The sequence below is a fragment of the Pleurodeles waltl genome, chromosome 4_2 (assembly GCF_031143425.1).
Source record: "Pleurodeles waltl isolate 20211129_DDA chromosome 4_2, aPleWal1.hap1.20221129, whole genome shotgun sequence".
NCBI lineage: Eukaryota > Metazoa > Chordata > Amphibia > Caudata > Salamandridae > Pleurodeles > Pleurodeles waltl.
Window position 1 is genome coordinate 909,759,824 of NC_090443.1, and position 144,179 is coordinate 909,904,002.

The 144,179-nt window shown below is 44.4% G+C and overlaps 1 protein-coding gene across 2 annotated transcripts; it reads left to right on the top strand.

The window, feature by feature from the left end:
• Positions 1-12,054: 12,054 nt before the first annotated feature.
• BEND5 (BEN domain containing 5) lies at positions 12,055-101,461 on the top strand. 2 transcript variants are annotated; one of them, XM_069232700.1, is made up of 9 exons: positions 12,055-12,182; positions 12,278-12,416; positions 21,582-21,712; positions 41,480-41,861; positions 65,367-65,432; positions 66,056-66,166; positions 85,374-85,534; positions 97,356-97,569; positions 101,308-101,461. In XM_069232700.1, the coding sequence occupies exons 1-9, from the start codon at positions 12,060-12,062 to the stop codon at positions 101,430-101,432; spliced, it is 1,452 nt and encodes a 483-aa protein (XP_069088801.1). In that variant the 5' UTR covers positions 12,055-12,059; the 3' UTR covers positions 101,433-101,461. The 2 variants fall into 2 exon arrangements, with proteins under 2 accessions (XP_069088801.1, XP_069088802.1); XM_069232701.1 differs by lacking the exons at positions 12,055-12,182; positions 12,278-12,416 and having other exon boundaries at positions 21,583-21,707.
• Positions 101,462-144,179: the final 42,718 nt, after the last annotated feature.

A 144,179-nucleotide genomic window follows, 5' to 3' on the forward strand; every position in this document is an offset into this window, starting at 1 on the left:
GTTATAGAATCTTGCTAGTAACAGACTACAACTTATCCCATAAGTAAGGTACAAACTATGATAGGTAACTCCTTCTTCGACTGATAAAGGAAACTGCGTACACACAAAAAATTATTTGCGTCCATCTTCTCAACATAAGTGATAGAAAACATTAGAAGATAGTTCCCTTTGTGCATTGTCTACGTGCAGATACTTCTCATCTAACCTAATCCTTTCTATTGCAGTTAATGCAGTAGTTGTCTCTAAAGCTGGAGTGTGGTTGGCTTTGCTCTTGTCAAGAATAGTCATTCCCACAATTAATATCACACACAATATCACACATACAATTGTCAAACCAACACTCATATATTTACAGCCCCTGTTCTTCCTACCCTGCTGGCTAATGTTATTCATGATCTGTAAAGAATCAGAAAGTAGAAGAGAAAATTTAGAAACTATGCAGCAAAAGTAAAAAATAAAACAAAACAAAAATCTTCAATCTTCTTTCAGAAGATATTTATAGCTTTCAGTCTCCTTTCCAGGATCCTTTTCTCAAAATCAGCAAAATTGTCAAAAATCGGTTTAGCAGCTTTGTGAAATCAGGTTTTCAAAAGTCAATTCAGTCTTTTCTGGTTACTTTCAACAGACTCTTTTCTTTGCACTTTCTCAATTTGTCTCAGCAGTTCAGTTCAGTGATTGCCTTCAAGTACCAAAATATTGACCTAGAATGTCTCTATCAAAACTAACAGACAAAAATGATTTCTGCCATTCGTTTTTGCTTGTTGCATACGCCCATTCAAGACCTGCGTACCTTCAACTTGCTGTTCTCTTTCTTTTCAACTTTCGGTCTCCCTGCAATTCTCCTTCACTCAGATCTTCTCTCCTTGTCATATCTACTTCCTCGATTGTTGTTTCAACAATTACTTGTTTACTCTTTGTTTGTGATTCCGGCCACTTGTCTCCTTTCAGTGGACCTTTGGTCAATGTTCTTTTCAGTGTTGAAGTTGAAACTTCTCCTTGTTCTACAGAACTCTCTCTTGATTGACCTGTAACTGATTCAAGAGGAGTCAGATCACATTTGCTTTGATCCGCCTCAACTCCTTCCTCGTCAGGGTCTGACGTTTGTTCTGTTTGTCTCTCAAAATCATCTGCTTCTGGGAGAGTTCCCTTATGACTACACTCTCCTGTTGGTTCAATTGAGATCGATTGATATGCACTCTCCTGGAGGTCTTCTCCTTTGTCTCTCACAGGAGTAGCTGAACCGTTTTCAGCGTTTTCAGAACTAATTTCAGTTCTTCTTTCTCCTTTTTCCGACTCCGAGGCTGATTTTGTTGCTGCTGTTGATGCTCTCAACAGCTCATCTTCATTGTTCAGAGGACATGCCACTTTTCTCGTGTGGCTAGTCCGCATCCAGTTTGGAACTCCAGCGCACTTCACAGCTGTGGTAATAATCAAAACTACCTGGAAGGGGCCTTTCCACCGAGGTTCCAAACACGATTTCCTCACGTGTTTTCGAACAACAACCCAATCACCAGCTCTCAGGTTGTGTCCTGGGTCGTGGATGGGTGGCAGGGTGGTGGCTTCCACCTGCTGAGAGAAAGAATGAACCACATCAGCCAGACCTAAGCAGTAGTCCAACATCATATCATCTGTTATGTTCACTAGGGCATTTGCAGGAACCGCTGGCAATCTCATTGCTCTGCCCAGGAGAATTTTGTGCGATGACAATCCTGTTTTCCTGTCAGGTGTGTTTCTCATTGTCATCAAAACTAATGGCAATGTGTCTGGCCATTTCATATTTGTGGACACACAAATTTTCGCCATTCTTGATTTCAAGGTACCATTCATCTGTTCCACTAGCCCTGATGCTTCTGGGCGGTAACTACAATCCAACTTCTGCTCAATGTTTAAGGCTCCACATAGTAATTTAATTACTACATTATTGACTTCCTCTATCTGATTCTAAAGAAATCGGAATTCCGAAACGTGGTATCAGTTCCCTAAGCAGTAGTTTTGCTACTGTGAGGCTGTCATTCCTTCGTGTAGGGTATGCTTTGATTCACCAACACATAGCTCAGATCTCCGCACACAGGCTTATCAATAAAAGCCATCTGCATTCTGCTGAATGGATCTCCTGCTCTTCCAATATGGCTCACGTCAACCATTGTCCCTTTCCCTGCGTTCATTTATTGACAAATGACGCAACAATGGCAAACTGCTTCAGTAACTTGTCTAAACCTTGGGTTAAACCAGCTATGTTAGGACAGGCAAATCATGGCATCCCTCCCAACATGTGCGTGACCATGATAAAACCAAGCCAGTTGGGTCAGTAAGCTATTTGGCAAAACAAATTGACCCTCTTCTGAAACCCACAAATCATCTTGTCTCTGTACACATTTAATTTTGCTCCATGGCCATTTTTCTTCCTTGTCAACATTATTTTGTAATGTTTTTAATTCTTCCAACGTGTCTACCACTTTCAATGCAAAAGTTTGACATGTTTCATCGTCTTCAGGTAACAGTTACCACTTATCTTTTAATGATATACAGTTCAATGCGCAAAAACTTGTGACTTGATCCACATATCGATTGCCCATTGACACAAAATCTTGCCATTTCAGATGTGCACTGCATTTCACCACGGCAATCGTTTCAGGCATTTGGATAGCTTGCAGCAATTCTTGAATTCTCTCACCATTTCTCACTGGTGAACCAGAAGAGGTCATGAAACCTCTCTGTGACCATAGTTGGCCAAAATCATGGATTATTCCAAATCCATAAAGGCTATCCGTATAGATGGTAACTTTAAGCTGGGAAGAAACTTGGCATGCTCTAGTAGGAGCACCAGTTCCTCTACTTGCACAGAGTATACTCCTCGAAGCCAGGATGCTTCTATTATACCAGAAATCGTGCATACAGCATAACCTGCTCTTAGGACTCCTGCAGTATCTCTTAGGCAGGAACCATCAACAAAAATAATTTGGTAATTTTCTTCCAATCGAGTGTCTCTAATATCAGATCTCTGTTTTGTGCATAAGGCAGTTACTTCAAGACAATCATGATTAACGTCTTCTAAATGCTCAATTTCATCATTTTCATTTGGGAGTAAAGTTGCTGGGTTAAGCACTGTACGTCTTTTCAATTACACATTTGGTGATCCTAGAATACATGTCTCATACCGGGTCAATCAGGCACTTGTTAGGTATTGTGTCTTGGTTCGAGTAAGTAAAGCTTCGATGGAGTGAGAGAGCATTATTGTCAAGGGATGTCCATTCACGATACCTTCACACTGTTTGAGGCTCTGCCAACCGCTGCAACCGCACGCAAACAGCCTGGTAAAGCTGCTGCGACTGGGTCCAAAGTAGCTGACAAATATGCTACTGGGCAGTTAACACCTCCATGGACGTGTGTCAAGACAGACAAGGAACATGCATCACGCTCATGACAAAACAATGTAAAGGATTTGGTGTAGTCAGGCTTTCCCAAATTCGGAGCTTTACACAGACTCTCGCAACTCAGAAAAAAACGCTGTCATGCAATCCTGATCTAACACTACAGGATCAGCAATTTCTTCATGAGTCAGCTTCTGCAATGGTTTGGAATCCATTGTCGGCAATAGCCCACCATTCCTAAAAACATTCTAACATCTCTCTGAGTGGCTGGTGGACTCATCTGCAGTATGGCTGTGACCCTTTCTCTGATATTTTTCTGGTTCCCTTTTCAATCTGGTGACCCAAATATTTCACTGATTTCTGGCAGTACTGTAATTTAAGTGGGGACACTTTCTGACCATTCTTTCCCATATGGTTCAGCAAGGCAATCGTGTCATATCTGCACTCGCTCTTTGTTTTGGATGCAATCAGCAAGTCATCAATGTACTGCACTAAAGTTGATTGAAAGGCAATTTCAATGACTCCAGATTCGTTTTCAAGATCTGATTAAGTATTGAGGGTGATTCTGAAAACCCTTGAGGAATTTGACACCAACAATAAACTCTGTCCAAACATTTGGAACAAAAGAGAAATTGGCTGTCCTCATGAAGAGGCATGGAAAAGAAGGCTTGTGACAAACTATGACGGTAAACCATACAGCATCACATGGAATTTCAACATGACCACGGCTGGATTTGGCACCACAGGGCAACATTTAATCACAATGTCATTTATGTTTCTCAGGTCTTGGACAATTTGATCTTTCCCACAGGGCTTTTTCAGTCCCATTATCGGTGAATTACATGGGCTGCTCAACACCTCTTTCAAGACACCTTGGTTTATGAATTCTGCAATTATGTGAGCAATTTTTATAAGGATGTCTTGTGGCATGTGATATTGGGGAATTTGAGGAAAAACTGCATTCGGCTTTACGGAGACATTGACAGGCTCAACTCCCTCGATCAGGCCAATTTCCTTCCCTGTCAAATCCCATACCCTTTCTTCAACCATTCCCTATAAATCAGAAGGAAGTTCCTTTACTGTGAACACTGGAAAGAAATCAAACAGGGTACTCCTCATTGGTGGTTTCACACTCTGTCTCTGGTGCTAGATCATATTCATCATCACTATTCGTTCGTATCTCGATTTCATCATTTGAGTAGGTAATTGAGCATCTGCTTTTACACAGCAAATCTCTTTCCAGTAGGGATACTGGACTTAAGTCACAGACTACAAATTTGTGCATCTCTTCGAAATTGCCAATTTTAACCTGCACTGGTTCTGTGATTGGATTGGTTAAATACTGATTCGCTACTCGTACAATCTGGACTGTCTTTCTTGAAAGGGGCAAATTTAGAACTTCTGCAGTTCTTACTGTAGAGTGTGTAGCTCCTGTGTCAACAAAGAATGAAACTCTGTGACCCATGACTTTTCCCTTCACATAGGGGCCTTTCTGATCTACTTCTAATGAAGCTGCAAGCACACATTTCTCCTCATCCGAACTCTCGCTCAACCAATCATCGTTTATTCCAGTCTCACTATGTTACCGGAATTGGTGAACTGTGTTATTACTTTGGTTAGGCCTCTCACCTGTGACCTGTTAAGGAAGCATCATCTGCTGCGGTTCCATTGGGGCTTGAGGTATTTGAATTTTCTGTCTATGTACCATTGGAACCTGCTGTTGCATTGGCTGTGACTCTGTTATTTGTACACATGGCATTTGCATCTGCTGCATGGGTTGAAAGCCTTGCATTTGATTCGCATTATTCTGAAAATTTGGATTATAACCTCTCATTCTCGGTCCTCTCATTCTTTGGAATGGGTTGATATCACATGTTTGCTGAATAGCACCTTCCTGTACCATCATCGGACACTCCTGTTTCCAATGTCCAACCTCTCCGCAAGCGTGACAAGGCAACAATCTCTTCATTCCTTGCACATCCTTCTGAACCACTACAGTACCCAAGTCTGCACCCCGGTTTCTAATACGAATTCCTCAGTGACCTCTGCCTCCCATCTGATTATGAAATACCACATTTCACCTGCTGCTGCTGTAGTTGCTGCTGTAGGAAGTTTCCCTGCATTTCTGTTTGTGCCGCTTTAGTCTGCATCATCATCACCTTCTCTTTCAACTTTCTCTGTTTCAACTCAATCTCATCACTACAGTACTTTGCATACTGCAACACCTCATCAATCAGCTTTGCTTGCCAGCAAATAAAATTACTTTTAATCATCTGACTAATCTCAGGTCTCAATCTTTCCACAAATCTGAACACAAAATGAATCATGCCTTTTGGCTCGATCGTTTCTGTACCACTGTAATGCTTAAAAGCCTGTAACAATCTCTCTTAATAAACATGTATCCACTCCTTTGCTTCCTGAGCCGTTCTGTCTATTCTCTGCCAGTCAATGTTTTTGGACGAAATTCTTGTTTTCAAAAATTCAATCACTTTGTAGTAATATTTCATTACCCCAGGAGAGGGCACACCTGTAACCTGATCTCTTTCTGGTTCCTTTGTCGGCCAATGTATATTCCTCTTGCATTCAATCCATAGGTCAGCTGGGACTACTATCTCTAAAAAAGTGTTTAAGTCCTCCCACAGGCATTTGGCAAGTTTCACAAACCGGTCTGTCTGCTGATACCATTCGACTGATTTCTCTCTCAAACTAGGATAGTAATTTGTGAAAGACAAAATGTCACCTCTGCTCCATGGGACATGAACAAAATTCCCTCCTGGAATCTCTCTCATTGGTAAGATTTTCACTGAATCTTTATTCAGTTCCACAGAATCTCTTTTTCTTTTATCTCTTTTCTTCACCCATCTGCCTTCCCATCTGTCTAATGCCCCCCATGCCTGGGTACTTTGGAGAAGTTCTTTAAGGTGTGCCTTAATTCCTGCAGATCTCTTGTGTTCAAAATCTTTTGTCTCAAAATCTAACCTGTAACTTCTTTTCAGATGTTTTGTTTCCTCTATTTCTATGCCGTACTTCTCTGCCAGATCAGCTAATTTCTGATGTACATTGCTCACTTCCCTTGTAATCTTTGGGCACAGATATCTTAATTCTGCTTCTGTATAGGATTCTAGTCTGTTCACATGCATAGTTCCCTGAATAAGCTCACTCGCTTTCATTCCTAGTCTCGTATAGTTCAAGTACTTCTCCCCCCCCAGGAGCACACTGCCGAGTATTCAGCTTGTCTAACCATTTGGTCAGTTGCTGGGTAGTCAAACCTTGCAATGAAATATTATTGGACTGAGCAGATGGCTCTTGTTGCACAACTATGTGTAGGGACTGCGGCGTCAGTAATTTTAAACTATGATTTACGTTGGACCCTGTAATAGCATCCAGAGGAACTCTGGCTGGACTAAGGTCTAGCAAAGATCTTGTCCCATCAAAGGTATGTCCCACAGGAGAGACTACCTGTGTATTCTCATTGAGTCCTCCCCTCATTTAATTTTGACTCAGGATTCCCTGTCCACCTGCTCTGTTATTCTCTTGGGCAAACAAAGGTACGATTGGGCCAATGGTAACAGGTACACATACAGCATCTGGGCTTGGTCTAACATTTAGGTTCTGCAGATATGTAATTCCCGCATTCTGGCTCATCAGTACAGACATATCTGATTGAGTTCCTGTTATCAGAGTGAATTTCGGCATTGCTTGTGATTGCACTTGAGGCAGCAAAAGTGGAGTAGGCTCAGTCTGAGCCAATGTTGGTTTCAGGAAAAACCTGTCATGTAGGCACTTTTAAGTTGGTGGAGGTTTCCACTATAGGCACATCAGGGAAAATTCCCTGAACATTTGGCTGTGGCACCTGGGTTGGTGCTACTGGAGTATTAGATGCATTAAGACTGCTCTGCATTGGATTCCGTGCTACGCCCGGATCAACCTGTACTGGACTAGCTATCACATTAATCAGTGTCGGAGCTGAAAGATTTATACTGGTGCTCAGACCACTTTCCTGTGCTGCATAGGGCGGGGATGATTTCTTAATAACTGCAGGATAAACTTGTCATTGTCTGATTCTTCCTTAACTGTTAAAGATTTCCTAGTCTCCCCTGATCTCCGTTCTCTACTCTCGGAGTGGCTTCTGTTTGTCTTTTTAGTGGCTTTCCTCCCTTCTTTCTCCCTGTCCTGCATAATCGCTGGGAACAATTTGATCCCTTGTAAAGTCTTGGTTCTCCAAAATCTTTGGTCACTGTCCCATCTAGCCTCCACTAGTGTATTTTCTGCCTTTCTCATTCTCTTGAATTTCTGTTGCTGTTGCTGTCTAGCTACTAATTCCCAGATTGCTAATGCCTCAAACTGGGCTGGTCTCAGAGGGGGTTTCAGATCATACACCCTTCTCAGATTTTCTAAACTCCTCAAATTAAACGATCTGTGGACAGGAAATGCTAAACTCTCATCATTTTTGGTTATTTTGCACCATTGCTTTAGCCAAAGACATTGTGCTGCACCCTTTTCTTCGATTACGATGTAAGCTGGTGTAGCTTCTGGCGGTGCTACATCCCCTTTGCTAGTATTAATGTACACATCTCCTCTTAAAGCACTCTTTAAAGCTTTGAAAAATGTCATCTTTTTGACCTTTATGTTTTGCTAAATCAATTCAGGAAGTGACTTTTAATCTCACAATTTTCTTCACCCACCTTTCTCAACCAATTGCACCTCACGGATGGCTGCCAATCCATGCACGACCCTTCTCACTAACCAACCTATCCCAGCGCGGCTCCAATGACGTCACACTCACACGTTTTGCAGCTGACAAAGTCTTGCGTCTTGTCTTCCCAAACTCAAATTCACACAAAACAAATGCAATGTATCATGAGCACTAAGCAAAATCAAAACCCAATTTGTCTGTTTGCTACAGGTAAAGTAACACACTCGCTTCAGAAATTTTATGGATTTTTCACTGACGGCTTTCGCTCTAGCAGTTACTCCTTCTTTCTCAATTCCCCTGATTCTGAAGCAAAATTCGACTTGCAGATTTCACTCTCAACTGATCAGTGGGTGTGTCTTGGTGCACCTAGGACTCGCCACATCTCAGTCGAAAAATTATTTCGCTCACTTTGACTCACTCTCTGACTTGTCGACGACGCCCGATCAACCTATTAAACCAGACAAATTACAACAAAAAACAAGTGTCTCATAAATTTTTCAATATACTCCGGAGTCTTAGACCACGCAGGGTCCGTATACCAACAACCACGTGGACAATTTTTTAGCACAAAGCGCCACGCACATGTGAAGTTCAACAGCTTCCCTACTCTCACACTTCAGAGTACGCACACGCCTCTACAACCTGATTTGGAGTACATAAACTCCCTAAACCCTCACAAATATCAGAATTCATCTGCAATTTGCATAAGCTGTGCAAGTGCAAAATCTACATCTTTCATACTGTCACTAGAACGCCAGGAACATCATCAAACAACCATTGGCAAGCTCCAAGAGCCTGGGATCGTCATTTTAAGGACTTATGGGCACATTTCCTCTCCAATTTGTATCACTGAATTAAAAATAAGGACAAACCATATACTGGGACTTTATGATGGGCTCTTAAGGAGACAAACCATCAGTCTGCTACCATCTCTGTTAGCGCTTTGGACCTTAGTAAGTAAATTTATAAAGGGACACGTATAGGCCAATTAACTTTTTGACTACGCTTAAGATTTTTCCACCATATAACACAGCGACCCACACAATTCAATATCAATAATGATCATCTACATCAATAATCAATAGGAGTCAGTAAATTTCACTCACCATGACCTTTCGGCCATGAATAACCACACCTTTATGTAAAAGTTAGAATGTTTATTTCCCTATATTAAATGCTAAGGTGACGTAACTCATTCTCAAAATCAATGGTAAACATGTACAAACAACATTGGCTGACCAAAGTGGCGAAGGAATTGCAATCTAATCAAGGCTTGAGCTACTACACATTCTAAAGTTACAATGCAAATTACTAGCAGGAATAACTGCACAAACGATATAACATACATTGAGATTCAGCAAATAAAAGACATCAACTGTTATTACACATATAGGAACTCATCAGTGAGAATCCTAACTATCATCAGATTAAAATAGCATGTTTGGACTTTATGCAAAACAACTTAGTGGCACAAATTTGGAAAAACATCTAACTATGGCTCTATCAAAATTAGCGGTTGTTACCAAGAAACAAAGCAAATAGACTTAGCAATCAAAATCAATGACAGTAAACCTCTCCTCAATTGCATCAGCAAGCTAAGATAGTCTTCGTCATCAGGACATAAGTGTGGCCAGTAAGGCATCAGGATTCAGCATCAAAGTTTAGGAAAAAACAAAGTTTCTTTAAGCAATAAAGTTAAGCATGTCTCTTTTCAAAACGGTCAAGAAAATAATAATGGTATCTCCTCTCAGTGCAGACCGGCTAAGTTAGATGTCCTAAAACTACTTCCCATGTCCCCATTGGTCAAATAATCGCATGTTTACACTTATTCCAATGAAATTAAAACCCCATTTCTAAAGTCTCTTCTAGTACATGGTTCACATGTCGTTGATTGGCTCTTGTTGTTCCGTTCTCGTCATCGCGCTCATCAGGTAACAATATTTATATCATCTTGTTCTGCAGTCAGAGCATCCTTTGTCTCGTCCTGGGAAGTCGCCTTTGCACACATTACAACTTACAATGTATCTTAGGTTAGTACATCATTTCCTAAGAAGCAGTTTTCATGAGAAAATACATTTCAGTTATGACCACTTGGTCAGCATTGTGGAAAATCACAATTTTATTCTCTAAGCATCTATTTTATTAATCGCTCAAGAAATGCAGGTTGACATGAGGCTGTGCAGCTAGGCCAAGACATCGCTAAGCTAAGGTCTACGTTTAATAAAGCTTAATACATAATTCATAACGTTCCATATGAAATATGAATACGTTAATAAAACAAAAGCTCAACATTTCATATTAATAGGCTATTAATAAGTACACTTTTTGTAAACACTGGTGGCCACTCAAGTGGGCGCACCTTTAAACTTGTGCATTATTTTACTCTACGTTATTAAATTTTCTATGCAAAATCAACACTCAGAATACATGAATAATCATTAATAAATTAATTTAAAACATCAGCGTTACCACACCTCACAGCTATGTCACTAAAGATATCACTGTTTTATAAATAGGATGACACTACCTATTTCGAGACATTACACAGGTGAAATGGAGTCCTTCTATGTCGGTAGGTACATTGTGGCCTGCCGTCTGTGTTGCTGACAACCTGAAGCCCTTCTTCTGGATTGGTGGCTGTTGCATCTTACATTTTTTTTGTTGCGGTTTTATATAGCACAAATTAGACCCGAGGGTATTGGAGCCCTTTACACGAGCACCAGTTATGTTACACAAGGATACATTCATTTTTAGTAGGCAAGGGGACATTAAGTGATTTGCCCAGACTCACGGCTGAGCTGACACCGAGGCTCAAACCTGATTCTCCAGCCCCAAGGTTGGTGGCTCTGGCCTTCAGGCCACAACCTCTCCCCTAAATTAGAGAGAGAGCTTGTCAGTGTCAGGACAGCACGCACTCCAAGTTGAAAGTTACAACGGTCCAAACTAGGACATGGCTATATAGCCAATAAAAGACTGAGGTTACAAGCTCATACGTACTCTTCTGACCCAACAACTCACTGTGGATATGTTTGTTCTGCTGTGAGTTCTATCAGTCAGCATGTGCTGACTCACACAGACTCCAGTGACTTGTGCCAGTATTTGGCTTTAAAAATCTTGTCACCCGAAATATGTGTGACAGAATCGGACAGCCCTGCCCTTTGCAGTTAATAACACTTTTAAACTGGGATTTGATCCCATGGTTGTCAGCCAGCTGTTTCTTTTTTTAATTGGCCTGGTTATTGTAAAGTATAGGCCTGTAAAACCAATGTAAAAAGAGGTAAAATCTGGTATTATTTTCCCTTCAGAAACATAAACCTAAAACGGCTAATCCCATAAAGATATCAATGTCAATATATTTGAGAGCAGTTTAAATCGTTCGGAATTATTTTTAGAACAAACAGAGGGATTATTCTCATGATATACAAGAATCCTGACAATTTTATACAAATTATTTTTAACCTATGTGCTCTTGGTGGCAGACAATTCCAAACATACCATGTGACACTTAAACCTACAAGTCCCAGAATGCTACTACTTTGGCCAATAAGCCAGGCGTGGCTAAGTAAACTTCATTTTGACAGTTATCCGCCTCCCCCCTTAAATCGAGCTGTTTCCCTTTGATTAGTTTTGCCTAGGTCGAACTTCAACCTATACTCTACCGAGAAATGGATGGAACTTGCAATCTTGATAATATTGAATTTACTGCAATAATTTCGTAGCTCAGAATAGATTAATAGGTAATCAGTTGTATTGATCAAATAGTAAAACAAAGTAGTGCATTTGAAGTCCTTTCTGTAAAATGGAAGGCATTTTTATTATGATGTAGTTTGGGTAAAATAAATTCAGGAATGCAACGCTAGCAGTCTTTTAAAGAAGAATAAATTCATTCACACATTTTAAAGAAAAATATGTACAAAGCCGGTAAATACTTTCGTAGAAACAGGTTTTGCTATTATTGCCAGACCTTTGTTGTTGTTGAATACCTATCATAAATGGCGGCTCTATTAGGAAGTCGCAGGAGAACGACCGAGGTACGGCTGGCACTCTCGTCCTTCTTTCCTGTCTGGGCTGGGTACCTGCACCAGGCAGGAGCAGTCGATTACCGATCATCACGGGTAAGAGGTCTCGGGGGTCCTCGGTTAAGATGCTTGCTTTCGTACGTTTTCTGGAGGATAACGTCTGCTATGTTGTGCCCGTTTCCTGCGTGCAGGATTTTCGGCCCCGTACCCTGACTGACTTTGACGATCAGCACATCTATGATGTTTACCGGGGCCCAAAGGTGGGCGAGAACAACGACCAAGAGCAAATGGGGCCCAGTCTGCAGCGAGCGCAAATCCTGGCATTGGCAGGTGAGTCCAGACCCCCTTCTTTTGGAAATCTTTTCCCACGGTGCTGTAGCATCTCACGCTTTCACCATTTTCATTGAACATCTAAGTGCATTGTCCAAATTCAGTGTCCTGAGCCTGTCACCAGTGTACATGGCCACCGTTGTACACACCTAGTATGTATATTTTCCTTTCGCTGTCCCTTTGCTAAAGTGCACACACTACTAATGGCCAGTCAGTGTCCCATCAACAGTATTCATATACAGCAGTGTCGCAGAAAGTGTGTCGGTATACCACCGTGGTCACCTGGCCAGGGTGCTTGTACCACCCCGCATGCCTGCGCCAGGGTGAATAACCCATCCAATTTACGGTATTGCATGGTAAATAGATGGTCGATCAGGAGACACCATGGTTTAACTGTTAACCACTGCACATATGAGAGGGGATCACTAGTGTTCATGTACGGATTAAAGTGATCGGTTATCCATGGCCCACCGCCAGTGTACTGGGTCTCATCCCAAGTATACCTGTTACACTTAGTGCCCTGTTACCATTGTGCTGACACACTTCTGGTGTCACATTGTCACTCTGCATCAGCTGGGTAAATCACATTATAACGCAGCATGTACCACCACGTCTCAGAGCCAGCATGCAAATTCCCATTTAGTGCCCATCATACTTGCACAGATTTGACCCATAGCTCCATCACTGTTGTGTTTGTACCTTCTAGTACCTTTGAACTAGTGCACAGATACCAAACCTGTGTTTTATCAAACCTACTCCACCCCACTGTCACCACCTTTTCCATCTGTATATAAAACATTGTATTCTAATGTTACACATAGCGCACGTGGCAAAGCTTTAAGAAATGTCATCCTATCTTTTCAGTAAATGTGTACCCTCCCTTCTCTAGCTTTGTCTAGATTTGGACTGCAAGAGCCCTTTGTACGGACTGATCACCATTAAACTCAGAATCCTGTCGCCAGTAGTAATTTATGTATGTACTATTTTTCCATTGGCTCGTTCCAGATTTTCCAGATCTAGATACAGGCTGAGTTTTGTCAACTCCCACACACACACACACACACAACCCCTGCTGACTTAGCAAGATTCAAACACTACTGGTTGTTTGTCTATTTTCTCTACCATTGGTCTAGTCCTGGGTCAAGACGCAGTCACAGGGTTGTCTATAACACCAGCCATTGATCTACATGCAGATTCCCTCTGTGGCATGTATGAATGTGTGCATGTACTTCTTCTACTGCCTAGATTCAGACAGTTCCAACTGTATACTCTATGTTATTCCTACTTTTTGTAACTGTTGAATTAAGTTAGCTCATCGATGAGTAAAACTGCAGCAGGTCTTATTGATAAATACATTGGATGGGGCAGGACATACAATTCCGTTGCTTTCCATGTGTGGAATGTATTTTTGAGCTTTTACAGGATAGGAAAGAGGAACTATCGTAGCTTTTATTGAGTTTTAACGCACATTTATTACTCAGAAATTAACAAGCTACAAGGCAAGTCAAGTGGCATCCTGGTACAGGGCCAATATAAATATCTTTCACAACCCTGTGATTTAAACTGTTAACAAATTGTTACTAGACACTCGGGACACGCAAGTTAATAAAGTTACTAGCTCCTTGAGGCGTCACTGTACCTATTTTATTTTTATGTTCATATTATGCCACAATGCTGCAAAGTTTGCATATACCTCCTAGTCATTTCAACTAAGAAAAACTCAACTCTCACCTTTGTCTTATTTCCTCATTGAAATATCAACACTTTTTAACAGAGCCAGTTAAAAAAAATAGTGAGCATAGCCGACCCTCCATGTAGTTTGCCACAGTGCTAATCTCTTTTTCTTCTACGTGATTTAGTTAAATCTCACCACTACATACTTGTTAGTTAAGAGTTCCAGGAACCCAGTATATTTTTAATTTTCTTACCCTCACTCCCGCCCCCCCAGGATCAACTTCTCTATGGCCATACATTAAACTACTCTTCTCCTCCGGGTGTTCACATCTGGTGTACTGACGCTATCCCGCAGTCATCAAGAGCTAGCAGCCAACACCAGACATATTGGCTTTGCCTGTGCTGGTTATTTTATAGTAATAATAGTAGTCTGGTGACATCAAGCGTGTTTCCCTTCTTTCATTAAATAGTCACAGTGGCTCAGGATAAAGTGTAGCAGGCAGTCTCTTATGGCACTGTACCGGGAAACTGGTCAGACCCGAAACCTTCCCGGATTGTAGCTACCCATTGTTCTCATGATCGTTTAGTCATGGTATACCCTGAGCTCCTGAGCCTTATCTATGTCTTCAGTCATCATTCGACTCTGTGCATCCATGATAATCTTCATGCACCCACCTAGTAGCTTCTTCCCTGCTTCTGAGCCATACTAGAGGCTTTCCATCCGCATTGCCTCTAGTCCTCTTTTTTGCTCCAATCATGTAATATGCTTTGGTGGCATGAGCCATCTTCTCCCTTTATTTGTCTCGAAGATGATTGAGCTCTCTGAGAGTGTTGGAATTAGAAGTCGCCATCATGACCCCTTGGTCCACTAGGACTTTAGTTTTCAGGTCTGTTATGGATTGACAATGTAACCTTTTTGTCAGAGAAAAGGGGATTGACCTGCCCTCAAACTGTTGAATTTTAAGCCTCCCATAGTCTTATTCTAGAGCCAGTATGCCCAACGTATCCATCAAAAAACTGAGTCGTCATTGTGGTCATGTATTTAACAAAGGGTTTGATCAGTAAACTCCCATGCATCTAGTCTCCCCATACTACCTCTATCTAAACCACATTCTCAAAGGACTAAAAGTAGTGGAAGATGGTCAGAAATTCCTTATGTTGGGAACACAACCAGTTAAACCCTGTGCGAAGTTGTGCTCAGCATGAAAAAATAATCTATTCTTAACATGGTACTATGAACCCCCGAGAGAAACCAAAAGCTGTAATAAATTTAATCTGGTTTGTAGATATTGCAGATGATCTAGGCTGGTCTTCAACCTGGCCCTAGCGAGATTCATGATATCCACCAAATTGCCTGTCATCAGTAATTGCGTCTTCAGGGTTTCTTGCACTAGTGGGCAGTTTTAGCAAGGACCCCACTTTTAAGTTGTTGGAAGGTACAGAAAATCTTGAGGTATTTACTAGGCCTGAGCGGAGTTCACAGAACTCTGGGAAGTGACCAAAAAACTCAGTCTCGCTATGCAGAGTTCCACAAGCGGGGGAGTGTGTTAGGTTGCACCTTTCTCGCTGGGTGTTTGTCCTGTGCTGTAAAATCGGCGCGAACGGCACCACACGCGTCACAAAAGGGCGCTTCTTCTTTTCTGCCACTCGAGTTGAATTTCCACTTGAGCGACAGCTTCCTCAACTCAAACAGAAGGTTTCTTAACGTAAGCAGTAGCGACCATCTGTGACCTGCGTTAAGAAATCTCGCCAGGAGGTGGTCTGAAGTAAGATTTTCGTTGCTCGCTGTAGCCAACTTAACGTTGGTGAACAAGGAAAAAACTCTGCTATGCAGTTTTTTGAAACTCTGCACTCAAAGTGGAGCGCGAAAAACTCAGAGAGCGAAGTTCGCCGCCTATCCCTAATATTTATAGTGCTTCAGTCTTTCAGTGTTAGTAACTATCCAAAACCAGGGCATAGCATCCTTCTTGGTCTATCCATTCATAAAGCATCATAAATGGAAATATGACATTCAAACATAGCTGCACATGTGGAGTCCCTTGTGAATTTTACAAGCTTGTAAGACCAACCAACGGGGGAAATAACATTCTGTTCCAACAAGATGTGTCTTCTGGAACAATACTGGATTAGGTTTGCTCTTTATAGAAATTGGGTAATGACTCACTGTTTAATTTTCACTCTCAGTCTAGTTGCATTCAACAAGATAATCTTAAAGGATATCCATACTCTTTTACTCACCATTGTCACTGATCCACTTTGATGTAGCCTAGGGGTTTTAATATAAAAGTGTCTTCATATGCAGTCATTCCACTCTGCTTGGCCAATTGTAGTGTTACATCACAGTCTCTCTAATTTAACAATTTGACTATGGGCAGGAAGTGAAAGTCTCCTCAGACGAAAAGTCAGAGAGCCCTTTCGGTTTCAGAAGTGTTTCAGTCCAGTGTTCAGTGAACTTTTCTGTATTGGGACAACCCTCTGCCTATTAAGGGTTCTGCACAAAATAAACCCTTTTTTTTTTAATGGGACTGACCGTCCCGTATTCTGTTCTTTTGAACAAGTGTAGTGTGTCTTTCGAGAGCATTCAAATTTAATTCTAAAAATGTTTTACTTCAGTTGTCCCCTTTTTTTGGGCTAAGCAAATACGGGTTCTAGATATGCCCAGTCCCTGCTCCTGGAACCCCCCTCCTTCAGGTGAGAACAGTACATAAACCAGTCTCCCCCCAGGGCTGTTTTAGTGTTTACAGCTAGAATGAACACTATCAAGTTTGGGTCTAGAACCAACCCATTTTGAGGCTGATCTTCCACTCTGGTATCCTCCATTCTAGGCATGTCATCTTAGGAGCACCAGGTAAAAGCATATCAGTGTAGGTTGTTTGTTGGGCACTGTCATGCTCCCTTTTCCAAGCTCTCTTTTATAATCAGAAGAGAGCTTCACTTCTATCATCAGTTACATATCTGGATGCTTGGGCGTGGGGTCCCACAATGCACCTTCGGACAGATTTACGGTGTCCTTATTTATGTGCTTATTTCCTATTTGTGGAAAAGTCCTTCAAACCTTTTAACAAACTGTCAGTCTTGATTCACTGTTCACTCGCCTCTAAACAGTTAAGTGGTACAACCATTGCAGGACTCAGGATGAGCACATTGGGTCATAGCTATAGATCGAAGGCAGTCCTGTATCACAGCATCCCTCAGAGGAGTTCCCAGTTACCTTTAATTGACATGGTGCAATGAATGGTGATGCCCATGTCGCAGTGTCAGGGGACTTCTTCTTGATAACATCATTCTAGGAGTTGGGGTTGATAACTGGGTTTCCTCTGTGAAGTGGTGTGTACATCATGCTCAAGCAGTCCTGCTCAATCCAGGAGTAGTCCTGTTGTATTTAAAGCAGGTAGAGGATCCAGTCTTGTTTCGCAGTTCTGTATTCCCAAGAGTGGGGAACAGACCACAGTCCAATACTTCTGCTTTTACACTTGTGTGTGGTCAGAGCTGCATCCACCCTCGGCAATGGTCAGGGATCTAGCACTTCCGCCAGCGGGGCACTGCCGTGTTTTATTCCCACAATTGCCATCTAAGCCTCTGGCATTTTTTTCTGATGTGGAGCACGTGTCTGATTCACTACCCCTAAGCTTCATACACCATTGAAAGTCTTACTGCTTTTTTGTGTGGATTGCTGACCATGGGTACTGAGACATCCGGGTCCCTGTTTCATCTGCCCAAACAGTTGTGGCCTCCTCACCATTCCTGACTTGCCCTGATGAGGATGTTGTCATCCTGAATCGACGCTGTTTGTCACCATCCAACCTAGCTCTGAAGCAGTGTTGGTATTGGGGATCATTTTCAAGGGACACTAGAGGATTATGAAGGATGCATCAGCCAGCAGGCTAGAGCTCCGATTTAAGCAAACATCTTGCCATGCCCTACCTTTTTTTTTAAACGTTTATTTTTTATTTGTCAGAATTATTGTATGCATATTTTCCGTATGGTGCAGCAATGCAGAGGTGTTGGCAGTTAAATATGTAATGGATCTTGGGTAGTGAATGGACTCCCCTCTAACTCTGTCACCCTTTCAGTTACTAGGCTGACATTTGACTGATTCTGCCCTCAGCCTAACTGTCTCCAGTCCTCTGCGTTGCACACTCCAGAATAACTAGCAGGTAGTGTCAACATATGGTGTGGACAGTAGGTATGTACTTGGGATTCACACTTAAAATACAGTCCCAGACTCTGTTCCACAGTCAGAATTTTGCGCGTTCCCACCTCAACGTTAGCAATTCTGTGTATCAGTGTGTCAGGGCAAAAGCAGTAAACAGCCTTCTATGCATGCAAAATACTTAAGCTATGCTGGTCTGAGAAAATTAGGACCTGCCATTTCAGCCCTCCTTAGACATTAGGAGAAGGGTTCCTTTGGGTGAGAAATGGACAGAAATATAGATGATCACAATCACTGTTGTTTGGGCCCAATGGAGCCGGGGACAGCAAAAGCCCCAGGTGGGTGATGCTGAGAATGCATCTGGATTACTCCAGGTCCAGAAGGCCATGCTCGTCCTACCATATGGGCTTATGCTGTGCTGCTAGAACTCACCCTTGGGCTGCAGCTGTCAGATTTAGACCAAGCAGCTGAAGCACTCCAAATGGTAGATGCACTCCTAGGCTCCTAGCATGTCGATGCTGTAGAATCCTTACCCTTATTTTGTGCATTTAACCCCAAAGAATTAAGGGGATGGGGAGACCAGACCGATCAGGCCACAGGAAACTTGCAGATACTGTTAAGCCTCTGGACGACAGACAGGCAGATAGCAAGCTATTGGGAATGGGGTCGGGAAGATAATTCTTGACAGCTGATGAGACGCATGGGACACTTAGTATCCATAAATGGTGTACGACATGATAGCTCCTTCTTCCTGTTGGTGAAACACTCCAGCTGCACCAGTCTAGCCAGCATTTCAGCAACTACTGCAGGGGTGTGGAATTTAATCAAATATCTACTTGTCCATGGGACAAGTTGCTTCTTAAATCTTCTTGTCCTCTAAAAAATCTACTTGTCCGCAGAACTACATACTGGTGCTGGAGGAGGCAGTAAGTAATAGTTCCAGGGCTGGATTGCCATTGAGTTTGCAAACCTACTAACTTGTATGTTTTAAGGATTTTCACCAGCTCTTCTTTAATCTTTTCCCATGATGAGAAAGGTTGGAAATGTACTCCTAACAACACCAGAAGTAGAAGTTCTTCAAGGGTTGGAAAAAAAGCGGTTGGAGGAAAAGTAAACTTGTAAACGCTCAATAGATTTTCACATGAGCAAATCTACACATGCATATTTACTCGTGCTAAAATACAGTTCACAAATATTTTGTAGGAGTACGATTTCCTGATCTACTTCTGTAAGTTCATCTGAATTCATGAAAGCCTCCACTTCAAAGATGTATACCATAGGTGCACTTTTGTGACTTTCTTTAAGAATTGGGTTCCTAATTAGGTCTGGCGTTCACAAGGACATTTTATTTTTATTTAACTTCTACTTCTCTCTCTATCTGCTAACTTTACTGTGAGTGATCGCATTCTGCTTTTCCACAAGCATATCGGCTCACAAAGTAGTTTTGTTCAGTGCCATGGACTACTGTGGCAATCCGTGGCATAATGAAACTGGAGGTGCCTTCCCTTGCAAAGAACATGGAGGTCCCCCCATCCAGACTCCCTCAGCGCGGGTGCTGTCCTGAGGGGGCCCCCTGGAGAAGGGCTACGGGGCCTTTCTTATGCCACTGGTGGCAATGTGTGCTTTTTGAGACCACAAAACTTTTTTTGATTTTTGCCAATGTTTGTTTCAATTGTGAGGGCCTGGCAGCTCCCACAACAATAAAGGGTTACAAAAGCCATGTCAAAACAAGAGACACATTGCTGAATCCAAAAGACTCATTTTTTTTATCTGTTGGTTTTCCCAGCACGTGTTTTATTTTCATGCTTCCCACATTCTTATTGAAAATGGTTAAAATGATTTATCATTAGGAATATTTTTTGGAAAATCTAGCATGCATCAACACATTTTACTGAATGACGCTTCAAAGAAGTAGCTCCTAAAATTTCATAATAGCAAAACTTTGTTTTCTTACTTGCACTTTTTTCTTTTCTTTTATTTTGAAAGCAAATAATTACCCCTCTTGCGTACAGCTTCTGCAAACATTTGCATCTAATCAGACAGCATTCTGGGAGCATTATACTTAGCCTCATATTGTTAAACTTTTCAAACATGTAGGTACACTTTTTTTTTACTGGAACGACTATCAGTAGTGCATTGTGACCGTAAAACGTTTATTTACAGCGTTCACCCTAATTATGAAGGTTTTTCATTAATGAACCATAAATACAATTTCAAACAGCATTAACATATGGACACACATATTACCTCAACTGCAGACAGTTCCCTTCTCTGTAAACTGGCAGTCAAAGGGCTTGTGCTGCAGGGGGTTAGGCCTACTTGTCCTAAGGACAAAATAAACATGAAAACTTGTTGTCCTTGACCCCAAACAATATGTCCCGGGCGTCGGGCGATAGGAACTCCGCATCCCTGTACTGCATACACTTGTTGGTGGGTTACTTGGCACTGAGACCCTCATTATGAGTGTGGTGGGTGAGTACAACTCAGCTTTCTGCCAGCCTTCTTATGGTGGGGTCCTGCGCCGGGGGCCACAGGGGAGCCCCTGCACTGCCCATGGCGACTGAGGCTGGCCAAACACACAGGCACACTTGGGTTTCTCCAACCCGGCTGCATACACAGCTGGGCTGGAGAAACTGCACAGACCCCAGGCTTGTGTCTGAGGAGCAGTGACTGACGCTCAGACCAGTCCTGATGCTGCTTACATGCTGCGTATAGCATGTAAGCAGTGGCAGGATTGCCGGAGAGTCTATGATGGTGTCCCAGCATTTAATGCTGGGACACCAGAAGAGCATCGAGGTGGCAGGTGGCGGCAGCGGTGACGGAAAGAGGTAAGTTAATTTTTAAATTATTTTTTATTCCCTCCCAGCCCCCCGCCCCTCCCTTGAGATTTGCAGCGGCCGCTGCTGCTTTCACAGGAGCTATCCAACATTCCCAGCTCCAACAGCCTAATGATACACTGAGCTACCAAATGTTGTATGTGATGTTTAGACGCTGGTTTTGAGCCCTTTAAATCAGTTTACTCTACAGTACAGCTATGTATCCTTTGTAGACCCATCATGTTAGATTTTCTGTGTGGCTCCTTTCTTTTTAATGTAGCGATGGAGGAAGGATTCAAGATAGCAGAAGCCAAGAAAATTGTGGCACTCTGTGATACCTATATCACGTCATATTATTCTGTCATATTATGTATAATACATTCCAGTAAGTGAAAGACCGAGACAAAGACTGAATTTCTTCTAAGTGGTGTTGCCTGTTGGTGTCTTAACCAATACAACTTTAGGACTGCTTGCATGTGAAAAATATAACAATCTTCTTTCCTCTCCCGATATGCATTTTAGATAACAAATCAGAACTTGAAATCAATGCGTTGCAGAAAAAAATAAAAATCCCTAAACTTTCTGGTGGCAGCCATGAAGATTATATAGGAGACGATCGAGTAGAAGACAAAGTGAAGCTTAAACACAGTAAGGTATCAGTTTTACAACTTTTTCTGATTCAGTTTGCATTTGAATGCCAGTGTCAACTTTTTGTAGAATGTTTGCATTTGGCTTTGCTATCAGTGATCTCTGAGTTGCCTCCACTTGGAAGTAAATGAAACCATCATACGAGATGGTGCAGCCATCTCAAGGTTTCAATGTCTATGCTGTATTCATTGCTGTGGCAATGGTTAGGGAAAAGATGACAGCTAAAGCAGTACATTGCTGTGATTTGCACTTAATATTTGATACACTTAGCTGAGTAGAATTGTAATTTTATGTATATAGCGCTTACTACCTCTGGTGAGTAGCACGATACTCAGGCACCCAAAGGGATAAGGGGTGGATTAGTATAGGGAAATATGAGTTAATTGGAGCAGTGAACATGCACGTCCTTTAGTTGGATTGACTAGAATAATTTAGGGATAGAAGAGGGAAGAGTTTAGAAAGTGTTGTTGGGGGGGGGGGGTCATAATAGTAAGACGAGGTTTGGGATGAGTAAAAGGCGAGATGGAGGAGGGAAAAGTCTGTAGAAATAGATTAGAGCGATCATTTTAGTAAAATTACATTTGGGATAAGTCAAAGGAAACATACATGAGGGAAAGAATTGAGATGGGTTTATAAACACACGTGCACACAATCTTCATGAAAGCCCGTTGTAGGTGGCCCAACCAGTTTTATCTCTGGCCCCTTATGTACTCCCCCAAAAAATCACGTCTAGGAATACCTCTGTGACTACCTTTCAAAAGAGCTCTGTAAGAAAAGCCTCAAAAGTGGGGAGACAGAAAGACAACTGAATTCGCCTTAGTGGGAATCCACTCAGAATCATGGAGAGATCTCAACACAGCTCACTAAGAAGAAACTCGCCTAAAGTAGGAGCTAGAAAGACACTGGACTCCATCCTGCATGGTTCACTACCTGGTCTCTGCAAACATGACAGAGGATGTGTGCCTCGTTGCAATTTATTAATATAATTTTATTGGACATTATGCCCTTTAACATCTCATCACTTGTAATCCACTTTTTATAACGGAGGCTGCAGCTTATACCCATCTGTAGTGCTCCATGTTTATGGGATATCCATTTGGGGCATTTGTGAGGGGCAGTTCCAACATGCCTGCAGTACTGTTCATGACTGTCATTTTCTGAGAGGAAACACGCTTCACAACTGGCACGTACAGATGTGCAGTGAGTGAAGCTTATTTACACAAGAAGCAAAGATATGTGCTGCTTAGCAATAGCAACTACTGTACTTGTGAACCTCGGCTGATTCTTCTCCTAGTTGTATTTATAAGTGGTTTAATACGTTGGGTCTTTAGGAGATAATACAGTGTAGTTGTATTTATGTTTGTGAAAAGGAAGTCCTTGAATGCGTTTTTTCACACTGAATTTGCTTCATGTACTAGTGTACATTTCTTTGCATTTAATATTTTAGACTTAACACATTAATTTGCACAGCTACCAATTTTGTTAAATGAATACTGAACTTTTGAGTTTCTACTGAGTATCACACACACAGACTACTCAAAATATATTCACAAATATTTAATATTTTCTTCTTTTGCCTCTGTAGCCATTATGGCAAGAATGAGGTTCACCCTCTATTCCACTGTGGGATCTGAGTTCTGTATTTGTCTAACTGAAATGGTTCTTTGAAAATGATTACACTGTGTGGTACAGTCTATTGTCCACAGTTGCGTAGCAAAATTTGAGGGGACCCCCTGCAAAGTACATGGAGGGGGCCCCCTGACACAGTCACGAGCTCTCAGGCCAGGGGCCCTTGGCCCCTGCACAGTTTATTGTGTTCCAGAGGCCCCCTGGAGCTCAGGCCCCTCCCTGTGCAACAAAGGCTGCGGGGGCTATTGTTACGCCAGTGATTGGCCATAAAAGTGATGATGGTAAAATAATGACGGCTGAAGCAATTCATAAGCAGTGCAAGCCCATGCCAAAAGAACTTTATATATAATTTCTCGATGAGACTACATGTGTCCATTCATAGGTGTGCAGAATACTAGTATGAAGACTCACCAGTGGGAAAAAAAACAAGACTAGTCGTTTTAAATTAAAGTGTTCAGTAATTTAAAAAAAACACCAAACTGGCACTAGTGTATTCAGAGAGATCCATATGTTGTATCCAAACAGCAAAGATATAGCCTAGTTTCCCTGGTATTCTGAAGCTATATTGAAGACATATAAACAAGAGTTATTTAAACACGTTGCACGTCTTACCTGCTTTTCCAACACCTTTTATCCTATTCCTCACGAGACCCACTTCAGTTTGTCCTATATTCCTCCCCACGCCTATCTCAGTTTGTCATTGACAAGAGAGCAACTGGTTAGTTTTACTATATTAGCTGTTTTTTTCATTTTAGATTTACTTATTTCTGTTGCGATACATTTTATATCATTGTACCCATGCCTCCATGCCAAGACTTCTACGTAGCCCACAAATTGCTTGTGATATTTGACATCATTGCTTTGACTTGAAAAGTGAATCACAAATGTAGCACACTTCCTCTCTTAATGTCCTCAACCATTCAATGATGGATTCATCCCCAAATATTGGTAATTTGATTCATGACTTGTTCAGACAAGAACAAAAGCAAAGGGTGTTAACCTATTGTCTTGTATGTCTTAGCAAATGGAAGGAAAGTATTTAATAAAAGTCTTGAAAGCTTAACGATTCTTCAAAATAAATTCCTTCTCTCTTTTACCTCCTTTTAGTTCTCATGTAACTTTTCAAATCTAGTGTCCACGTTTTCCTATTTGTCTCCACATCCCAGCTTTTTCATCTTTATTTTCAACCTATAGATATTCAGATTCCAAGCAATTGTAAAAATAAATCGAATTCTAATATTCGAAAATTCAAACCAAAACATAACCAGCCCAACCACCCTTCCTTTGTAATGTTTTAGCTAAATTTGTTACTCTTAAAGCATTTTGTACCATCACACTTCTAAAACAAAAAACACGTTTTTAATTCTCCCCATGAGGTTTACTTTCACCTATCAAAATAAAATATTTGACGTGCACCATATTAAAACTCACATTGATTCTTTAAGTACAAAGATGTGCCTTCAGGCATAAGCCAAGGTACATTGTGCACACGTAATCTAAAACACATGCCCAGTCTATTTTCCAATGCTAACTGAAAGTCAGAGTCCACATCCAAGGTGCTGGAGGACTTCATTTCAAGTAGGTCATGAAGGAGAAGCAAAAATTGTCTTGGTAGGATCTGCACGGTGAAATGGGGAAAATGAGTCTTCTCTTTAGAGGATGGACGAGATCAATCATTATAGTTCATTACTTGGGGATGCCTTCATTTCTTCGGTTTGCTTGTATTTTTTGGCTACTGAAAACATTTATATAGCGCACAGCAACCAAGTGGGTCTACTGGTGTGCTTAATTCATCCTTCATTTCTTGAATTTCCACCCTTTTGCACCCTTGATGACACATAAGATAATACAGTTCTTTTAGTCCAGGAGGTTTTTCTCTCTGGCTAGCTGCGTTCTCGGCTGCATTATCTTTCCATTTCTTCTTCCTTGCCTTTTTTCTTCGTTGGGTCACATTATGGCTCGGAAATTTTGTCTTTTCATCCTCTTTCTTCTTTACCATTGTATTGTCATTCATTTGTAAAGTTAGCGATTTTCCGCACGCTACATGCTTTCCACAATTTTATCTTTAGTTTTTGGGTGAATGTTACTCACCAAATATGCCACTGTCTCACTTGTTCATCTTGTGTGTTGTTAATGATTTGTACCTTCTTTATTGCTGTTGCCACATCAAAGCCCTACATAAGCACTACAACGTTTAAGGATGCATTTGGTCTTTTATTGCATTTATAGATGCACTTCTGCTCAGTGCCCTGTCTTGGTATGTCTTTGATGGGATCTTTGTTTTTGCAGTATGAATGTGATGTAGATTTTGCACATATTCCTTTCATCTGATGGTTGGGTCACAAATTCACCATTTCTTTTTAAACGTGTTGTTGCTAGATAGGTCTTGCACAGGTGAATATCCGTAATGATGTGGCACAGAGCCTCAGGTCCAAATTTTCTCACACTTGGTGCCATCTTCAGATTAGTTTTTACAATGTTGAAAAGTTGGAACATGCATAGTATTGCCAAAAGCATAACACTTAGAAACCAAAAGGTGCTCTCAAAAGTCTGTTGAGCACAGCTTTTTATTAAAGTTGAACATTTTCGGTGGCTATGCAAACTCCAGTGTTGCAACCGTGACAAAAAATAGTGATGACTTAAAAGCGTGTCATGTATTTTGTTTATTATTGTCACCAGGGCACTTAAAGCGAGACTAGTAACAAATTCTGAAAGGGAGCTTGAATGTTTACTAAAGGTTTAAAGAACAGAAAGCAGCTTCAAAGAGGCACCCGTTCACTGAAGAGTACCTAAACCAGATACAACACCCCGGGTGTAATCTAGCACACCTGGAGTAGAGCCTTATAAGAACCCCTAAAATGTTGAATAGAGGGGATCCCATTATGGATTAAGCAATAAATGAAACAATTGTGATGAGTATTTTCATGAAAATGAGGCACAATTCTTTTCTACTCTTCCCTTGACAATCAATAAACTTTTAGTTCATCAATAAATCCATCTTCACAAGAGTTCCAAATTCCCATGAAGATGGAGGAGTCAGAGATGTGATGATAATGCTAAATATTCCTACAGCTGGTAATCAGTATTTCCTAACTAGGGATCAGATTTTGTAACAACCTAAGTTAATGTATGAATCTCCCGTGTTAGTTAAAGCATTCAGATCCAAGATGAAGAAGAAGAAATGTAAAATGGCTTCTCAAGATCAGGTTTTCATCCAAGGATTTCAACTAAATGAATGTGTCCACTAAATACTATTGCCACTGCTCTTATTGAGGCACACCTAACTAGCGCTTGCGGCATAGTTCCAAACCCAAATGCAATACAATACAGTACATTTCTAAAGCACACAGCTCTCTTGAGGTATTCCGGTGCTAGCCATATTTAGAAACTGTTAATACTAGAATAAAAAAAAGCATTTTTAGATTTTTTTCTAAATGCTGTTTCAGAAGCAAGTGGAAGTGCATTCCACAGCCTGGTAGCCAAAAGGCAAAGGATCTGCCTCCCCTTCTGGCTTTAAATATGCGCAGTGTTTGGAACAGTTTAAGATTGGTGGACTTCAGTGAGAGCGCCTGACGGCGTGGTCTCTGATGCTGATGATTCCAGCCTCTGAAGCAAAATAGCATGAGAGACAGAATCAAAAGCCGCAGAAAGATCTACAAGCATTACCATGACTGGAGTTTTTAGATCCAAGTTTACTTTGACATATTCAGAGACCTCAGGAAGAGTGGTCTCAGTCCTGTACCCTCTGCAAAATCCTCATTGCGAGTCATGGAGCTAGCGGATAGTCTCCAGGAAGTGAGTGCCCTGCCTGTCTATACTTTTCTCCAAATGTTTGGCAGCTGAGGGGAGAAAGGAGATAGGTCTAAAATTACTGAGAATGTTTGGATTAGCTGATGGCTTCTTTAGTAGAGTAAGCAAAAGAGCTTGCTTTCAACCAGAGGAGAAAAAACCCTGGGCGAGGGAATTATTGAGTAATCTATTCAAAATTGGATTTAGCACCAATTTGAGAACCTGCCTTGCATTTGATGAGATCCTTAAAGGATTCTTCAAGGGATATTGGGCAAAACAGAACAGCATGGGAATGAAATACTTTTTTTTTTTTTTTTTTCTGTCCTCATACACCTCACCGAGAAGTCACACCTTATTTCCAGCAGGTTCTCACTTGTATTCGAAACCAGAGGTGGACATACCGCCCAAGGAGGACCCTGTGTCACCTGCTCAGCCCACCTGGGGTACCCCCAGTGGCTGGCCCAGATGTAAGAGGGGGGAAGGATTTAAATCATCGGCCAGTGTGCCCCTGCAGAGGGGGGGGCCCATTCCAAAAGCGGAGCTCATAGTTTACTTTTTTTCCTTCTCTGATCAGGGCTGCCCACCTTAAGATCTAGTTTAGCTGTTTTCACAAACATGTCCAGCCAGCTCCTATACAGTGGAGGGGCAGCCATCATCCACTTTAAACATCTCCTTTCTAGCTAACAAAATAGCAAAGAACACGAAATTCCTATTATTTCTAGACCACCCTACCGAATCGCCGGGTTTGCCAAAAATAATTAGAGGGAGACTTGCAGTTAATTCCTTTCCTACCATCTGTGATAGCGCACCCACCACTTCCGACCAAAAGGAGATAACTCCCGGGCACTCCATGAACATATGAACATCTGCGGCCTTCGGAGCTCCACATTTGAGACACTTCACCACTTCCCCTTTCTTTATCTTTGTAAGTTTCGCTGGAGTGATATAGGCTCTATGTATCACATATAGATGATTCTTCCTCAACGGGGTGGCCTTAACTACCTCAAAACACATTCTCATTGATTCTTGCCACCCCGATTGCGCCATTTCTTTTGTCATAGTGCCTTGCCACAGCTGCTCTGGCAACTTAAAATCTCCGTCCATCAGCTCCAAATCTCCCAATACCACCTTGCAATCTTACAGCCATCGGGGGAGCCATTAAAAAGATCGTTTGATAAAGGGTTCACCCCCAGACGGCTTCGTCAAGTAGACTGTACCCGGGCAGCCAGTTGGAAATATTTAAATCTAGACAAAGTGCCTCCTGTCATACCCCTCAGTTCTTCCCAAGAAAGTAACCTCGCATCCTCTATAAGATCACCCCAATATTCTAAACCGGCATCTCTTAACGGTTTGGCCAAAGCGTCTTTCAGACATTCTGGAGTGCCCGGAGAATCCCAAATAGGGGCTAGACTTCTCTGAGTTAACCTGGTAGCCAGAGACAAAACCAAAATCCTCAGCTAATCTTCGTAGGGCTCGGAGAGCGGTCGATAAATCAGCGGTGAATACCATTAAATCATCTGCATAAAGTGCAACTTTCCTCTCCCACTGCTCCATTTAAAAGCAGCTATTTCAGAACACTGTCTTATTTTCCTGGCAAAGGGTTCGATATACAGATCAAACAAGAGTGGAGACAGCGGACACCCCTGCCTAGTTCCCCTCGATATCCTAAAGCAATTTGTTAGTTTCCCATTAATTAAGATTCTAGCAGAGGGGTCAAAGTAAATCCATTTAATGGTTTTGCAAAAATTATTCCCCAAATTATAACTATTCAAAATGTGAGCTAAATAACTCCAGTTGACCCTATCAAAAGCCTTTGTAGCGTCCAAGGCTATAACCCCCAGGGGGGTCCTATAAGTAGTTGCCAAATCTATTGCCCCAATCAAGGTGTGCGTCAACTCATGTAGATACCTGCCCTTAATAAACCCCTTCTGATCCATGTTAATTAGATCCTTTACCTACCTGAAAGAACCTTTGCAAACAACTTGTAATCTGAATTCAACAACGAAATGGGTCCATATGACTCACACCTAGTCGGATTTTTACCAGGTTTTAGAATCAACAAAATGACTGCCTCATTCCAAGATGCCGGAATAGGGGAGTCATTCGCAAATACCTCAGAGAACAATTTTAACAGAAAGGGCATTAATACCTGCTCCAAGGCCTTATACAATTCACCTGGGAGACCATCTGGACCTGGGGCCTTACCCCCCCTTACTTCCCCTCAAGGCGGCTATGATTTCATCTGGGGTAATAGGCCTATTCAACCAAAGCTGCTGCTCCCAGGATAAACGGGAGAATATCTTCCCCCAGCCAAGTTTGAACAGCCCGTTCAGTAACCTCGACCTCTTCTGTATAAAGTTGAGAGAAAAATTGTACAAAGTCCCTATTTATTTCCCCAATCTCTCTAGTCCTCTGCGCTTGCTCTACCTCAGTTTCCTTAATAGAATTTCTTACTTGATCCCTTTTTGCTTTCCAACCCAGTAGTTTCCCTTGGTTTTTCCCATATTCAAAATGTGCCAACTTACTCGCCTCCCATCGCTTCGTAAGTCTTGCTTGCAAAAGAGCTTCCACTTGATGTTTCAAAACGACCAATCTTTGCTGCCTTACTCACTTCTCATCTTCGTCTGTACTCATCAATAACTTTTCTCTACAAATCCTCATTTCTTCCTCCAAATGCTCCAACTCCTCCCTATACAGCTTATTCTTATAACTAGCAATGTTAATAAGAATCCCTCGTATCACTGCCTTATAGGTGTCCCAAACCACATAAAATGGAGCTGAACCCAGATTCACCTTAAAAAAACTCCTCCGTTTCTACACGCAGCCTGATTCTGACTTCTTCATCTAATAATGAAGAGCAATCCAACGTCCACCGACTCACCTCCCTCTCTTTTAATAAATTCATTTTTAATACGACTGCTCCATGATCCGATAAATGAGAGGGGAAGATACTCAATATTAACTATCGCACCGCGCCATAACTGATCCACCAAAAAATAATCAATACGCGATGAATGGTTATACTTCTTATTATTATATGAAAAAGCCTGTTTAGGTCCCACTCTATCTCTCCACCAATCCTCCAATGCCCTTTCCTTCATCATCCTTTTCAAAAACTGCTGAGAGTTTGAATTAACTACTGATCTACTTTTAGTTGATCTATCCAACTTATTGTCTAATATTATGTTGAAATCTCCTGCCATTAACACTGGGTCTGAAGAATCCAACGACTGACAAAACAGCTTCTTAAGAGGCTCTGTATCATCGCTATTGGAACCATAAAACCCAACCAGAGTAACAGGTCTGCCAAGTAACTTAACTTTAATTATTACCCACCTCCCTGCAGTATCTACACTAGCCTTTAATATTACTGGATCGCACTGATGTTTAAACACTATTGCCACCCCCCTAATATGAGAGCACTGTTCAGTACATACACAACAGCGGACCCACTTCTGTTTTCTAAACAAGGCTTTACATTCTTCACCAGTTAAATGTGTTTCTTGCAGTATCAAAACCTGTGCAGAAGAATCCCTCAAATACTGTAGAATCCTGTCTCTCCTGCCACTCACCCTCAAACAATTCACGTTCCAAGAAAGTATTTGAAGTTTCCCCTGAGAGCAAACACCTTGGGCTGCCCCTTCCTTATGCATCCCTTACGGATTGACTAATAAGCTGAGGTGTACAGGACTTTTTTCTTTTGCCAATATTCCTCCCATCTGCTCCCCACCCTGTGCTCCCCTTAACCCCCCCTCTCGTGCCCCTCCTTCCCCCTCATAAGAAACCCCCCCAACCCCATCCTGTGCTCCCCTCACCCCCTCCCGAGTCCCTCCTTCCCCTCCCAGGAGAACCCCCCCGTTGTTCAGGTCCATGACCCAATTTTGAAGCACCATTCGGCCATCCCTCGGCGGGCACAGATTACTTCTCGATGCCTCCATCTTTAATAGTCTCCAGCAGCTAGTCCGCTGCTTTCCCCTCTCTTATGTTATACATTTTGTTATTGTGCACAATCTTGAGAGTAGCAGGGAACTTCATCTGAACCGAGGCGCCTAGTTTCCTAAACTCTTCCACCCACCTCCCTAGCTCACACTGCCTATTTATAGTCGCACTAGACAAATCAGACCTGACCTCAAACGTAAAATGATCTCCCTTTAAAGTTTTCTATTTAAGAGCCAAAGCCAAGATTTTCTCTTTCAAAGAATAAGTTTGAAAATGTATCTAAATCTTCAGAGGTTTGAGACTATCTGGCCTCTTCTTAAAGGGGTCTCTGTGAATTCGCTGAATATCCCCTGCTATTTCCTCAAGAGACTCTTCCAATGAAAGCGAACTTTTAAGAAAAGAGCTCAGAAACGTTTTTTAAGTTTCCACCTTCCACGCCCTCCGGGACATTCAGCACTCTCAAATTATTTCTCCTAAAGTTGTTCTCCAATTGTTCCAACTTACTCTGAAGAGCCTGCTCATTTCCCTTAACAAATCGATTTCTTTTTTGTGGTCTCTAATTTCCACTTTCATTTCTCCCACCGCCTCTTCCACAGCTTGTGTTCTTTATACCAGAAGATCCAACTTTTTCTCCAAAGCTCCACAAGCCTCTCTTATTTCCCCTTGATTAATTTCAGAAATGGCAAAACCCTTTTTAATGTCCTTCGATAAGGTTGGGAGCACTGCCTCAATAGGGGAGCCAGGATTACTACCAAGAACTACTAAGCCAAGGCTGGATGTCGGGGGGGGGGGTAAACAGGAACCCCACTCCCCTGCAACATATCAACCAACGATGATACAGATTGAGGGACTGTCTCCTCATTAACCATAACTTCTCCAACCTTCTGCTGACCAACTAGAGTCCCTTGGAACGTCGAGGGTTGCTGTTGGCTATCAAGAGAGTGTCTCCCACCTTGGCAACCATCTTCCCCTTCTGCCTCCATCTCCGAACCCCTTGAAACACTCCCATCCATCTCGCTTTCAAAAATCGCCGATTTATCAGAGGACTTGACTTTAAAAAAATGCTTTTGCTGATGGAGTCAGTTTGAAGCTTACTGTTTTCTTCCTAGTTTTTATACCTTTTAGGGGCTTAAAACCACCATCTCCACTTCCTTCCCCAGTGTCCAATTTAGCTCGTGGCAGACTTTGCCTACCAAAAAGGGTATGGCGCCTCATAGAATCCAACTTACAATGTACCATGCCCGGCTGGCTCTCCTCCCTCTCCTCACTCCCACCACCTCCTACCTTCTCATGGAGTGCTGTTATACCAGAAGAGAGACGAATACTGGAGCTGCTACTGCACCGTCTTGCCACTTGCTTCAAGCTAGCGGCTGTCCTGTCTTCGTTCAGCAGCCTGTCAGCGTCAGTGCTGACTCTGCCTGCCCAAACTCGGAAGGGAAGTCGGGCTGCTACTCGCCTGGAGCGTCCGAGCTCTAAGCTAGCCCTGAGCCAGCACAGCCCAGGAGAAGCACCGGGACCCCCAACGAGGCCCTCGCTATGCCGCCGCGGCGCTCCCATTCACAAGCGCGGGAGCCAGCTGAGTATTTTTCCAGGGATTTGCCTCCTCCAAAACGCCAGAGACGTCGGCCGCTGTGCCTAAAGCCGAGGAGCCAGTAAGTGCTTCAGCGCGCTGCGCAGAGGACAGCCGCCATGTTCTCCTTGGGAATGAAATACTTTGAGAAATAGAGATCGGTGCATGGAATTGGCCATAAATTGCTTGAACTTTACTATGAAAAAAGTCTGAAAGGCCTTTCAAAGTTCCCTTTAGGGAGTAAGAGTACTTTTGAAAGCCGTAGGTGAAAGAAAGGAGTTAACCCACTTGAACAGTTCCTGAGGCATATTATCAGGTTCAGAAATGGATGTAGCAATATATGTTTTTGAGCCATCTTAATTGCTGTTTAAGGGCAGCCAGATATATCAGTTTCTTTTCCTTATCATACTTAGTCCTCCATTGCCTTTCTAATTTTTTGCAATTAGATTTCTCTGCTTTAAGAGCAACAGAAAACTGAGGTGCTGATGGCTTAGATCTCTTGAGTGAGTGGTATTATGTAGGTGCAATGGTATCCATGGCATTCTCAATTCAGTTGTTAAAAAGGCCAGTGTCTTGTTCTAAATCTCCAGTTAGATCCAAATTGATGGACTGGAGAGCCTGTGTAAGAAGCAAAACATTAACCCTATGCCAAGGTCTAGACTTCTTTGTAATCAAACAAGCTGAGATATGACAAAGGGATCTCGTTGTGCTCAGACCAAACAAGATTCACCACTGGGTTAACTTTAACTAATGAAGAGGTTGACAGGATGAGGTTAAGAGTATGGGCAATTATGTGAGTGGGCACCTTAATGAGTTGCTCAAGATTAAAACTCTACAAGACGCTCATGAATTGCTGTACAAGTTTGTTATTAGGTTCATTACCTGCAGGTTGAAATCTCCTAAAACCACAAAGTTGGCATGCAGTGGATAAAATTGACCCAAAGTGTCAGCCAAGGATTAAAGAGATGAAACTAGGCCATGAGGGGCGATAAAAAATTGCACCTGATACTGCAAAAAAGGGGGCCAGAATGATAGTAAACAGCAAACCCTCAATGTTGTCAATATTAGTAAGCTTAGAAAAGTACAGGAGTAAACAGAACAATATATAATCGCCACCCCACCCTCATTTTTATTCTCCCTATCAACATGCTTGATCGAGAAATCTTAGGGGATTGCTAAGGCACTATCAGCGGCGGAACTATCCTTTAGCCAAGTTTCTGTGAGGAATAGTACATTCCAGTTCTTATCATTTAATAGATTAAAGATGTGAAGTGCATGTCTGGGTAAGGAACTGCAGTTTAGGAGACAGGCATTGAAGGATACTCCAGGAGGGGATAAAGAAGCCCTGTGTAATCTATCCTGAGCCAAAGGTCCATGGGCCTTATTAGGTAAGTTATTAAAAGACTTCGGAGCTTCAAGGAAAAAACTGCATCTAAGGGAGCCAATGCCCGTTACAAGATTGTCCATGTTAAAGACCTCAGCATGTGCACAGGAAGCGCATCGTAGAGAGAGCAGCTCCAACTTAATGTGCTTAATAAGGGGAGGCTTAATGGCAAGTCTTACCCGCAGCGTGGCTGGCGCTGGCTGCAATCCGGATGTGAACGGGCACAGACAGCCTTGGCTTTTTGCGTGCCAGCGGCATGCGTCTGCGGCATCGTTCTGTTTAAATGGAGTGAGGCCACTGAATGGCTAGAGCACAACCAAAAGGAAATTCCGGTTCGATGTTGGTTCAGTGGGAATCAGCAAGTCGTACTCCATAAAGTGCCAGGTGCAATATCAAGGAAGTACGGTCTAATGTTTAATCAGGTAATTTAAGGAGCCACCAATTTCCTTAATTCCCCCCCTAAAATGCGAAAGCTCTTAGACATGAGTGATTGCAAAAACAGACCTCCTGAGTGCCCCAACATGCCAAAAAGAGTAGGCGGCACTCAGAGAAAATTCCCAGCAATAATGATGTGCTGATACAGAGCAATAAAAAAGACAGCAATATAAAAAACAATAGCACTAGCAACATGACCACAGCAAGAAAATGAAAAGTTATTAAAAATCATTTGCAAGCGAACAGACTGCCCAGTCATAATGTTCCTTTTTTATTATGATGTAGAATGAGGAATACATTGCTGTCAGTAATGGATGGTTGGGTTAAGGAGAAGATGTTAGGGTGCATGGCTGGAAGAGCCAGCAAGGCGGCCACTCTTCCGAGAGCTCCGCATCGTCAGCCCACTTATTCTCGCCAGTTATTCCCTTGGTGCTCGACATCGCCCCTTCATCCGCATGCTATCACCAGCTGAATCCGGGGGTCAGCTGGATACTCCCTGTGTTTGTGCTGCCAGGCACTCTGCGACAATGCAGAAGAGGTGAGCAAGGGAGGTCTTGGGTGGCCCGCTCGACTTCTGCTTGTGTCCCCACCAGAGCGCACAATGCCCCGGCTCCCCATTACAGAGTGCTCCCATTCCCTGGGCTCCTAGGACCACTGACCGCGCCCCGCTCGAGCCGAGAACACCCCTCGGGATCCGTGAGTCAGCGGCAGGCCGAGATGCAGGAGGATCCAGTGCAGCCCAGCCTCCATGCACCCGCCGGCTTCTTTGCCTCCACTGGCACCTTTTCCGTTGCCCACATTCTTCCTTAGAGCCCGAGGACCCACCGCCACTGCCATAGGAGAGGAATGGCTGGGGGGAGCGACGCGTCCTGGATCCGCCGCATTCGCAGAATGGAGGAGACTCCTCCCTTGAAATACAGCATCCAGTGGGGACGGGTGCTCCTTACGACCGATGCTACTACCCAGGCAGCTGGACACAGACCATTCCTGACTAACCCTCGTGGTCTGGGACTGTGAGCACTCGAGGGGTACCTTCAGAGACCACCTCCACCTTCAGCTGCCCAGCCTGGGATGAGATGGGTACCCCTACTTCGATCTTCCTCCGTTGAGGGGAGCCTACCCTACGACTGGACTACTGGGGAGACCCTGTTCTGAGAGCGTGTTGCACCCTTTCACCGGTTCCACCATCTGGCACGAGGCCACCGCAACTAGTGCTGCCCACACTGAGGGGACTAGCCAGGCGGACTAGACCCCTCTGCGCGCTCTCTCTCCCCTTTTCTCCTGTCGCACGACTCCCGGTGAGACTTTGCAAAGTCAATCAGACACCATGAACATTCTTTATTAACCACTTTCTCTCTTTATCGTATCCGCTTCTTTCTCTCCAGTTTTCCATTTCCTCCTTTTTACTTACAGCTATCTTTTCTCTATCCCTCTGTCTCATTGTGGTTTATCTTTCTGTTGCAATATCCCTCTGTCTCTCCTCTTTTCCCATTCTCAGTCTGTCCCTCACCCAGTCACCTTTGCTTTCTTTTGCTCCCTTTCCCTTGGCTGCCTCTGTCTCCTATTCTCATATTCCTGTTCTCTTTCGTAAACCTCCCCTCTGTATCTCCCATCCATCTTTTTTCACTCCTTCCCAAACTGCCCCTTCACACACCTCGCTCCTATTAGTCTGTTACTCCGCTCTCTTTGCATCGCTTGTTCTTGTGTGCCTTTCTTTTTGGCTCCCTCTTTTAGATCCCCTCTCTGCTTAACACCTCCTTGTTATTTTTCTGACTTCTTATTTTACGCCTCTCCTTCTCAGTCCTACATGTCTCTCATGATAACCCTTGTTTAATTATTTCTCTACACATTTTCCCCAGCTGAGCTGTCTTAATAGTAGACATACACCCTAGCTAATCTAACTAATACCTAAATTCTGGGTACTAATGCAAGCTTATAAACTGTCCCAAGTATATTGAATAGTGAGAGAAGACATATTCATTAAATTCCTTCATAAGACATGTAGAGGTCCTATTCTTGTTTCTCTCATCTTAATCTGCAAATAATCCGTTGGCCGCTTTCGATTACCTGTTTTTTTTATAAGACCTAGACATGTTCTATTTGTTTTTTTTTATCCACTCATCCTACTCTGCGACTGATCCACTGCCCACATTGGAGTACCTGTTACATCACCTCTTCCTACCTGCTTTCGACTGAGTGGCCAGCTATCTTCTTAGTTAATTTCAATCACTTGAATCCTGGAAACCTTGTGGCCTGGATCTGGAGTACCTTTATTTTGCCAGGTGCCCTATATTTGTAATCATTTATATTTGAGTGCTTACCTCCTTTTGATAACTTTTTCTCTCCTTTATAGTGGTGGTTGATTTTATGTAATTGACAACAGCTGAAAAATAGTCTAGCCTAGACCTTTCAGATACCTTGGTCTACACCAGTCACATTTTATCCAGACCAGTTTATTGCTATAGAAAATATAACCTAAACTAAATACTTTCTAATAATTTTAATGCCCGAGATACCATGATTTGGTTAGACATGGGGAAAATCCTTAGTGCAGCAGTACATCACAAATAAGCACAATGGGGAGGCAGCGGCCTATCCAGGACTGTTCTGCTGCCAACTAATACTGCAGGGACAGGGAGCATATCTTGACTTATCTTTCCAGATGAGACGATTGTATGAAAATGTATCAATGCCTTTGCAGCAAGGAGGATGCAGCTTCAGCCCAAGGAGAAGTGTTTTACTGTCTGGGAGTGTCAAATGAAGCAGATATGAGGACTTATGGAAAGTATATAGCTTGTAGGTGGCTGAGAGTTGGTACGAAGCAGAATCTGTTGAGCAAGGTTTTCCAACCTTGTCTGTATTGAGAGACATTTATGTTCATTGAAGGTCATCAACAGCTCCTAATATTATAAGTGTTGCGATAGTGACTACATCGGACAATAAGTGACCACTGTTAGACCTGGCATCCTTAGGGTGGTCGAACCCCAGACTTTTTGACTTTACCTCCTGTTTTGTTTCTCTATCTTTTTATTGGCCTTAGGACCATGGGCACTTTCAGTGGTAGCTGGGGGAGCTATGTGATTGCCCTCATGTTGGGAAGAGCTGAAGGCTGGCACTGCGCCCGGGCCCCTCAAACTGGTGTTGGTAGGCTGTGTAGGCTTTGCCGGTGTCCCTCGTGGAACAACATGGTTGAAGGGAGGTTGCGCTGAGGGATTTCTGAGGAGCCATTAGGGAAGCCGGCAGGCGGTGTCTTCTCGCAGCACTCCGGTCAGTGTGGTGGGCTGATAGTCACTGCGGGGCCCCATCGATGCAGCGACAGACAGGGAAGTCGGCTGACAGTAACTCTGCTCGGTACTCTGATCCAATGTCCGGATCGTCTCTGGGTGGGGGTGAGGTGGTTATAGGCAAATGAAAAGACCGCCAAGCCGAATTTATGCTAGGTTAGTCACGGCACACTGAGTCCAGCGTGAGGTTTTATCCAATGAGGCTACTGGTTCTCCTAGAGCGGACTGCTGGAGTTATTTAGGCAATCTTTAGCAGGAATTAAATAACTGCGGCTGATAGCGAGGTCTTTGATGTCTCTGAGACTGCAGCGGAAACAGGAGGCAAGCCAGCAAGCCAGTGGAGTCACTTCTGGAGATATCTTTAGGTCCTTCTTGCAGGAAAGAGGTCAGCAGGCTGCAGGAGAAAACAGCAAGCAGGGCAGCAGTTCCTGGGAACAGTTAGGCACAGCAGAGTGGTAGTCCTTTTATCGCAACAGCCTTTACTCCAGCAGAGGTTTTTGCAGGTCCAGGAATGTACTCATTTTAGTGGGGCAAGAGACCCATTACTTATACTGACACATGCCTTTGATTGGGGGGGGAGACTACAAAGGAATTCTTCTGGAGTGCACAGGTTCCCCCCCCCCTTTCAGGTCAGCCTTGGCTCCAGACTGTCAGTGGGAGGTAATTAGCCCCGCTGTGTGGACTTTAGTCACTAAACTTTGAAATGTAAGTGTGATCCCTTCACAACCTCCTCCCCAGGAAGACTCAAAAGTGTGAAGATAAATACAGATGTAGCTGAGCATCCTCTGTTGTGGGTGTCTGAAGGGAATGCACAAGTGTAGCTGTCACCTAGCCCAAGCCAGATGCGTATTGGAGATAGACTGTAGGCATACATGGCAGTGAGTGCAGAGAAACGCCCACTTTCTAAAAGTGGCATTTTTAAAATACTAATAATAAATCTGACTTTACCAGTAAAGAAGATTTATTATTACCATTCCAATGGCACTAAACATGATGCAGCTACTCCTCTCAGATCAGGAATTACAGCTTAAAGATTTTATAAGGAATTTCCAATGCTGGCCTATGCAAGGGGTAGGTCTCACAATAATGAAAAATTACTTTAGGAGTTTTTCATTACTAGGCATGAAAAACATAAAGGTGTATGTCCTGCCTTTTGCTTGCATGGCACTCTGCCCTTTGGGCTACAGAGGGTCTACCTCAGTATATGTAAGAAAATGGGAGTTCTGGGCTTGACATGAGGTTTTAGATTCCAAGTCGGGGTGGCAGTGAGACTGCACAGACAGCTCTGCAGTGGCGGTCCTGAGATATGTTTACAGAGCTATTTAAGTGGGTGGCACATACAGCGTTGTAAGCCTACTAGTAGCGTTTAATTTATAGACCCTGGGTGGTAGACCTGTCAGCTCTTGGCGGGGTTTTCCCTGTCTTTTGGGCTCTTGACCTGTTCTTGATCCGGTGCTGAATCTCGTTTTTGCTGGCTTTAGGACTCTGGACACTACACCACTGTTGGCCAGTGCTAAAGTGCAAGTGCTCTCTTTCTAAATGGCAGTGGTGATTAGTTTATCCATGATTGGCATATCTGATTTACTAGTAAGTCCCTCGTATAGTGTGCCAAGTGTGCCCAGGGCCTGTAAATCAAATTGGGCCTGCAGCACTGATTATGCCAAACACATGAATAGCCCTGCAAACATGTCTCAAACCTGCCATTGCGGTGCCTATGTGTGCAGTTTTACACTGCCATGTCGACTTGACAAGTGCAACCACTTGCCAGGACCAAACCTTCCCTTTTACTACATGTAAGTCATCCATTATGTAGGCCCAAGGCAGCCCCATGGGCAGGGTGCGGTGTATCTAAAAGGTGGGGCATGTACTGGTGCGTTTTACAAGTTCTGATAGTGAAATACTGCTAAATGTGTTTTTCACTATTGCAAGGACTATTTCTCCCATAGGGTAAAATGGGGATTGCCTTGAAATATATTTTAAGTGTAATTTTCCATTGAGAGCACTAAACATGATGCAGCTACTCCTCTCAGATCAGGAATTACAGCTTAAAGATTTTATAAGGAATTTCCAATGCTGGCCTATGCAAGGGGTAGGTCTCACAGTAATGAAAAATTACTTTAGGAGTTTTTCATTACTAGGCATAAAAAACATAAAGGTGTATGTCCTGCCTTTTGCTTGCATGGCACTCTGCCCTATGGGCTACATTGACCACCCTCGCGCACGCACAGCAGTTACCTTCAACCCCTTCCAGTAACTCCATCTTGATCGTAGCTAGCCTACCAAGCCTTCTGTTTTTTCACAGGTAATGGTTTGTTCTCATTAATAGTGATAAGTCACAAACAAAAAAAAGATTGAGTTCAGAGTGAATAATTTAGAGAATTTAACCACTAACACAACCTACTGGAGAAGTGAGAAAAGGGAATTTATTGCTTCAGAACGCTGACCCACTTTTACTATATCTTCTGATTGTCATATCATTCTGTACGACATCAAGCCTAGCAGCAAATGTTTTCAGGAAAGCACAACCTTTAGTTTCCAGTCCAACCTTTCAATCTATAGTAAAGCAGTGATGAAGTGGGTTTTGCAGAATTCTTTAAGGGCATCAGTTCTATCATGGCCGTTACTTAGTTTACTTGAAGATATCTGAATATGCCTCACTGAAGCCCAACTAAACTGGAAGGGGAGCCCCCGAGTTAGCATTCGAGATATTGGTGACTGAAACACTCTTAGTGTCATTAATCAGTGTTTTGGGCTCAGCCGTTGCATGCAAATTCCAAGTCTATGGCTAACTTTTGGAGGCTCCAAGATATTCTGTAATTCTCTTTCCGTTTAGCAGCAGCTGAAAATTTCAAAAAATCCCTTCTGTTGTGTTCTTCTGTGCCTTCTTCTCTGTTACACAACACCTTTTGTCATGCTAAGTTATCATGAAGGCAGTTTGAGGGCCCACGGCCACAAGACCACTACCGGACATGGGGAAACTTATAATCCTGGTGAGGCTGCTGGCCCCATTAACATTAGTGGGACATTGACAATGAAGTTGTAGGTAGTTAGTAAATTTCCCCTCAGTAACAATTTCAGCCTCCATTTGAAACATGGATATTGACATTTACTTTTAAGTTTGATTCTTTTCTGTGCAGCAGTCATATCATTTTAAGTTAAATCTGCATATGCTGTTTATGGACTTCATGCAACGCTTTTTATTGAAATGTTCTCTCGATGTAAATTAAGATAACTTTGAGCATTTACAGTGTCATGTGAGGTCAGTTGTCTCTAGTTCGATCAGTTCCATGTCTCACACTATACTAGACCCATTGTCTCCGGTCTTGTTTCCCAGGTTACCCATTTGTAGACAAGATCTCTTGCTGCAGGCTGTTTTTGTTCTTTTTTTATTGCTACGATAAGCCAAATGTAACCTCTAGAAAGAGCTTACTACCCATTTAGTATTTCACTGCTGTCAAAAAAGACTGTCAAGAGAAAGTTACTTATCAATTTGTAATCATCCTCAATTTCTTTTAAATCGAGACTTGTCTGAGGACCTCAGGCGCATGCTCCTTGTAAATCTAGATATTAATTGCATTTCAGGATTCCACTAATCACTAAATCGACCCCACCTTGGTATAATCAGTGCCTACCTTAGACATTCTCAAATTCAATTCCTACCTGTGTATTCTGTGGAACTTGGTTTGCTGTCCTCGAATCCGCATGAACTGTACTAACTTGGACTCCTCTCTCTGACATCCAGAGGCTTGATGGAAGAAAGGTGACGGAAAATGCACACAAAAGTATTGAAGCAGTTGTTGCCCGACTTGAACAGCAAAATGGCTTAATGCAGACTCAGAACTCCAGCTGCAAAGCAGACATTATTGCGCCTTCGGATATCATTAGCGCAGACCAAATGAACAGTGCAACCATCCCTCGTGCCTTGTATGAGGAGTTGTTGAGAAACTACACAGCGCAGCAAGAGAACATGAGACGCATCCAGCTAGATCTGGAGAGAACGCGGAGACAGCTTGTGCAGCAGGCCAAGAAACTGAGAGAGTACTGGACTCTGGTGGCAGAAGTGAAGGAGCTGAGAGACCTCAACAGAAGGCTACAGGATGTGCTGCTTCAACGGTTGGGCAGTGGTAAGTTTGCTGAATCCCAGATGCATGTTTTGAATAGTCTTAGTTAATTGTATGTTGGCAAATACAATGTCAGTGGGTAAAATAAACCTGTTACCCTGCAATCGGAGTGCGACCGCTATGTATCCCACCTCTGTCTCCCTTCCATAGTCTGCACCACTCTAACGTCCAGGTAAGATATGCAGGTTGGAGTGGGACCTCAGCAGTGTTAGTGGAATAAATAAGAAATACACGAGAAGCCCCATAACTGCCCACATTTCACTTGTTACTGCTTCCTTTATGCGGTATTCGTTCCTGTTGATGTTCCAACAGTTGATGCTCTCCCTTCCACCCATGCTTCCTGGAAGTAGGCATATTTTCATGATTCCCTAGGAAAAGATGATGTACTATTCTGATCCACCCCATCGGGTATATCGCTAAAGTATTCTCATGTGCCTTGCTGTAGTCTCTGCAAGCTGAGACTGAAACTCCAGGTGTGCAGTCTGTTAGTATGCTCAGTAGAGATGGTAGATCATGGGCAGATGAGTAATTTAAAGAGTCAAAACACAGCTCTCCTTGCTTCACCCTTTTGGTGCAGGACTTTTTGGGGGTGGTGATTGTGAGGGCAGCAGGAAACAGGGTGGCAGACGAAGGGAGGGGTCTTTGCAACCCTGCTTGCCGAAGAATGGGCAGGAAGCTCAGTGCACTAAAGCGATGATGAGTAGAGAGCTGTGAATACTGACTCATTTGCCAAACTTAAAAGATAGGCTACCGTTTCTAATAAATAGCTTGGTAATTGAAATTTGTTGTTGCAAAAAGGATTTAGCTCTGCATGGGAATCGGATTTATCTGGAAGGAAAACGTTTTACTTGAATCTTTTACCAAAGTTAATTTGCTGAATATTATTATTCATTTATGAACAAAGTTGGCAAAACTTTGTCTGCTACGGCAATTGCTGTGACAATTTAATGATATTCAGAACTGCATGAATATTTAGCATCTTGTAGCTGAGTCAGAATCGTACTTAATCCAAGATAATCTAGCACATAATACAGTAGTCCTAGTAAAGTTAAATGGAGCTTTCCATTGCAATGTGACATGTGAAATCCCAGCAATTTAATGAACATGATTGGTGTAATTTCCCCGCTGCCTCTCTTTAAGGTGTTTCATGTATGTCTTTTCATTATGTTATTTTTATGGTCTAGCTTGACAGCGCAGCGCTCGCCAGACAATTTTGTGAGAATCACTAGAGAAGTGATTTGACCCTGCCTACATGATGGGAGCTAGGAGTACATGTTTTAATTGGACAAAAGGTGTGTGCTTTCTCAAAAAAGTGCTTGTCCTCCACGCAGATGTGATCATTCGGTTTATCCAGCTACCTAACTTTCAGGGCACACACATGACATTGGAATGCTATTAAGTGTCTTAGATAACTATATAATTAGTGTTCTTTTTCTCTGGCTGTAGCACAGATTGGAGGAGGGCAGTTATTAACCTATATGGATTTTTAGGTCTACCTTGGCAACGCAACTGTCGCCTGACCTTTCAATATCCCCCAATATTAATGTACAGTTCTTTGCTTCTACACAGATGCATATCTATTGCCTTGCTATAAACATGTAATGCTTCACACTACCAATCAACATTCCTTTAATGCCAGCCCTACTAGCTCTGTCAGTGCTTGTTTCATTCTGTTAAACCATGTACCTTTTTAAACTTTGAAAGCTATAGCAGGAAAATAGCAACCTTTAATTTTTCGGTCTGGCTTGAGAGCGCAGCTGCATCAAGGACATGTTGTCACCGGTTATTTACTTTACATATTGTGAGCTCAAGTGGGCTTTGGCTTCGCCCTGAGCAATATTTTTCTCTCACCACATGCTATTGGTAGTTTAGTGTGTCAGACCGTCACTTGTAGGAAGTGCTTCCATTGAAATGCTGAGGAATGTTTTGCCCTCACTTACCACACTGTGCCACATTTAGGGCCCGGATATACTAACCTCCTGGTCGCAAATTGCACACCAATTCTTTTTTTTTGGTATGAGAAGTATTTATTTATTTATTTTGGCAAACCAAGCTATTTATTTATGAAGGGGTCGAAAAAGTACCCTTTCTATCTTTTGGGAATCAGTCACCACCCACCATTTGAAGTTGGTAACCGATCAACTGTTGTCAAGTGTAATCTGATTTAAAACTGTTGAATGATTCCAGCCTGACAGCTTGCACATTTTTATGGGGCACAGGGCACATTAAAGATGGGTTGAGGTTCTACACCTGTCCAGTCCATGCTAACCCCCAGTTCATTACACATATTAAACAGTGTTTTACAAGACATAGTTATATATTTCAAGTTGGCAAAAATGAAACTTATGAAGGAATTTGTGGTCAAATTTTCAACGCTTGTGAGCAACTCATTGTTGGGTGGTTGAGCGCACGGTTCGTTCAGGGGTGGGCAGTAGATTATAAAAGTATCCACATAAATGATGATATGATGAAGGGGAGCTGCTAAGCAGTTGGTGTGCTTCACTTAACTTGGGAGTATTGCAGTGGGACATGTGATATTTTCTTACTTCCCTTTCCGTTTTATTTAAAGTCAGAATCTTTGTGAGGTAGCCACTGCTTTTGCTTGGCACTCGTGTTCCTTTTTAGAATTTTTACATCTTACTTAAAGCAAAAATATGTACATTATTTTAATTGCTTCCCTTGTACTCATAGTTTTTGGGCAACAGATCTGAACAATGCCTCAATTGATCTTCTCTTCGATTCTACACCTGATTATGAGTTGACTGAATAGCTCCCCCAAATGTGGGATCCTGGATCACTTAATATGAGAAACCTCCTGCAGTGTTGTGAAGGTCAGTCTGTGGGAAAGTATTGGCAAAGCCAGTAGGCCTGGCTTCTGCTTCAAGACATGTAGCTTTGTCAATGCTTATTCTGTCATTGTGTTTGCAAAAGTTTATTGTTGGGGAATATGCATGGCCCTCTTCAACCTAAAAACCTAAAACAAATTGTCTAAAAGCAAAAATATGCTTTGGTCTGAAAAAACACACATCACCATAATAGTTTCAGACACTGAATGGAACTACTTTGTGTTTGGATGTGCTCCTTTTGAACAGGCAGAAATCTGCCACTCACAGAAAAGTTAGCCAGTTACTGAAGTGGGGTGAACCATTGCTCCTTGCTGTATGCTGTAGCGAACTGAAGAAAATGTGAATGACAATTTAACAACAATGGCTGAAGAGGGTTGGCTGAAAGGCCTGAAGGTAAGTATATACATGTAACCTAAGTATAATCAAAAGGAAGGTCTTGACTAACTCCAGACGTAACAAAAAAACACCCATATGTTCTGTGTCATTTACTTTCCTGTCAGTTCCTCCTCACCCAATCATAAACCTATTTTTGAAGATTTGTTATTTGGTTTTTGACTTCAAATTCCTCTACACGTTTGTGATAGACCTTGGTGTCATCTGGATAATTGTACTCTCTGCTGTTGTGAATTTTCAGAGTGTCAGGCAAAGGCTTCATGTGGATGTTGAAGGGTGCTGTGTGCCAATATAGTATGGCTAACACTAAATTTACATTGCCGATGTTGGGACAGGGTTGTATCCTTTTAATGAAGGGAAGGATCTTGTCAGTTTTCTGAAGTTTGGTAGTGGTGATATCAAATGATTTTGCTTGTAACTTTGTTTTAGTGGTTTGGGTATCACCTGGTTTAGATTGGTTAGGCGCAAGGTGTTTGCCTTGTCTGAGTTCATTCCTAAGATCACACTATTCAGAAGTGTGCTACAGAAGAACTGTGATTGGCCAGTGAGTTAGACCAGTGTGTTTTTTCGTTTCTTTTTTTTTTTTTTTTTTTTTGCATTTGTGGTAGTTCATTCATGTCCAGACTTTGAGGGTGCAGGTTGGTCAAGCTTTTGTGCGTTCATGGCCCATGCTAAGGTTTCACTGGGTAACGGAAGTGGTTGGTTTGTGGGGATCAAGAGAACCTGAGCAAATTGAGGGTGTAGCTACGATCCGTTCTTTCTTCTTTCTGAGAACCATTTCATATTGAGCTAGATTTTTTAATTTTGCCTCGTCTCACTTTCAAAAAAGTTGATCATGGTATGATCTGACCTAGATATGACCTAATCAGTGATCTGGAACTTGAGAATCAGCAAAAACTCGAGGCTCAGGCTTTTGCCTCAGGCAAGAAGAGTTCATTGGAGCCAGGCTATTCTGGTTCTATATGATGCCTTGAAGATAGATGCAGGATTGGTAACAGAAATTCAAGCATCCTAGTATTAAGTCCTACTGAGCACAAACGTAGCATAAATGCTGTATATAAATGTTGGCGCAGAATAGATAGCAACATTGAAAATGTAATTTCCAGTTTTCAAGGATGTACTTTGGGTTTTTTTTCTGACGCAGTTGTGTTACAGTGATTATTCATAGATGTTGTTGGTGTTACAGATTCCAGCATTAAATGTTTGTACAATCATATCATTAGAGGTCATATTGTTGTTTTGAGTAGAGTCATGTCAGTTTACTTCGTAAGGAAATTATTTTACAAAGGGATTGATGTGTGTTATTGATGATTTGAGTAAAGAATTTGTACCACATGTTAATGGTTAAGCCCAAGCTCAGTTTTAATTTCCATTTTGTATAATTCCAAGGCTGTGGTATGAGTTAATTTGTGGTTCTGTGCAATAATTTCTCCAGCTTTATGCCAAGGTTTTCTTTAAAGACCAAAATCGTGAAAATATTTCTAAAAAAGTAGTCCTAGTTATGTGGGTTAATAGAATAGGGCTGTGTTTTGTAAAGATTTCGAAGGACAGACATTTTGGCTACACTTGTTTAAAAGTAATTTTTATCTAAAGCATGTATGTCTCGATGCTGTAGAGACCCGTGCTTAAGGTTTTGGTCTCCTCTATACCATGTTTGAATGAATGCATCTCACAAGATCAAGAAAATTCACTCATTGAGCAGGAATAAGTGCCATTCAGCTGGTCTGTGAAACATATGAAGCTTTCATGTTAGGATAAATATCATAATATCCATTAGCCTTTCACATTTTAAGATTTAGCTTCTAGACTTCAGTATGATCCATGATAAATACTTTCTTAAAGTGCATGTCTGGTTTGCTCCCTGTGTGTAAGGTGAATTTAATGAGGAGGTAGATGGGGCTGCCTGCTATATGTTATTTACACCATTATGTGGTGTGTGTATAGGAACATATATGAATGGCTGTGTGCGAGCACAAAGTATAGCTGAGTTTATAATAGGAAAATGCCCTAGGATCATAGTATTTCATCACAGTTGTAGCATTTTCCTACGGCAGTGGTTCCCAACCTGTGGTCTAGGGACCCCTTGGGGTCCATGAAGTTCCCTCAGGGCGTCCGTGACAGCTTAGAAAATTAATTAATATTAACAGATTAATAAAGTGTATAATGTTAAAGTGGCTGAAAGTACAATTGAAAATTTGTAAAAGTAGTGTAAATGTAGGAATTTGAATTTGGAGGCTAAAAATTAAATTAGTATCCTCAGCTAGATTTGTGGGAGCAGTGCAGGTGCATCGAAAAGAATATAGTATGAACCATGTGTGGCTTCAAATTAATTTAGAAAAACTCAGATTTTCTAATTAAGATTAAATAAAATGTGTTAACATTTGTGTAAATGTTTGATGGAAAATGTGTTTCTGTAATTTTTGTGTTGTTTTCCATCGACAATGTTTAGGCCTGGGTCCCCGGCTTCCAGTAATCAGTAGTGGGGGGGTCTCCGTATTCCTCCAATAATGATTCAGTGCTGGTCCCCAGGTTCCAATAATGATAAAGTGGGGGTCCACAGAAGTTGAAAGGTTGGCAACCACTGTCCAAGGGGATATTCAGGTGTATCTTTGGAGGGAAATATTGCAGTGAGAGAAAATATGTTTTTGCATCTGTTCATATCTAGTCTGAGTAGAAATGGCTCAGAACATATGTCTTGTGACGACCCTCCCTAATGGGATGCCTCAAGAAGCCTTCCTGTTATTACGTCCGCTCTGACACGTTTTGTGTTTGGTAGAGGATTGTACTTGTGATTTAACAGATTGGCAATCATTGGAAGTGGTTGATTGGACATTAGACAGTAAACTTGAGGTTAAATATTTTTAACCTTCAAGGGAAGACAAATAAGCAAGAGCCTTGAAAACATAAGGACTCTATCTCCAAATACCTTGTTTGTTGTAGGGAAGATGGCGGTTTTGTTCGGTTTTGGCATTCTCCATTCAGCTATTATGATGATGTGGTGGTAGCTGTGTTGAACTGGCTTCCTGCACAAGGTAAAGGGTCTTTAACTCAGTGCTTTCCTTGAGGGGGAGGTTTTTGGTGAACATCAAAGTAGGTGTGATGTGGTCTGAGTGATTCAGAACTTGGGTGAGGCAGACTGCATGCATTTGTAAAAGTTAGTATTTGATAATTGTCTTAGCTGGGAGGCATTGCAGTAGTCCATATGGGAGATGAACGCTGCGGGCAAAGATGATCTGTTATGGCTGGGCGAGAGGTGAGCAGCACATCATAAAGGATATGTCTATGTCAGAGTAAAGTTGCAAAATCAAGAGCTAAGGGGGATGGCAGAATTCTGAGTATTTTCCAAGGAAGGGGTGCTTAGAGTGGTGCCTGCCAAATAGTAGTTTTTTTAAAGTTGTCCTTGTTGGACATGGCCTTTCTTAGGGGATTTCTCTGAAACTTTTTGCTTTTTCTCCCAGTTTTTGCTGACTCTCTGTGCTTGGCATTGTTTTGCTTTCACTAATGACCGAGCTGACAAAAATCTCTGGAATGCACTTCTTAGTTTAAAGAAGACATTTATTATTATTCCACCAGAGGTTCCTAAAAAAAATGAAGGAGATTAGTAGGTTGAAGGCACATGTTTAAAAATAGTCACAGCAATGAAAGGAAAAAATATCAAAATGATTCTCAACTGCAATGTACACAGCAAATATATATGATTATATTATAGCATAATTGCAAAGCAAAGGATAAATTAAAAATTCACCAGCGTTGGGCCTGCCAAGCTCTTCATCTTTTTCATGCCAGCAAGAAGACGACCCCTGTTCAACTGCGAGAAAGAGATCCTCACCCTCACGAGAAAATGTCAGGCATTTGACGTCCAATCCTGACCGAGGTCTCGGAAATTCCCTCGCTACTTAGCAGGGCCACCTCTATAGTTTAAAAAAAACAAAAGGGCTTCCTGGAGAAAACCCCTCCTCTCAAATGGAAATATTCAAACATGCTGGCTACTGTATGTCAGAGTTGGAAGAAAAACGTTGAAAACTGTCCAGCCTTTCAAGGCTCTTCCTCCAAGGTCGCACCTTTCCCTGCACTGACGAAAACAAAAAATATATGCTTTCTTATCATGCTATCGTGTTCGGTAAGAGAAAATACGAAAAACACAAGCTTATTTCACCATGTGGAAAAACACAGCTCATCTGCAGTGTCTCAACTGCAATGTCTAACGCCAGGATAAAGCCAATAGGCAGCTAAACTGAATACAAAATGTAATCTGCAACTGGTGAACACTGAACAACTAATATGCGCAGTGGTGAAACACAGTCAGTGGTCAAACCTACCTATTTTCAATACATTTCCACCCTTTGACCAATGACTTTGTCTACTTTTCTCTTATTTCAAAGAAAAAGAAAACATCATAAGCAAATTAGGTTTGCATTGTATACAGCAACATAATGCAATAATAAAAGCAAGCACTGTAAAGCAAATGAAGTGGATTAACATGTTGATCTTATAAACTGTTAAATGAGACACACCTACAATGAAAAGACTAAAGCTTATATATTCTGATTGGGATAATAACTTATTGAATAGTGTCTCTAGGATAGCAAGTTGGTGTAGAATTAGATGGAAACATCATGAGTTCTAATCATGTAAAGGTGCACGGTCCACCTGAAAGGTTTGTTGGAATGTGAGTAAAAGTCAGGTTTCCACATGAAAAACATCCAGCTAACTGGCAATTTTCCTTAATGAGACTGGCAGCAGTCATCAGATGATAACACGTCATGGGTTATTTCCAGTGGAAGAATGTAATCAAACAAGTTGACAGAACATCCATGGTACTCTGTATTGTTCCCATGTAGAACTTGAATCAGAGATGCAATTAGCACTAAATGGAGCCATAAGTTTTGTTCTTTAAAAGCTGCATGAGCGTTGCACATAGGTTATCATTCAGGTTCAGGTTGGGGGTGTGGTCCCTCCCCCGACCCCACACGCAAACACCCAATGGGAGACCACACCGCACACTCATGGTCAGTGGCAAGTCATAGTAGGATCTGCATAAGAAACAAGTATGACTTTTCTTGCAAATAACATTTGTCATCTGAAATGTGATCTCCTTTTTCCTTTCCTTGTTTGATAATCAGCAGGACGTTATTGGGGTACTTTGCTATAATTTCTGCAGGTTCTGGAGGGCCATTTGGGGATTCAGCCCACACCTTAGCACTGCGGTTTTTATCTGCTGAACTTCACTTTCCTTGCCCTGTCAGAAGGGCTTGGGCAGTCACCTTCCTTACCAAACCTCCGTACACTGCACTAATGCCAAGTTGGGCAATTCTGTCTCCAATCTGTATGAAAAAGTCAACTTCTCCACTATTTAACAGAATAACTTTGATTTCTACTTGGTAATCTCCATCAATCACTCCCCCTAAAACCTGAATACTTTTAAGGACTGACACAGATCTGAGAGCAATCAATCCAAAATGCTCTGGGGGAACCTGTATTCCAACACCTGTTTCACACAATGCTATGTCTAGGGGTTTTAGTCTGTAAACTTGTAAAGCATGTAAGTCAAGACCTGCAGATTCAGGTGTGGCTCTGCAAAGAGCTAACGCTCCAGGTTTTATTTCCCAGTATGTCATGGTATTGGTGGCCACATGTGGTTGTATTTGCAAAGCTGGAGTTAACATTTGCATCAAAGGTGTTTCAGCATTTGTTAATTGTCTATTGTTCAGAATCTTGAGGGCTTCATTTAAATGCTCTCCAGTTTTTCAAAGTTCCTTCAGATAATTTTCTCAATTGAGCTTTCAGTAAACCATTAATTCTCTCAATCAGTCCTATGGCCTGTGGATAATAAGAAATATGATATATCCACTCAATATTGTGCTGAGAACAGTAGTCCTGCACCAAATTGCCTTTGAAGTGTGACCTATTGTCACTCTGGATCTGGAGTGGCACTCCATAGTATAACATTAACAAGTACAGAGTTCTGATAATATTGTGCTTAGTAGCATGTTTACAAGGGACAGCAATCAAGTATCCAGAATAAGTGTCTACTACGGTGCAGGCGTATTGACTCCCTCTACTAATCGGTAGTGGTCCACTGTAATCAATTTGCCATATCTGTCCAGGTAACTTTCCTCTCCCCAACTGATCTTTGACTGTTTGTGGGACAGATCTCTGTTGTGTGTGCTGACAAATAGGACATTGCAAAATCACAGTTTTTATCAAATCTAGGGGAATGTACATCCCTCTAATCTCTGCCCACCTGTAAGTGGCTTTTTCTCCCAGATGTCCACATTTCTGGTACACCCACTTAGCCATCCCCACCAAATCAGAATTCTGGATTGACACTTCTGCCTCTGAACTTTTGTCTTTGACGTCTGCAAGGGAATTGAACCAGCGTTCTAGTGAGTCAATGGGACAATGAGCATCTGTGACTTTACTCTGTTCTAACATTTCCCACATTTCCTGCCACAACTCTTTGCTCCTCTCCTCCTTTGAATGAATTAAGTAGTTATTTGCATGCCATGTGGAAAGCCAAACGGCTAATCCATTGGCAGTGAACCAAGAATCAGTATAAAAATGACAAGTCTCGGGCAGCTCTTGCTTTAGAGTCTCACACACAGTGTACAATTCTGCATATTGGCTACTTTTTCCTTCTCCTGTGGTAGACAACGACTTTTCAGTAACTGGATTGTATTACACTGCTTTCCATTGTCTTTTAGTACCCACGTATTCAATCAATCATTAGTAAAACAAACATGCTTCCTGTCCTCAGGGAACAAGAATTCAAATGGTGCACTCAATTTCACTGGTGACTCTTTTACCTGTGGTACTCCCTGCACTATCTCCTCATCTTGTACAGGGGCTTGTGACACCTGTTCATGTAGGGCTGCAGTGCCTGTCGGTCCTACTCGAGCCCTGTCTTGTATGTACCAGTTCCAGTGTATGATTCTAGTCTCTTGTGCGTGTCCTACACAGTGAGATTTAGGTGAACTTATCACCCACTGCATGATTTGTAGTTCAGATTTCAGAATTACATTATAACCCAGTGTCATTTGCTTAGTATCCACTAGAGCCCAATAACAAGTCAAAAGCTGTTTTTCAGAAGGGGTATAGCACTCCACAAAGTCAAGTAGTTTTCTAATCTAAAGCCCCAGGGGCACCCTTGTCCTCCCCTGTTTCTGCCACATACTCACGTTTGCATATTGTCCCTGAACATTTCCATGTAACTCAGTGTTTCCCTCTTGCACTGTGCACAAATCTGAAGTCTGTTGAATTATTTAATTTGCCAAATCAAAAAGCACACAGCTGCTCTTTACTACTTTCCAACTCATGTTTTTTCCTAGTTACTTTGTACCAAAGGGTTAAGATTTTGCTCAGATGAGGGCTATACTGTTTCCAAAAATCAAACAATCCCATGAAACTCTGTGTCTCTTGCTTAGTGCAAAGAGTAAAAAACTCCAAAATCTTTTGTTTTACCTGTAACAAAATCTCTCTATGTTCTGCATCCCTTGGATTCCCCGAAACTGCACATTTTGCGACAGTACCTGTGTCGTGTCTGAATTAATTCTACACATCATACTCTGCAAAAGTGGTCTGGATATACCGGTAACATCGTCAACTCCTTGCTCGGCGTAATCTTTTAAAGAATGCATCTCAACTCCTGCCAAAAACTGTGGGCTGCTCTGCGCATTGAGAACTACGCTCTTCTCAGGAGGCTCACACTGGTCCCCACCTTTTTTAACCTCCTCATTACTGGAATGTGAAAAGCCAGATTCTCCTGTAACAGCTTTAGATTTCAGCTTTATCTTGCAATAATTTGTTCTGGCTAATTTGCTCACGAAAATTCTTATTTTCATGAACTGTTTACATTTCCCATGCATTTTTCTCTAAGCTGACAAAAGTATCCAAACCCTCCTGTCAAGAACAAAAGGGACACCATTCCTTTCCAAAAGCACCTTTTCTAAATATGTAAACACTTTTGTTTTATCCAAGCACCCATCCCAAAACTTAGAAAGTCCTGATAAACAGGAAAACATGTTTGTCACAACACCATAAGGCATTTTAACTTCACATTCATTTTCTAACATGGTTTGCGGTGCTTCCTTTAGTTCTCTAAACAAAAAAATATATATCTATATATATAGATATATATATATATATATATAGATATATATATAGATATATATCTATATATATAGATATATATACACTTTTAAATCGTGCACTTCCAACCTCCAACTCCTTTTTAGACTGATGATGTACGCCAAAATGTTTTGCTTTCACTAATGACCGAGCTGACAAAAATATCTGGAATGCACTTCTTAGTTTAAAGAAGACATTTATTATTATTCGAAGTTCCTAAAAAAAATGACGAAGATTAGTAGGTCGAAGGCACACATTTAAAAATAGTCACTGCAATGAAAGGAAAATATATCAAAATGATTCCCACCTGCAATGTACACAGCAAATATATGTGATTAAACTATAGCATAGTTTCAAAGCAAAGGATAAAGTGAAAATTCATCACCGTAGGGCCTGCCAAGCTCTTCATCTTTCTCATGCCAGCAAGAAGATGACCCCTGTTCAACTGCGAGAAAGAGATCCCCACCCTCATGGAAAAATGTCTGGCATTTGACGTCCAATCCTGACCGAGGTCTCAGAAATTCCCTCGCTACTGAGCAGGGCCACCTCTTTTATAGTTTAAAACAAACAAAAAGGCTTCCTGGAGAAAACCCCTCCTCTCAAATGGAAATATTCAAACATGCGGCTACTGTAGGTCAGAGTTGGAAGAAAAACGCTGAAAACTGTACAGCCTTTCAAGGCTCTTCCTCCAAGGCCGCACCTTCCCCAGCACTGACGAAAACAAAATATGTGCTTTCTTATCATGCTATTGTGTTCGGTAAGAGAAAATACGAAAAACACAAGCTTAGTTTACCATGTGGAAAAACACAGCTCATCTGCAATGTCTAACGCCACGATAAAGCCAATAGGCAGCTAAACTGAATACAAAATGTAATCTGCAACTGGTGAACACTGAACAACTAATATGCGCAGTGGTGAAACACAAAGTCAGTGGTCAAACCTACCTATATTCAATTCAGGGATTAGGGCTCTAGGCTCTTTCCCATTGTACCGCAGAGGGAAAGTGTGCGTGCCCTTTCTACTCATGTCAGGAAGAGGCACTTACGTGTGATTGGTTGAGGTGCCACACCCAGGAGTGCCCTGTTAAAAGGTACACCACGTACCCGGGGCGGGTACAGACCTGGCCACTAGTGGGACGTCGTACTGAGTGTGCCACCCACCAGAGTAGCCTGCCCTACATGTAACAGGCCTGGTAGTGCAGGTCTGTGGAAGCGCAGGGGTGCCTAATCTTAAGGTGGCATCTTCTCCTCTGGGACAGCCCTGAGTAGGCCTTCTGCTACCCCTAGAGCACCCTCCGGAGGGTGGAGCAGGTGGTAGTCAGAAGGTAGGGCAGGTACACAAGGGTGTCCCATGCCATGGTAGGGAAGAACCCCTATGTGGCTTTCCTTACTGAGGAGATTGGCTTTTTCTTGAGGTTTTGCTGATCCTCTCTGACTGGGCATGGGGCCCTGGGCAATTTTCCACTGTAAGCACATTGTGAAAGTGCATGTGTGCCTACCCTACATAAGTTAGGAAGTGGCGCGTACCATTATGTGCAAACCTGCACATTGATGATTTCATGAATATTCTGTGCCTGGACTGGTTGGCCTGTATGTGCACACTTGCACATTGGTGACGTCATGTATATACTGAGCCTGGCATGCCTTACCTATATGTGCACACTTGCACATTCTTTTTTTCAGTGTATCTACTGAGCCTGGCATGGCTTACCGATACGTGCACATTTGCACATTGGTGTTTGCATGTATATACTGAGCCTGGCATGGCTTGCCCTAATGTGCACATTTGCTGGTGTTTGCAGGTATATACTGGGCTTAGCATGGTCTGCCAGTATGTGCACAATTGCACATTGGTGTTTTCATATGTATATACTGAGTCTGGCACAACTTGACAGTATGTGCACACCTGCACATTAGTGTTTTTATATATATATATATATAAAATATACTGTCACAGTAGGCCTGGATGAGCACACCTGCAGCCTTGTGGTGTTCTCAAAGATTGTTTCCAGCCTTCCCCTGCAGGCTTATGAGTGCGCCAGGGCACATGTACTCACAGAGTGAAGAATGCCCATGTGTGTTTTCACTACCATTGAGAGCTGCTCTGCTAATAGGTCAATATGGCAGAGAGTTTATAATTAATCCTAGCTGCAATAGTGGGTTGCAGTGGAGCAGCCTCATAATGTTTACTATTGTTAAATTCCTAAAGACAAACCCTTTCCAATGGTAAAGGTGTTTTTGGCAGTAATACCTTGAAAATGCAACTTCTGGCAGCCAGAGAAGCTGATCAGAATGGCGCGGCGAGAAAGGTACTTAAAAAAAAAAAATTATTGTATTTTTGTTTTGTCCCCCCCTGCTAAGCCACGCGCCGCCCCTTTTCTCTCCCGCAAGCCGCAACTGTTATAGATATTCTTCTAGTTTCTGCCCCCGCAGCTGATTTCGATGCTGTGGGTGGGTTCTCGTGCGAGATGAGGATGGATCAGAAGTTCAAGGCATGGTTAAAGTTTCCTATCTAAACGTTGTTCCATATGAAAAGACAACCTGAGCGAAAATGAGAATAGGATTTCTATAACAAACTTTTTAAAGCAGTTCACCAAGTTGGCAGTACTTCACTCCTACCAAATGTATTCTCCTTTACCAGGTTTAAGGCTTTTAGGTGCCTGTCTTTGGGACCCAGAGTTTGTTTACTCGAAAGCGCAACAAAAAAGTAAAATAATACATGGCTGACATTTGTAAATCTAGATCTCCCCACAAAACAATGAATGGCTTAAGTACAATTGAGGAAGAGCTGAAGCGGCCCTGTTATATTATTTTATCAAGCTCTTAAAGAAGAATGCGTAGCAAAAAGGCTGCGTGTCCTTTTAGTTATGTATTTATACGTTCCCACAGACTGGAAAATGTCAAATGTTGAGGTGTATTGATCGGCGGAGGCGCCTTTACTGGATGACTCCTCTTTGAAGACGTTTTTTGCGATCAAATGAAGATAATCTCGAGGAAGGCGGCGCAGCGTTTCGATTGAAGATGTTTTCTCGTTCGAGGCTGGTGGGGTAGGAGGGGTTTCGGGTCGACGTGTCCCTGACGTTTATGGGGGTCCGAGAAATGCTATCTTCGTTAGGTAGCTTGCGTATGTTCCCACTTATCATGTTTTGAAGTCTAATAAATCCACAAATGTCTGTTCTGTCAACATTGATCTGAATACCACTACATAAGCAAATGGTTGCACCCGTCGTCTGGGAATCACGACCACAACTGGAATTGGAAATGTACATGGAAAATGTCTTCCCAAAATGTCACAGATCGGTTCCAACACTTTGACTACACACTTTACACATTCTTTACGACTGTTGCTCGGGTCCTCCTCCCTGTATCCTCCAGACAGCAGAGCGCGCTGAAGCATGTGGTGATTCGGGGAGAGCCTGACCTCCTCTCCTGTCTCTCGAAGAAAACACTCCAGTGGGGCCCAAAAGCTGATCACTAACTTGCTTTTGCTTTGCCTTTCACATTGCAACTTTTCTGCCAGATTCGGCAGAACGGTGCGGTTATTGTTCTTTATTCGTGTGTGTTCTTCACTAAGCTTCTCTCTGCGCCTGTTCCTGTGTTACCTTTTTTCCCCTAGTCCAGTAAATTTCTCAGCCTCGCCACCAGTTTAACAGTTAGAAAGGCCTTCACACCAATGGGACAATATAGGGATTCCAACATTTGCTTGCTCTTTATTTGGAGAAAAGGATTGCAGTTTCTTTCATTAGATAGAAATACGAGGTAACATAAGGCACAACAAAAAGAGGGAAACACTGCCTGCTCAGCACAGATGCACACCACCTCTGCCAAACATGGTATCTCGACAGTCCACATCAGCGGGACGCTCCCAGTCTCACAATTCATACACACAACGTAGATGCAAGGGGACAGTCTCCACCTCTGCACAACATCATTCAAGGCTGCATATTACTACACAGGTCACACATAAGTAACTTCCATGAGAAAAGAAATCCACCATAGACCTTCACAGAGAAGTATGACTTGCATGAAGAAGTTAAGTTGAGCTTCACCCAGTGCTTTAAATGGGCCGGTACTGTCCGGTACTGAGTACCAGCACTTTTTTATTTTGAGAGGGAGAGTACCGGCACATCTCAAGAAAAACGTAATACTTTTAATTGGAGAGTACCGGCACTTCTCAGGAACAAGCAGGTACTCTGGCACAGAGTACCGGCACTTTAATTTTTCCATTTCAAGCACTGGCTTCACCCAAGGAGCAGAAGTTTTTATTCCCTCCGTTACCGTTTGTCTTTAATGCATGGAAATTTGGTAAGTACCTTGTGATATCTGCCTATGCAATGCTTTGAAAAGAGCGTGCTTTTATTCACAGATCTGCCAGTGGAGGTTTGCCAGTGTTGTCCCATCATTTGTTTAGAGAGGACCACGTCAGTAGGGGGATCACGTTAGTAGGGGAAATGAGATTAAACAGATATTTATGTAGGTGACCAGGGAGGTTAAATGACAAACTGTTGAGTTTCATTGCCTCTTTGAATGGCTCCATGAGCTATCGAGATATCATTGTTCTTCTGCTGTGGCCCACTAAAACAGATCCAAAGCCCGCAGCTAGCAAACCACCTGCTGTATCCACATATCTACCATAAGGTGTTGTATGGTTCTGGGGGCTGTTAGAAGTGGAAATGTCCATCAGCAACTTTGACCCCATCACACCAGGCAATTAATGAATGTGGTGTGTTGGACAGGAACATAAACTGACCTCTAATCAAACTGGCAGAACAGAGTCAAGAGGTAAAAGAAGGCTACAAATCATAGTGGGTTCTATAGCACCATTCTGTATAGGGCAATAAGCAACCTAGCACACCCTAGCAATCTAATACTGAGGTGGGATTAGACTTGGAAAGTGGCATCCCTGTATATTCTTACCATGCACGTTTAACTTTTCTATTTCTTATAGCACTTTCAGTTTGCAAGCTGGCTACATGCAATAGGATAGATTTTGGGATCCTACGTCCTGATGAATGCCCAGGCCATATACAAATGGGGAGAAGCTTGAAAAACCCCTTGCATTTCCCCATTTGTTTAACCTTGTGTAAGTGAGATAACTTGTGTAAGTGAGATAGATTCACTTAGACCTTGCGCGTAGTAGGTCAGCAAAACTGCATCAAGCAGTTAGGAGAGTTAACATACACAAACATCCCTTAAAAATTGAGCTCTTGGTGAGCCCACCTAGCAGCAAACCACAATTACAGGCGAGGAGCGACCCCAGTGGCAAAGATTGTTTCTGGGAAGCCATTCAGTTTAGTACTTGTTAGCTTGCTCACAGTAGTCGTTAAGTCATTTTGGCGGCCTTCTCCAGATTCTGTTACTTAGAAAGGGAAGAGGTGTCAGGATAAAACAGATAGACCAATGTTTTAAGGCATCCGCTTTACCCAAGGCCCAGATTATCTTATTTGATTCGATTTCCTGTATTTCTAGTCTTCACCCTCTGGATCTTAGATCTGAGTCTTCCTATTCCAAGCCATGTTCTTCATCTTTGTCAGGTGGATTGATAATTCTCAGTTTGGACCATTACATTCGCCATGATCTACCACCACTTCTCGGATCAGAGCTCTGCTATAGCACTATTTAAAAAAAAAACATTTTGAAAATCTCTGTGTTTTCTGCACTCTTTTATGTCTGTGCACCTAGAAGCAATTTAGCCTCACTTTGTCGAACTAATAAACAATTTGACCCACAAGAGAAACAGGTGTGAATCATTTTATAAAAAAACTCAACATTTTATGATTTGCCATAATAACTAATTCATGCATTTTACATGGAAAATAATGTACTAATGTAATGGTAGACTGTGGTATTTATTTAAGGTAAAACACAAAATAGCGTGTACTTTGACCGGTTAGCAAGATCATTTTTTCTGGACAATATATTTCTAAGCTGTGAAATAAAGTGTCCTGCTCCTAAAGTGCCTGCTAATCAGCATTTGATGTATTTTTTTTTAAAGTAGACTAAGTTTTAACAGTGCCCAACATATTTTGACCGAATTGCTGGTCGTGTGAATGATTTTATCACACAGTTTCCAAGAACGGGTAATGGTGTTTTGGAAGATTACTGTAGCACAATGTGAGGAGTACAGAACGTCCAAGACGCACATAATGACCACAGGAGACGGGACCACAGCTACAATACGTTACTTTGAGTGAGGTTATTACTGTGCACAGTAACAGAAATAAAAAGTGCCTAAGTTCTTCTTCTAAAAAAACAAAAGAAAATATCAGTTTAGAGAAAGACGCGCCATACTGCATGCAATGAGCGGCTCACGCGGTACTCACTGAGTAGGGCCAGTCACGCAGCCATTAGTTCCTAGCATTCGTCCATCCTTTACAGGATATTTCTTTTGACCACTGTTTAGGAAGAATCTATACTAGATACATAGAGTGAATGAATACGGCTAGTTTTTTTGGAGTACTTTAATTCCGTGAGCAATGATTAGCATTGACCACGGAGAAAAATTTCTGTGAGCTTGAATTTGGAAGAAAACCTTTTAGGGGCAACAAGACGAAATGTTTTGTGAGAACCAGAGGAAAAGCTGTTTTTTAAAAATAAATATGTGCGTTAATCAAGAAAATCTTGGTCTTTTTTACGGCTTGGCCACGTTATGTTCCATTTCTGTGTTTTATGATATTTTTTTGTACAACCTGAACTGTTATTTACTGGTAATAAGATTTTATCACACGTTAAATGTCCATTTTCTACCTGTCTGTTTGTCTGATTAAGTCTTCAAAGAAGGTTTACTTTATCACTATTCATTACCATGACCTGCCTCTGTGAATCTCTTTACTATATCCACATTGATTTTAGAGCTTTAACAAAGCATAGCCAGGTCTACTGAACAAATGATGAATTCTGCTCATCCTGAGTATTTTCATCAATACTTTTTTGGTTCGTTTTTTTCTGATTGAGGTCGCAAGTAAAATCATAGTTCCCCTCTTCTAGACTGCAGTTGAATATATGCTATCCTTGATAGTTTCATCTGATCTATTTTGGTGTTGTCAGTACAATTGTGAAGGACCCATTCTCTATTGCAGTGGAAAACTGGTCTTCCTATATATATATTTCTTCTTGGCTGTTTTGGGGTTATTTTTTTATTACCAATGGTGGTTGCTTCTGACCTGTAGAAGATATAAAGTTTCCCAAGGTAATTTCACTAGGTTTTTCCTACCTCTGCAACATCTGATAGACTTAACGGTTAATTAGTAGACACTAAGCCATGGATGTTCTAGTGGTTTTAACTTTCAATGGTTTACAAATTACTTTAATTCTGCCACCAGGGATTCCACCCAACAAGCAGTGGAGAGAACGGAACTAATCCGAGTGGGGTTTTACATTCTATGACTCACTTACAATGGCAAGGCCATTCCATCTGGTGCTCCTCACTCGAGCTGTGGGTTGTCAGTGCTATGTTGAAGGTCTTCAATATTAGTTGCTCAAATGCTATGCTGATGTAGGCCAATGCGTGGTTTAATTTGTTTTAAAAAAGGACGACCTTTGGTTGTCAATGTTCGCCATAAAGCCAGTGTCGAATTTTAAGTGTGCCTGAAAGAGCAAAAACATTGTTTTCTATTCCCTCCAAGCTTTAGATACTGGTTGAAGGTTTTCAGTATTCCTATATTATCCACTAGAGGAATAAAGTGTTACTGTTGGTCTCCAGTGATTACCCACAACTGGCCTTTCGTTAGCAGTAGCCCGCGGGCTCCATACTGCTCACTGAATTAAAAAAAATTCCAAGACCTTACTCGGTACAAAAGGGAATGTTGACGTGGCCGAAGGGAGATATTCTGATCATGAAAATACACAATATAGCTCATTTCTCAGGCAAGAACATGTAAGCCAAATTGATACAATCTGTTGTGTGTTTTTTTCTTGTACCTGATCATTTTACCTCTTCCAGCAGACAAAACTTGCAAACTCTTCTATACCAACAGTTACTGCTCTAATAACTTGGACACTAAAAATATGTGGTTACCCCACAGAGATGCTGTACTCCACAACACCTTCCTTAATAGTAATCTGTGCCCCACTCACCCCCTGCTAAATTTATTTGAAGTAAAGTATCATACTATCAATACTCTGAGTTGCAATACCTGTAGCCGACCATGCCATAAAAACATGGGATATGTTTTCATTTAGTAGCCACATAATATTAAGGTAAAATGAGGCAGCAGGTGGACTATAGCTCCCGCTTAACCCATACCTCGCAATTACTCTAATTTTTATTGGGAAGTATGACATACTACGAGCAGGAACATACTCATTGGATTAGTCCCAAGTTTCCTTTCTTTAGCCTCTTTAGCAGCTTTTTGTTGGCTTAGCTGAACTTAAAACGAGCAAGCACTCCTGTGGTTGATAATTGAGCGAGCGAGGAAAGAAGTACTCGGATCATATTTGTCTTTGCAATTCTTCACCTTCACACTGATCTCCGTGAGAGTGCTACTGCTAGCGCGCCTGGTCCTTAGTAAGTAAACTTACAAGGGGACGCGTATAGGTCGATGAACCTTTTAAATCGCATGGAGTATCCTAATCATGCAGTGACCACTGAAATGGTAGCTAACATCAATAATCAAAGAACATTCTATGAAAAACAGCTTTAGACCATAATACTCAAGAATAACCACTGCTCAGTGGTTATTCCCTATTGATTACAATTCTAATCATCCGTTAATTCAGTCTTTATTAATCAATATTTATTAATCCATTAATAGAAAGACATTATTCTCAAAGAAAACATATGTGACAATGCAATATCATAAGCTATGAATACCAGCATTACTAATGTAATTCAGCAATTTAGTTCGTCAGTCACTTGTCACTGTCAACGTCACCCCGAACAGCCTACCTAACGAAGATTAGCATCAGCATGTGGGTCTTCATGCGAAAACAATTTAGGGAAAAATATTAATTTGGAAAAATCTACCTACGAGTGAATCTCTGTAAAACAGCACAGTTGGTACCTAGAAGAAAAGGTACAAAATCGTCAGTCACATTTTTATAGATACCTATCCAAGATGGATCAGCAACAAGTCAGTCTTCGTCTTTAGGTCATCAATAGTCAGCTGCAGATCAGGCTCACAGAGTATGAGCCCAATATCAGCACCTCGGACAGCGTCTCCTGACGTCATCAACTTTCTCCTCGCAGTTCTGAATCTTCACCCTTTGTCATGACCTTTTATTAGGTTCTCCCAGTCCATCCCACTAATTGCTAATTGATCAGCCTATCGTAAGTTATGACTGTAACCTATAGTTTTTGTTTACCAAATCCTTGAGTTTGCATATATCTTGTGTCCTATAAAACTGATTGGTTCTTCTTGCATTGAGAACATCATCAGGCTCTTCAGGTAACAAAATTGTTGCATACAAGTCTTCAGTCAGTCCCTCCATTGTTCAAGTCCTGGGAAAGTACATTTAGCCTTCACTACACATAATTGTATCAAATTGTCTTCATCATCTTCTGTCCGTTGGGCCATTTGCAGAATGTTCTAGCTGAGCGGCTTAAACTCTGAGCGGTTCAAGGTTGCAATCCCCAGTTACCAGTCCTTTGCAAGGCATCCGAATTCTCCATGTTCAGAGAAGGCGAGGCCCAGTGAAACCAGGCCCTTAGTTCGGCTAACTTAAGAATATGAATTAATATAAAACATAAGTTATACATTTTGTTATAACGTATTAGTGCATTTTTCTTATATGTTTTTCATTATTTTGCATCTTTTAGTTATTTTAATACACATGGTGATCACTCCCTGAGGTCACATTTTTCAAACACGCACATTATTTTTCTACAATGAATTTCTCTATGCATTTTTCTCATTAGTAAACACACACATAAGCCATTAATGATTTCTTAATTAGCATTTCTCCTCCATCACTACCTAATGTGTTAGGTGCTAGAACCACAGTGTATCGCAGGTTTGCTGAATGAACCAGGCTGCCACCCCTAATGCTGGTTATCTTCTTCCTTCATCCCTTACCTCGATGTTCCAGCCCCAGTGATCTATACTATTTGAGAAAACTTCTCATTGCTGCCTCCTGCCCAGCCAGGGAGTGGAAAGTGCTAAGAGAGGTCCAGAAGGCTGCAGGGCTCCAACCAGAGTACAGAGAAGAGAAAGAGTTGAATGTATTCACTACTAAAGGAATACAGTGATTTTGCCACTTACAGCTTTTTATCATCAGGGTCTTGATGCCACATTCTACTTTAGATATTTGCAGGAATCGACCAGAGCCTTGTATTGTAAGAGGCACACATGCACACATGTATAAAATAGTAATTAACACCGTATCACACATGTCACCATCCAGAAATGTCTGTGTTCCAATGAGTTCTCAATAATAACTTGTTTTAAATATTACATTCTTAAAGCAGTACTGTTGATGGCACAGTGAACAATGCTCAAGAAAACTCTTCTGGTCCTCCTTAGACGAATGCCACCCTTAGATACTCACTGATGGTGGTCATTGCATGACTTTCAAGTTAAAATAAAGATCCAGGAGACACCTGGCGAAATAGGACAAATTACACTCCAGTTCTGATCCTATACATAGGCTCTAGTCTCACTACTGAGCAATGCCCAGCGTCCTCCACCAAAGACAACTTTGATTCCACAGCTCCTGATGTCACAAGGGTTTTTATATTTTGGTCAGCAAGACAAAGTACTCATACACTCCATTATAACACACTCCTAAGAAATTCTGTAGCAGATCCCAGAGGTTGATGAAATACTGACCAAAATCAATCCTTCCATTCATGATTGTGATAATGAAGAGCGTACTCACAGACCAACTCTGTGAACTTTTACAAGGGAACAATATCCAATACAATAATCATTGTTGAGAACGCTTTCGAACACTAACTCAGACTAATATTGAAGAGCTGATGAATTGGAAATCCTGATCCTTCCCAGCTGTTACATGGCAGATGACAGAGCTAACTATGAAATTCTTTTGGAGTGATCGAATCATGGGCTGCAATCACAGGTTTCTTATTTCACTGATGCAAAGTGGGTGATTGGCATTGCCCCTTCACTGTCTCAACAGAATTGCTGCAGCATTTTCCAGGGCTCCTTTTTCCTTGTAGTTCACTAACTTCAGCTAAATAATCTTGGCTGAGCTATTATCCCAGCATCGGCTTCAATACCAAATTTTGGGATCCAGCTCTGTATTCTGGTGGGTAACCATGTTGAGCAGTCACCCTTAGCTTGTGGTTCTATTGATATTTCTCCAATGCTCACCAGATGACATGGGTGACAAAAATGCCAAACATCTTTTCATGATTCTGCAAAGGGTTCTTCCTCCCCCCACCCTCTCCAGAGAAGTTACTGTAACACCCTCACCAGGACCTTAGTATTGTTGTGGATGGATTACAACAGAATAATCTGCACTTGTTCCTCATGCAAAGAAATCCTGTGAATTCAGCGACAAGCAGGTAAGACTTGACTGCTTGCGGGAACAAGGGCTCAAAACACCTTGACATCTTACCTTATTGCAATAGTAACTTAGGTGGGAACTTAGACAGGAATCACCAATTAATGACAAAATGAAACTGAAAGAAACAAGGAGATTAAACAACCTTTGTAATGGGCTCACAGATCTAGAATTCCTTGAGCATGCTCCAGAGAAACCTCTACTGTCTGCTAGCCTTAATCCAAGCCCTGAAACTGATTTCCTTGAAGTAAACCTTTATCTTACATCAAGACGACAACAAAACCAACCTCTCCTTCTTGAAGGGGCCCTTCCTGTCCATCTTCATTGTATTGAAGACTCTATTGAGTAATCTATTTACATCTTTCTCTTTGCATAGCTGAAGTCTTCTAGTCTAGTGGGGCCCCACAGTTAGTCAATTTCATGTACTGCATTGATGCTCCTAAGTCTCATCACAGCAATGTGCGTGACAGGCAAATAAATCATTATCTGATCACTGTTATTGGCAGCTCATTAGCCAGCAGAAGCACACAGGATGCATGCTTTCTCAGCCTAACGTCATGTGATGAGAGCATAAGAGACCTATTTATTTGACAGAGAGTTATCATCAAATGTGTATTTGGTCATATGAGGCACTGCCTGATGTCCATTGGTTGATCTATGCCTGTTCTTATGTCTTGCAGTTCCCAGCTCTGACTTGGTGCCACATGGTATGTTTTTACAAGAGGACGTTAACATTTCCCTGGAAGGTAAGATTTGTGAGTGGTTCATGTCCCATTGACAAGCATGCTGCATATAGGCAACAGGCCAACTCACACACAGGATTAACATTTCTAAATCATAGACTTTAGTGGCTGTGCACAGAACACGTGCAGTGTTAACATAAAACTGGCTTTGTGATGGTTGTGCTTGGAACCCTCGAAAAGGCGTGCATGCAGATTGTGTGCCACTTACAACCCTCATCACTCCATAACAATGAGGCTTTGTCTACCAGCATGGCTTTAAACAACACATTTCTAATTCACTCATAATACATGTCACACGCACTCCTCTTCTCCCTCTGAACCACAATCATGTTCATGCACTGCTGCAGCATAAAAGGGATCGGTCTGAAGTCTCCATGGTGTTAATGGACTCCCAGTATGCCCATGAAATGCTTGTAGCGTCTCAAATACACAGCATACCTCCGGAATGTCTCTGAAATGACTATTGCCATAGGAACACATGTTGAGTGTTATGTACTCTTGTAAATTACTTACACATCCTTTGATGGTGCAGTGTTAGCATATTGTACACAAATGCCGTTGCTTTTAGGCTTGGTATTCTCTCACCTTCACTGTGACATCCCCATCCATTCCTTTTCCATTTACAGAACAAATCAGCACATGCCGGAGGAGCAGAGCAGAAGCAGGTGTCTGTGTACAGTCAATTAGGGCACACCAGTCCAGCAGTCCCTCTGTTAAAACCTCTGAATCCATTGATGGTAAGTCATTAAAATGGAGGGTGTTAATATGTGTCGTTATCAGTCAGCAGGTTGCTAGTGATGTGTTGAGCATCAGGGCTGCAGTAGAGCTGTATTTCAAAATGCATAATGTGACTGACATAACGCTTGCACTGTTGGTACCATTGGGCTGACTCCTAACGAGGGTTGTGTGACACTGGGCAAATGTGTATCTCAACATGTTACTTGTGAGAGGCATCAGTTGGATTTTGTGCTGGGTCCACAGAGAACCTGTTGAGAATGACACATCAGAGGTACCCAATTCAAACTCACAATAGTTTTTGTGGCTTGTAGGAGTTAACTGCCTTGCAGTAGAACACACTTAAATGAAAGCACCAGCATAATGAGGTGAAAAGCAGCTCAGCAAAATAGTCAGGGATCTAGGCCTGCAGTTGGTAATGCCATGTACAACATTCATGTCTGTATAGCACCTACTGTGTTTGTACATAATGGCGTTTGGTGGAAAAATAATCCAACTGTACTTTGGTTGGTTGATTAGGGGAGCATTACTGTTATTCTGCAAATTTATGGATGTGGCTAACAGGCAGTTTAATCACCCGAAGTGTGTGCCATAGTTGAATCAGACGTTTGTCCATCGCATCGCCCAGCCATGTTTACCTTTAGTAAATGTGGACACCTTTAGCTAGTGGAGCTATAAAGCAGCTGCTGAAGCGTGGTATGGGAAACCTGTGCCCAAAGATAATTTTGCCCTTCAAAGGGATATTCTGTGCCATTCAGTTAGGTAATGAGTGGAAGAGCTGTTCTCTTGGGCTTTGTAATCTTCCCTGATGAGACTGCCCTTTTGTGTGTTGGTCACACAAGCTCCTTGCAGTATGAGAAGATAATGTAAAGGGGACTTTTGGTTTTCAGATAACATCAATCCTCTGTAGTGGCTGCTGTGTCTATTCAGAGTTCACGCCCTAAAGAAGTCTACCCATCATGATTCCATCTACATTCATTTCTTATTTATTAAATGTGCCTTCAGTACCATTTTCTCAATATCAAGGGCATAGAAACTTGTTTTTCTTCCACTTAACCAACTGTTAGATTGGTGACATGCTAAAAAGCAGCTATCTAGTAGAATGGCCAGAATTTCCTCTGTTAATATGACATCATCTGGGTTCCTCTGGCAGTAACGGGGCTTATTTCTAGACTATTTTTGAGTATGCAGGGTTTATGTTCACCAGAACCTAGAATGTCATCAGGGTGTTTCTTCTGTGACCAGATCTTCCAAGATATTGATTCATCTTTATTTAGATGACTTACTTTAATATTCCCAGCCTACTCAAGGCCCTATAGAGGTGTGGGCTCTACTGAAATCCCATGGCATTGCTGTTCATCCTTCACTCTACAAGGTACACTTGACTTGACACTTTCTTATAGTTTTCAGGATTAGAAATCAACTTTTCTGCACAAATGTCGTTTTGTGCACTTAGAACATTTTGTAAATGTGTGCCTACTACTATAATAAGCACATGCTGCCAGTTCCTTTCTCAGGATTCTTGTACAGCACAGTATTTTAGAGTTTTCCTCCACTATTGTTGCTTTCATTAATTACTCTTTTTAAGTCATCCAACATAAAAAATCAATTTAATGAAATACAATCCTGGTTTATCTACTGTCCCTTGAAAATCTTGAAGTTCATAGAAAAGATGGCCAAACCCCAGTTTCAGGCTTTGGTGGAGGCGTATATGGTTCTAAGGAAATTGTTTTTGTTGGTCTTGCCAAATAGGTGCATTGAAACACTGCCCAGAGGTTTCAGATCAGGGATGAATGGCCATCCTTCGTTAACTTGATTTGCCAGAGTGACACCTTGTGATGTTGCTGGGATGATGATCTTGATTGTATCATTTGTAAGCCTTAGTAGTAGAACCTGTAGATTTAGGGGGCTTTGATTCTTACCCTTCTTTAGTCTATTATGGAGTGCAGGAGTGCTGTACTGTTTACTGTGCATTTATATTCAACCATAACACACTTACTGTGACGGCTTGAATTGAGGATTCATACCTATGGTGGAAATGCTGCATTTTAAAAAATTAACTTGACCAGTTCGGTCATATATTTATTCCATTCAAAGAATGTTCATGTGCATCCGAGATCGGCTAATAGCACTAACATAGGTTACATGAATGTCCTTCTTTCTTTGACCCCTCTATCTTAATACAAAAGATAATGGTGATTTGGAACTTTTGCAGAAAAAATAGTGGTTAAAATTGCCTCCCAGTCTAAGGTACATTGTTTATATAAATGTGTCTTCTGGTATCAGACTGGATCTAGAATTTCATTTTTGGATTTGCTTTGACTGCAGGCCAGGAGGCTGTCATTATTAAATGTAACAAAATTCATTTTTCCGCACTTCCCAGGCTCCGGGATGTGGAGCTTGCAAAGCTTTTAACATTGTGTTTTCACCGTTGCTTATCATCTTGCTGATCACATCTGCTGGTTTTAATCTTGTGTGAAATGTAGGGGGCCAATACCAGTGTCTGTAGACACATTAATATACAGTTTGGTGTTGCAGACCTGATCATGATGCAGGGCCCCATGATAGTGCTTCTTAGCGGGCCCAGATTAAATTAGGGTAGGTTAGAAAAACCTCTTAATGTCTCATCATAAAAACAGTAGAGCATCTAAGTCATGGCAGCTTGACTCCATCACAGAGTTATTTCTTTATTTATTTCTCAAGCACACACCCATCTCTAGGTACCTTGACATTTGGAACGCTAAAAGGGCCAGAGAACAGAAGCTAAAGTAGCACCAGACCTTAACAAAGTAAGAAGGTCTTCAGAGTCTTATTAAAGAAGATAAAGTCAGAAATGCTTCGGTCAGCCAATGGGAGAGGTTGCCACAGTTGGAGTCCAAAGATCTAAAACACTCTGCCACTACAGTGTCTGCACTTAGAGTGTGGAACAGACAGGAGGAACATGTCTTCTGTTCGATGGGATCATGAAAGTAGAGTTGTGCAAAATGTGCGTAATTTCCTTTTCAGTAATTATGCAAAATTTCAGAAACATTATGCAAAACTACGTAGAATGCAAGGATGGCATTTAGGGCCAGATGTACCAAAGGATTTTACCCATTCTGTGTCTATGGGAAAAAGCTTTCGTATGGCCCTTAGTGCTTTATTTTAGCATGAATTTGTTTGCGCATAAGTATTTTGCACTAAAAGAGAGCAAAAAACACAAGCTCTGTGAACCACCACCGCTCAAGTTTTGTTCTTTTCCGTTGTTCCCATGCTCCTGTGATAATATTTTTAAGTGAACAAACTTGAAATATGCAACATGGCTTAAGGCTTCATTTTGAGGATTTCACTCATAAGCCTAATGTGAAATGCCTGAAATTATGAGAGATGGTGTAGTGAAAAATTTGTCTGGACCTCTCAGGGAACCTATTGGACTACCCAGTTAAAGTAAATCTGGGATCCAGTTCTCTAAAAGGCTCTGTGTACAAAGCTTGTGGCTGCTCTCAATTGGATATGCTGCTTGATAGGTAGCCTATCAAACAAACTGCAGGCTGCTGAGACATTATTATACATACACATCCTACAAATCAGTCTTACAGATATGTTCTGTACCCTTAGGAAATTATTGATCACAACTGCTGGCAATGCAAGAGATATCATACTCCAGTAATCGAGGATTTTATCTGCAGTAGACGAAGCTACAAAAAGCAAGTTGACCAAACCTTTTGGACTGTTTGTCAAAAATCACACCCAGGTTCTTAATCGTAGTTAAAATGACAGATCCTCCTAGATCCTCTGGCCAGCATTTTATGGACCAACAAGTGGAGTACCCTCTACTTACCAGGTCCCTGGTGAAAGAAAACCAGTCCAGTTCAGTGCCACATAGCCCAGCAGGGTCTGCATGGGTGATTAAAATATCATGATTGACTGTATCAAATGCTCATGCTCCTATTCCTCTCCCAAGTACATATCAAATTGCCCCAAGCGAAACCACCATATACACTGTTTATCAGCTGAGGAGCCATCTGACTCATCATTGAGTTTGTTGTTAAAGGAACTTTTGCCCAAGCTTCCATGCTGCAGGAAAGTAACTAGATTTACTAGTAGCCTTTAAATCCTGGTGTGATGCACAATAGAAACAGAGGTTTGACTCTTCCATTACCAACCAAATAGCTGCCTAAATCTAAATGGGTTGCATGCTTTGATTGACTTGTTAGATTTAGTTTGTGTTTTGAAAATCATAACCCTGGCGCATCATGATAGCAAAGCAACCTATCTGCCACCTGAGTGGGCTTATCAGATTTTGAAAATTGAGAATTCATTCTGCTACTCCAAGAAACATGCATCTTCTGGCTTTCTGGGGGGTAAACACTGTATAAAACCTTAACCATGGTCCATCTAATATAGAGACAAAAAACCTAACTTCTTCACAGATACTTTATGAGGTGCTCCAGCTTTGGATGCTATTCGGTCTTTAAGGCTCAGATGGCCATGATATAAGCAGCGTGGAAGAAACATCATGCTCTGGCGGTGTAATCTCTGCTGCACTGCCAGTCTGAACTTAATGTGTGTGCGAGGTCTAGTTAGTTCAAGAAAACTTAAAAGGGCATTGACAAAGAACCCCTTTGATCCTTCCAGTGGCTAGGTAATGTAGTAGCCTGTTCTGAAAACAAAGGTACAAAGTGATTTGGTAAATGAATTTTGAAAGAGAACTATTTGGTGCATGAATGAACCACTGACAAGTGAAAAGTTGAGATCCTGACTTGAGACAACAAGTGTTATTGTCAGCAGGCCTTCAACTCATTACTTTGCATATTACTGGATTTTCACTATTACACCTCACTCCGTTTCTGGGGAATGTTGTTTGTTCAATGTGTGGCTGTAAATGCACATGCTCTGCATACTCTTGCCATCTACTGTTGGGGTAGGTTTGTAACTTGTTTGTCTTTGAAGAAGTCTTTCGAGTCACTAGGTATAGTGACTGCCACCTTAGTTGGTATTGCATATGGGCACCGGCTCCATTGTTCGATTTTTTGTTTTTTTGTTTTTCCACCATCTGATTGGAACGTGTATTGATTGGCCTTCAATGCATAATAGCTCTTACCGCTGAACTTTTCAAATCCATTTGTCGCGTACTAATGCTAACAGATCTGTGATCCCTCCTCATAATTGTTCAACGAACTTCAATTACTGCACTCACATTGACACCTTCCGCCGGGGCCTCTGCCCCTCTTGAAGCCTGTCCCCCTCGGTTCCGGTGACCCCCTTGACGAAAATGGCAAGTCAGTGATGGAAAGGACTCCCTTCCAATACTGCTTCCAGTGCTTATCCAAGTTCCCCTCGTCTGACCAGCATCAAGACTGAAGTCTCTGCCTCTCCCTTAAGGAAGACAAGACCACGTACCAGGCCTGCGTCACCTTCTGGTCAAGGAAGACGATTCAAAACCGTTGTCAGTGAATGTTAACTCATCTTACAATGCAGAGACAAGATGAAGACAATACCCCGGAGTCTTCGGGGAGCGCGGCGTTAAGGTAGAATAAGAAGCCGGTCATGCAGAGTCTTAGCTGGTGCAGTCCAGTTCAGAGGCAAGCTTGCCCTCTGAATGCAGGGGAGAGCAGCAGCAAGACCCTGAGATTAATCAACCTTTGAAGACTTCGATCTTGAGTATGGTCACTACCCAGTCACAACCCACGGCCGCACAGTGATCCCATGGACAGACAAAACACACCCCAGCAAGGGTGGGTCATCGAGCCCAGATACACAACAGCCTGCAGGGCCATCATTACATTTGGATCATGGTCAGTGCCGACAGAAGCCTATGGAGCCATCACCGCTCCCTTCTCCTGCCCAAAGGCTATGCATAAGCCACGACCTTCCTTGGAAGCAACAGCCTTGTCGACTGCAGTATTGAACGTGATGCTGAAACCGATAGTGGCACCAAACCAACCTTGAGCGCAGCCCACAGTTGTCAACTTTGGCACCGAAGGCCTTCATGCCGAAGACCAAAAACCCACTTGGTGCCAAAAGTGCCATCAATGACCAGCTACCACAACTCAGACCTACCTATTCTCCAGCTCTTACAGGACAAATTGGATTCTCGCCCAAAGCGTCTCTTCATCCACCCATAAACTGGAAAAATCTCCACTAAGCTACCACCAACAAGCTGCAGGGGACTCTGCCAAAGAAGAGGAAGTTATCCTTTGAGGAACAAATTTCCTTGGAACCCACTCTTCCTCCAAAGCATAGAAGACATAAGATGGGGCATTAGTACCCTCCCGGCTCAACATCCTCCTCCTCCTTCACTTCTACTCCTACTCCTCTTCATCCTTCACCACAGCCACCACCTCCTGCCACTTCACTACATGGATCGCTGCACTCTTCCTGTGGGGAGGGCAGCCTGATGATCCAGGTAAAGCATACGATGCCCCCTTTGATCCTGAAATCAGAGACAATTGTTGGAGAACTAGGATGTTGATCCCTCCCAGGTGATATAGACCCTGATCTCTACCTAAAATACCCCCAATGACACTATCCTGTACCATGAAGTTATACATTGAGCAGCTACTTTTCATAAAGTTGATATGCACATCATCCAGAAAGACAGTGACTTCCTTGTTGAAACACTTTGAAAGATCCAGCACACCCTCCAGGTCCTCCCGCTGCTAAAAGGGGTGCTTCAGACTGTGCCCAACACATTAATTCAAAGAGACAGTCAAGGGTTAAAACCTCACACCTAGAGTCTACAATAAAATACAGAACCTAACCATGTGCTACCCCTTATATACACGGCCACCTTCCTCTGGACACTCTCATGGTCCACACAGCACGTAAATGCTCCAACGCTCCGGGTACAGGGAACGCTCCACCTCCTGGCAGCTAGAGTGGGGAAACAATGACGCAGCAGGCAAGAAGGTGGAAGTACAATCAGCCACACAGTGGGGGATTGCTAAATCAGTTGCCCTGCTTTCCTCATATGACTGAGTGCATTGGGATGAAATGGAGGAACTTCTCCTACACCTCACTGAGAATTGTAGGCAGTGTGGGCAAGACCATCTCAACACCATCCGCTGCACCCTAGTTGCAGCTGACACTGCTGCCAGGGAAATAAATACCAGCATTCTGTTCAGGCGTCATGCCTGGATTGGGATTCCTGGCTTTAAGCCAGAAGCAGAGCAGCATCTACTGAACCTGCTCTTTGACCTTTTCAGGCCGCTGGTAGACCAGAGACTTGAAAAGCCCAAGAGAGATATGGACACAGCCAAGGTGATTGGTGCCTTTTGGGCATCCACTCCTCAGGGTTCTTTCGGAGGTCACAGTACAGGGGAGGAGGTAAGAGCACTTCCCTGGTCTTTCCCTCCTCCTCCTACCAGAGGCAAGAACACAAACAGTCAACACCGGGTATTCAAGAGGAAGTTACAGAGGCAACAACACCTGGGGAAGGGGCAAAGGATGCTCGGACAAAGAAGTCACCTCCTCCAAGCAGTGATTCCCTTTCACTCCTCCCTAATCATACTTCACCTATTAGTGGAAGACTACTTGGTTTTTTTTCCATGCTGGGAAGAGATCGCCTCCAACCAATGGGTCCTCTCTACCAATAAACATGGCTACTGACTCGAGCTCACTGCAGCCTCATGAAACATTTTCCCCACAGACACACCCTCTCTGCAGAACACCAGCACTTTGTTTGGGAAGAAGTCCAGGTGCTTATTCTCAAAGGGCAATAGAACCAGTGCAACTGCAGCATCACTACAAAGAGGTGTACTCCCTGTAATTTCTGATCCCCAAAAAGGACGGGTCTCTAAGGCCTCTCAACCAGTACGTCCGCTTAGAACATTTCCACATGTTCATACAGTAGGATATCATCCCTCTGCTGCAGCAAGGCAATTTTATGACTGCTATCGGTTTGAAGGACACCTAGTTCTACATACTCATCCACTCTGCTCATCGCCGCTACCTGTTTTCCGTGGTAAGTAATCAACAGTAAGTGGTCAACAGTATCAGTTCAAAGTATTGCTATTCGGGGTCACTACTGCCCCAGAGCATTTACAAATTGACTTGTTGTAGTAGCCGTCCATCTCAGAAGTAGAGACATTCACATATTCCTCAACTTAGACGATTGGCTGATCAAGAGTGCAAGCTAGCAACAGTGTCTTGCTCTGACCTAAGCTACCATATGCTTCTTCCACAGTTTGGGCTTCACTATAAATACTGTCAAGTTCTACCTTAAAACCCTTCAGATCCAGCCCTTCCTGGCCACCATACTCAGTACAGTCACTGGTAAGGCTTACCTCCGTAAGCTCAGGCCCAAGCATTCCTGGAGATACTGACTTTTTTCAGTCAAATCGTCAGTTAATGGTCGGAACATTTGTGCACCTTCTCAGAATGATGGCCTCTTTCATAGTCCTAGTCCTCCATGCCAGACTTCAAATGCGTCCGCTGTCACAATAACTGTCAGCACAATGGTCACAAACAGACCATCAGTGGGAGGATCTAATTTTTATATGGGCCAGCACCCATACTCTGCTGTGGTGGAACAGCAACATTCTGTAGCAGGGCCGGTCCGTCATAGACCCCATTCCACAGCTGACCATTACCATGGATGCCTCGCTCTTGTAGTGGGGAGCGCATCTTCAGCAACTGGCCATTTCAAGCAATTGGTCACCACATCAAAGAGGCCCCTATATCAATTACCTTGAGCTTCTGGCCATCTAGCTACCTCTTGAGGCTTTCTTTCACTAGGTTCAGCATAGACTAGTTTTGATGAAGACCGACATGTATTGTCTCCAAATACAAGATGGCGCACACACACCGCAGCTGTCAGCGCTAACACAAGGCATTAGGCATTGACCTCCACACCACTGGTTACAACACCTTACAGAATACCCTCTGAAAGTGGACAGCAAGTTTTCAGATCTGCTTGTGATGCTGCAACAAGTCTGAGTAGGAATTCCACCCACAAGTCTGACTCCTGTTGTTACGCCTTTTGAGTTCGCGGGGTGGACTACTAGGTCGATCCCTTCACCACCATCTAAAATGCCAAAGCTTCGCCTCCAGGTTCCCACGCTCACAATCTATGAACATTGTTTTATGGATGAATTGGTCAGGGTTCCTTGCCTTTGCTTTTCCCTCTCCTCCAATTCCTTCCATTTGTGGTCCAGAAGCTTCAGTAAACCAACCCTCATTCTCACCATGGTGGCACCCACGTGGGCCAGACAACCATGGTTCTTAACCTTTCTAGAGATGTCATTGGTTCCCCATGGGAAGCTCCACAACAGGCCTGGCATTCTTGCAGAGAACCAGGGCAGAATCAGGCACCTCAGCCCCAGGCAACTCAATCTAGCAATCTTGCTCTGGAGGTCCTAGAGTTTGGCTACCTTAACCTCTCTCGAGTGCATGTCTATCCTCAAAGAACCGTACAGACACTACGTGGGCCTGCTATGCTGCTAAGTGTAAAAGTCTGTTCACTAATGAATCCCTAAGCATATAAACCTGCAGTTTAGGATATTGTCTGCTACCTTCTTCACTTAAATCAGGTGTAGCCTATACTTCCATATGCCTCCACTTAGCCACTATAGCAGCCTACATGCAGAATATGGAACACTCTTCCTTATTCCAAATCCTTGTTATCAAGGCTTTCTTGGCTGGACCCAAAGTAGTTATTTTCACCCAGGATACACCAGACTCCTGTATGGGACCTTAACAGTATCTTTACCAGATGCATGGGCCCTGCCTCTGAACCCCTGCGTTCATGCCATTTACAATTCCTTTTCTGGAAGGTTGCTTTCATTGCGCTAACACATTTAAGGGGTATTTCCGAGTTGCAAGCCCTCACTCTGGGAAAACCTTTCAAGTTCATCACTAAGAACCAAGCCTAAATTCCTTCCTAATGTGGTATCCCCCTTCCATATCAACCAAACCATTGAGTTCCCAGTTTTCTTCCCACAAACAGACTCTGTGGCAGAGAGAGTTCTTCAATACTTTGATGTCAAGCGTGCGCGACATTAATAGGACGAAGCCCTTTTACAAAACTCAGCACCTTTCTGTTGTTTCGCTAAACCACATTAAGGAGACGCTCTGTCAAATGGCGGGCATAGCCAGATGGCTTGTCAAATTTATCTAAACCTGTTTTATTAAGGCTAAAAAAAATTGCCTGCCCCGCCCAAGCCTTATCCCACTCGCAAACAAGGAAATATACCCATAGCTGACATTTATAAGGCATCTACATGGTCAACCCCACACACATTCACCAAAGCTACTGTGTGGATGTCTCTCTGTTTCAGTCTCCTGTATCATCCTCCATCTAACCACCGCTTAAGGGAGTACTGCTTTACGGTCTCTGCAGAGTATGTGTAACTACAGCCACAGATGCTATAAACTGACTATATTACTTACCTTGTAAGCATCTGTTTATGGCATATAGTACTGTAGATGCAGCTACCCACCTCCCGAGATGACTTTGGTTGATGCAGATGTACATTCTTCTATTTAAAACCCTATATATGCATATATAACTTCTTGCATGGCTACCACACTTTCCTAACTAACGCTTTATCTTTATGATCACCCAATGTTAAAAAAACAAGCTAACAATGGAGGCGATGTCAGTCCTTATTACCAACTAAGGGAGGAGTCACTATATCTCGTGACTCAGCATACTTCGTCAAAGAAAAACAAGTTCCAATCGTCCAGGGCCAATACTAAATGGCAGAAGGATGGTGAACGAATGAATCTACATGCCACGGACAGATGCTTACAAGTTAAGTAATATATTCCTTTTTAGGTAATGGGGGAAAAGTATACCATCTGTTGTATTTTTTCATGGGTGAATCTTTCTTGTCGTACATCTGTGTTTTCGCCTTCACGTCACAGCATGTCCCTACTTACTTTTTTCCTCTGCCTTCGTGGTGTACTATAATAAACAGCTTTTCATAAAAATGTTATTTTCCTTTCGTAAGCCAATGTTGCATTAACCAAATGCTAATAACATGGCCTTAAATTCAGTCTCTGATCTCTTCACAAAGATTATTTTGCCAAATGTGTCATACTTTTGAGAACGGTTTACTTTTTAAAGAACCACTGATGAACTTGATAGTAGCAGCGTGGAGGGAAACCCTACTCTGCACTGCGGTGAGGAGACGCATCCTCAGACCCTCACTTTCTCTCAGTGTTTTCTGCACCATAAAAAGTGTTGTGCAGGTCTCATTTAATTTAGGGACTAATGTATTCTCTTCATCCCATCTGAATGCATAGCGAAGAGATCTGCGGCCATTGGGAATAATGTTTTTGCTCTGTGGATCCAGAATTGCGGAGCTTTGAATACTGCTTATGGAAAGTTATTCCAGATCTCTTTGGAAGAGAGCTGTTCTTGCTACCATTCACTGACCAGAATATATTCATGGCCTTTTTTTAGCTGAGGAAAGATACCTTACATTCTTCGAAACATAGCCTACACGCTAAAGGTAAGTGGCCTGATCAGTAAGGCTCGGATTCGGATGTAAGAAATTCACCACATAGACTCAGACGCTTCAAATATTGTCTGTGCTCAGAAGGCAGGCCTCAATTAATAGAAGCTGCTTGTGCACAGATGCGAATTCCTGGTGTTGCATTCCGTGGACAGCCACTTACTTGAAGCTGTGTGTTCAAGGAGTCCTTGGTGTTAACATGCATCTCGGGACTGCTTGTATACTGTATATGCGCTATAATTCCAGATCATTTGCCAATGCGCTGGAAGCATTCTATGAGATTTGCTATTACAGGTACCAGTTATCTAGTAGCTGAACTTTCTTTGAAGAATCCAGTTCTGGGTTTTTAGTTTTGGTTACTTCCGAGATCTGTGACACTTCCCTGGCTGAATCCCAAAGCAAAACTGTAGGATTTTGCTTCCTCGTTTTTTTTTTTGTTTTTTTACAGAATATTTTACTATAAAAAGAGTTTACGTTTGTTCCTCGCTGGGAGATCCTGTTTGTGCTCCAGTTTCTGTCTTGTTCCATTTCCTTTTCCAGAACTTTCAACCTCATCTGTTCATTTTTGGCCCGTGGTTCTTCAGAGTTTGTTTTCTGAAATGTCCCAGTTTTTTCCCCTTCCAAGATTTGGACTCTGCTTCCAGTGTAATTGCAGGTCGCTTCTCAATCTGGAGTCTGGAAATGCTTGTGGAGAGTACCGGTTGTGACCTGAGTGACCACGACTTCCCTGAGAAGTACTAAGATGTCATGCGCTCGGCTGCCCAATTGTCTCTACCATTAGGGAGAGATAAGGCACTGCTAGTTAGCCGGAGCAAAACCCGGATTTAGAGTGACAAGTATCATTCACCGTGAGTCATACTTAGTCCCCGACTCTGTGAACGATCTTGCAGCTCAAAATCCAGTAGTCTCATTAGAATAATGAGAGCCTACGCAACAACGCATTACTGATCTTAACGTTTGATTATGCTCCTTTATCGTTTCAACCCCAAGATATCATCCTAAAAGTATGTCATGTTCTGTAACCCTTTAAAGATTTCTGCCATTAATCTTTGAAACACGCTAGTGGCTGAGGATAGTCTGAATGGCATCCTGGTGAACTGCAATGTGCCCTCCATTGTTATGAAAGCTGTGAGTGCTTTTGATTCACCATGTATTAATTTGATTCAGTACTTATTCCACACTCAAGTCCTCCACAACCAGCACTTTTTCTGTATAATGTGGGTCAATTACAATGTGAAAATCATATTGGTGTATCCAGCTTAATATGGGCGGTCCATCTTCAGCTACATAGATTTTTACTTCAACACATCGAGACTTGAATTCTTTAGGCCCGATAAAGTATCCCAAAACATCTATTTTTTAATCCCTGGTAGCTTGGATCAATGTCCTTTGGTAACAACGTAGAACATGACCACTCCTTTTTTCACATTGACTTTGGTACCATAGTATAGAGTGAGACAGAATCTACCATTAGTTCTACCTCCTTGTCCAAAATTACAAATTACACTTTAGGTCTAATTTTCCTTCCCTTTTCCTCGGTTTCAAAATATATCTTCAAAATACGATCTTCTTTATACTCTTATTCAGCAAAATCTTCAGTGACTGCTACTAGTGACTTGCCCCCATTTTTACACATACAAGCATAATGTCCCTTACAACCGCACTTTCTGCATTCTTTGTTTGCTGCAAAACACCATTTAGCTTCATTGATGTGCACTGTACTACCGCATCTGGAGCATACTGTGGTCTTTGTTCCTTTTAGAGATTTGTTGTATTTGTTATTATATGACGCCAAATTTTCACAAGTCTCATTTTTTCTACTCACAGCTGCAATTTCTCATTCATTGTCCGTTTTTTCTTTTTTTGTTTATTGCTTCCATACACAGTACTGACTCTGCTACTATTTTTGCAGTAGTAAGTGCATCCTCGAGTGACAGATTTTTCGCTGCCCATAGTCATTCTTGCACCAAAATGAGTAATGACCTCGGGACACGGCACAAGATGAAAGCACAAGTATATTTATTCTGTAACGGACAAATGTGATCCTCCCCTTCGCCAACCACACGATCATCTGATTCGGGCAGAACCACAAGCACTGAAGGTTTCATTTCTTGTGCAATATGTTATAAACATTCTATTGATTAAAGGTACAACCATTTCAGTACACGGTACAACACATTTCAACTCACTTGTCATTACAAACAACCCAACACTGGTGACAAGTGTTCTTTAACAGTGCAGAAGTGACCGAATCCATGTTCAGGCAGCACTCCAGACTGAACGACAAGTGGGAGTGAGCCTCATCTGCCTGGTGGATCCTTGTAGTGAGTTATTTGATATTTCTAGTTACAACAGACATTTTATGATGTCAAAAGGCAACTTAGTTGTGACCAGCGTGATGAGCATGTGTGCCAGGGCAGTGACATTAATACTGGCAGGAACCTTTGCAGAAGGAGCATCATTTTAGGTGCATTAGCATAGCAGCATATGATGCAGATCACTGTCTTCTGGGCTAGGAGAAAGTCAGTCAGCGCTCTGTCCTGCACTTTGAATTTCAGCATCAGACCCAAGCAAAAGCCAGTCAAGCCAGTTTTGAAGGATCCTGTTCTGGCCACCAAGGAAAAGTTATGTCTTAATTGGGTCTCACTGAATTGTTTTCGAAATTGTTGGCGAACTATGCTGCCAACGTTTGAGAATGTTGTTGAAAAAATTGCAGATTTTGTTTGGGTCAAGGAGCAGGATGAAGAATTGAAACCCTTAAGTGTAAGATGGCTCATGCTTCTTCTCTGAAGTAGTTTGTGGTGGGAAAGAAGTGCATTATTTATGCGGATGTCAGTGATGTCGGTGTTGGTTAACTGTTATCACAGGATGCACGGTGAGAATGGATCGTGGCTTTTGGTTCCAGAACTCCATGTGGGGCAGAGAGACCTTATTATGTCATTGAAAAGGAACTTGTTCTTGGGCACTGTGGAATGTTTGTGAATGCTTTGTGGAGATGTGGAGAAAAAAGGGTTTTATTATCCTTTGTTTAACGTGTTCTCACCAGATGGCGGTAGAACTTTGACAGCCAGACTTGCTAAATTACAGACTTTCTGATTTTCTCTTAAATACATTCTAGGGTAGAATAATGCTTGACGCAGATTGCATTTCCTATTCACCTTTTCCTGAACAACCATCCATGAATGAGTTTGAATGTGAAGTAATAAATACAGTTGAGGATTTGGGAGGGGGGTGGTGAGTCTGGAAATTACCACGGCCCAAGAGTGGGTAAAAGAAAAGTTGCTGGTTTCTATGTGAAATTGGTGTCACAATATATATAAAAAAAAAAAAAAAAGATTGGCATGAGAAACGTTACCTTCAGGTAGTGCAGAAGTGCTAAAATCCAAAGTAAGTTCGCTGTAGAAGGGGAAATCCTTATGGGGAATGATAAAGTGATATTTCCTTTTGGTTTTAGGAGAACAGTCGTGTTGGGTACCTTGGTATGTTAGTAATGAAGAGGAAGGTCAGGTAGGTCTGCTGGTGGCTGGGAATGGATGGTATTCTCCGGGATTGTCATTTGTGTAAATCGAGGGAGCCAAGCATGCCGGGTGAGTTCTCAACCTCTTGAATCGACCAAGGGAGCTTTACGGATGTTAGGTGCGTATATCAATGGTCCTTTTTTGATTTGGACCAGAAATTAGATGGTTGCTTTGTAAACAGTATTACTTTTCAAAATGGTGCAGATCGAAGGTGCAAAAGGTAACAATTGATTCTTTCATCAAAGTTTTGGAAGGCATTTTATCTTGGGGAGGTTTGCTTGAATACTTACTGGCAGATGATAATGGTCCTCAGTTTGTTAGCACGAAGATGGGCGCGTAGTTGAGGTGTGGTAATGTGCACAAAAAGATCTTGGTGTCTTATTTCACGGTTAAATGGACAAGTTAAGTGTAGTCAAGGAATCAGGTTAACTAGCCGTGAAAGGAGGTTTGTGTTGCAGGTACAAACCACACCGAATGTGGTAATGAGTTGTACCCATGTCCAGCTATTAAGAAGGCGCAGTCCTGCTTATCAACTGACCCTGTGGTGGTTAAGGTTTAAGAGTGGGGTCTCTAATGAGGCAACTTTAACTGAGCGAAGAGGAAGGGTCCAGGCCCATAAGGAAAAAACTCAAGTATATGGACAACATGAAGGTTGATGGGTCATTAAGAGAGTTTAGGAAAGGGCAGTTGGGCAGGACTAAATTGCCAGTAAAAGCAGGGAAATGAGGAGTTCACCTACAACTTCAGCAGATGTTTACTTCATTAGAATGCTGCAGGTTGCCATATTTGCAGTAATTACCATTGATATCTTAATAGTTAGATACTATTGTTTGGCGCAGCTTATTATTGCATTGTAATAAGCAGAGTTGGTGTTTTCACCAGTTATGTTGTTGTGCCCTTGTGTGAATTACTTTTTTCAGTGCTTTTCCGTTCGGGAGGCGCATATACGTTGTTTAAAGTGTTGGCATGGATGTAGTGCAGTTAGGACACGTGGGTGTTTTTCACTCGGGTCATGGAGATGCGTGATGCCAATGCGCTTAGTCTTGAGCGCATTTCAGTGCATTTGTCCTGCAGTTCCTGTTTTCTTTGTCTGAACCTGTAAGTTCTATTGGTTTGCCTTTCCTCTGACTCTTTTCTCATTAAAAGTTGCCTTTGTGCAATAATTTTCTCTGTAATCACTTTTCAAAGTTTAACTTCGTAAATTGATTGCATCCCGAAGAGCAATCTTCAGCTTTTCAAGTCTGACAGTACTTGTAGTATGCCTGAAAAAGTGTATGTAAAATGTTCCAAACAATGGTTACCTTTAGTAAGTATGCAAGTGACGTTAGGCTAGAGTGTTTGTGAAAACTGCACATTCTTTTATAGTTTTATGGATAATTTAGTCTGTGACAGATTTAAACATTCTAAGGCACGCTCTTTTAAAGTACAGAATATGTTTTTCTTTCAAATGGATAAGGCAGTGAATGTATAGCTTGTGCTCTCAGAGGTCTTTGCTGGTCACAGTGCGCCTATTACCTTGTCTTCTCTCTGTTAAGGTTACCGCAGAGGTGGGATAGCACACTCAGGGCTCAGATTTTGCAGCTCATTACCTTCTTTGTAGTTTCTGAAGTAGTTTTTTGAAGCCATTGGTTGGCCACATGAGGACATGCTGTGGCGTGAGCTCATCAGTGGTGATCACAGCGACCTTTCCGCCAGTGAAGGGACTAAGCGTGTATTGTTTGATGTCAGTAGTTAATGCTACTGTCGCCCTTCTCAGATGACTTCTCTTTTGTTTGCCCAAAGCTCTTCCTGCCATGTAACCCAAGGCTGATCCCACCACATAGCAATGGCCATATAGCAGGTTCCACAGAATGTCTCCAGTGCTCTGCACTCTCACGCGGAGGTCTAGAAACGGGCCACATCATTAGATCAGTATGTGTGTGTGTGTATATAGATATATATGTATATATATATATCTATATATATATAAACACAAAACAGGTTTTCTAAATAAATTCTAAATAAACCAACCATACTTGAATTAGCATTCTAATATTGTAGTTTATTACTAATCGCCACATGTGATGCGAGGAAAAATGATGAAAAAAAGCTGAGAAAACTTGGGTCACAGAAGGTTGTATAGACACCCTGCCAGGTTCAATGAGACAACCAGCTGGCTCTCCTTCTAAAAAAGGCCACAGTAGATGAGCTTACCTTGCCTCTCATACCCTAGGATAACAAGCTAGAAAAGCATACATTTCAAAAATGTGCATGCGCCAGGTGAAAACAGCACACTATACGGTGCACATGTATCCACAAAACAGTATGGGACACAGTGCATTCAGTAGTGAAAAAGGACTAAGACGGGATTCTGAAGGATGATTTTTTTTTTCTCAAAGAATATGGGCTGTGGAATAGAAAGGCATAGAAATGTAGACCCTGTCAGAAAGAGAAATGGAGATGGAAATCTTTGCCCAGGGTGACCAGGTCATTCAAAGAACAGCACACAACTCTGGGTACACAAGCAAAGGTGAAGTGAAAAGCAATTTAATGCTTTAAACAAGTGATACAGTTAAAGCCAAGCCTAGTATCTGAATTAAAAACTGTAAAGGAAGTCTGTGCTGAATGTAACTGCCTTGAGATATTAAAAGCAAACCGCACGGGTGTTCTGCTTCCACTTTGTAGAGCAGGGTCTTCAAACTGGGGGCGGCCCCCTTTGGGAGGGGCTCAAGTAATCCCAGGGGGGCTGCCAGGCTCTGGCCAAAAGAAGCATTATGCTGATAACAGGGCTTTGTTTTAAGTTGAAAAACAGTGAGCATTGGTAAACCTCTGTAATGGGCCATAACTAACATGTTTTCTCATTTATAGCCAAGCTGGGAGTATGTGTCAAAAGGAAGGGACTCCAAATACTCTTCAAAACCCCACCCCGCTTCTAATAATCACGCTGTGGATACATGTACATAGTGGTAAGGCCTGCCTGACCAGAATAGCTTGGCATCATGTATTTGATTACATTTTAGAACAGTAACAGAACTTAACTGCAGTGTTTAAATAGGTCTATACATATTTAAACATTGCCAGTTTAATAGAATAATTGTGTAAAGTTTGTATGGGGACTTGATCATTTGTTTTTCTCACGGGGGCCGCACGGCATTATAAAGTTTGAAGAGCACTACTGTAGAGGCTGTAGTTACACTCTTAAGTAACCTGAAAGCAGAGGGCATTCCCCAGGATGCTTTTCCGCCTCTTGTGCCTGTGGGTGCTGCTTCAGCAAGTAATCCCCTTGTGCAGTGTGTTTGAAATGATGTTTAAGGGCCACTACCTGCGTTGACAGGTTCTCTTGTGTGGATCTCTGACGGGTTTCAGCATACCCTTCCACCTGTTGCCTGCAGGTCATGGTTTTCGGCCTGTGTTGAAGGTTTCCAGTGCATGTGTGAGTGACGGGCGCCTCCCATTCCTACATACTTTGGCTGCATGACTCCAGACTATGCATAAACGAATATGAAAGGGGGCCTGCTTATCTGAAGAAGAACTTAAATCAAATACGTTTTGTGGAGATTTTCTGCACCTATGTAGCGTGGTTATTAGCAGGAAACTTTTATTTCTAAAGAATCCTACCCTCCACTAAAATACACAACAGTCTTTCAACAAGGCTAATGTGTATTGTATTTAAGGGTAAGTATCCTCCTGAAAGAAACGTCACTAATACAAGCCAGCAGTGATGTAATGGCACTGCTAGTGATGATTTAACATTGGGTGATAGTTATCCTGATCACGGTAAGGCGTATTAACAAACACACAATTGATATATTATATTGTTCGTCTTTTTCAGATGTGATTCTTCATCCACGAAAGTTTGTGGGTATTTGGTGATACAGCCAGTGGCGATTTTTCAGCTGCACTTTGTTTTTAATTGATATGATGGAAGTATTCGGTAGTCCCTAAGTAAAAATACATAGTTATTCCACTAGAAGGCAAGAACAAACGAATTTATTATTCTCTAAATTAGTATGCCTCTTCAAAGTCCTAGAGACAAAACATTCATTGAATTTGGACAGTAGCCACAAATATTGTTAAAACCCAACCCAACCCAACCCAAATCAGTGGATTAAGGGGCAAAACAGTCCAGGAAGCCATCTAGAAGTAGTCATTTTTGTTAAGTGGAGAATTTATTAAGTTTTTACTCCATCAAGTGTTCACACCTTTGTATAATTTCTAGCATACCTGAAGTGAGCATTTCATGTTTTTGTATTCTTTGTTGTAATATGCAGATCCTGCATTTGAGCTGGAAAGGGTAAGATCAGAATCCCACGGTTCAAGGCCTGATTTATCGAAGACGTTCACTGAGGAGGCAAATACGTCGACCTACTGTCCTCCTGTCCCCTTTGCAACGTTTCCTGTTACAGACAAGTACATTCTTCGAAATGGGAAGGTATTATCTGAAATTAAACCTCGATCCACCATACACAACTGTCCGTAGATTCATTGCTAGTGAGGATGTGTAGGTTTTGAAACTGCAAGGTATTCCTTAGCAGATGGTCAGAGCTAATAGTATGCTGGATATGGGATTATGTTATTTTTTAATGTTTTCTGCGTAGACGTATTTTTTCAAAGCTGAATTGCATAGTTGACCTACTTTGAAAGGTCTATCTAGATTGTATATTTTGTCACAAGCGTAGAAAACTTAAGTTTTCCCTTCCTTCAGCGCACCACAGAGTGAAGAGTGACTACATTCGAACTGAAATAGTTACTTGTTTTCTCCTTCAGCTACATGAATCTGTTTATCCTGTGTAAGTTTGTGAGTTGTAGAAACCTGGGACCTTATTCATAAATAAGTTTATGGTGAAAAATGGCTTTATTGATGCATGTCAGGAATGGACCGAAGCATTCCTGACAGTCGTAAATGGCTTTCTACGTGTCCATACTGTTCCCAGTAATGTGCATACCAATATGTTTAAGAAGGCTTCGCCTAGCCCCTTCGTCCACCTGTGCCGTGCCCGGACCTGGGCCCGGTCCTCTGAGCAGGCCCGTTACGGGCCCAGCTCCAGCTCCTCTCTCTCTCTCACTCTCTCTCTCTCCTCACTAATTGCCTGCAGCTTTCTCTTGTCTTGCTCACTCTTTTTTTGCCTCTTCTTCTGGACGTTATCACTCTTTTTTTGCCTCTTCTTCTGGACGTTATCACTCTTTTTTTGCCTCTTCTTCTGGACTTTCCCACTCATTCTTTGACACTTTTCCATTGCCTCTGTGGCCTCTCGCTCTTTGCCCCTTTTGCTCTTTTTCTTTCATTTCACCCTTTTTCAAGTGCTTCTGTCACTCTTACCTCCTTCTTCTTTTTCCTGCTCTTTGGTCCCCTTCTCAATCTTTTCCCCCTACGGTGGCCTTTCCTGCCTCTGCGTTGTGCTCCCTTCCTGCTGCTCACCCCAGCTTTGCCCATTGCTGCTTTAGCACCTCCCCATCTTGCTCTTGCTTAAGGAAAGCCTCAGCGGGCATGCAGCTGCTGCGCCAAAGGCAGGATAATTTTTACCCGATTGCACCATGGCCAGCACCCAGCATCAGAATCCTGCAACCCTCTTCCCTGTAAACCTGTGCTTGCAACTCCCAGCATCGCTTCTGGGCCTTACTGATTGAAGGAGCGTCTCTTGTGTCACTTGCTTATCATGCACACCCACACTGACACCCTCTGCGCGCCCCATCATCCCTTTCACCCTTCAGTCATGACTCGCACTATCCCAGACCCCCATCCCCCACACCACACCCAGTCCCCTCCCTGCCTCCTCCTCAACACTCATTCCCTCGCCTTGCATGCTGCCAAATCCTGGGGCTTCCTGTACAACGTGTCACCAGACCTGCACTTCCTGACTGAAGCCTGGCCGACCCACCCTCTCCAGCTCCGGTTATCGCCACAGCAGTCCTACCAAGATACTGTATCTTGGGACAGGACAGAACGAACAGGACCTTGAGCAGTAGTCATAAGCATTTTAAAGAGCACATCTCTGTGACACCACTGCTGCAAACACCAACTACATGAAAAATTGACTTTACAACTACACAGCACCATCTATTACACCATGAGCGGTACCCTCATCTACTGACCTGCCAGACTGAGTGACAACTTTTTCAGCACCATCACAGACTCAACTCCAGCTCCTTCACTCTCCTCGGCGACCTCAACTACCACTTGGAGGATCACACCAACCTCAACTCGATCAACCTCCAGGAAGACAAGGCAACCCTTGTACTCGCCCAGCAAGTGAACAAATTCACCCATGATGCTGGCTTTTACTGGACTCCATCTTCAATGAAATCTTAGTGAATGAGCCCCCTCCCCTCACCTGGACTGACAATACTATCATTCACTTTAACATGCCTATCCCACACCAGAGCAGAACTTCACCTGTGAAATCTACTGGGTGTGCTGGAACAAGATCCCAGAAACAAGATCAGAGAAGAAACATAATCCTCAGAGCTCCAAAGCCACTGTAGTATCTACTCTGTTTTTATCTACTCTGTGTTTTTATTATTTCTTTTTCTATTTCTATTTTGTAGAATGTTACGTGGCTCTGGAATGCATGTATTGTTCTTATGTGGAATCCTGGTTGCCAGGTAGAGGCAGTTGGTTCCTACACTTTGCCTGGCAAACAGCGATTCTCCGTGGGTCCTGAAATTACAGAAATAAACTTCATCAAAACTGAGTTTCTTCTCTGCTTCGTCGGCCTCCGTTTGAACTCTACATCCACCTTCCAGAACACAACAACAACCTCACTTGATGCAGCAACAATTTCTACACCTGAATCACCTCCTGGACAGATGCCGTTCCCCCACTCAAAACCACCAACACTTTCTGGCCACAAGCAAGTTTGTATACGGATGACCTGAGAGCCACCAAATGCCACTGCAAGTACCTCGAACCGAAATGAAGGCAGAGCCATGCTGACACAAACAAGAGCACATACAGATCAGCTGTCAGACGATATCCTCAACAAATCAGAGCCAAGTTGTACTCCTCAGCAGGGATGACCAGTTTGCCATGACCATCCTCAGCAAACCGAAGGTACTCTTCGCACACAAAGATACCATCAAACTCCACAACTCCCATCAGCTGCCTGCTCCTGAACATCCACTTCCTCCACTAAAACGCCACCGATCTATCGGACCTGATCGACACCACTCGCCTTCCTCACTGAGACCTGGACCAACCCCACCTCGGGTCCAGACATCGCCACTACCGACAGTTACAGCATCCTAAGAAGGGACCGGCTCTCCCGCCCAGGTGGAGGACTCGCCATCGTACACAAGTCCTCACTACGTGTCAAGGCCGTCAAGAAGATCACTGCACCACCATGGAACACGTTCACTTTTTGGTCCACTCCAAATACAACTCCTCTGTCTGTGGCACCCTGGTGTACTGGCCACCCGGCCCTCGCATAGATGATGTCTTAGACTTCGCTACTTCCCACGCCTTGGCGTCAGTCAACTACCTCCTCATCGGCGACCTGAACTTCCACCTCGAGGACCGCACCGACTCAAACACCACCACTCTACTCGACAACCTCGCCACCCTCTGCCTCAGACAGCTGATCTCCACACACATCGCTGGCACACTGGACCACATCTTCACCTCAAGTGACGACTGGATCACCATCAAGACCATCTCCACCCCAGACTGGACCGACCAACGCTGCATACACTTCACAATCATCGCAGCCAGCAGCCGCACCCACACCTCCAGGCCCCCCCACAAGAAATGGAACGAAATCACCAACAAGCAACTTACCTCATCACTTGCCAAATCCCTCCCTCCCCACTCTGACTACGCCAACCCAGTAGCGCACAATCTCAATGCATGGATCACCAAATGCGCCGACACTCTAGCCCCTCTCTGGCTGACATCGGCCAAACGCGTACCTAAGAAGTCCAGCTGGTTCACCACGAACTCCCAAGAATCAAAGCGCACCCGCAGACGGTTAGAAAACAAATGGAGGAACAGCCAATCCAGCGAAGACCTCGCCTGATTCAGAGCTGCAACTGCCGCCCATCGACGAAAAATCAAGAACGCAAGGCAAGATCCACTCCAGGAGCGCATCAACTCCTCTGCACACAACTCGAAGGAACTCTTCTCAGTCATCAACGAGTTCACAGATCCCCCCTCCGAAGCCACCAGCATCCCCCGTCACAGGACCTGTGCCACAAACTCGCCTCCTTTTTCCACCACAAGATCCAGGACATCTAAGACAGCTTCCTGTCACCTGGCACCGGTACCTGCGACCGACCCTCCCCCCCCCCCCCCCCCACACCCCTCCCCAGAACCTGCCCAGACCATCCACGACTGGTCCACGCTCACCACAGAGGAAACAGTCAACATCATGAATACCACCCACTCCGGAGCCCCCTTGGATCCCTGCCCGCACCACATATACATCAGAGTCAGCGCATCCATCGCCCCGAGCTTCGTAACACAATCAACTGCTCCATTAGCACGGGCACCTTCCCTGAGGACTGGAAACATGCCGAAATATGCCCTCTCTTGAAAAAACCTTCAGCCGACCCATCAGAACTAAAGAATTTCCAGCCCATCTCGCTGCTTCCCTAACCCAGCAAAGTACTAGAGAAAGCAATCAACGCACAACTACAGAATTTCACTGAGGCCAACAACTCCCTGAACAGGTCCCAGTCCGGCTTCCGCAGCAATCACAGCATGGAGACTGCACTCCTGGCAGCCAGCGATGACTTCCGATTACTCCTAGACCACGTTCACACCGCAGCACTCATACTCCTCGACCTCGCAGCAGCTTTCGACACGGTCTCCACAGCACTCTGCGCACCAGACCCCACAAAATAGGAATCCACGGAAGAGCCCTGGAATGGATCCACTCCTTCCTCTCCGGGATGACGCATAGGGTCAGACTCCCGCTCTACACCTCCAGACCAACAGGAGTCAACAGCGGAGTCCCCCAAGGATCCTCACTGAGTCCCATACTGTTCAACGTATACATGGCCCCTCCTTCTGCCATCGTCGGAAGCCACAGTATGAACATTGTGTCATATGCCGATGACACACAACTCATCATTTCCCTCACCGAAGACCCGGACATGACCAAGGAACTTTCACACAGGAATGAAAGCTGTTGCCACCTGGATGAGAGAAAGCTGCCTCAAGCTCAACTCTGATAAGCCGGAGCTCATAATCTTCGGAAACGCCACCTCAGCTTGGGACGACTCCTGGTGGCCCACATCCCTCAGCATCCCCCCTGCACTGGCCGAGCATACCCACAACTTAGGAATCAATCTCTACTTCTCCCTATCCATGACCGGCCAGGTAAACTCTGTTGCCTCTTCCTGCTGGCACACACTCCGCAAACTCCGGAAGATTTTCAGATGGACCCCAGCAGACTGTTGCAGGACAGTCACCTACGCCTTAGTCACGAGCAAGCTCGACTACGGCAACGCCCTCTATTCCGGCACCTCAACTAGGAACATCAAAAAACCTCAACTCATCCAGAACGCTGCTGCCAGACTCATTCTGGACCTCCCTTGCTGAGAACACATCTCCTAACACCTGAGGGCCCTCCGCTGGCTACCGGTCAAGAAGCAAATCACCTTCAAGCTTCTCACCCACACATACAAGACCATACACAATGCAGGACCAGCCTACCTGAACCACCGTATCTCCTTCCACACCCCGCAAGATCCCTTTGCTCTGCCCAGATGGCCCTGGCCACCGTCTCTCGCATCCGCAAAACCACAGCCGGAGGACGATCTTTTGCCTACTCTGCAGCGAAGAGCTGAAGCAACCTCCCACCTGCACCTCAGACAAAGCCCATCGCTCATCATCTTCAGGAAGAACCTCAAGACGTGGCTTTTTGGATGAGGCCTCTCCCCACCCCCCCTCCCCAGTGACTTGAGACCCTCATGGGTGAGTAGCTGGACTTTACAAATACTGATTGATTGATTGGCCAACTATTTGAAGCCAGTGTCCACCTTCTGTTTCCTCATCCTGAAAATGTTCAGGAATTTCTTGAAATGGCTCCCAGTCAACATATGCAGGACCGTCAACCAAGCCCTCGTCACCAGCAAGCTTGACTACATACTACAGCAACATTTTCTGTGTTGGAATCAACACACTCCTGCCCAGAAGACTTCAGACCGTTCAAAACTCAGCAGCAAAACTCACACTGAGGCTTGCCTCTCCCACCCACATCACCCCACATCTAAAAGTCCCCAACTAGCTCACCATTCCCAAATGTGCACTCTTCAGACTCCTCACACAAGCATACAAAGCCCTGCACAACCGTGACCCCCCAACTACCTGAACAACTGCATCAATTTCTAGACACCTTCGCTCAGCCGAACTTCTGCTCGCACACATCACCTGCATATGCAGAACCAGAGCCAGAGGTGGGTGCCTTATTTACATAGCTCCTGAAGTCTGGTTGACCTGCCTGTTCACATCAGAGCCACCTCCCAGTTTTTGAGTTATGAAAAGCTGAAGAACTAGCTCTTCACCCAGACACAGCATGGACATAGCCCTGGTGGCACCCAAGCAGCATCCAATCAGCCTTCGGGCCTTCCTGGGCCTGGACTTTGGATTTCACATGCTTGCAGCTTTCCCTCATTTGTTGACAACTGCATGTGACCCTGCCTCTTCAGCAACCCACCATTGTAGATTTAGACCTTAAAAGAGGACTAACTATGGAGATATGCACATCACAGGGGAATTTAACCTGATGTGTGATCCTCTGACAGATAGGGAAGCAAAGAGTACTTCCCTGTCTGTCAGCTGATCACACATCAGGTTAAAGTGAGTACATTTTTTAACACTCTTAAGAAAGCTCGAAGGAGACGGGCTTCAGAGATTTATGGAGGGAGAAGCCCAGAATGGTCAGAGAATTTACGTATTATTCCCATGTCCACCAGTCACATTCACAAATAGATTATGTATTGATGAGCACTGCCTTAATCCTTAAGGTAACATCCATAGACATTGGGCCATTTTGGTCTCTAATCATACCCCAGGAGTAAGGCAGCCAACCCCACATGATAGGGGATTGGCAACAGTGACCCCAGGGCATTTTTTTTTTTTTTTTTTTTTTTTAAAGGTGTGGGGGGTGAGTGGGGGAAATACCCCCTTCCCGAACCAATTATGGCCCTGGGGATCCCACCCCCCAGAACCACTAGTTAAAATTAAGGGGAGGGGAACACGTGGCCCCCTTCCCCTGGCCAATGTCGGCCCCAGGGACCCCAAGGTCTGGTGCATTTTTGTTGGGGGGGGGGGGTGGTGGTGGTTGGGGTCTACCTATTCCCTGGACCACTTTTAGCCCCAGGGACCCCATCACCTGGATGCATATGTGGATGGGGAGGGGCACGTTTCCCTCTCCCCGGCCACTTTCAGCCCCTAGGACCCCACCCCCCATGGCCCAGCAACATATTTAAGGGAGGGAGACCCAGGACACCCACCCCACTTTCAATGAGGGTGTCTGGGGGGGGAAGCCAGAGCCCTTCATCCAGCAGGACCCAGCATTGCTCCTGCCTGCAGGGAGCAGCTAAAAATGCTGATCCCTGTGGGAGGGAGCAATTTTTAGATCTGTTTTCCTGTCTGTATCACTGCGGGCAGGGAAACAGATCCACAGTCTGCTCCCAAGGGGCGGGAGCATTTTTCAAGCTCCTGCCCGCTGGGACTAGACATAAGTGTTTGGTCCGGCTTGGCAGGAGATTTTAAATTGCTCTTGTCGAGCGAGAGCAAACACAGGTTTCCCTGCCCATGCAAGTGCAGGTAGAGAAACAGCAATGTCCTGAGGTTATACACCACAGGATATAGCATATGAGCCGGCCCCGGGGAATGGGGTCCCCACGGCCATTATTGGCTCAGGGAGGGGGATGACTTTTGCACATACGACTGGTTCCCGGGGGATAGGGTCCCAGGTCTGAAATAGACATGGGGCCACATTCCCGCCTCCCCTTTACCAATACGGCTGGTCCAAGGGAGATGAGATCTGTGGGCCAAAAGCAGCCTGGGGAGGGGTAGGGGGGAGTCCCTCTCTCCTTTACATATGCAGCTGGGCCCAGGGAGATGGGGTCCACTGGGCCAAAAATGGCCTGTGAAGGGGGGCCACATGTGCCCCTCTCCCCAAACAATAAATCTGTTTTTCCTCCTGTGACCTGGCCCACCAGGAAGCGTAAAAAAAACAAGCATGGGAGACCACACTTTAAAAAAAAAAAAAAAAGCAGCTGATTTGCAGATCCTCTGGCCCCAGGCAGGGTCCTTCTGAAACCTGACCACCAGGCCTAGGAGATCAGAGTGTTGCTACCCTGCCCCATTGTGTCTTTTTTAGTTTTCTTTATGACTCTGGACGCAACTCGGGACCAGGTCCTGAGTCCTAAGATGGTTGCCACCATGTACTGATTGAAGTGGTGGCAGTCAGTCAGATCTCACCTTGAGCTCTGTTGAGATCCACAGAACCTCCATGTCCCTATATATACAAAGTTTTTGAGCAATAATTGCCCAATAACCACTAAATGGATTTACACCAGAACAAAAAAAGCTCTCTTTATGGACCTAGATCTAGCTTTCTGCCTAATTTGGTGTAAATCCGTTCTGCAATTCAGGCTGTAGCTGTGTCTGAACTTCCCATGGGAACATGAATGTGGAAAACATGTTTTGGGACTCCCCTTTTTTCTCAGCCACGATTGAAGAAGCACTCCAAAACTTTCCACCTGCAAACTAGGCAAAAAAAGAACACTTTTTTGGAAAGCTTTGTGGAGATTCGTCAAACAGCACCAACATTATTAGCAACACAAAAATGCATTTCCCATGAAAACATGATCCTAACCATAACTACCTGGTGTCTACCGCCACTGGGTAATATAAGTCTAAATACATGTTTCTTTACTTTAACATTATCTTTAGTTTAAAAAAACTAGGGTTGTATTTAAGTCTCTGCCTCCATTATTTTCTGTTTTCTCTTGGAGGGTGTTGCAGTAGACGTGGTTGGCAAAGTGTGATGCTGACTTCACCATTGCTCCTTTTTGGCAGTAGTAAATTATACTCGTAAATTGATCTTTACCCCCTCTTTCAGGGGATGGAGACATATGTCTACACCTTTGAGTAACTTTATACTCTTAAATGGTGAATAACCTAAAGTAGTAATGTTACTCAAAAGTATAAGTGTAAAATTACACATGTAACCTACTCAAACTGTAAAGTTTCCTTTATGAATAGCTTTGACAGTCTCAAGCTGGCCACATCAGAATTTGTTAGGCATGTCTCTAAAACCCAAAATCACTCCACAGGTTGTAGTCACCAGTATCTGTTCCATAGAAAGCGTATTGATCACAGAATTCCTGCTGCTTTTTGTAAGAGGAGGTTAGATGTTAGCGGTATTATGTACATCACATCAAACATAAGGAAGGAACTGTGACTTCTACTGGAAAGCAGAGGAAGATTCACTGTTGTGCTAGGGATGCTGTTGATACAGAAAACAGTTTTACAATCCAAAGAAAGGTGAGCAGTGGCCTGCAAACAACACCAACACTCTGTCCCAATGTTAGTAATTGCAAAGCGTGACATGCATACACCATAGACACCTTTTGCTCCAAGGTGTGCTACCAGCAATCATACAAACAAAGATAGCAATGCACCATCAAACAATAAAGGGTCCAGTCAGAATGTCCAATGATCCAATTTGTCTTTGGCTGTAACCACCAGAAATAAAAGACAAAGACCACGTGTTTCATTTTTTTATCTGTAATTGCCCGAAGGAGATTGGACTTTTTACTGTTTGATGGTGCATTGCTATCTTTGTATGATTACTATAACCAGTTTGTATATATGAGAGATTACAGAGAAGGTTGAAGCAAAATGGTGGTTGGCACTAGTAGTAGTAGTGCAGTAGGACAACAGTTATATCAGCCTTTGTGTAAACTTGAGTGAGTTTAACAAGAGTGCGGTTCACAACGAATTCTCTTTGCCCAAAATAACTGAGATGATAGGTGTGCTCATTAGAACCAAATTCCTTACCCCTCTTCATCTCATGCCAGGATACCACCAGTGTAGTTTGAGTGAAGAGTCTAAAGATCATACTTGATTTATGACAGTTGTCGTGTTGGTTTAATCACAATGATACGGATGGTTGCATCTGGGGATGGGAATGGTTAGAGGAATTCGGCAAGGGTTTGGTTCTCGCAGAGGTTTCTGAGAAGGTTCTAAATGGGAAAGGCTAGATAGACTGTCGTTGTATGAAGAAATCATATGGCAGAGCCAACAACAAGCTGGGGTAGCTTATTTTGATCTTTTGTGGGGAGGAAACCCTTGTTCAATAGTTTGTCCTTTTTGGGTCATGGGGTGTGTGAGTGGTGTAAAGACAGGAAGTGGACATAGTGGTGTTGCTGGGTGTACTGATTTGAGGAAGTAACACATTGAATAAAGGAAGAGGAAATGGAACTGTAATGTGCACAAAACTGTTACTAATGTAACTTCTTGGGCCTAAGTTGTGAGTAAATCATCTGTGAATCAGCATGGAATCTCCAAATTTAGTAAACTGCTGAATATGGTTTTTATTTCACGGAGAGGTGAATTTAGAAGATTGGCTATTTTGGAATCGTAATTCTGTTTTCAAAAAGTAATTTTAAATTTGTATTTTCTACGGTTGTTCACCTTGATTAATTTCAGAGGTGTGTATTTCTTTTGTAGGTTTCTCCTTTTTCTCCCCTTTCCTGTGTTGTATGTGTTTGTGTGGGGGCGTGTGTGGTATTGGGGCCAGTGGTCTAGTTTGCTAAGATGCTTCTTTGGATTATGCTATATGGGCTCAAACCTATGTCAAAATTCTGTGTTAGGCAGTTTGTATTCCCCTCTGTTGGCTAGTCGATGTGATTTCTTAAGAATAAACTTGGAATTTACGTATACTTCTTCAAGGTGCCACCTCGTGTTTTTTCAACATCCCTCATAGTTAATTCCATAAATAAAAGTTATATTTTTTTAGGGGAAAACACGCACAGTCTCGTCGCTAGTCAGAACATTTTGTGGTAGTATCTTTCACTTCTTTCCCAAACAACTTCTGTACTCCGTCCCTGGCTTCACCTTTTTCCTGGCTTCACCTTTTTCCATAATTTCTCGCAGTGCTCCCTTCCCTCTGCATCCACTAAATTTAAGTTTCCTCTCACTTTCCTCTGTATCGAGACAAGCATAACAAGGCCAATAGGTTTGGCTTGTCAAGCCTGCATTTTTTATTTTGCATGTTTTTGCAAAAATAACTTGGGCATTAAACGTGTAAAAGCAATAAAAGTAAACATGTTAATGGCTAAAGATGGTGTTCATATGTATGCAAAAAAATAAGTTAAAATGACACATAGCAAAAATTATTTGAATAAAAACATACAATCAAAGCTAAAGGAAGCAGGCTACTTTTTAGAGTAATGCAAACGTGTACAAGCAAAATGTTTCACTCAGTGCAGAGAGCAAATGCCTGAAGTGAACTAACATTTCCCCATGGTGTATGCTGTGGCGGGCTGATGCAAAAAGTGAATGAGGTTTGACCGGACCAGTGGATGAAGAGGGATGACCGAAGTACTCCTGTTTGCATAGTTATATGTATTTATTTTTATTGTGAGTATTTCTGCCGAGACAATTAGAGCAGTGTCCTATCAGTCTTACAAAGAGGCTAATTTCTTTGAAAACTCATGACTTATAATACATCCAGTGTGCCGAAAGTGTAATAAGAGCAAGTGTCAGTTACATAGTTGTAACTAACAATTTCAGAAATAACGCCCGAGTATCACAAAATCAGCCAGTCAGATGTGAAGACAATTTCCATAGTGAGGGAAGCGGCACGGGAAAAGACTTGGGTTAAATCTCAAAAGGTTTTCTATTATTTTTTCAAAAAGGCACTGGGGTGAGATCAAGATGTATCAATAATAATAGTTGTTTTTAGGTTGTTATAATGCAGCATTTGTTTAATTTGTTATTTCGAATGCATTATGGTGTATTGGGACCTCTGTCTTGTAATGAAATGTATATTTGACGGAAGAAAAGAATTAATTTTCTTTGAAGGACACCTGTAGCGAATATGCTATTTAAAAAAAAAAATGTATTTAAGTAGAGCTATATTTAAAAGTTTTCAGAAAGACTTGTATCATAACAACTGTAGGCGTTTCAAGGGTTGAGTTGAACACTTTGTTTCTTTACGAAGAGTGCCACAAATCGTGGAAAAAACGTTTAACTTTTACTCGGTTACCCGCGGTATACATTGTTATCTTTTTAGGTCCATCTTGGCAATGGAATCTGGGTGGATGAGGAGAAATGGCACCAACTGCAAACGACACCGGGAGATTCCAAGTTCACCAAAAATCTAGCTGTCATGATCTGGGGCATAGATGTTCTGAAAACCCGAAGCGTTACAGGAGTTGCTACAATTAAAAGAAAAGATGCAGTTCCCAAACCTCCACTTTCACCTCACAAATTAAGCCTGATCAGAGGTAAGTTTTCATTAGAGTGAGGAACTCCAGAAGTAATCATTAGGCGCACATATGCACTGGTTCACGAGAGATCCCTGGTAGTTCTTGAAGTGTGAGTAATGATGCTGTTGGTTTGCACCTATCCAAAGGTGCATTGTAGAACATGTTTCTCCAGTTATCAGTTTTACAGTGTCCAAAATCCATATGGTGCTGATAATACCACGGTACACACATTTCTAGCACTCATTACATAAAAGCCCTAGCCTTAAATTCTCCAACTTGATGGGCATTGCAAGAAAGCAGCAGTGAAAGGTAATTTGATGCAACTCTGCACTCACCTTTGGTAGATGATCCCTTTACTGTCCATGAGAAAGCACTGTTAGCCCAGTTTATGAATAGTAGGACATAAGCTTAAGAGCATTTACCTCACCGCAGCATTGAGTTTCCTTCGCTGTTTGTGAGAACATGTTCAAGTTGTTGAGGTCTTGTGGTGCTTTATGAAGTTCATTCATATTGTTGGCTCACTAAATTCAAAAGCTAAACTTGGTTTTCTGTGCCTGACTCAGTGGCTGTTGCTATCAAACCCTCAGGCATTGACCTGACTAATGGATTTTGAGGTTTTTGATAATCTGCATCACAGCAGAGCAGCAGACTCTATTAGAGTTTTGGTTGCTGGTTTTACAAAAGGGCTGCAGCATCCATTTTCTTAAATTACAGTAATGCACGTTTTGGAATCTGAACTTACTTGTTTATAGAACTGCATGTGTTTCCCCCGCCCTGCTTTGTCAATATTAGGACTACATCACAGAGGTCACATCAGGTCGTGACCTCTACAAGTTGACATGCTGGAACTAACTTAAAGCCTTCCACTTGGGATCTTGGCCCACACATATCCCAAACAAAAACATCAAATATGCCATGCCGGGACACTCCTGACGGATAACCTGGTCACATCATGAATACATTTGAGGAACAAAAAAAATGGTGGGTTTACATTGGCTCATCCTCATCAAGCCTTCTACAATGCCTCATGATCTCCATAGTTGCAAATTCAGTGCAACCAGTTCAAGCCTGTTTTGCTGCTGATTTGCTCAGTCCATAGTTCGCATCTTGATACTTCTCCAAGATTTTTCCTCTCCTCTCAATCTCATGTGACTTTGGCAGTTAACTATTGCTGTCTAAATTAACATGTTGAACTCTTTTCTATCTATCTCTTTGCTGTTTGTGCGCCACACATTTTTGTCTTGTCTTCTGCAGTTTAGCACTGTCCACACTTTTCAGTTTAACTTTCTTCTTTCTCAATGGTAATATTATCCTTTATCCTAATTGTTGGACTGGGCCCTATCTGCAGGGTCATCTCCAAACTTTTTGCCTTAACCCTTAATTTTATTAACCCGTTTTTGTTGGCCTTTAGGACTCTGAACACTTTACCACTGCTAATCAGTGCTAAAGGTCTTGTGCTCTCGACTTTAAACATGGTAAAATTGGCTTACACCCAATTGGTAGATCTAACTTACTTGTAAGTCCCCAGTAAAGTAGTACTACATGTATCCAAGGTCTGTAAGTTAAATGCTACTATTGGGACTGAGGCACTTATTGTGCTACCCACTTAGGTAACCCTTTAAAACATGCCTCATGCCTGCATCCTGTGTGTGCAGTTTTAAACTTCCATTTCATTTTGATCTGGCAAAATAAACCTTTTGCATGGCCCAAACCTTCCTTTTTAATACATATGTGCCCCTAGAAAATGCCCTAAACAGCCCATAGGGGAGGGTGCATTGTATTTAAAACGCTGGACATGTACTTTTAACGTATTTATGTCCTGATAGTGAAAAAATCCTAAATGTATTTTTTACTACTGCTATGCTGGCCTCTCCCATAGGATATTATTGGGATACCTTATTACACGTAATAAGTGATAACTTTTGATAGGGAGCATGTAGGTTAGTCATGCTGGATGTGTGAGGAAATGTAATTTTAAATCCTCTTTACTGGTAAAGTCAGATTTTAAGTCACAATTTTGAAAATGCCACTTTTAGAAAGTTGGCATTTTCTTGGCCCAGTCATTTGGTGTTTGCAGCCTGTTACTGAATCACATGACTAGGTGTAGTTGGCAGTTGGCCTTTGTTTATTCCTCCCTGTCAGCATCACAATTGAGGGTCTGGGTGTTGGTAGGATGAGCGGGTCACGTACCATACTTGCACTTCAAAGGCACTGGCCCAGCTCACACACAAATGATTTCACACTAGCCTGTTGTGCTCCCAGACAGACCGGGGCTGGGATACAGGAAATTCCAGACACCTCCGTAGGTGAGAAAGTCCAGAAGTTTTCCCCACTGCTAAGACAGCACTAGGAATAAAGAGGGGGCCTTCTGATCCATATGTAGTACACTCCTATAACTATGGATACTATAGAAGGACGCCCTGCTGCTCTGCTGCTTGAGGCCTCACCAAAGAAGGAAGACTGGTCCTGCACCCTTCATCCCAGGGTGAGGTGACTCCAAGGGTCAGCTGACTGACCTCCTGTTGTGAGCTACAAGGACATACAAGCTCCAGAAGCCTTCTGCAACTGCCCACCTGAACCTGCTGCACTAGACTTGCAACTGGGCCTGCCTGAGCCCTGCCGGCCTCTGCTGGAGAGAATTCTTGATCCCCAAGAGGTGCCGCCAAGGTCCTGGACCTTTGGTGTAGCATCAGATGAACTCCTCTTTGAAGAAAAGAAGAAATCCTGAAGTTTTGGGCTCTTTGCAACTGCAAACAGGTTGTTTTATGCCAAGGTCTTTCCGCCTGTGCCGACTGTCAATGCAAAGCTCCTTTGAACACAGCTCTTCACCCTACAGCTACCACCAGCGACGACCGCCAACATGAGATCTGCACTTTGCGATACAACATTGTTAGCCCGCGGTGACCACCAACACAAATCTCCTGCAATGGCTGTCCATGATCACAAACAGGATCTTTTTGCCACACCCAGCCTGCTCTTCACACTACAACAATGACTATCTGACGCTCTTCCTGCTCTTGTTGTAGCCTCCTCCACCACAAACAAAACTCTTCACGCTGGACTTTTGAAGGTAACTTTCTCAACGCCATTAACCCAGTCCCTGTGTCTGACCCGTGCTCCATCGTGGTCAGCCTGAATTTGCGACTTTCACCTGGTTTCGAACCACCAGATAACCCAAGTGGCGCTCTGTGCCTTTAGGCACTGTACTTAACCTTAAATCTTCGAGATTGCATATCTCCAATTCTACTGATTGGAATTTTGTCCTTTCTGGGTCAAATGTATTAAAATGTACTCTATTTTTCTAAATTGTTATGCAATTTTTCTTGTTTTGTGTTTGCACCTTATTACTATTTGAGTGCTGCATAAATGCTTTACACATTGCCTCTAAGTTAAAGACTGACTGCATTTGTGCCAAGCTACCAGAGGGTTAAGCACCGGTTAGTTTATTGACTTTTTGTGGTTCACCCTGACCAGGATTGTGACTGTTGCTTGAGAAGGGTTTCACCCCCCAACCAACAACCTAATTTCTCACACTAATCTTCTCAGCTTACCACCATTCTGCAGATACCTGGCTCTGATGTTGCACAGTATTACCAACAGCAGAACCGTTGTCTCTTCTGTGGATAGACTGATTGCCTCTTGACCACATCTGCTGTTATTTTTTAGAAACATAGTTTAGTCTACGGTTTTGGCATGAATGCAGTCTAATGTACAGCAATATAACCATAGCACCACTTTGTTTTTTTGTTTTAACAGAATGTGTATATGACAGAATAACACAAGAGACAGTGGATGAAACAGAAATCGCACAGAGACTCTCCAAGGTCAACAAGTACATCTGTGAGAAAATTATGGACATCAATAAATGCCGCAAAAAATGAATTTACAATAAAAATTATCTTATTTTTTACACTTTTGTATTTGAGTCTGTGTTGTTTCTGTCATCCAAGGGGCCTCTGGTCAGTTAAAACGTTTACTTCTAAATTTAATTTCAGTTCTTCGTCTACTTTTACATGTTCCTGAAGTTGTAACGTGGCAGATCTGCCTATCTTGTATTGTGTGCACTGATTTTACAGAACCACTAGTTTTATCATCATAGGATCTTCTTTGATAATTAGACACATGATGTCCCAGAACAGATTTTAATTCTGGAAATTCTCATTATACAAATTCATTTTACAAAGAATTCTGACGTCTGCCATTTCTGTTCTTATTTTTTTTGTTAAATTAACTCCTTTTAGAATCACATGTCAAAACCTCACTTCAGATTTCTAAAGTAGGAGATGGTGCGGCTGCTCACCACTTTACAAGAATGAATGATTACACCAACTCTTTTTAGGCTGCCAGGAATTCTGATTTCACAGAATGCAGAATACTTTCAGGGGAGTTTCTTTCTTCTCTGTGAAGGTAGAAACTGAACACAGCTCTACTCTTTTGGACATATTTTTCTATCAGATTTTTATTTTATCAGGATATATTTTCTTTTTCAAATTCGGAAATTATTTTTCTCCAGTAGTTATTTTTTTGTATATTTTCTTCTTGAAAGTCTGTCACCAAAAGGTCTCTCAGTGACAAAGTTGGTTCCCTTTGACAAGTGTCTTCTGTATTTTGTTGTGCCTGGTTTTGCACCATTGAGTGTGACATCTGCTGGTAGACAACTTATTGGTTTTCAAGAACTGAGCGAGCAGTGCTTTGCAGTCTGAGAATAAAGAAAAAGAACAATCTATGTAGAGTCCCAGCCCAGTAATAGGGCAAAAGGCAGTGAGACCTCTGTGAATATAGTAGGACCTTTCTGTTACATCGAAGGGTCACTCAGACAAGAACCACAATGTCCACAATTCCATTAAGCATTAGGATTGCAGATGTGGTGACCTGTTTGATTTTGAGTCATTCTTCACCTTCAACATCTACATCTTTGATGCAGAGGTCAGGCGTAATTTGAAGTTATTCGGATTCACAGAGAGAAGCTTTTAAGGGAACGTTAGCTCTTTTGACAGAATAGTGGCACCAGAGATCAAGATCAGGTGCCACTCTCTGAAGCAGCTCCCAGCAACACAGGATCTGACCGTCTTTCCACAAATAAAGAGCTATTCAGTGGTGCACGCTTCTCTAGCTCAATAAGGGTGACCTAAGCGTAGCTCTCGCTACATAACAAGAAAGAAATTACGCTGTTGACACTGTGCATTGTGGGCACTAGGAACCAACAAAAATGTTACGCTCCAAAACTCAACCTCAACAGAACGCCCATGGCTTGATGAATCGGAGACGGAGTTAAACCTCGATTTCATGAGGCAATGTGTCCCTGAAGGAAGGTACCTCCCAACACATCAAAAATACAAATAATCCAGTTAATTAAATATGGGCCTACGCAATGATTGAGCTTCTTAATCAGTGGTATACAGTAGCAAAAATGTATTTTGTATTAGAAAATTCAAAAGGGTAGCAATACAATCTCATTTTAAAATCATTGTCATGAAGGCTCTAATTAAATATGGCATACACAATAAGTGGCAAAATCAAACTAATCATATGTCCCAAATGAGCAGCAAAATCAATAGAGAAACTGACAGCATCTGCAGTAGATTTGGAAAGTCTTCTTTCTCACCCCCAAACCCAGGGGGTTATATAGGAAACCTTCTCATAGAACAGAATAGAAAGTGCAAAATCGTCATGGTATGAGCAGATACATTGCATTATTAGAAAATCAGAACACAGTTTTGTTATGCCTTAGAACCTAAGTGCTATCCCACTATCTGAATATTGATTCTGTCCACTCTATGCTTGTGTCATCCAGAGATGGCAGGACAAACTAGTTACATGAACAATTGCAAGCTATTACGAATGAGAAGGGCACGGTGAGCTAGCCTAGCGGGAGGTCCTCGAAGAAAGTTATAGTATTAGGACCATGCTAGAAAGATTTAATCAAGAACAGCAAGAACCTCAATGGAGATAAACATGACTCTGCTTGACTGTGTGCTGGGGAAATAATGAGCACTGGGACGGGGGAGACCTCCATTTGCAAACAGATGACAAAGCTGGGCTTAAATTGAGGGCTAGATAATGTGTCAGGAAATCATTCTTCTATATGTCATAGGAAAATCTTTGTAAAAGCATTAACACTATATCAGTATATACATGTAAAATTGAGAGTAAATCCACATTCTGCATGTTGGTAATGTACAAAAATCTTTAACAACGTAACCACTGATAAAAGGACAGATACTTCTGTCCTGGTAAGGGTAAGGATTATCTCATCAGATGAAAAGCAGTGCAATGAGAAAACCTAACACCATTGCACTTGTCTTGTAAGTACAGGTATGTCATTTCTGAGGCACTGTGACTGTGAATGCAGACAAAACAACATTGATTTCCGGTCTCTGGTCTTTTTAGCCCATCATGGAGGCCTTTCTCCTGTAAGTCACCAAAGAGGACACAAGACGGAATTTTAAGGATTTTCATAGTTTCTGCTGCCTATAAAATATTTGAACATTAGTTCTCATCTCATCTGGAAAATAGAGCAAGTGTGTATCTTTTCTTCTCATTATCTTTAAGTGCAACTAGTTCTACAGGCCAGTGGTCATGGTCATAGTAGATGGTTATGCAGATTACCCACCAGCCTCTCACTTTCCACATGCCCTCTAACCCATTTGTAGTGGGTGTAGGATGAGGGGAAACAGGGTTATGGTAGGTTGAGAAAACAACATTGGTGAAGCAGTTTGGATAAGCCAATCACATTAATGCTCAAAAACATTCCATAGTGTAGAAGGTAACCCAACTGCTGAAACATTTAACACCATTGGTCCTGAGGGCAGCTTCGACCTGGTGGAAGCTGGAGACTGGCTCATACTGTAATGTAAAAAAAAACAAAAAAAACTGGAGAGAGTTAAGTATTAAACTTATACAGGAACCCGAAGGAGGACTAGAAAACAAAAAAAAGTTTATTAAAAGGAAGGGGACTGACTGAGCTAACTAGTCTTCAGCATTCAAATCCAACAATTACGGATGGTGCCAGTGCTGCTATAAATACCACCAGAAGCCCTTTTAACCCGTAAGTGAAGGATCATCAGCCCGGAAATCAATGATGGCCATCTTGGATTGGGAAAGAAACCATTAAGGAAACAGATATAATAAAATGGTGGTGATTTTGAATCAGGGAAGACTAACCATTCACAAGGCAGAGAACACCAGGGGCAAACAATCTCCATTGCTGTCCTGGTGACCATCACTGTCATCCCCCATAAACTGGTTAGCAGCTTCCCCACCAACATCCCTTGGTAAAGCTGGAGAAGTCGGATGGAATCCCAAAGTCCCCTAGAACCCCTAGTAAGTCTTGCGCATATTGTGCTTTTGTAAACACACCCTTTAAGAGTCAAGGCAGCAAGTTTTCCAATGAGTGAAGAAAATGCTTAAGGGAAATTAGAAAAAACACGAAATGATCACACCAGACCAGCTTAGCAAAAGATTTGGTGTGTCCTCCTAACAGTATACTCTCAGCGTGTCCATTAGGTGTTCTTTATGACTGCACCTCATTAGGCCAAAATGCTCAGGAGAAGATCCTAGACCTCTCTTTCTCTAGATTATAGGATCACTTTGCTTGTCTCTCCTGTAGACTAAGAAAGCCAGGAGATGAGGTCTGAAGCTGTAATCTGAGTGAAACTTAATTAGAGAAAAATAAATAAATACCTGGCAGGCTTTTCTCTCATCATTTAGTTCATACAGTGTACTGTCATAGACCGCAGAGATACCAGAAGGCTGCTTAGTAACTGCAAAGGACATCAACAAGCTCCAAAGATAAAGGTAGCAAAGAACCCTGTTCAGAGCTGCACAAAACTCCACCATCTTTCTGACACCACTGTTGAGCATCCCAGTGGGAGGAAATATATTGAAGTATCTTTCATCAGCGTCTAGAATAACAAATGGGTGTTTGATATTGTACAGCATGGTTATAAACCTGATTTCAAAGTTCAGCAACAAACGTGCCACTCAAAAGTAGAGATTTATTTTGTCCTTCACAAGCTGTTGTACACTTCCATATTTAATTCAGTCACCGCAGCAACATAGAAATATAGTCCTGCTGCTTTAGCCAATAGGAAAATCCAGAATAGAAATATAGTCCCATGAAAGACACTAGGTCAACTAACAAATTGGAGAAGAAAAATCAACAGCCATGCCATTTAATTTAATCTATTACTGTGTTGCCTATCGTTTAGAGGAGAGACTGCCTTCTCTACAGGAGAACTGTCTTCTGCTTCAAACAATCACTCATCCAAAAGTCAGGCAGATTTCCTCCTTTCTAAACTCCATGGCTGGACGCGTATTAATTGAACTGTACGCAACCCTCTTCAAGAGAGCCAGAAGGCCCAGTGCTGCTTAAAAATGAGGACTCGGAAGAGAAGTTATTCTCTTCTTATAAACTCTTAAATTATTTCCTCGGTGATGCCAGAGGAGAGACACGGTGGGAGTTTTTTGCAGAAGGAGCTAGCAGCATCTTGACTGAAGCATTGATATAAGGATATGATATCAAAATGTTACAAAGAAAGCGCTCAACCAGAAGCAATCATATCGCATCATTAGACTAAAGTCCAGAGGAGTTCATGTGGCTTTCAAGTCATTCTTTGTCCGCTAATGTCAGACTATTCATGATCCAAACCAACAGTGGCACATGGTGTAGTATCTGGCGGCAAAGAGAGGGAACATGAAACCCAAGACACTCAATGAAGGAGGCTCATAGGATTTAGTCTGGGCTTCTGGAACCCCAGGTCACTGATCCATCTAAGTGTTCACAAATCTTCTCTGACACTGAGGCTCAGTCTTTATTTATTTACTACTGCATTAAATGTAAAACACTACAACCTAGCGACTCAATACCTAAAGCCTAACTCTAAAGACCGCCTTTTCGATAGTCTTGAAACAGACCTTTTTTTTACACTTTTTCTCAAAACCTCCACTCTCCCAAAAGAGTTAGTAAACCTGAAACAGCCTACATTGAAGATCTGCCTCATTGCTCTGGGTCACTACCTCATTGATTGTATCCGCACCTAAAAATGTTTAGCTTGAAAACCCCCTCTTTCATACGAAATTGGGATAATTCTTTCAAAATGAATGAGCCTACTGTTTGAATCTGTGCATATATCTAACATCCAGCAGCGGTGATGGAATGTGACTTTCCTGGAGGCTGTTACGTCTAACAGGACTGCGAGTGTATTCCATCCCTACGCTCACACGAACCGTGTACTGTTTTAATCATAATGTGTTATAGAGAATTAATCCCTTTTTTCTGTTTCTGGTTCTCTACCAATCGCTTCTCTCATATGAAGTGACCTCTAATTACATTTTATGTAAAGAGTGCTTCAAAACACCACCTCATTGAGCTGGAACACAAATATAAAACCAAACACTAATTTGTTTAATATGGGGCTAGTGTACTGATGGATAGCTTTCTGCATACCAGCTTTTGTCAGAAACCTACGATACCCCTTGCAAGTAAACATAGAGCTCCAGAAAGGCAAAGGATCCAATGCTGCTCTCATGGGGACTATCTCTCATTGGGTTGCTGATCATTTTGCACGTTTGCCACTCCCACTATATTCCCACTCCAAGGCTGAGACCTTAATAGGTCAAGCCTCTCTGTCCTAACCATGGGCTTCACTGGTTAAGTGCCCTTCTTTTCTCTGTGCTTGTGGCAAGGATAGGTGTGCGGTTCTACTCGGATATCTATGAAAATCAAAGAAGATAACATTAAGGGGAAGAAGAAAAATTATTTAATTTTTATTCTAGTTCTCTAATATATGTGTGTGTGTGTGTGTGTGTGTGTGTGTGTTTTTTTTTTTATTTATAAATGCAGCTTACATTTCCCTTTAAAACCAGACGTAAGCTAGAAATGTGTACTTTACTTGCTTATTCTACTAATATGTCATCATTGCATGCTCTAAAACTATACTTCTGTTAAGAACCTTCAGTAACAGGACTGACATTCCCTCTTGTGAGAATGTTTCCTATCTGCAGAGTTTTTGTATATTTTTATTTTCAGTAGAAAATTAGATTTCAACATTCCATAGGCACAAGTGACAAAATGTTATTCTAATTGGGCATAGTTTTGTAACAATACATTTATTTTGTTAGATTGGAATGCATTGTTTGTGAAATTAATTTCTTTAATGAAGACATTTCGCAATTCAAATGTGTTTTGATATTTATACAAAGATGTTAATGAAACATTTAGACAGTGAAAGAAGATAACTAATGATAAAGCTCTGGATTACCGGTAAATAATCTCAGTTTCTGATAATGGGCTTGCGTGTTGCCATGTTAACTTTGTGGCTTATTCTAAGATCACCATTATCATATGAAACTAGTTTGCTATGCATAACGTGCAAATATATACTCATTAGATGATTACGTGATCGTTTTTCCCAGCGCTATATGACATCACCCTACCAATGGTTAGTTTATTTAATCCACTGGTCTTTTATGAATTCGGCATCCAGTGTTTTTAAGAATTTCTGTAGATTGTCATTCAGTATTTGTTTTGCACCATGCTGGAGTGTATTTCCGATTATAGGCTGTACTTGAATGTGTTTTCAAAAGTTAGATCGCTTATGCCCAAGGGGAATGTACAGTTTTTTAGCTAAAGATAGAGGTGGATAAGGGTCTGTTTGTATTTTTATATAAAACAATTTATTATAGAAACATGGCATGCAGGAAAATGTGCCCTTGAAAATGCTAACCATTGTATTTGAACATGCACTTCACTTTTCATTTGTAAGTGAGCAACATGCTCATCTCATAGCCGAAGACAAAATTACATTCTGGTAAATATTTCTAACTCCAGATTCCTCACCTATTAAGTATCCCCTAGACATTAGGCTGGATCTGGAAACTTTTAAGCAGTACCTCTGTGTGCTGATAGATGGCGTTATACGGCTCGGTGCTAATGTAATTCAGCTCCGAGAGTGAAACTCAGAACCGCATATAGGGGCACATCGAGCACTGACATCTGTTCCTTTTATCCCGTGACAACATATCTCCAGATCAGTAGTTACCTTTTGTCTTTTCATGATATCCTTGTCTTCTACAAATTGTTTGACAATTGCCATAGCAATTGCGATCAGGCTCCTAGGAATTCTCAGGGCCTCTACATGGGGCTCTGTTGGTGGGTGCACCTGCTACTCCAGCTGGTCCCAATGGACCCTCTATGGGTTCTGCACCAGCTTCCTATCCACTCTTGCCCTGGTACTACAACCCACACTAAACATAAGGTGATAAAGAGCACCCTATTGTGCTTTCCGACTCCGAGTCAGTCCTGCTTCGGCCTTCATTGACGCTGCACCCTGATCCCCTCGTTCTGTAGGCTTTCTGTAAGCCATCATGCTCCGATAGAGAACCATTGCCTCAAAAAAGGGCTCAGACTCTACATACTTCATTTGTAACTGATTCTGACAATGATGTTTCCAGTGCTTGAGATGATTTTACCCAATGATACACAGATAACTTGTAAGAGGAGCATCACGATGCCTGTGATCTATACACTTTGCCAGGCACTGGGCTCATCTCACCTCCGGGCTACTCCATGGAAGAAAGTTCCTTCTTCGCAATGGTAATGCCAAGGGCAACCGAGGTTCTTGACCTCCAGTTACCAACTATGGAAGATGAAGACTAGTGTCCTTACTGACATGCTTCAGCGTGGACAAACAAATACTGAGCCCCTGCTTCTGTTTAATGAAGCCCTCATACATACCTTTATTAGGCTTGGAAAAAAAATTGTTCTGGACAGCCAGTAAATGCACAGCACAACATCATCATCCAGTCACAGGTAATCTAGACGTTTTGGCTCGGCACACCATTCCTGAGAGCCTAGTCATGCAGGCTTCAATGAGCAAGGTCAGCCCTAATGCTTTTTTTTCTAATCCTCCAGACAGGCAGTCAAAGCGTATTGAAACATTTGAGAAGCTCATGTTTTCTTCGACAGGTTTGACACTATAGTGGTCATTTTGACCCTGGTGGTCTTTGGACTGCCAGGGTAAATGTGGTGGTCCCACCACCAACAGACTGGCGGTGTAGACCGCCACATTGAGTATGGAGGGTTGGCGCCTGCCAATCCTCCACATCTTCACTCATACCACCATGGCAGTCGGAACCACCGGGCAGGAGATGATCATCTCTGGCCCGGCGGTACACAGAAGACCGCCGGCAGTATTAGGAGCAGGCTTTCCACCATGTTTTCCGTGGCTGTAGCACCACCATGAAAATCATGGCGGAAAGGCTACCGGTGACAGGGAATTTCTTCCCTGTCACCGGTAGACGCCTCTCCCTCCATCCCCCAAGCAAGCACTAGACCTCCCCTCCCCCCACCCACTTCAGCCACAGCGCTTCCCTCCATCTCCCCGCATATATGCACACAGACACCCACACGCACCACGCATACACCCATTCACCTACACTTACATACATGCATCCATACATGCATTCACAACATTCATACACGCATTCAAACAAGCATACTCACACGCAGACAAACATGCATTCACCACAACACTCATACTCGCATATATACTTACATGCAGATACGCAATCACTTCAACATTCAGACATGCATACAACCACGCATACACATTCATGCACGCACGCAGACACCACACACTCCTACACGCACACACAACACCCCCCAACCTTCCATCCCCCCGTCGGATGATCACCCTAACTGTTCCTGGGAGAGGGTCATCCAGCAGGGAACGGGAAGGGGCGCTTCCACCCCTGGCAGCGCCCCACTAGCAGGACACCGCCAGACCGTATTATGTCCCATAATATGGCAGGCAGTGTCCTACTGGGGGGGCAGAAGGTGGAACCGCCAGAGCGCCTCCACCCGCAAGCACGACTACTGCCAGATTTCTGCCCAAAGTGTGGCGGAAATGCGGCAGCACCTGTGATATGATGGGTGGAAGACTGCCAGCACTGGTGGTCTTCTCGCACCTGTGGCTTTGGTGGCCTATGTTCTGTCAAAGCCAGCAGCCTCTTAGGATTTTATGCCCTCCCGGACTCAGTTGCACAGGTCTTACCCAGTGTTATTTAGGACCTGCCTACTGTCCTCACACAGTTATCCAAGATCCATCCCCTGTGGATTGAAGACCACACATTGCCTAGGCAGGGCAATTGGCACCACTGTGGCTATCAAGAGACGCACTTGAATGAGATCCACGGTCTCCTCCGGTGACATTCAACCCATGTTAAAAGTCATGTCTTTCGATGGCTCTGACCTTTTTTGGTGAGAAAAGAGATTCGACCCTTGAGCGCTTCATTTTCGGCACCTCTGCAACTATGGTAGGGGCTTCCAAAATCACCACCAAGACCAGCATATCCACCAAACGCAAGCCTTTTGCGTGGCCAAGGCTTCGGTACCCAAAGAGTAAATGGACAGCATGCAACATAATCCTCTGCCCCTCCTGCTGCCATAGCCTCAAAACCTCTTTAGTGCATCCTTTGAGGCACACAACCAACATGTCATAGACGGAATCTTTTTTTAATTTTTGTTTAATGCCATGGTGGCAGGCAATAACTTTGGACAAGTGGGGCCTACAGATTGTCTGACTGGGTTATGACCCATTTCTTATTCCCCCCTGCTATACATTTCACCATCCACAGAACGGCTAACAGAAGACCATTTGTCCCTCTTCCAATAGGAAGTGCAGGTCCTTCTGGCCAAAGGAGTCTTACAGAGCATGCTGGCACCAGAAGTAGGCTTTGGGTGTTACTCCCACAACTTTCTGATGCAGAAGTTGGACGGACAACTTTGTCCTATTTTTAACCTTCACCCTCTTAATGCCTTCCTATGGAAGGACAAAGTAAAGCTGCTCACTCTGGCCCAGGTCTTGTCCGCCATTGACCTTGGAGGGTGTATGGTAGCATTAGGCCTGCAGGACACTTTTTTTCACATCCCCATCCTTCAGGCCCACAGTTACTATAAGCAGTTCATGGTGAGGTATGAACACTTCCAGTTCACTTGGCTCCCCTTTGGCCTCACCAGTGCCCCTTGGATGTTCACAAAAGTGATTGGGGTTCCAGTCCTCCCCTACTTCGATGACTGGCTCTTGACGGCAGGCTTCTCCCACGTAGTCATCACTCACCTCTAGACTACTGCGAACTGACAGTGGCACTATGATAGTCTCCTCTGTTTGGAGGTGGGGCTTAGACATGTGTTCATTCAAAACGGTGTTCTGTCATGAGTAATTGTTGCTGTATGCTCATTGACTCAACGAATGGGGAGCATTTAGCACCATGATGCTCTTAATTGATGTAGGCGATGCTTGTTTTATAACATTATTATGTGAGCTTTTAAATTGCAAACTGTACCCTTGCACTCAGGTTTTATTGTCATTTCTATTATCAGCTCAGTTTTAAATGTACAGTTTTTATCTTTTTGCACTTTTGGTTGTTATTTTTGTGATACTTCTTGCAATTTTACACTGCTTTTTTTTTAATGTGATGCTCTTGTACATGTACTTTTATGGTCCTGTAGACCAAAATAAAGTAATTTGATGAAGAGGATGACAGTGGTGACCAACGCATTGCTTCTGGGTTGGGGTGCCCAGCTGGGAGAGGTGGAGGTCAGATGCATCTGTTCTCCGACAGATTCCACATCATTCTCCTCAAGCTGTGGGCCATCCACTTGGCAATGAAGGACTTCCTGACATCCATTAAAGGAAGACTGGTGCAGGTGCTCACAGACAACACCGCCGCCATGGGGTATTGCAAAAAACAGGGCAGGGTTGCGTTGTGGAACTTTTGCCAGGAGGCACTGTGCCTCTGGTAATGGCTGAAATACTAAGGGTATAGTGTGAGCATTTGCAGGGAAAGGGGGTTAGTGGCATCCATGATGAGCCATTAAATACAATTCTTAAGATGCGATTGTGTTAATTTTCTTATGTTGGTGAGAGATAGTTGCCATTCGATCGTGCGCACCATCTCAAATGAACAATATTTCTGGTTCTTGGATGAATATGACCCTGATATTTGTGATGTACATCATTTTCTAAAATCGGTTTATTGCTAATTGTAATTCTTCATGATTTGCTTGGAAAGAACAATGTTTTGCTTGCTTCCTTAATTCCAGGTGATAGAGGGAGTCTCTTGTCTTTGCTGGGAGGAAGTTAATAGATTTTCTTACAGCTTGTATAGAGAAGAAAGTACAACCTCTGTGTTTCTTCTTTTGGGGGGGGGGGGGGGGGGGAGTGATTAGCCAAGGTGTCATACTTGAATGAAGAGCACCCTTTTACATGAATTTTGTTCGAATTCAGTTTGTATCTACTTGGGTTTCTGCCAAGGATGGCCCTATGGACAAGATGGCCTGTAGAGATCTGAAGAAGGTACATCTGGCTAAATACAACCAGTTGAGTGCTTATGTTGGTGCAGTTCTTTCCAATGGCCAATGATCTAGGAGCTGTCTTTCTGCGACAGTTTGGATGTTTTCCAGTTTTTCTAGCAGGGAGAGCAGGGCCTCTAGGTAAAGACAATTTCCAAAGTCTGGTACATGGCAATGGTTATAGCGGCCTGCAGTTTTGGAGAGTACGATGGTGTGTAATGCATTTCTTGTGAATTTATTCACTTGTGGATCAAAAATTGTTTGAAATTCTTTTTCACTTTGATGGTGGGGCATTGAGTTTGTAGTGCCATATATTAGCAAGGTTGAAGTTCTATTCACAACAGGCTTGGGTCTCTATGTTGGAAGAGTTGAGTTTAAAGTGGTTACTCAGCATCTATTCATCAGTGGCTTGAAGTCTGTGGTAAAGTCATTTTAACTCTAGTTGCTCTGGGTGTTCCTGCTTTAGGATGATCTATATCCCGTCAGTGTAGCTGCATCAGGCTTGATTGAAGGACTTGATGAGTTCTGAATAGAGAAATGAAATGATTGAGAATTGGGACCCCCCACAGTTAGTGCTGAAAAGAGCTGATGAGAAAGGGGACATGTAGTTGATACTGTGCCTGTTGTGATGCTGCACAAAATACATTTGAAGTATTTTAGTGTACTCTGGAGGGGAAGAGAAGAGGGTGGGGTTCTTCTCTGGATTTGTGAACTTTGCTCATATTGATGAGTCATGATGATAGAACTACTAAATTTAATTCTCTGTGAGTGGCCTGTAAACTGCAGTTGGTGCATGTCTGCTGAAATATGTAACTTGGGGTTGTGTAAATTTGTCCTGTTGATAAAAGTTGAGCAGAATGAAGTCGATTATCATAAAATACAACTTGCATATGCTAATATGTGTACCATGTTCTTTGAAACTTATAATTAGCATTTCCTCTTCTTAGTTCTTAATCAGTTCTTTCTTGAGTCAGGATTAATTCCGGTAACCCGCTGTGCACATGAAATTCCTGCATTCATTACACTTCTACCCTGCCCTTTTCTGCTTCTCTGTTCTTATGTTTTTTTTTTTATTCCTGAATAGCCAGGTCTTCACTCACTCTGCTTTTTAGGTTGTAGCATACCAGACGCCGCAACTCTCTGTTTTGCTAAAGACATCTTGGTGACTTTCAGAAAGTTGATCTAGGGATACATTCTGCTTATTGATTACCATCGGCTTTGTGATTTGTAACCTACATTTTCTAGCTTTGTATTTGCAGCTTTATTTGCTTTGAGCTCTCCAAGTTCAGTTCGTCCCTCCCGTTGCCTGAACCGTGTTTGTTCTTCTACGAACACGCTTTCTGTAAACATGCCATTAAATCTTGCTCTTATCTTGTCACATTTGCTGTGCATTCAAAGACAGAGATCAAATGTCAGGCTCTCTTTTCCAAGGAGTTTGGTGTATGTTTTTCTTTCTCTGACTTCAAAGTGAGAGAATTTACAAGACAGTTCTGCTGAGTGCCCATGTAAGACGAGAGGGATGTTTTTTTTCTACTACAAAACAACAAAAACAAGCATTGGCAAACCCAACAAGTCTTGCTTATGCAAGAGCTATTGGGTTTGTTAATGTGTTTTAGCCATGTTGTACAGCTGCGCAGCCTGGCGGAAAGTAAGAAACAAAGGGCTACAAGGCTGGTGGTGTCATAGCACTCACCCCCCCCCCCCCCCCCCAACTGTCATCCATGCTGACGCAGCAGTGCTTCTGTAAAACAAAGCTAAAAGACATTGATAAAGCCAGAAGCTCTTGCATAGGCAAGACCTGTTGGCTTTGCCAGGGCTTGTTCACTTCTTTTGCCACTTCTGCAAAGGGGCAGCCAAGGCCTTGTCATGGGTTCCTCCATGCTGCAGTCCACATTAAGTTTGATTCACTCACAAATAACTCCTGCTATCCTGTAACGCAACATAATCTGTCACTGTTTGCATGTGTTCATGTTTTTTTCTTTTTTTTCATATCAAAGAACATATTTGTTTGTACATGACTTTAAAACACGTTAAATGTATTTGTAAACAAAGATATTCTTACATTCTGCTGTAATGTGGCTTAATGTCTGCTTCCCTGCTAAGATCATGTGCTTACCAACTTTCGAGCTCTTCATAGAATGTTGCAAGAATAATTTGTACCTCGTGACTTTTTTAATGTCCTAGTTGTTACTGTTTTGAGATTTTAATTATGCCTCTTTTTGTTTTCTTCGTTTCATGGTAAGAGATTTATTGGATTTTCATTGAATGCACATCTGACCACTTTGAAAATAAAAATGAAATGGGGTCTCTTCTGCCCTGTTGCATATCTCTTCATTTTTGTTATTTTGTAACTGCTACTGGTGGGGCTGGGGTCTTGTTTGTCTGATGTATTTAGCCACCCAATCTTAATTGTGGTAGAATTAATTTCATTGTCAGTTACTGTAGGGTTTTTTTCTGAGGCACCTACAATTGAGAAGGTTTTTATGTGATGGTTATTATACCAGTGACAATTGTCCAGTCTCATCCAGTGACAATTGACCAGCCTTATTCAGTGACAATTGACCAGCTTTTTCCAGAAGGTCAGTCAGGAGCTTCAGTGCTTGTTATTGAACTCCGGAGAAGGATGATATGGATGTCCTTCAGTAGCCGACAGTATTATTTCTAGAACCCTGTTTCATGAAACTGATAAATTGTACCTCCTTGTAGGACGAATCTGGACCGAATGCATACATGTCGCAAATGCGGGACTCAAAGACCGCTCACAAAGGCAAGGATTGCTTAATGACGACAAGTCAACGGCTATTAACCCATTACAAACTTGAACAGACCTAGAATCCTGTTATTGTACTGATAATTGCAACACAACTTCAAAATTCTTTAGAATTTTTCTTCAGCACAGTGTGTAATCTATACCGCTCTAATATCCTCCAGTCCTTCATTACGAGAAAGAAGATGCCTTTTGTACTGCTTACTGTTCGTGCTATTGGTATTTGTTTCCTTATTATTGGACATATAGTCTGACATGCACATTGCTTTAGTTATGGTATCCCTGAATTTTGCTGTTAACAAAAGAGGTCTCTTCATGAGGTCCTCCCAACATCAATTTAACATAGATTCTGGTATAATTGAGGAAATGTGATCTTTAAAAGCTCTTGGCTGTGTATTTTGTGTGGTGGCTTCATGTGGTGTTGATGTGTGGATTTATAGAGTAACAATATATCTAGAAAGTACCGAGCAATGCCCAGTGGAGGAGAAAGGATGGCCCACTTTATCATGATTACGGGAGAGAGGTCTGGTTAAATGGGTAGAGCCAAGGTTATGGGAAACACTAGCAGTGATTTTGGTGGGTCTGAAATGGAAGGAAGAGGGAGAGAAGTGCAAGAGTCATGTTTCGAACATTGCAGAACTTTTATGCATCTCTCATGCAGAGAATGGGTGGTGCTCGATGTACTTTGACTAAGTTGCTACTACATACTGTTGTATGGGTATTGTGTGAGTAATAATAAAACATTTTCAAGAGTTGATTGGATTGTAGCTCCTGGTCTAGTTCTGGCCTGGCCTTGCTACTGCTGAGCCCTGTCTACAGATGTTGGGACAGCCGCTGTTCTCTTTTAACTTGAGTTTACCACTCATGAAAAGATTCCCAAAGACAATCAAAAATCGTTACCAACAACAATTCTACAAGGAACAATACAGGAATATATAGTACTCTGGTAATAATAACAAAGCTATTTCTCTGGCATTTAGCAGTAATTTGGCACCACCACTAGGTGGCACCCAAAGACTGCTTGCTACCTTATCTCATTTCTTTGATCACATTCATCAAACAAGACTTCTTACTATTATAATGTCTTAAAAATCACGTGGCACCCTTAAAGTGTAACGTTTGTCATTCCTAAATGGATCAGTTCAACCAGAACTATTCTGATATAAATTAGGCAATAAATATTTGATATTGATACTTTCTCAATATATATGATTTATTTAGCACGTTTGTAAATACATACGTCAGTCATGCAGCCATTCAGTCTCAGCTAAATGTATTATATTTGACAATAGATCATATGTAAAAATCATTGGATTTTAATCATACATTTATCTGCACAAGTGTGGGCCCACAGTAGCGCTTAATCTTGAAGGCTGGTAGTTATTAAGCGAAATGCACCTCATTTCAAGGGCTAGAGCCTTCGTACTCTGAGGTACGCATCCTTCTGGTTTCACCTCATCACCCTCTTGGTGTTCCCTCTCCCTCCCCATGCTCTGTGCTGTCAGTGTGAGGGAGATTCTGCAATACACACAGCGGCCTGCATTGGAGATGCTTGCTTTCAGAGTAGCTGGTAATTGTGCTTTGAAACCCATGTATCTTGTGGAAGCAACAGATAGCAATGGAGTTGTCTGCCCCTCTCTGGACATTCTAGCTGCACATCCCTGCTAGATGCACGAGCCAACTTTACACAGCTTTGTCAGTCTGGACATAAACTGATGCAAAGTTCAAATTATCCAATGGGGTTCTTGCCAGTAGCTGCGTTGAGCCCTTCCTCCTCTGCCACGGGCAGTCTGCGTTTGGGAGGAACTCATTTTATAAAGCTCTTGATTCTCAAGAGGAGTGTTAATGGATTAGGAAGAATTTTGGGACAAGTTAGAAGTTATGTGGTGAATTTAGTTTAAAAGTCGTAGAAGACAATAAACAATAGTATGAAACAAGGCAGCTCAGTGACGTAACAAAACTTGAGCCCCCCCAAAGTCTATGGAGGGGGCGCACTCCCCACTAGATCCAGTCAGTCTAGTGTGCTGAAGCGGCTCCCTAGGGTCTCAGGGGCCTTTGTTATGTCACTGAGGCTGCTGCATAAATTAAAAAAGCACATCTATATTTTCCGTGGACAATACACAACTGAAATACCTTATTAGTAGTATTAGTAGTAATATTAATCTGATTATTGTTATTTTTGTTGTTATTATTAGTACTGCTATTACAACTACTACTATCACTATCAGATGAGACGAGAAGCAGAAAAACACAAGAATAGATCCAGTCCAACAGGGTACAAAATGCACAAATTCTCCACTGCAAGGTTTGGCTGATCTAACAGTCTTCTCATGTTGCATTGGAAGGTTGATTAAGAGGGTGTATCAAGTATCAAAAGAGGGAAGTAGAAGTATTTATAGGGGATCCACTCAGCTTCTAAATGCAAACAGATAATCAATGGGAAGTGAAACCACTCGTCACCCTTCTAAACCAGGAAACCCCTTCTTGTTTCAAAAAAGAACCCTCACCCACGGTTCACTAGTGGCATGCCTCATCATTCGGTCCTCACCCAGAGTACTTATTGTGTCCTCTTACTAGGGGTATTGATAGTGGTGTCTCTGTTATACATCAAATTACCTCAAGTGCCTTGGTGCAAGAGGGGTCTACATGATTCAGCCACCTTAGCCAAAGATAGGACTTGTGGCTTTCCTGGGGACCTACATATAACTGACCCGTTTTCCTGTGTGAGGATAATTCCCTACACTAAATGTGCATACATTCACTATTTGTGGTCAAAATGTGTTACAGTGTGTGGGACAATTACACTCATTCATTCAAGTCACAAACTTACACACTCTTGGGTTAATTGGCCCTTTGGATTCCTCAGAAAGGGTCATCCAAAGGCCTCATAGAGAATTTAAAGGCAGGCAGACCCTGTAGCCCCACACTGGTCAAGGAAGCCCGCCTGGCTATTGCACCTACTTGTTCCTCTAAACCCAGCATCCTTGGTTACGTGGGTGCGCAGTACTTCTAGCTGCCTCGCTCGGTATCCTTCACACCAGGCGTTTTGCTCACTTTTCACCCCGTGTTCCAGCGCTCTGAACAAGAGGGAGCTAAGCGTGCTGGCGTGAACGTGGTTCAGAGAGTCCACTCTCCCGGTTTAAGTGCTTGTCCGCACTGGCATCTTTAAACGCGGATTGTCAGGATTTGAAGCGCGTGGCTTGTCCTTCTCCGCTCTGAGACATCCGCACCGATGTATAATTTAGATGCATCTGTGGAACGTGCGTTCTTTCTCCGAAGAACTCGCTGACTTCACGCGTGGTGAGCGTGATGCGTCCGGTCAGCTTGCAGCAGTTCTGATTAGTGTTTACAGACACGGTGCCTCGCGCAGGGGTGACATCCAATCTCTCTCTCTGATCCCTCAATTAAAACATACTCTGTGCCCGATTGGCTAGCGTCGTTAACCGAGCTATTATCTATGGAAGCAGATCTACTGTCTACTGGAAAGCTGAGTCTCATTTTCACACTAGCTCTCCCCCATTGCAACTTATCTCCCTGTTCTTTGCTGCCACAAAGTTTGTCTCGCGGCAACCTTGACCGGACTCATACTCGCCTAGGGTCAGTTCAAATGGAAAATACAGCGGCCTCCCAAGATATAGCCAACAATGAAAAAGCTGACCAGGGAGCACCGTTGATTTCAAACAACTGCAGCATTTTTAACAAGCACTGGCAAAGCTAATAGGTCTCCATTGGCTTCCAACTTGGTCATCACTTCCTTTGTTTGTGTTGCTTTTTGTAAAACTTTGTTGTTGGAAAAACTACTGGGCTCCTGACAGTATAAAACATGACTAAACGTGAATGTGTTTTTTTGGTATCACAAAGCGCACATTGCCTGAGAGTCCCTGGCACTGAAAGAGTCTGCTTTGCTCGAGAATTTGTTCATTGTGAAATAGTAGATTGCCAACACTCACATGAAATAAGCCAATGCTTTTAGTAGGTTGACCAATTGCCCTGTGCTGTAGGCTTTACTGGTTGGAAGAAATATGTGAATGACACAAAAACAGTCCAATGAAGGCTGACTGAAATCCACAGCTGCTGGAAAGCGTTTGACATTGTGTGATTGATCTGGACAGATTCCGCTGACATATTTTTAGAATATTCGCAGAAAAACTTTTTATGAATGGTACAAGCAAACTAAACTCAATAAGCATGCGATAGTAAATGTATTACTAAACAGATTTCAGATGGGAAAAGGAAACCAATTTGATAGTTTAGAGTTGTGATTCTCACAAACCCTTTTCCAAAGCAATAATAAGTGCAGACAAATCATTAAAAATAACTCGGAATGCCCCTCGTGTTTTTCATAGCGAAGCAGCCAGGCTGATCTTAGCCAGTCAACAAAATGTCAGAGGATGTAATTATGTAAAATGAAGTCGAGGTTTATTAGAGCAAGGTTCTTAGAAGGAAAAAACACACGGAGAAACAGTAGACCTCACATAACAAGCAGACAGTGGAAGTATTCACTTTGCATATATGTTTTAACAACACGACTTGTTCTACCCTTTTTTATATATAAAGGGTAAAAAGTAAAATCAAACATTGGTGTTTTGTTTTAATTGTAAAAAAAAAAAAAGACACACTTGTAATGCAGGCTACCTGTCCACCTTTTCAGAGTTTTCCTTTTTCACATTACAATTGTTTTCACCCTTCATTCACTTGAGTTTTACGGGTGCACCCACACTACACCTCAGCACTTGCACTGCCCAGAGTCTATGCACCCGTACATACTATTGGTGCTGTCAAACACTAGGGTCTTTCCTCTCACTTTTATTTACCCGTGAGGCTTTTGGGAGGACCCTTCCATTTTACGGCATTTCTGGAGGTTGTGGGAGGCGGTCAAGGCTCCATTAGATGGCAGTTGCCCATCAGATGTGGATTATCATCTCTGGAACATCTGGAGCACCACACACTGTGCAATCGTGGCTCTGTGGAGGGAGGGACCTCAAGTCCCATTGTGCAGTGCAGACTAACCCCAGAACCCAAGCACTCCTAATATTTGCAGCACACTCTGGCGTGCTTAACACATAAGGTGGATACCATTTGCCTTTCTTAATGTATTTAAATGGTTCTTTGATGCAAGCAGCACCAGCTGCACAGCAAAAGACTTCCTTTAAGAAGATTGTGAATTAGCGAGGCACGCAGTAATGGCAGGCCCCGACTACTGGTGAGGGCGACGCGTGGCGTGCGGGGAGGTTGGCCCAACGGCATTTTTCAGTCGGTTCTTATTTTTACATTTTGGGCACTGGAGCGTCACCCATGCTTGACGTCCATTGGCCACCTGGGGGAGGGGCCCAGGTACAGGTATTTAAGCCTGGGCAAAACCTTATGCACCCACTTAGCCGTGTGGAGTGCTGTGGCTGTTCCCCTGCCGACCGCTGACACGACCTCTTACGCTGGGAGTGAAAATGCGCTGGACCCAACATTTACTACTTAAGCGCCATTTCTACTTCTTTCTCTCACTCCATCACTCGGTGAGATTCATGCTCATAATTTATCTACTCCAGTGAAGCATTTATTTCAAAGCAGTATTAAAAAATCTCTTCTAGACTGTGGACCCTACTTAGAGTTTTTGCAGCTAGGATACTCAGTCACAAAGGTGACAGATATTCCACCGGCTTTATTACAAGTGTCATAGGCCATAATGCACTTCTAATACGGTGGATGGGACATGTACCACGTGTGTGATGGAGTATCCTTTCCAGTAAACTCTAAATAACGCCCTTAGTTACTAACACATTTTCCTTCCTACAAATCACTGGTTAAATATCAAGAGGAACTAAGTGACCTGATATTAGATACAACCCTGCTACCCACTGTTTGGTGGAGCCATGGCTCACACTGACCAGCAAAGCAAACATTTCTGACCTTTTCCTAGCACACTACCCTGGTTTACTTCAGGATATAGCCCAGTGGGGGAGGGATTTAGTTGTTGGTAGTTTAGTAGAGAGTCTGTTATCTCCAAGTTTACTATAAGGTGCGACTATCTGCTTTTCAACTTGTGGCTTTCTCCCAAACAATTAGTGACCTGGTTACACTGCTGTTGTCCTTGTGGTAGAAATGCCAAGCACATTCATAACATAACCAATCTGTTGGCTGCCTTTGTGAGATTACCAATAGATTACCAATATTACCTCAACTGTTTGATGAGATGACTATGTAGGTATCTGCCCAAGAGAATCAGATGTGTTGACCACTCTCTGGACTCAACCCATTCATAGATAATTTATGCCACAGGATTTGAAAAAAGAAGCCTGCCTACCTTTCCCTTCTTATGAATATTAATCTGGCTGCGGTACATTTACGGGCATGTTGAGACGTTTTAGTGGTGTAGACGCTTGAGTACTGAAACTTTCCAATTTCTACACATAAATGTTTCTTAAGCCAAGGATCAGTCTCCGAATGTTAATAGTTTTTGATTCCTATAACTAACCCATAGATTTTCATGATACCTATTAGAAACTTCAGGTCCACTAACAGGTCTTTAATTATTAGACGGAAATTATGTTTACCTTTGTAGCTTAGTTTGTCAGGCAGATGTCTATGTAGGTGAGAACACGTTCTGCCAGTATTAGTTTTATGGATGCAGACTGACTGGAAAGTACATGAGAGTTTCCCAATATGATATGAATTTTCCGATTTTTCAAGTTCAGTTTGAAGTGAAAAGGGACAATTTATGTCGACGGCCCATTGGTTTCACCTTTTTGGAAATGCAAAGGTGCATCATCTTCATACTAAGGCACCCATGACTGGAGGATAGGTGATAGTAATCTTGGAATGTCATCCACCTCGGAGATGTTCCCGTTGAGTGTGAAAAGAAGAAGGCTTGTTTCTTCCATGGTTTGGCAACAGGTTCTGGTGCCACACACTATAACCAAGAACCTAGTGGGTGTTTTGTTATCACCAGCAAGGGTAAAGGATTCAGCCCCCTATGCATATATCATTATGTCGACTATGGTGATTTTGGGACAAGGTTTTAGTTGTGAATATTGTCTCTTGTTCATAATATTGAGAGAGACTTGTGTGCCATATGGAATAATAGTCTAAAATACACCTATTATGATTTTTCATTTGGGTTGTGATCTCTTTGGCTTTCAGTTGGTTTCATTATAAAGCATTAGTAATCTGCTTTTATTTGGGGTTGAAGTTGCCAACTAGCACTGGTACCCCCTTTTCCTAGTCCTCATCATGACCATGAATGTAGATATTTTAGAAAACATATATTTCTTCTTCTGCTCAGTGATCACAGCTTTTGATTCCTCTGTTTGCTTCTCTTGTGGATTTAAACAAATGTTTAGTTTGTCATTCTATATTGAACTGAAGATGGTGCTGCCTGCTCTCTGAACAGGAGGAGAAGGTGCGAGACAATGTCAAAGAGTTAAACAGGTTCTGTCACAAGCACCTTGTCTTCCTTCATGATTGCCTGAGCATGTGGAGCTTAAGCAAACTGTGCGGGGTGGGTGTAAACCGGGGATCACCATGGTCATTGATCCTGTGCTCGCCTCTCGATTGTTTGCCAGGGTGGGAGCTGTGTGCCATGTGCGTGCCCATGCTGGAAGTTATTCTACTCACACTGGGTCTCAGCTCTAGACTAGGACTCTAGTGCACCCAGTCTCTTTTATTTAGTTCCTTTGTCAGCTGTGGAGGGCATCTTGGCCTCTTGTGTGCACACCTTGCCCTCAGCAACCATCTCTTAACATCAGATGCAGACATGAGTGCACAACATAATAGAACTACCTGGCCCTGAAGGACTTATAAAGTAAAAAGCTGGCTCTGTAATGGTATATTTTCACAGGGAATGAGTTATAATGCCAGTGTGCCTTAAGATCAAGAGGGCTTTCTAGGTACCATGGACACTTCGTAAGGGGAATAGCTCCATAGAGCTTTACACTCTTGTTTTCATTGGTGCCTACACAGAATACTAAGGAATACATGCATGGTGTGCACCCAGAGCCTAACTTCACACCATTCCTGAGTTACAACATGTCTTCCTCTTCTGAGCCCACCCATATCTGAAGCACATTTAGGCAGCCTGCATCCCTCCTCTGTGCCCAACCATCGCAGAAGCACATTTAGGCAGCCTGTATCTCTCCTCTTATCCCACAAGTATCAGGAGCACATTTAGGCAATCTGCATCCCTCCTCCGAGCCCAACCATTGCAGGAGCACATTTAGGCAGCCTGCATCCCTCTTCTGAGCCCCCCATCTCAGGAGCACATTTAGGCAGCCTGTATCCCTGCTCTTAGGCAATGAGTATTATGGGCTCAGAGGAGGGATGCAGGCTGCCTAAATGTGCTCCTGATTCTTATGGGCTCAGAGGAGGGATGCAGACTGCCTAAATGTGCTCCTAAGTATCAGGAGCACATTTAGGCAGCCTGCATCCCTTCTCTGAGCCCACCAATCTCAGGAGCATGCTTAGGCAGCCTGCATCCCTCCTCTGAGCCCACAAGTATCAGGAGCACATTTAGGCAGCCTGCATCCCTTCTCTGAGCCCCCCCATCTCAGGAGCACATTTAGGCAGCTTGCATCCCTCCCGTGAGCCCACCCATCGCAGGAGCACATTTAGGCAGCCTGCATCCCTCTGAGCCCACAAGTATCAGGAGCACATTTAGACATCCTGCATCCCTCCTCTGAGTCTCACATCTCAGGAGCACATTTAGGCACCCTGCATCCCTCCTCTGAGCCCACCCATCTCAGAAGCACATTTAGGCAGCCTGCATGCCTCCCCTGAGCCCCCATCTCAGGAGCACATTTAGGCAGATTGCATCCCTCCTCTGAGCCCACAAGTATCAGGAACACATTTTGCAGCTTGCATCCCTCCTCTGACCGCCCCCCCTCCATCTCAGAAGCACATTTAAGCGGTCTGCATCACTCCTCTGAGCCCCCCCAACTCCGGAGCACATTTAGGCAGCCGGCATCCCTCCTCTGAGCCCACAAGTATCAGGAGCACATTTAAGCAGTCTGCATCACTCCTCCGAGCCCCCCATCTCCGGAGAACATTTAGGCAGCCGGCATCCCCCCTCTGAGCCCACAAGTATCAGGAGCACATTTAGGCAGCCTGCATCCCTCCTCTGAGCCCACCAATCTCAGGAGCATGCTTAGGCAGCCTGCATCCCTCCTCTGAGCCCACAAGTATCAGGAGCACATTTAGGCAGCCTGCATCCCTTCTCTGAGCCCCCCCCATCTCAGGAGCACATTTAGGCAGCTTGCATCCCTCCCGTGAGCCCACCCATCGCAGGAGCACATTTAGGCAGCCTGCATCCCTCTGAGCCCACAAGTATCAGGAGCACATTTAGACATCCTGCATCCCTCCTCTGAGCCTCACATCTCAGGAGCACATTTAGGCACCCTGCATCCCTCCTCTGAGCCCACAAGTATCAGAAGCACATTTAGGCAGTCTGCATCCCTCCTCTGAGCCCACCCATCTCAGAAGCACATTTAGGCAGCCTGCATGCCTCCTCTGTGCCCCCTATCTCAGGAGCACATTTAGGCAGATTGCATCCCTCCTCTGAGCCCACAAGTATCAGGAACACATTTTGCAGCCTGCATCCCTCCTCTGAACGCCCCCCCCCTCCATCTCAGGAGCACATTTAAGCAGTCTGCATCACTCCTCTGAGCCCCCCCAACTCCGGAGCACATTTAGGCAGCCGGCATCCCTCCTCTGAGCCCACAAGTATCAGGAGCACATTTAAGCAGTCTGCATCACTCCTCTGAGCCCCCCATCTCCGGAGCACATTTAGGCAGCCGGCATCCCTCCTCTGAGCCCACAAGTATCAGGAGCACATTTAGGCAGCCTGCATCCCTCCTCTGAGCCCCCCATCTCAGGAGCACTTTAAGGCAGCCTGCATTCCTCCTCCGAGCCCACCCATCGCAAGAGCACATTTAGGTAGCCTGCATCCCTCCTCCGAACCCACAAGTATCACGAGCACATTTAGGCAGCCTGCATGCCTCCTCTAAGACCCCCATCTCAGGAGCACATTTAGGCAGCCTGCGTCCCTCCTCTGAGCCCCCCATCTCAGGAGCACATTTAGGCAGCCTGCATCCCTCCTCTGAGCCCACAAGTATCAGAAGCACATTTAGGCAGTCTGCATCCCTCCTCTGAGCCCACAAGCATCAGGAGCACATTTAGACAGCTTGCATCCCTCCTCTGAGCCCCTCATCTCAGGAGCACATTTAGGCAGCCTGCATCCCTCCTCTGAGCCCACAAGTATAAAGAGCACATTTAAGCAACCCGCATCCCTCCTCTGAGCCCACAAGTATTAGGAGCACATTTAGGCAGCCTGCATCCCTCCTCTGAGCCCCCCATCTCAGGAGCACATTTAGGCAGCCTGCATCCCTCCTCTGAGCCCACAAGTATCAGGAACACATTTAGGCAGCCTGCATCCCTCCTCTGACCCCCCATCTCAGGAGCACATTTAGTGAGTCTGCATCCCTCCTCTAAGCCCACAAGTATCAGAAGCACAATAGGCAGTCTGCATCCCTCCTCTGAGCCCACAAGCATCAGGAGCACATTTAGGCAGCTTGCATCCCTCCTCGGAGCCCACCCATCCCAAGAGCACATTTAGGCAGTCTGCATCCCTCCTCTGAGCCCCGCATCTCAGGAGCACATTTACACAGCCTGCATCCCTCCTCTGAGCCCACAAGTATCAAGAGCACATTTAGGCAACCTGCATCCCTCCTCTGAGCCCACAAGTATCAGGAGCACATTTAGGCAGCCTGCATCCCTCCTCTGACCCCACAAGTATCAGAAGCACATTTAGGCAGTCTGCATCCCTCCTCTGAGCCCACAAGCATCAGGAGCACATTTAGACAGCTTGCATCCCTCCTCTGAGCCCCTCATCTCAGGAGCACATTTACGCAGCCTGTATCCCTCCTCTGAGCCCACAAGTATAAAGAGCACATTTAAGCAACCTGCATCCCTCCTCTGAGCCCACAAGTATCAGGAGCACATTTAGGCAGCCTGCATCCCTCCTCTGAGACCCCCCATTTCAGGAGCACATTTAGGCAGCCTGCATCCCTCCTCTGAGCCCACAAGTATCAGGAACACATTTAGGCAGCCTGCATCCCTCCTCTGACCCTCCATCTCAGGAGCACATTTAGGGAGGCTGCATCCCTCCTCTGAGCCCACAAGTATCAGAAGCACATTTAGGCAGTCTGCATCCCTCCTCTGAGCCCACAAGCATCAGGAGCACATTTAGGCAGCTTGCATCCCTCCTCGGAGCCCACCCATCCCAAGAGCACATTTAGGCAGTCTGCATCCCTCCTCTGAGCCCCGCATCTCAGGAGCACATTTACACATCCTGCATCCCTCCTCTGAGCCCACAAGTATCAAGAGCACATTTAGCCAACCTGCATCCCTCCTCTAAGCCCACAAGTATCAGGAGCACATTTAGGCAGCCTGCATACCTCCTCTGAGCCCCCCATCTCAGGAGCACATTTAGGCAGCCTGCATCCCTCCTCTGAGCCCACAAGTATCAGGAACACATTTAGGCAGTCTGCATCCCTCCTCAGACCCACCCATCTCAGGAGCACATTTAGGCAGCCTGCATTCCTCCTCCAAGCCCACCCATCGCAAGAGCACATTTAGGTAGCCTGCATCCCTCCTCTGAACCCCAAGTATCAGGAACACATTTAGGCAGCCTGCATCCCTCCTCTAAGACCCCCATCTCGGGAGCACATTTAGACAGCCTGCGTCCCTCTTCTGAGCCCCCCATCTCAGGAGCACATTTAGGCAGCCTGCATCCCTCCTCTGAGTCCACAAGTATCAGGAGCACATTTAGACAGTCTGCATCCCTCCTCTAAGCCCACAAGCATCAGGAGAACATTTAGGCAGCTTGCATACCTCCTCTGAGCCCACCCATCTCAAGAGCACATTTAGGAAGTCTGCATCCTTCCTCTGAGCCCCTCATCTCATGAGCACATTTACGCAGCCTGCATCCCTCTGAGCCCACAAGAATCAAGAGCACATTTTGGCAACCTGCATCCCTCCTCTGAGCCCACAAGTATCAGGAGCACGTTTAGGCAGCCTGCATCCCTCCTCTGAGCCCCCCATCTCAGGAGCACATTTAGGCAGCCTGCACCCCTCCTCTGAGCCCCCATCTCAGGAGCACATTTAGGCAGCCTGCATCCCTCCTCTGAGCCCACAACTATCAGAAGCACATTTAGGCAGTCTGCATCCCTCCTCTGAGCCCACAAGCATCAGGAGCACATTTAGGCAGCTTGCATACCTCCTCTGAGCCCACCCATCTCAAGAGCACATTTAGGCAGTCTGCATCCCTCCTCTGAGCCCCTCATCTCAGGAGCACATTTACTCAGCCTGCATCCCTCTTGTGAGCCCACAATCATCAGGAGCACATTTAGGCAGCTTGCATCCCTCCTCTGAGCCCATCCATCTCAAGAGCACATTTAGGCAGTCTGCATCCCTCCTCTGAGCCCCTCATCTCATGAGCACATTTACGCAGCCTGCATACCTCTGAGCCCACAAGTATCAAGAGCACATTTAGGCAACCTGCATCCCTCCTCTGAGCCCACAAGTATTAGGAGCACGTTTAGGCAGCCTGCATCCATCCTCTGAGCCCCCCATCTAAGGAGCACATTTAGGCAGCCTGCATCCCTCCTCTGAGCCCACAAGTATCAGGATCACATTTAGGCAGCCTGCATCCCTCCTCTGAGCCCCCAATCTCAAGAGCATATTTAGGCAGCCTGCATCCCTCCTCTGAGCCCACAAGAATCAGAAGCACATTTAGGCAGTCTGCATCCCTCCTCTGAGCTCACAAGCATCAGGAGCACATTTAGGCAGCTTGCATCCCTCCTCTGAGCCCACCCACCTCAAAAGCACATTTAGGCAGTCTGCATCCCTCCTCTGAGCCCCTCATCTCGGGAGGACATTTACTCAGCCTGCATCCCCCCTCTGAGCCCACAAGTATCAAGAGCACATTTAGGCAGTCTGCATCCCTCCTCTGAGCGCCCCATCTCAGGAGCACATTTAGGCAGCCTGCATCCCTCCTCTGAGCCCCCCATCTCAGGAGCACATTTAGGCAGCCTGCATCCCTCCTCTGAGCCCGCCATCTCAGGAGCACATTTAGGCAGCCTGCATCCCTCCTCTGAGCCCACAACTATCAGAAGCACATTTAGGCAGTCTGCATCCCTCCTCTGAGCCCACAAGCATCAGGAGCACATTTAGGCAGCTTGCATCCCTCCTCTGAGCCCACCCATCTCAAGAGCACATTTATGCAGTCTGCATCCCTCCTCTGAGCCCCTCATCTCAGGAGCACATTTACTCAGCCTGCATCCCTCTTGTGAGCCCACAAGCATCAGGAGCACATTTAGGCAGCTTGCATCCCTCCTCTGAGCCCACCCATCTCAAGAGCACATTTAGGCAGTCTGCATCCCTCCTCTGAGCCCCTCATCTCATGAGCACATTTACGCAGCCTGCATACCTCTGAGCCCACAAGTATCAAGAGCACATTTAGGCATCCTGCATCCCTCCTCTGAGCCCCCCATCTAAGGAGCACATTTAGGCAGCCTGCATCCCTCCTCTGAACCCACAAGTATCAGGAACACATTTAGGCAGCCTGCATCCCTCCTCTGAGCCCCCAATCTCAAGAGCACATTTAGGCAGCCTGCATCCCTCCTCTGATCCCACAAGAATCAGAAGCACATTTAGGCAGTCTGCATCCCTCCTCTGAGCTCACAAGCATCAGGAGCACATTTAGGCAGCTTGCATCCCTCCTCTGAGCCCACCCACCTCAAAAGCACATTTAGGCAGTCTGCATCCCTCCTCTGAGCCCCTCATCTCGGGAGGACATTTACTCAGCCTGCATCCCCCCTCTGAGCCCACAAGTATCGAGAGCACATTTAGGCAGTCTGCAACCCTCCTCTGAGCGCCCCATCTCAGGAGCACATTTAGGCAGCCTGCATCCCTCCTCTGAGCCCCCCATCTCAGGAGCACATTTAGGCAGCCTGCATCCCTCCTCTGAGCCCGCCATGTCAGGAGCACATTTAGGCAGCCTGCATCCCTCCTAAGAGCCCCACATTGCAAGAGCACATTTAGGCAGCCTGCATTCCTCCTCTGAACCCCAAGTATCAGGAACACATTTAGGCAGCCTGCATCCCTCCTCTAAGACCTCCATCTCGAGAGCACATTTAGGCAGCCTGTGTCCCTCTTCTGAGCCCCTCAACTCAGGAGCACATTTACTCAGCCTGCATCCCTCCTCTGAGCCCACAAGTATCAGGAGCACATTTAGGCAGTCTGCATCCCTCTTCTGAGCCCACAAGTATCAGGAGCACATTTAGACAACTTGCATCCCTCCTCTGAGCCCACCCATCTCAAGAGCACACTTAGGCAGTGTGCATCCCTCCTCTGAGCCCCTCATCTCATGAGCACATTTACGCTGCCTGCATCCCTCTGAGCCCACAAGTATCAAGAGCACATTTAGGCAACCTGCATCCCTCCTCTGAGCCCACAAGTATCAGGAGCACGTTTAGGCAGCCTGCATCCCTCCTCTGAGTCCACAAGCATCAGGAGCACATTTAGGCAGCTTGCATCCCTCATCTGAGCCCACCCATCTCAAGAGCACATTTAGGCAGTCTGCATCCTTCCTCTGAGCCCCTCATCTCATGAGCACATTTACACAGCCTGCATCCCTCTGAGCCCACAAGTATCAAGAGCACATTTAGGCAACCTGCATCCCTCCTCTGAGCCCACAAGTATCAGGAGCACGTTTGGGCAGCCTGCATCCCTCCTCTGAGCCCCCCATCTCAGGAGCACATTTAGGCAGCCTGCACCCCTCCTCTAGAGCCCCCATCTCAGGAGCACATTTAGGCAGCCTGCATCCCTCCTCTGAGCGCACAACTATCAGAAGCACATTTAGGCAGTCTGCATCCCTCCTCTGAGCCCACAAGCATCAGGAGCACATTTAGGCAGCTTGCATCCCTCCTCTGAGCTCACCCATCTCAAGAGCACATTTAGGCAGTCTGCATCCCTCCTCTGAGCCCCTCATCTCAGGAGCACATTTACTCAGCCTGCATCCCTCTTGTGAGCCCACAAGCATCAGGAGCTCATTTAGGCAGCTTGCATCCCTCCTCTGAGCCCACCCATCTCAAGAGCACATTTAGGCAGTCTGCATCCCTCCTCTGAGCCCCTCATCTCATGAGCACATTTACGCAGCCTGCATCCCTCTGAGCCCACAAGTATCAAGAGCACATTTAGGCAACCTGCATCCCTCCTCTGAGCCCACAAGTATCAGGAGCACGTTTAGGCAGCCTACATCCCTCCTCTGAGCCCCCCATCTCAGGAGCACATTTAGGCAGCCTGCACCCCTCCTCTAGAGCCCCCATCTCAGGAGCACATTTAGGCAGCCTGCATCCCTCCTCTGAGCCCACAACTATCAGAAGCACATTTAGGCAGTCTGCATCCCTCCTCTGAGCCCACAAGCATCAGGAGCACATTTAGGCAGCTTGCATCCCTCCTCTAAGCTCACCCATCTCAAGAGCACATTTAGGCAGTCTGCATCCCTCCTCTGAGCCCCTCATCTCAGGAGCACATTTACTCAGCCTGCATCCCTCTTGTGAGCCCACAAACATCAGGAGCTCATTTAGGCAGCTTGCATCCCTCCTCTGATCCCACCCATCTCAAGAGCACATTTAGGCAGTCTGCATCCCTCCTCTGAGCCCCTCATCTCATGAGCACATTTACGCAGCCTGCATACCTCTGAGCCCACAAGTATCAAGAGCACATTTAGGCAACCTGCATCCCTCCTCTGAGCCCACAAGTATCAGGAACACATTTAGGCAGCCTGCATCCCTCCTCTGAGCCCCCCATCTCAAGGGCACATTTAGGCAGCCTGCATCCCTCCTCTGAGCCCACAAGAATCAGAAGCACATTTAGGCAGTCTGCATCCCTCCTCTGAGCTCACAAGCATCAGGAGCACATTTAGGCAGCTAGCATCCCTCCTCTGAGCCCACCCACCTCAAAAGCACATTTAGGCAGTCTGCATCCCTCCTCTGAGCCCCTCATCTCAGGAGGACATTTACTCAGCCTGCATCTCTCCTCTGAGCCCACAAGTATCGAGAGCACATTTACTCATCCTGCATCCCTCCTCTGAGCCCACAAGTATCAAGAGCACATTTAGGCAGCCTGCATTCCTCCTCTGAACCCCAAGTATCAGGAACACATTTAGGCAGCCTGCATCCCTCCTCTAAGACCCCCATCTCGAGAGCACATTTAGGCAGCCTGTGTCCCTCTTCTGAGCCCCTCATCTCAGGAGCACATTTACTCAGCGTGAATCCCTCCTCTGAGCCCACAAGTATCAGGAGCACATTTAGGCAGTCTGCATCCCTCTTCTGAGCCCACAAGCATCAGGAGCACATTTAGACAACTTGCATCCCTCCTCTGAGCCCACCCGTCTCAAAAGCACACTTAGGCAGTCTGCATCCCTCCTCTGAGCCCCTCATCTCATGAGCACATTTACGCTGCCTGCATCCCTCTGAGCCCACAAGTATCAAGAGCACATTTAGGCAACCTGCATCCCTCCTCTGAGCCCACAAGTATCAGGAGCACGTTTAGGCAGCCTGCATCCCTCCTCTGAGTCCCCCATCTCAGGAGCACATTTAGGCAGCCTGCATCCCTCCTCTGAGCCCACAAGTATCAGGAACACATTTAGGCAGCCTGCATCCCTTCTCTGAGCCCCCCATCTCAGGAGCACATCTAGGCAGCCTGCATGCCTCCTCTGAGTCCACAAGCATCAGGAGCACATTTAGGCAGCTTGCATCCCTCATCTGAGCCCACCCATCTCAAGAGCACATTTAGGCAGTCTGCATCCCTCCTCTGAGCCCCTCATCTCAGGAGCACATTTACTCAGCCTGCATTCCTCCTCTGAGCCCACAAGTATCAAGAGCACATTTAGGCAACCTGCATCCCTCCTCTGATCCCACAAGTATGAGAAGCACATTTAGGCAGCCTGCATCCCTCCTCTGAGCCCCCCCATCTCAGGAGCACATTTAGGCAGCCTGCATCCCTCCTCTGAGCCCACAAGTATCAGGAACACATTTAGGCAGCCTGCATCCTTCTGAGCCCCCCGTCTCAGGAGCACATTTAGGCAGTCTGCATCCCTTCTCTGAGCCCCTCATCTCAGGAGCACATTTACTCAGCCTGCATCCATCCTCTTAGGCAACGTGTATTATGGGCTCAGAGGAGGGATGCAGGCTGCCTAAATGTGCTCCTGATTCTTATGGGCTCAGAGGAGGGATGCAGACTGCCTAAATGTGCTCCTAAGTATCAGGAGCACATTTAGGCAGCCTGCATCCCTTCTCTGAGTCCACCAATCTCAGGAGCATGCTTAGGCAGCCTGCATCCCTCCTCTGAGCCCACAAGTATCAGGAGCACACTTAGGCAGCCTGCATCCCTTCTCTGAGCCCCCCCATCTCAGGAGCACATTTAGGCAGCTTGCATCCCTCCCGTGAGCCCACCCATCGCAGGAGCACATTTAGGCAGCCTGCATCCCTCTGAGCCCACAAGTATCAGGAGCACATTTAGACATCCTGCATCCCTCCTCTGAGCCTCACATCTCAGGAGCACATTTAGGCACCCTGCATCCCTCCTCTGAGCCCACAAGTATCAGAAGCACATTTAGGCAGTCTGCATCCCTCCTCTGAGCCCACCCATCTCAGAAGCACATTTAGGCAGCCTGCATGCCTCCTCTGAGCCCCCCATCTCAGGAGCACATTTAGGCAGATTGCATCCCTCCTCTGAACCCACAAGTATCAAGAACACATTTCGCAGCCTGCATCCCTCCTCTGAGCACCCCCCCTCCATCTCAGGAGCACATTTAAGCAGTCTGAATCACTCCTCTGAGCCCCCTCCCATCTCCGGAGCACATTTAGGCAGCCGGCATCCCTCCTTTGAGCCCACAAGTATCAGGAGCACATTTAAGCAGTCTGCATCACTCCTCTGAGCCCCCCATCTCCAGAGCACATTTAGGCAGCTGGCATCCCTCCTCTGAGCCCACAAGTATCAGGAGCACATTTAGGCAGCCTGCATCCCTCCTCTGAGCCCCCCATCTCAGGAGCACATTAAGGCAGCCTGCATTCCTCCTCCGAGCTCACCCATCGCAAGAGCACATTTAGGTAGCCTGTATCCCTCCTCTAAACCGACAAGTATCAGGAGCACATTTAGGCAGCCTGCATCCCTCCTCTAAGACCACCATCTCAGGAGCACATTTAGGTAGCCTGCGTCCCTCCTCTGAGCCCCCATCTCAGGAGCACATTTAGGCAGCCTGCATCCCTCCTCTGAGCCCATAAGTATCAGAAGCACATTTAGGCAGTATGCATCCCTCCTCTGACCCTCAAGCATCAGGAGCACATTTAGACAGCTTGCATCCCTCCTCTGAGCCTCTCATCTCAGGAGCACATTTACGCAGCCTGCATCCCTCCTCTGAGCCCACAAGTATAAATAGCACATTTAAGCAACCTGCATCCCTCCTCTGAGCCCACAAGTATCAGGAGCACATTTTGGCAGCCTGCATCCCTCCTCTGAGCCCACCATCTCAGGAGCACATTTAGGCAGCCTGCATCCCTCCTCTGAGCCCACAAGTATCAGGAACACATTTAGGCAGCGTGCATCCCTCCTCTGACCCCCCCATCTCAGGAGCACATTTAGGGATCCTGCACCCCTCGTCTGAGCCCACAAGTATCAGAAGCACATTTAGGCAGTCTGCATCCCTCCTCTGAGCCCACAAGCATCAGGAGCACATTTAGGCAGCTTGCATCCCTCCTCGGAGCCCACCCATCCCAAGAGCACATTTAGGCAGTCTGCATCCCTCCTCTGAGCCCCGCATTTCAGGAGTACATTTACACAGCCTGCATCCCTCCTCTGAGCCCACAAGTATCAAGAGCACATTTAGGCAACCTGCGTCCCTCCTCTGAGCCCACAAGTATCAGGAGCACATTTAGGCAGCCTGCATCCCTCCTCTGAGCCCCCCATCTCAGGAGCACATTTAGGCAGCCTGCATCCCTCCTCTGAGCCCACAAGTATCAGGAGCACAATTAGGCAGCCTGCATCCCTCCTCTGAGCCCACAAGTATCAGGAGCACATTTCAGCAGCCTGCATCTCTCCTCTGACCCCCTCCCCCATCTCAGGAGCACATTTAAGCAGTCTGCATCACCCCTCTGAGCCCCCCATCTCAGGATCACATTTCGGCAGCAGGCATCCCTCCTCTGAGCCCACAAGTATCAGGAGCACATTTAGGCAGCTTGCATCCCTCTTCTGAGCCCCCCATCTCAGGAGCACATTTAGGCAGCCTGCATTCCTCCTCCGAGCCCACCCATCGCAAAAGCAAATTTAGGCAGCCTGCATCCCTCCTCTAAGACCCCCATCTCAGGAGCACATTTTGGCAGCCTGCATCCCTCTTGTGAGCCCACAAGCATCAGGAGCACATGTAGGCAGCTTGCATCCCTCCTCTGAGCCCACCCATCTCAAGAGCACATTTCGGCAGTCTGCATCCCTCCTCTGAGCCCCTCATCTCATGAGCACATTTACGCAGCCTGCATCCCTCTGAGCCCACAAGTATCAAGAGCACATTTAGGCAACCTGCATCCCTCCTCTGAGCCCACAAGTATCAGGAGCACGTTTAGGCAGCCTGCATCCATCCTCTGAGCCCCCCCATCTCAGGAGCACATTTAGGCAGTCTGCATCCCTCCTCTGAGTCCACAAGCATCAGGAGCAAATTTAGGCAGCTTGCATCCCTCCTCTGAGACCACCCATCTCAAGAGCACATTTAGGCAGTCTGCATCCCTCCTCTGAGCCCCTCATCTCAGGAGCACATTTACTCAGCCTGCATCCCTCTTGTGAGCCCACAAGCATCAGGAGCACATGTAGGCAGCTTGCATCCCTCCTCTGAGCCCACCCATCTCATGAGCACATTTACGCAGCCTGCATCCCTCTGAGCCCACAAGTATCAAGAGCACATTTAGGCAACCTGCATCCCTCCTCTGAGCCCACAAGTATCAGGAGCACGTTTAGGCAGCCTGCATCCATCCTCTGAGCCCCCCCATCTCAGGAGCACATTTAGGCAGCCTGCATCCCTCCTCTGAGGCCACAAGTATCAGGAACACATTTAGGCAGCCTGCATCCCTCCTCTGAGCCCCCCATCTCAAGAGCACATTTAGGCAGCCTGCATCCCTCCTCTGAGCCCACAAGTATCAGAAGCACATTTAGGCAGTCTGCATCCCTCCTCTTAGCCCACAAGCATCAGGAGCACATTTAGGCAGCTTGCATCCCTCCTCGGAGCCCACCCACCTCAAAAGCACATTTAGGCAGTCTGCATCCCTCCTCTGAGCCCACAAGTATCAAGAGCACATTTAGGCAGTCTGCATCCCTCCTCTGAGCGCCCCATCTCAGGAGCACATTTAGGCAGCCTGCATCCCTCCTCTGAGCCCTTCATCTCAGGAGCACATTTAGGCAGCCTGCATCCCTCCTCTGAGCCCCCCATCGCAAGAGCACATTTAGGCAGCCTGCATTCCTCCTCTGAACCCCAAGTATCAGGAACACATTTAGGCTGCCTGCATCCCTCCTCTAAGACCCCCATCTCGAGAGCACATTTAGGCAGCCTGTGTCCCTCTTCTGAGCCCGTCATCTCAGGAGCACATTTACTCAGCCTGCATCCCTCCTCTGAGCCCACAAGTATCAGGAGCACATTTAGACAGCCTGCATCCCTCCTCTGAGCCCACAACCATCAGGAGAACATTTAGCAGCTTGCATACCTCCTCTGAGCCCACCCATCTCAAGAGCACATTTAGGCAGTCTGCATCCTTCCTCTGAGCCCCTCATCTCATGAGCACATTTACGCAGCCTGCATCCCTCTGAGCCCACAAGTATCAAGAGCACATTTAGGCAACCTGCATCCCTCCTCTGAGCCCACAAGTATCAGGAGCACGTTTAGGCAGCCTGCATCCATCCTCTGAGCCCCCCATCTCAGGAGCACATTTAGGCAGCGTGCATCCCTCCTCTGAGCCCACAAGTATCAGGAACACATTTAGGCAGCCTGCATCCCTCCTCTGAGCCCCCCATCTTAAGAGCACATTTAGGCAGCCTGCATCCCTCCTCTGAGCCCACAAGTATCAGAAGCACATTTAGGCAGTCTGCATCCCTCCTCTGAGCCCACAAGCATCAGGAGCACATTTAGGCAGCTTGCATCCCTCCTCTGAGCCCACGCACCTCAAAAAAACTTTTAGGCAGTCTGCATCCCTCCTCTGAGCCCCTCATCTCAGGAGCACATTTACTCAGCCTGCATCCCTCCTCTGAGCCCACAAGTATCAGGAACACATTTAGGCAGCCTGCATCCCTCCTCTGAGCCCTTCATCTCAGGAGCACATTTAGGCAGCCTGCATCCCTCCTCTGAGCCCCCCATCGCAAGAGCACATTTAGGCAGCCTGCATCCCTCCTCTGAGCCCCCCATCTCAGGAACACATTTAGGCAGCCTGCATCCCTCCTCTGAGCCCACAAGTATCAGGAACACATTTAGGCAGCCTGCATCCCTCCTCTGAGCCCTTCATCTCAGGAGCACATTTAGGCAGCCTGCATCCCTCCTCTGAGCCCCCCATCGCAAGAGCACATTTAGGCAGCCTGCATTCCTCCTCTGAACCCCAAGTATCAGGAACACATTTAGGCTGCCTGCATCCCTCCTCTAAGACCCCCATCTCGAGAGCACATTTAGGCAGCCTGTGTCCCTCTTCTGAGCCCGTCATCTCAGGAGCACATTTACTCAGCCTGCATCCCTCCTCTGAGCCCACAAGTATCAGGAGCACATTTAGACAGCCTGCATCCCTCCTCTGAGCCCACAAGCATCAGGAGAACATTTAGCAGCTTGCATACCTCCTCTGAGCCCACCCATCTCAAGAGCACATTTAGGCAGTCTGCATCCTTCCTCTGAGCCCCTCATCTCATGAGCACATTTACGCAGCCTGCATCCCTCTGAGCCCACAAGTATCAAGAGCACATTTAGGCAACCTGCATCCCTCCTCTGAGCCCACAAGTATCAGGAGCACGTTTAGGCAGCCTGCATCCATCCTCTGAGCCCCCCATCTCAGGAGCACATTTAGGCAGCGTGCATCCCTCCTCTGAGCCCACAAGTATCAGGAACACATTTAGGCAGCCTGCATCCCTCCTCTGAGCCCCCCATCGCAAGAGCACATTTAGGCAGCCTGCATTCCTCCTCTGAACCCCAAGTATCAGGAACACATTTAGGCTGCCTGCATCCCTCCTCTAAGACCCCCATCTCGAGAGCACATTTAGGCAGCCTGTGTCCCTCTTCTGAGCCCGTCATCTCAGGAGCACATTTACTCAGCCTGCATCCCTCCTCTGAGCCCACAAGTATCAGGAGCACATTTAGACAGCCTGCATCCCTCCTCTGAGCCCACAAGCATCAGGAGAACATTTAGCAGCTTGCATACCTCCTCTGAGCCCACCCATCTCAAGAGCACATTTAGGCAGTCTGCATCCTTCCTCTGAGCCCCTCATCTCATGAGCACATTTACGCAGCCTGCATCCCTCTGAGCCCACAAGTATCAAGAGCACATTTAGGCAACCTGCATCCCTCCTCTGAGCCCACAAGTATCAGGAGCACGTTTAGGCAGCCTGCATCCATCCTCTGAGCCCCCCATCTCAGGAGCACATTTAGGCAGCGTGCATCCCTCCTCTGAGCCCACAAGTATCAGGAACACATTTAGGCAGCCTGCATCCCTCCTCTGAGCCCCCCATCTTAAGAGCACATTTAGGCAGCCTGCATCCCTCCTCTGAGCCCACAAGTATCAGAAGCACATTTAGGCAGTCTGCATCCCTCCTCTGAGCCCACAAGCATCAGGAGCACATTTAGGCAGCTTGCATCCCTCCTCTGAGCCCACCCACCTCAAAAAAACATTTAGGCAGTCTGCATCCCTCCTCTGAGCCCCTCATCTCAGGAGCACATTTACTCAGCCTGCATCCCTCCTCTGAGCCCACAAGTATCAAGAGCACATTTAGGCAGTCTGCATCCCTCCTCTGAGCGCCCCATCTCAGGAGCACATTTAGGCAGCCTGCATCCCTCCTCTGAGCCCCCCATCTCAGGAACACATTTAGGCAGCCTGCATCCCTCCTCTGAGCCCACAAGTATCAGGAACACATTTAGGCAGCCTGCATCCCTCCTCTGAGCCCCCCATTGCAAGAGCACATTTAGGCAGCCTTCATCCCTCCTCTAAGACCCCCATCTCGAGAGCACATTTAGGCAGCCTGTGTCCCTCTTCTGAGCCCCTCATCTCAGGAGCACATTTACTCAGCCTGCATCCCTCCTCTGAGCCCACAAGTATCAGGAGCACACTTAGGCAGTCTGCATCCCTCCTCTGAGCCCCTCATCTCAGGAGCACATTTACTCAGCCTGCATCCCTCCTCTGAGCCCACAAGTATCAAGAGCACATTTAGGCAGGCTGCATCCCTCCTCTGAGCGCCCCATCTCAGGAGCACATTTAGGCAGCCTGCATCCCTCCTCTGAGCCCACAAGTATCAGGAACACATTTAGGCAGCCTGCATCCCTCCTCTGAGCCCTTCATCTCAGGAGCACATTTAGGCAGCCTGCATCCCTCCTCTGAGCCCCCCATCGCAAGAGCACATTTAGGCAGCCTGCATTCCTCCTCTGAACCCCAAGTATCAGGAACACATTTAGGCTGCCTGCATCCCTCCTCTAAGACCCCCATCTCGAGAGCACATTTAGGCAGCCTGTGTCCCTCTTCTGAGCCCGTCATCTCAGGAGCACATTTACTCAGCCTGCATCCCTCCTCTGAGCCCACAAGTATCAGGAGCACACTTAGGCAGTCTGCATCCCTCCTCTGAGCCCACAAGCATCAGGAGCACATTTAGACAACTTGCATCCCTCCTCTGAGCCCACCCATCTCAAGAGCACACTTAGGCAGTCTGCATCCCTCCTCTGAGCCCCTCATCTCATGAGCACATTTATGCTGCCTGCATCCTTCTGAGCCCACAAGTATCAAGAGCACATTTAGGCAGCCTGCATCCCTCCTCTGAGTCCCCCATCTCAGGAGCACATTTAGGCAGCCTGCATCCCTCCTCTGATCCCACAAGTATCAGGAACACATTTAGGCAGCCTGCATCTCTCCTCTGAGCCCCCCATCTCAGGAGCACATCTAGGCAGCCTGCATCCCTCCTCTGAGTCCCACATCTCAGGAGCACATTTAGGCAGCTTGCATCCCTCCTCTGAGCCGACAAGTATCAGGAACACATTTAGGCAGCCTGCATCCCTCCTCTGAGCCCCTCATCTCAATAGCGCATTTACTCAGCCTGCATCCCTCCTCTGAGCCCACAAGTATCAAGAGCACATTTAGGCAACCTGCATCCCTCCTCTGAGCCCACAAGTATCAGAAGCACATTTAGGCAGCCTGCATCCCTCCTCTGAGCCCCCCCCCATCTCAGGATTACATTTAGGCAGCCTGCATCCCTCCTCTGAGCCCACAAGTATCAGGAACACATTTAGGCAGCCTGCATCCTTCTGAGCCCCCCATCTCAGGAGCACATTTAGGCAGCCTGCATGCCTCTTCTGAGCCCCCCATCTCAGGAGCATATTTAGGCAGCCTGCATGCCTCCTCTGAGCCCCCCATCTCAGGAGCACAATTAGGCAGCCTGCATCCCTCCTCTGAGCCCACAAGTATCAGGAGCACATTTCAGCAGCCTGCATCTCTCCTCTGACCCCCTCCCCCATCTCAGGAGCACATTTAAGCAGTCTGCATCACCCCTCTGAGCCCCCCATCTCAGGATCACATTTCGTTAGCAGGCATCCCTCCTCTGAGCCCACAAGTATCAGGAGCACATTTAGGCAGCTTGCATCCCTCTTCTGAGCCCCCCATCTCAGGAGCACATTTAGGCAGCCTGCATTCCTCCTCCGAGCCCACCCATCGCAAAAGCAAATTTAGGCAGCCTGCATCCCTCCTCTAAGACCCCCATCTCAGGAGCACATTTTGGCAGCCTGCATCCCTCTTGTGAGCCGACAAGCATCAGGAGCACATGTAGGCAGCTTGCATCCCTCCTCTGAGCCCACCCATCTCAAGAGCACATTTCGGCAGTCTGCATCCCTCCTCTGAGCCCCTCATCTCATGAGCACATTTACGCAGCCTGCATCCCTCTGAGCCCACAAGTATCAAGAGCACATTTAGGCAACCTGCATCCCTCCTCTGAGCCCACAAGTATCAGGAGCACGTTTAGGCAACCTGCATCCATCCTCTGAGCCCCCATCTCAGGAGCACATTTAGGCAGTCTGCATCCCTCCTCTGAGTCCACAAGCATCAGGAGCAAATTTAGGCAGCTTGCATCCCTCCTCTGAGACCACCCATCTCAAGAGCACATTTAGGCAGTCTGCATCCCTCCTCTGAGCCCCTCATCTCAGGAGCACATTTACTCAGCCTGCATCCCTCTTGTGAGCCCACAAGCATCAGGAGCACATGTAGGCAGCTTGCATCCCTCCTCTGAGCCCACCCATCTCATGAGCACATTTACGCAGCCTGCATCCCTCTGAGCCCACAAGTATCAAGAGCACATTTAGGCAACCTGCATCCCTCCTCTGAGCCCACAAGTATCAGGAGCACGTTTAGGCAGCCTGCATCCATCCTCTGAGCCCCCCCATCTCAGGAGCACATTTAGGCAGCCTGCATCCCTCCTCTGAGGCCACAAGTATCAGGAACACATTTAGGCAGCCTGCATCCCTCCTCTGAGCCCCCCATCTCAAGAGCACATTTAGGCAGCCTGCATCCCTCCTCTGAGCCCACAAGTATCAGAAGCACATTTAGGCAGTCTGCATCCCTCCTCTTAGCCCACAAGCATCAGGAGCACATTTAGGCAGCTTGCATCCCTCCTCGGAGCCCACCCACCTCAAAAGCACATTTAGGCAGTCTGCATCCCTCCTCTGAGCCCACAAGTATCAAGAGCACATTTAGGCAGTCTGCATCCCTCCTCTGAGCGCCCCATCTCAGGAGCACATTTAGGCAGCCTGCATCCCTCCTCTGAGCCCTTCATCTCAGGAGCACATTTAGGCAGCCTGCATCCCTCCTCTGAGCCCCCCATCGCAAGAGCACATTTAGGCAGCCTGCATTCCTCCTCTGAACCCCAAGTATCAGGAACACATTTAGGCTGCCTGCATCCCTCCTCTAAGACCCCCATCTCGAGAGCACATTTAGGCAGCCTGTGTCCCTCTTCTGAGCCCGTCATCTCAGGAGCACATTTACTCAGCCTGCATCCCTCCTCTGAGCCCACAAGTATCAGGAGCACATTTAGACAGCCTGCATCCCTCCTCTGAGCCCACAAGCATCAGGAGAACATTTAGCAGCTTGCATACCTCCTCTGAGCCCACCCATCTCAAGAGCACATTTAGGCAGTCTGCATCCTTCCTCTGAGCCCCTCATCTCATGAGCACATTTACGCAGCCTGCATCCCTCTGAGCCCACAAGTATCAAGAGCACATTTAGGCAACCTGCATCCCTCCTCTGAGCCCACAAGTATCAGGAGCACGTTTAGGCAGCCTGCATCCATCCTCTGAGCCCCCCATCTCAGGAGCACATTTAGGCAGCGTGCATCCCTCCTCTGAGCCCACAAGTATCAGGAACACATTTAGGCAGCCTGCATCCCTCCTCTGAGCCCCCCATCTTAAGAGCACATTTAGGCAGCCTGCATCCCTCCTCTGAGCCCACAAGTATCAGAAGCACATTTAGGCAGTCTGCATCCCTCCTCTGAGCCCACAAGCATCAGGAGCACATTTAGGCAGCTTGCATCCCTCCTCTGAGCCCACCCACCTCAAAAAAACATTTAGGCAGTCTGCATCCCTCCTCTGAGCCCCTCATCTCAGGAGCACATTTACTCAGCCTGCATCCCTCCTCTGAGCCCACAAGTATCAAGAGCACATTTAGGCAGTCTGCATCCCTCCTCTGAGCGCCCCATCTCAGGAGCACATTTAGGCAGCCTGCATCCCTCCTCTGAGCCCCCCATCTCAGGAACACATTTAGGCAGCCTGCATCCCTCCTCTGAGCCCACAAGTATCAGGAACACATTTAGGCAGCCTGCATCCCTCCTCTGAGCCCTTCATCTCAGGAGCACATTTAGGCAGCCTGCATCCCTCCTCTGAGCCCCCCATCGCAAGAGCACATTTAGGCAGCCTGCATTCCTCCTCTGAACCCCAAGTATCAGGAACACATTTAGGCTGCCTGCATCCCTCCTCTAAGACCCCCATCTCGAGAGCACATTTAGGCAGCCTGTGTCCCTCTTCTGAGCCCGTCATCTCAGGAGCACATTTACTCAGCCTGCATCCCTCCTCTGAGCCCACAAGTATCAGGAGCACATTTAGACAGCCTGCATCCCTCCTCTGAGCCCACAAGCATCAGGAGAACATTTAGCAGCTTGCATACCTCCTCTGAGCCCACCCATCTCAAGAGCACATTTAGGCAGTCTGCATCCTTCCTCTGAGCCCCTCATCTCATGAGCACATTTACGCAGCCTGCATCCCTCTGAGCCCACAAGTATCAAGAGCACATTTAGGCAACCTGCATCCCTCCTCTGAGCCCACAAGTATCAGGAGCACGTTTAGGCAGCCTGCATCCATCCTCTGAGCCCCCCATCTCAGGAGCACATTTAGGCAGCGTGCATCCCTCCTCTGAGCCCACAAGTATCAGGAACACATTTAGGCAGCCTGCATCCCTCCTCTGAGCCACCCATCTTAAGAGCACATTTAGGCAGCCTGCATCCCTCCTCTGAGCCCACAAGTATCAGAAGCACATTTAGGCAGTCTGCATCCCTCCTCTGAGCCCACCCACCTCAAAAAAACATTTAGGCAGTCTGCATCCCTCCTCTGAGCCCCTCATCTCAGGAGCACATTTACTCAGCCTGCATCCCTCCTCTGAGCCCACAAGTATCAAGAGCACATTTAGGCAGTCTGCATCCCTCCTCTGAGCGCCCCATCTCAGGAGCACATTTAGGCAGCCTGCATCCCTCCTCTGAGCCCCCCATCTCAGGAACACATTTAGACAGCCTGCATCCCTCCTCTGAGCCCACAAGTATCAGGAACACATTTAGTCAGCCTGCATCCCTCCTCTGAGCCCCCCATTGCAAGAGCACATTTAGGCAGGCTTCATCCCTCCTCTAAGACCCCCATCTCGAGAGCACATTTAGGCAGCCTGTGTCCCTCTTCTGAGCCCCTCATCTCAGGAGCACATTTACTCAGCCTGCATCCCTCCTCTGAGCCCACAAGTATCAGGAGCACACTTAGGCAGTCTGCATCCCTCCTCTGAGCCCACAAGCATCAGGAGCACATTTAGACAACTTGCATCCCTCCTCTGAGCCCACCCATCTCAAGAGCACACTTAGGCAGTCTGCATCCCTCCTCTGAGCCCCTCATCTCATGAGCACATTTATGCTGCCTGCATCCTTCTGAGCCCACAAGTATCAAGA

Excerpts from the sequence above, each read along its gene's own strand:
- BEND5 (XM_069232700.1), top strand. The coding sequence starts at position 12,060 with ATGGCGGCTCTATTAGGAAGTCGCAGGAGAACGACCGAGGTACGGCTG. Across the intron at positions 41,862-65,366 it reads GCTTCAACGGTTGGGCAGTG|TTCCCAGCTCTGACTTGGTG; the intron begins GTAAGTTTGCTG and ends TATGTCTTGCAG. Across the intron at positions 85,535-97,355 it reads ACATTCTTCGAAATGGGAAG|GTCCATCTTGGCAATGGAAT; the intron begins GTATTATCTGAA and ends TTATCTTTTTAG.